General features: G+C 47.7%; 2 protein-coding genes across 9 annotated transcripts in view; both read right to left on the reverse strand.

Moving 5' to 3' along the window:
- Positions 1–2,096: 2,096 nt before the first annotated feature.
- On the reverse strand, positions 2,097–63,365 carry LOC118787474 (peroxidasin). The gene is made up of 23 exons (XM_036543050.1): positions 63,093–63,365; positions 41,484–41,555; positions 39,661–39,732; positions 34,566–34,637; positions 30,871–30,942; positions 29,051–29,122; positions 27,751–27,920; positions 25,264–25,381; positions 24,548–24,717; positions 23,139–23,411; positions 22,653–22,769; positions 21,612–21,770; positions 19,581–19,693; positions 18,804–18,960; positions 17,206–17,314; positions 13,968–14,125; positions 11,586–13,092; positions 10,760–10,894; positions 10,032–10,240; positions 5,429–5,549; positions 4,953–5,079; positions 3,474–3,587; positions 2,097–2,253 (listed from the first exon to the last, which is right to left on the reverse strand). The coding sequence occupies exons 1-23, from the start codon at positions 63,275–63,277 to the stop codon at positions 2,128–2,130; spliced, it is 4,428 nt and encodes a 1,475-aa protein (XP_036398943.1). The 5' UTR covers positions 63,278–63,365; the 3' UTR covers positions 2,097–2,127.
- A 6,167-nt stretch (positions 63,366–69,532) lies between these two features.
- The window catches only part of myt1lb (myelin transcription factor 1-like, b), a 110,015-nt gene continuing 44,188 nt past the window's right edge, over positions 69,533–135,359 (reverse strand). For 2 of the 8 annotated variants that reach the window (XM_036541568.1, XM_036541569.1), the window contains exons 5-24: positions 131,652–131,714; positions 115,496–115,941; positions 110,102–111,142; positions 104,379–104,513; positions 101,534–101,624; positions 99,379–99,486; positions 97,977–98,191; positions 95,175–95,428; positions 87,847–88,071; positions 85,000–85,121; positions 84,435–84,497; positions 83,820–83,888; positions 82,671–82,733; positions 81,855–81,938; positions 78,664–78,885; positions 77,764–77,855; positions 75,945–76,048; positions 74,401–74,544; positions 71,568–71,630; positions 69,533–69,873 (exon numbers count right to left, since the gene is read on the reverse strand). In XM_036541568.1, coding sequence (XP_036397461.1) covers positions 69,733–69,873; positions 71,568–71,630; positions 74,401–74,544; positions 75,945–76,048; positions 77,764–77,855; positions 78,664–78,885; positions 81,855–81,938; positions 82,671–82,733; positions 83,820–83,888; positions 84,435–84,497; positions 85,000–85,121; positions 87,847–88,071; positions 95,175–95,428; positions 97,977–98,191; positions 99,379–99,486; positions 101,534–101,624; positions 104,379–104,513; positions 110,102–111,142; positions 115,496–115,941; positions 131,652–131,714 — 3,745 coding nt within the window. In that variant the 3' untranslated portion in view covers positions 69,533–69,732. The remainder of the gene's footprint in view (positions 69,874–71,567; positions 71,631–74,400; positions 74,545–75,944; positions 76,049–77,763; positions 77,856–78,663; positions 78,886–81,854; positions 81,939–82,670; positions 82,734–83,819; positions 83,889–84,434; positions 84,498–84,999; positions 85,122–87,846; positions 88,072–95,174; positions 95,429–97,976; positions 98,192–99,378; positions 99,487–101,533; positions 101,625–104,378; positions 104,514–110,101; positions 111,143–115,495; positions 115,942–131,651; positions 131,715–135,359) is intronic. The other 6 variants (XM_036541573.1, XM_036541572.1, XM_036541570.1 and 3 more) reach the window with 6 other exon arrangements.

Raw genomic sequence — 135,359 nt, forward strand, 5'->3', positions numbered from 1 at the left:
AACATCTTGGCCAAATCGCCCTCATATGGCTTTCATTAGTCTGTAATTGGGGCTGAGGTCTGCTCTCCGCCATCGCAAGGGGTTACATCAGCGTTGTCTGAATGTCCCCACAGCCTCTCGAAAGGAAAGCCAGGAATTCAGCGTCTCGCCCTGAAATGACCACCATGAACACGGTCAGCTAGAGAGAGTAGGAAAGAAAAATCGAAATGTGCAGGCGTTTGTGACGAAGAGCTAAAAGGATACGCATGGCAACCCATATCCGACTGGCTCCACCCACTTCTCCAGGCAGCCTCTGCTCTACCAGCAGAACAAGCGAATGTAGACGGGAAATTTTAGCACGGAGGTCCGAGGCAAAGGGGTGATACTTGAAACACTCACTAGAAGAAAATAAGAAAAAAACCCTTTGCTTATTGGTTGTTTTTTTTTTTTTTTTTAAACAAAGCTTTCAATGTTCTAGTTGTTTACTGGCGCATGTGCCTTCTGGGCCACAGGGAGAGGAACCCTGTACGGCTCGGCTCGGACTGAGAGAGGGCGTGTGAGAATGCCGCCCCCAAAAACGCAGCCAGGTTAACGCCGGTTCTGAAACGGGAGCACCAAATTAAATACGAAACCTGGAGGCAGACACATGCTCAGCAGTGATAGGAGGGCGGGGCTTTGCAAAACCCCCCCCCAAAAAACAGGCGGAGCAATCGCAGTGATTCACTGTGAAGTGCTTTCGATTGGTTGGAGCGAGAAGTCGGCGATACGCGGTCGCCACACGCGCTGTCAGGGGCCGCCGAAGCCCCGACCTGCCACGCCCTTTTGCCACGCCCTGTGCTCTGAGGCAGTCTTGTTGATGAGGTATGGCCAGAGTCCTTCAACGCAGATGTGAAAAGCTGCAACGGTCCATGTGGTGAGCTGGTGAGCTGTGGTACAGGAGCTCTGCAACCCCTGAAATGGCCGAAAAGTCCGTTCACTGCAGGAAATACTGCTTTGGCACACAAGTGAAACCTACCGAGCGAAAGGGGCAGAAACGGAAAGGCCGCCGTCGTCTTACTCTTAATGAGCACGAATAAAAATGCAGGAAAATAAAGACAACCGTGAGGAGGAAAACAAAAGCCTTCAACCGGAGGAGCACAGTTGTCGCATTGAGAGTGGTGAGGCCACACGGGAGATGTCCCCCAGCTGTAAGTCTGTTTAAGTGACGTAGATAAAAACAGAGCAATAAAAAAAAAAAAAAAAAAAAAAAAAAAAATCACAATACCAGATGTTAGTTAACCAACAGTTGCCATTGGAGAAAATATACATTAGGTAAATCAGTAGACATTTTTTTTTGCATTACAAAAATGTTTTTTTTTTTCAAAGGTCTTCACATTATCTTCATATGTAAGCAGGTGACACAAAGGGAAAATATATGTTCATAATATGATATAAAGCACCTTAAAAGTTTAGTAAAAGCTGAAGTAACTCTAATCATTTTATATATAAAATGTCTTTAGAGCAATAAAAAAAGTTCTCTCAAATGTGATTTAAGATTAAAAGGCACATAATGAATGTATATATGAAGCTTTGCATATTGTAAAAAAACAACAACAAAAAAAACAAAACAATACTTTTAAGGCTGTTTTTAGTAGCTAGGTTGTTAATACAGGGGAAAAGTAGCACCAGTTTTTTTCTTGTGTCATCTCTAACCTGAGAAAGCTTTGTAACACAACATGGCCGACATGGTCTATCTACTTCCCTTTCATACTCGATGCAGTGCGATTCTCTCCTCTTCTGACCAAGCGTTTGGGTTTTGTGTATCAAGAACATGCATGAGACAACACTTTAAAGGCTTCCACACGCACTCTGGTCCCTCTGGGGGGGGGGGGCGGGGGTTCGAGGGGATCCTACACACACCCGTTTAGAAGCAGAATCGTCATGTCCGCTCCCCCGTTCTTAGCGGGTCTGGGAAAGGGAGCCTCGGACATGGTGGCCTTAGTGATAGGGGAAAAAAAAATCAAAACAAAACCTAAAAAGGAAGAAAACATTTAAAAAATCAAATAAAAGGTTGAAAAAGGTTGGGGGGGCTGGGTTTGCTGGTGGCCGCTGTGTGCCGGCGGGTCTGTGGGGGGGGAGGGGGGGTGGGGAGGATTGGGGGGGCCGGCGTTACGCCCCGCGGTCGGCACCCTCTTGCTGGGTCAGGCACACGGGGCAGCACGCTCCTTTTAGCTTCACGGGCCTCGGGCATGCCGCTGCGGGACAGCTCTCCACGAAACAAGTCACCTGGGCATCCTGTGGGGGGGGACAGGGATAATCAGATCACCCCTAAACTGTTAGAGTAAGGGATAGTGTTAGAGGTTTAGGGGAGGAGAGGAGAGACTCAGATTAGTCCCTATACTTTATGGGTACAGACAGAAAAGAGGACAGAGAGGAGCTTAGGAGGAAGGGAGGAGAGACACTCTGATTTTCCTTTTCTCTGTTGAGACATTCAAAGTGTAGGGACTAATCAGAGACGTTTGGGGGTGACAGGAGAGAGGCTCAGATTGGTATTTACACTGTGAGGGTAAGGGATAGTGTTAGGGGTTTAGGGGGGAGAGAAGAAACTCAAGATTAGTCCCTATACTGTGGATAATAGGGTAATACCAGAGAAAAGGACAGTCAGAGAAGTTTACAGGTGACAGTAGAGAGACTCAGACTGGTACTTACACAGTGAGGGTACAGACCACCAAGGGGGCAGTCAGAGGGGTTTGGAGGAGAGTGGAGAGACACTGCAGGGTGTAATCTAACAGAGAAGAGGACTGAGAGAGAATTCAGGGGACAGAGGAGAGGGACTCGAGATTGGTATCTACACTATGAGGGTCGTAATCACTAAGGGCACAGTCAGAAGGGTTTGGAGAAGACTTATCTACGCTCTGAGGGTACTAACCGCTAAGGGGCCAGTGACCTGGGGCCTAAGGGTCATAGTGGTTTGGAGGAGGGAGGAGATGGTGTAGATACCAATCTGAATCTAAGAAGTTAGTAACTGCTAACGGGACAGTGAGAAGGGTTGGGAAGACAGGAGACAGTTTTAGTGGTTAGTACCCTCACAAGTGTAGATACCAGTCTAAGTGGGAGAGGTAGAGAGGGATCAGAACAGAACACCTTCTGGGTAAACAGGACGAAGCAGGGGAGAACTGACTGATGGGGGAAAAAAAGGAGGATGGGAGCGGCAGGAGAACGAGGGCGCACAGGGAGACCGGGGGGGGTGGGGGGCTGGGGGGGGGGGGATGGGTGATGGGAGGGGGGCCATCACGAGGTAACTGAGGGTGAGAGGAACACTGTGAGCCAATCAGCTCACTGGCTACCTGGGTGAGCGTCTTTTGTTCTGGCCTCTAATTGAGAGCTGACCTCTCCAGAGGGGCCCGTCAGGGGAGCAAACGGGCTGGCCGTGACAGCTCCTGGCGGGAGCCCCAGGAGAGGCGGCGGGGCGGGGGACGGGGGGGGAGGGGATGGGTGGGACGGGGGGGGCGTACCCTGCATTCGCATGCCGTGCAGGCGTCCTTCTTCCACCTCTCGCCGTTGGGCCGCTCCCGCCCCTCCTCATCCGTGCAGTCCGTTTTACTCAGACGGGCTTCAAGTCTTTTAATCTGCAGAGGAGGGGGGGGGGGGGAGATCAAAGGGGGCAGTGAGGCACTTGCGAAGGCTCCGTGGTACAGCTAGATTAAAACCTCCGCCAATCCATCCTGACACCTGAACCAATGTGATTTTCACACAGAATACCAGCGAAGCACGGTCATAGTTCTGCATGCGTGTTCTCTCAAAACAAACCGTAACTTTTTTCTGTCTTTTTTTTTTTTTTTTTACCCCTGTAATCCAAACGACCTGACCGTGGCAGACTGCTTTAACCCCCTGCCTGCGATATCCTGTAAACCCTGAAAGCCCGAAACACAGAAGAGTGGTGATGATGCAAGGAAGAACACATTTGGACCATTTTTTCTTCTTCTTTTTTTTTTTTTTGCTTCTGATGAGTTCATCAAATCCTTGCCCCCTATGTGGGAATATAGCGATATCGGACTTGTAGATCTTAAGAAAAAGTAACATGCAATCTGATAAGGCTGGATATCCTGTTAAATCTGCGCTCGGATGAAACGCTTCCCTGCCTTTTCGACAGGTAAGGAATCCTATCTCAAAAGGCCTTTGCTGAGGGACGAGTCCCAACCCGCAGCAAACCAAAGAGGCTACACAACCGTGCTTCACTCCAAACAACTGCTGCCACTTCTAATCCGTTCCCCTTTACTTAAGTGGATCTGCTGCAATTAAAAAGAACAGAGAAAAAACATTTTCAAGGGAAACACTTTTCCCCCAAGAGAGAACAGAAGAGCGCAAAAAAAGCACTTGCGAAAGAAAAATCCATGTTTAAATAAAAGATACAAAGCATAAAGCTCAACACGCAGTACGAATGCACAGGCAGTGTGGGAACAGTGAGTGATCGTTTCAGAGCCTGAAGCACATGCTTTCATCAAGTAAAAAAACATGTATAAAACCAGGCTGGAGTCTGACTGTTCCACAGGAGATGAGATTACATGCACAGCCAAGGATGCCGCCACAAGGGGGGAAAAAAAAGCAAAGAAAAACACTCATGCATCTGATCTGCAGGTCCATGGCTGGAATGACTCATGTAAGGTGCATCTGATTTAACAGGCTTCTGCGTAACGCTGTGGAATTGGATTAGAGGGGAATGAGAAACAATTTTCAACTCATCCACAGTGGTTAGTCAAACTGACCAACCGCAGTTACTGCCGCTGCTTTTCAAAGACCAGCCAGCCACTCACATTTGGGGGCCTTATTAAATAAAGCGTGTAAGGTACAAGAGCCCACGAGGGGCCTCGGTATGTCATTTATACTCAGCTCTGATCACTGCTTTGTCAGGAACATGGCATAGCTCATGGACCAATCAGAAGGCCTTTAGCTCTCTCTGAGACCTGGCAGCCGCCTGGCGGGACTGCTCTCACCTGCTTTCGTAAGCTCGTGATAGTCTTCTGCATGTCCACGACGAAGTCCTGGAAGTCATTCAGTGAAGTGCTTGGTTTCGATGACACAGACACATTTGAAGGCCTTTCAGTGGCATCTTCTACGAGGCTGTAAAATGAAAAAAGTCACCAAGATCTTTCGGGTTCTGTTTTTTTTTTAACTGCTACATGCTTTCCATATAAACTGAGCAAAGGAGAGATGTACACTGCACCTCTAGCGTTTACCACTGTGGTGGTAAAAAGGGCCATTTACATGCAAGGTCCTGAATTAGCCTTACAGTCTCAATCCATCTACACTACATACGGGGGTACCTTCTGCCCACCCAGGTCCACTCAGTGATTAGCCTGCCCACCCACAATGCTGAGCCAAACCCTTTTGATTCTGATCCAGGATCAGGGTAAAGGCTCAGCAGAAAGTACCTACACCCAGACAGTCAGTGACAGGGTCTGCTTTTTACCTGCGCTTTACCCGCTCTTTCGCAGTGCTGGCGGGTTTCTCTTCAGCGTAGCTGTGCTCCGCTGACCTCCGACCTCTGAAGTGGAAGGAGAGGGCATTGAACTGGCCTTTTGTCCTGCAATCTGTGGGATAAGGAACATGGGACACGGTCAAACCGCGGTCGAGCCAATGCCGTTTCCTTGCCCTACACAGTCTGCTGGTAGAAGCAGACCACAGCCGAAACGGGTACTCTGAAGAAGAGCCTGCCGTGTGGCAGTACAAACGCCCCCTAGTGGTGGCCTGTCAAATGAGTCTGCTGCAACACAGGGCCACGCATCTGATGTGCGCGAGCCAGGAAAAGTCTTATCCGTCTGCCAAACAAATAAACAATGAACCCGATGAATACCCACAACGGAGCCAGGGGGCTGGCTGGCGACATGCTCTCTCACACATCGGAGCAGTGGGTGTCGGCCTGCGCACCAGCCCGCCCCTGACTGGCTGAAGCTCTACTGCTGGAACTAACGTGTGCAGCCAGCTGCGCAGCCGCAGACGCGAGGTGTCCAGGCGTCTGCGCACAGATCTCGGCAGCTGTGGGGGACAGTCCCACACCGTCAGCAGGCAGTCAAAGGACACTTTAGGAGGAGAGGGAGGCTTAGACTCGGACAGTTAAGGCCTCCGCAGTAAGAACAGAACACATGAAAAGGCCGGCTCCACAGGTCTGGCGTGAGGGCCCTGTCATTACCCTACAGTTAGGGGGGAGGGGGGGGGGGGGGGGCGCGCTGAGCGGAGCTATACACAGAAAACACGGCCAATTAAAGTGTCCTTCTGGCTGAAGCACTGTTCAACTCCATAAAAAAATCCAAGTCGTCTCCACCTTAACAGTCTACAGTTTATCAGTCAGTGGTTTGCAAACAGTGGGGAGAAAATTAAAAGGAACCCCCCCCCTCACGTACATATGCACATAAAGGAAGGGGACGATAAAAAAGCAACCCCACATTCCTATGCTCTGCCCCCCAGAGATTAATGTGGCAAATGAGTCGGCCAACTTTGGGGGGGGGGGGGGTGCAAAAAAAAAAAAAAAAACAGACATTGTCTTCCTGGCCTTTCAGCGGTCTGCGCAGACAGGATATTCCGTGTTTATTGGCTTGCGTGTTCCCATGTTCGGAAAGCCAGCGTGAACCCGCGGTCACGTTATTAAAGCACAGGAAGACAATATAGAAACACGCCGGCCATTAAGCTGCGTTTATTAAAATCGGGGGCCATACGCCGCGCTGCAGAAACGCTCCATTTGAACCCCGGGGAGCTCGGCGCTCCCGGCGGGATTTCACCTGAGCTTCTCCGGGTCCGGCCCCCCCCAGCTGCAGCTCGTTCGGCAGGAATTCAGCCCCTCGTTTCAGGCTCAGCATGCAGCTTTTATCCTTCTTACTGTGCCTTACGCGCTTCTGGTTCTGCGTTACCGGAATTCCAGCGTCACTAAAAACGCCCCGCTCAAACGTAGAAACTGAAATCTACTGAAACAAGTACTGTCGAGAGGAGGATTTGAATTTCTTCTCATGCCCACTGGAGACTTACGCTTGAGCACAAACGTACATGTGACTAATCTTACTTCCATAGTTTTGCAACACTTTGCAGCTCTGAAGGCTTGCAAAAAGAAAAATATAATACAGTGGGTAAACAGCAAGAAAGGGCAATACCGGCTGTGTCACGTCTGCGTCATTTTGTCTAACACCAGTCAGCAGTCTAGACATTAAGGTGAACTGGAATGCTTCTGAGAGACACGACCAGGCTGCAGAGGCAATAAGCTCCTCCCTTCAGCACCTCTAAGGTTGTGCTGGTGGGGCTGGGGGCGTGCGGATGGGGGGGGGGCGCAGGACAGAAGGTTGGGAATATCTCGCCTGATTTCGGAGCTGGATCCGCTGCATTCACAGAGCTCCGCACAGAGGAAGGCATTGCACAAGCCCTGGCGCATTCCTTCCAGCCCTCTGTGATTTTAATTGATTCCACAAGCTGCTCTGCAGCCAAATTCCCATGGCGACCGCGGCACCAAACCAGCTCCATATGACTCTGTACTGTACGTGAGGCCGCAGCCGATGACATACGCTCCCCAAATCTCTTCATGTTCTATTAAACAGCCTCTGAGCTGAAAACGCAAAAGCCGCCTCATTGTGCTGGACATTTACAAATGCTTAAAAATGGAGTTTTTCAGCTTAAGGTAATGGGGTTATCTGATAAAAAGGTGGTATTGTTACACCGATACCCCACATTTACCTGACCTGCCCCAGAGCGTGAGAATCTTTACACATGAACAATTCAGCCAAAATTAAGTGGTATCAGACCTGTGAAGTAAAGTGACACCTAAAATCCTTTCCTGAGAAAGCTGCTTGGCTAACACTGCAGCTTCGGTCTGTAGCGCGTCATCAGCTGCCAGCAGTGAGTTTTTTCGCGCCGGTAACGGTGAAGACTGGCGCGTCCGTCTTTGCGTTCCGACTTGCGGTTTCTCCGCCGTCACCTGACGCGAACCCGCCCGGCATCTCGCGCGGCTCCCATTAGGCCCGGCGGGGAGCTCGGGCGGAGACAGAGCCTGTTTTATTTGCAGAGTAAATGGGTAATTGTCTGTAATCAGCCGAGCTCACAGAGGGCTTGTATTCTCACCCCGGCAACGCCAAGGAAGCTGGCCCACTTCAAACGGTCGGCGGGGGTAAAAAATTAAACCCAAATCACACCACCGATTACAGGGGTGCAGAGCACAATCTGCCCCTCTTCCCTCCAAATCCCTCCCCCATCCCTGTGCACACCCCAACCAGAATCAGACACTTAGGATTGGATCCCTTATTTGGTGCCCGGTGGAGCATAATTAATTGGAATATAATTAAGTATGTCGACGGCACATGCAACTACAAGCACAGATGAAATGAGTCGCATGTCTGGGGTAACGCAGGGATACAGACAGCAGGCCGCTGAAGTTGGGCTGTGATCAGTGCTCTCGTTTGCAGAACGAGGGGCAGCGGTGTTGCACAGCGGTAAGGAGCAGTGCTCGCAAACTGAAAGGTTGCTGGTTCGATTCGCTGCTGCTGTACCCTTGGGCAAGGTACTTACCCCGGAATTGCCTCAGTAAATATCCAGCTGTGTAAACGGGTAATGCAAGAATTGTAACCTGTGTAAGTCACACTGGATAAGAAAGTCTGCTAAATGCCAGTAACGTAATGTAATGTAACAAGGGGTTCAACGGACAAGCTCCCGAGAATCTGGGGTATGGGGGGGGGGTGGGGGGTTGGATGTGTGGCGGCTCATTCCAGCCCGCTGTCCGTCTCTGACCTGCATAATCCCCTCCTAATCAGGGCCGCAGAGATGGGCCAGACTCAACACCAAAAATAATAGCATGAAACACATGTGCACGATCACGTCACGGGGCTCTGGTTTCAGCAGAGAGCTGGTCTGAATGAGGGAGATTAGCTGGGGGGGGAGGGGAGCAAATGGCGAGGTGAAAACTTCAAATGTCAGCCTCATCGCCCTGACTTATTACTGACCACATGATTCAGCAGGGTTAAACTCTGCCGTGTTACTGAATACAGTAAGAATGTCCTTGGTGCAATTTTATAGATCTAGAGCTTACCTCCTTTCCACAACTGTTTATCTGAAAATAAGGCATTTTCTTTTTGCCCGCTCAGTTGATACTCACGACAGTCATTTAAAATGGGGCTTAACATGGGGTAACCACTAATGCTAAGATTTCATTTCTGTCACATGTTCAAACCTGTTTTCACTTCAGTCTTACCTTCTAGTGTTGCACTTTTCACAGATTCACAGCAAAGATAATGTATATGGAGGCCAGCATTTCAGGAAAGATCTTCTAAAATATTTGAAACTGTGGTTGCAAAAAATGTAGAAAATAACATTATGGTATGTTGGTACTCTTCTTCTTACTGCCGTAATTTAATTTTTATGGTTGAGTGACTGGGTAAGCTGTAAAGCTTTAAGTCTTAAATCCTGACGTTAAACTGCTGCTTCCAAAGGCTTGCATTTCTTGCGGGAGAGGGGCTGTGAAGGGTTAACTGGTACTGAAGGTAGATCGAGACTCCCAGGACCCCACAGTGAGTGCAGCTACTGTGTGCTGACATCACTGACCCACACCAGCCAATCAGAAAGCTCTGCCCTCCACCGCACAACGCACAGACTGGGTCAAAGTAGCCACTGACAGCACCTGATAGCACTGCCCACTGTGCGGTTCCTGAAGCCTCACTGTCCTATCACTGGCTTGTACGTTTATGACTCCTCCCACCCCCAGAAAAGGCAAGCCTTCAGAAGAGGCGTTTGACATCTGGCGTTCAGCGCCCTGCCCATCACTAGTGTAAACATTTCCCCCGAGGCTAAACATTTATAGGAATTTGTGGCACTTGGCACACTTGCACTCCAGCCATTTCGGAGGCCGAAGAGGTTTTTAACTCTCTTTTTCAGCAATGTAAACATTCCACTCCTCCCCCCCCCACCCCCCAAAGCGGCTCAAACGGTGGCGAGGCCCTGTGGAAACTGGCACACTCGAACCCCAGGCGTCCTGCGGTTGGCAGGGTCTCCGGGGTTTGAGCGGCTGAGCGTCAGCGCGTTTGCAACGGTCAGCGGCCACCCACCCTCGCAGCAGTCCTGCCACATGCGCAGGTCCATCTTGGGCACGTCCTCGCAGCTGCCGTAGCCGTGGGGCAGCTCGGCCACCCGGAACACGTCCGCCTGCACCCGCGTGATGTTGTCCCCGTTGTCACACAGCACCCGGGACAGCGAGGTCTGCCGAAGCTGCGTCAGCTGGGCGGGGGTGAACACCCCGGGGCTCTCGTACCAGAACCTGGGGGGACACAGAGATGGGGAGGGGTGTGTATCAGCGCGGTGACCACGGACACGGTGCGCTCGTCCTGAAAGGGGGGACGCGCTCTGCTACAGATATGCAGATGGGACGGCACACACCGGGAGGGGGTAAATCTTTCTGAGGAGTGTGAGGCTGTTCAGCATCCCAGGCTGAGGCATTCCTGGCTGATTAAGTTAAGGCATTACGTCTGCTCAAAGGGATCTTTCACTGTGTGGAGGGGCAATCTTTCACTGTGCGGAGGGACGGGGGTCCTGGGAGGGAGCAGGGCCCAAGCAGGGTACCTCTACTGGGCAGCCTCCCCCCAGCAGGGCCCACCTAGCCTGTGTGTGTGTATATGTGTATGTGTGTGTGTGTGTGTGTGTGTGTGTGTGTGTGTGTGTGTGTGTGTGTGTGTGTGTGTGTGTGTGTGTGTGTGTGTGTGTGTGTGTGTGTGTGTGTGTGTGTGCACGCATCCCTGTGTGTGCGTGCGTGTGTCTGGCGGCGGGTCGGAGGTCATACCTGTCCCCGTCCCGCACGCGTTTGAACTGGGTGACCAGCAGACACATGAGGGTGGGCCCCAGTCTGCTGCCGGGGATCACGTCCTCAGCCATGAGTGCAGGGAACAGGTCGATGTTCAGGGGAGTGCCGTAGAGCCTGCAGACACAGCCCACTCAGTTACACACACTCACACAAACCTCCACGCTGCCAAGCCACAGATACACTATATATAGACAGTCAGTGGCGGGGTCTTCACACTGAAAGCTCTGTCTCCACCATTGTCCAGGCTATAAGTGTTCCGATTGGCTGGCTCATTCGGAACATTCCTGAAGGGGCACATTCTACATCCACAGCTAGCATAGCAACACAGACAGCCGTGGTACATCCTGTTACCAAACTAAAACTCCTCAACAAGGAAGTGAGCAAGCAAGCTGCACTCATTACTAGTGGTTGAATTCCAAAGCAGTGCAGCAGTGTGGTGCAGTAGTAAGAAGCAGGGCTCATAGAAAAGGTTGCTGGTTCGATTACTGTTAAATGACAACAATGTAATGTAATGTAAAGCAATTTGTAAAGCAATGTAAAACCCATGGGCAGCAGTGTAACGTAGCGGTAAGGAGCAGGGCTCATAACTGAAAGGTTGCTGGTTCAAATCCGCACTGGAATACTGCTGCTGTACCCCTGGGCAAAGTACTTCACCCACAACTGATAAAAATTGTACCCTACGTGTGTAGGTCGCTTTGGCTAAGTGCGCCTGCTAATTGACAATAATGTTGTGCGATGTCATTTAAACCAGTTTACCCAGAGTTAAAGTTAGCCTTACTCTGCTTCAGCACTCCCCCTGCCCTACCTCTGTAGCTTCTCCCGGACACCGGGGTCCCTGATCTCGTTGCGCAGGTGGTCGAAGGTGTGGGCGGAGGTGAGGTTGCAGAAGACGCGGTAGTCATTGTAGGGCGGGATGCCGTGGTCGCGGCCGCGCTGGATGTTCATGGCGGCCAGGTCGAGCGCCACGGCATGCGCCATGGAGAAGAGGCGCTCGGTCAGCTCGGTGTTGAGCAGCTGCGTGGGCACGCGCATCTTCCCCGCCGTGCCGAAGAGTCCGCGCAGCAGCGGGTCGATGCCGCCCTCGTTCACGATGCGGAAGGGCGAGAAGAAGGCCCGGTGCAGCGAGATGTGGCCCTGCGGGATGGGCCGGAAGTGCTCGTCCAGCCGGTACAGCACCGGGTTGACCAGCGTGTGGCCGAAGCGGAAGGCGGCAGTGGCGAAGGCGTTGAACACGCCAGAGTTGACGTTGGGGTCGTAGCCGCGGTACTCGCCCAGCATCTTCACACCCACCTCGCCCAGGATCTTGGGCAGCCAGTGGTTGTAGGTGATGTGCTGCATCTGGGCGCCCACGATCTTGCGCGCCTCGTGGTAGATGGTGTCCCCGTCCCAGTGCGGGTTGAGCCGCAGCAGCTCGGACGCCACGCGGTTGTGCTCGCGGAACCACAGCGTGTGCATGGCGGTCAGGCCCAGCTGCTCGTTGGCGCGGTGGTCGCCCGCCAGGAAACAGGGGATGGGGCTCTCGTTCTCGTCACGCATGCACTCGGTGGGCGGGCCCGTGGCGAAGGGGAGGAGGGGCTTCCCCGAGCGCTGGACTATGCCCTGCCGCAGCAGACCGCGCTGGCTGGCCAGGTCGCGCACCTCCTCCGACTCGTGCCGCGAGCTGCCGTACACGTTGGAGGCGTCGATGTAGGAGGTGAGCTGGTTGATCTGCTCGCGTGGGAAGACCGAGTTCATGAGCAGCGAGGTCATGCCGCTGCCGCAGACGGGGCTGGAGCGGGCGAAGAACATGCAGCGGGCGCCGCCGGCGCGGGCGCGGCGCGGGTCGCCCGGCGGGAACATGATGGGGAAGCATGGCGGGTCGTTGGTGCAGACCGCGCTGCACAGCTGCCCGTCAGAGAAGCGCGACTGGCTGAGCGCCACCACCGTGGAGTCCAGGTCGTGGTCCAGGAACTGACCCCACTGCATCAGCATGTGCGTGTAGCGGTCGTCCGGGGTGATGGTCTCCGTGCCGATCATGGTGGTGGAGACGAGGCGCGGCAGGGGCAGGGGGAAGCCGTTGTGCAGGCGCTCGGTGGCGCCCCGCGGCAGGTTGAAGCCGTTGTCGTAGACGGGCTTGAGCAGCCGCTCGAAGGCGGTGAGCGAGGCGCCCCACATCGGGTGCTGCAGGTTGTTGCAGGTGCCGTCGTGGCTGCGGTACTTCTGATGGAAGCAGATGTCGGAGCAGTTGTTGAAGCGCCGGTGCGCCGTGCAGCCCGACAGGTTGGCGATCATGTCCAGGAAGCGGGGGGAGACCAGGTCGTTGTAGCGGTAGGCTGGGGGGGGGGGGGGGGAGAGAAAGAGAGGGGAGGTTGTTGGAAATACCGCTCTGCCAATGACCAAATCCCTGCAGGCCATGTGATGCCTCACTGAAAATCCTGTCACATAAAACGTGTAGTCTTTTTTACATTTTATAAATGTTGTAAAAAGGACTCGATTTCGGCACTAGGCCCTGCGCAAACCCCGCGTAACACGCCGCGGCCCACGATGCACGGCGACGACCCCTCACTTCCTGTCAGCTGGCCGGCCGGTCTGCTCTGCACCGAGAGCCGGGATCAGGCCAAACACAACCGCGGCCGGGAAAAAAAAACCCAGCCGTGGAGAGATTATCCAAACAGCCCGCGCCGTTTTGCTGACAGGCAAAACCCCTCTGCATTCTGTCAGGGTCTGCAGCAACAATAAGCGCTTGGCTGTTGTCATAACCAGTGAAAACACTGGGTCTCGCTCCGTCAGAGGATCTAAGCTTCACAGAGCCCCATGGGCCGAGGACAGAACAATACACTCCTCTAGCTGTGTCACTCCTACTGCTTCCCGATTGGTCACTGCGTTTGTTTAAAAAAAAAAAAAAAAAAAATGCTCACCTTATGTGGGCCGGGTTTCTCCACCAGTTCTATGCATGCAATATAATTTGAACTGAATCTGCTGAGAGAAATTCATATTCGCTACTGCACTGGTTGTTGAATTAATGCTTCAATGGTCCTTAATAGATTCAGATAGATTGCTATGGAAACTTCTAAAACTTCTAAACTTCTGTGAAACTAGCTAAAAATGAAGCAAATATCTATGCATACTGACGGGTCACATGCAATTGATATATATTTGGTATAAATACACATCGATACATGAAAATGCTCCTGGCCTGGTCGCTCACCTGTCCCGTTGGTGTCCACCATCAGCCCCTGGTTGACGTGTCTCTGGATGAGGAGAAGAGTCTGCTCGAAAATCTCCCCGGCCCTGGCCTGCTCCACAGTGTAGGGGTCCCGGGGGTACCTGAACAGGGCCAGCAGCTCTGCGGGGGTCCGTGGCTGACTGAGAGCGCAGAGGGGGAGAGAGGGATGGGGGGGGGGAGTGAGTGAGACGGAGAGACAGAGAGGAAACGAGTGAGTGAATGAGATGAGAGAAAGAGAGAGAGGGAGAGGAAGGAGAGGGGGGGAGAGAGAGAGAGAAAAAGAGAGGGAGGGAGACAGAGAGAGAGAAAGATAGAGTGGGAAAGAGTGAGTGAGACAGAGAGAGAAAGATAAGACTCTGTCACGCGATAGATCCCTGAGGGCCCTGTGTTTTCCTCTCTCAGACAGGCTCTGTTAGTGCTGTTTGCTCGACACACACTTTCCCATTAGCCCTGCTCTGCGCTGCAGCGGGTCATGTGTGAGTGTGTTATTCCTCCAGGACACTGTGGCCGGCAGGACAGACCCACTGCCAGTGACCCCTCTGCCAACAGGCACTATTCCCCTTCCTTTCAGATAAAACCACAGCCAAGGCACACAGACACTAACCCTCTGAATTCTGTCCTCCCCTGAGCGCAAACTTCCTTCATTCCTCTGTGGTCCAGTTCAGGACCGCTTGTGTGACGAGCGTGAAAGAGGCTGGTGCAACCCAATTCTAATTCTTACCAGCTGAGCTACATGCAATTTTCCCCAAGCTCCACCGGCAACAATGCTGGCTAACCAAGTCTAAGGGAGTGATGTCACTACTGAAACCAGTCTGCTACCTGCTACCCTACCGGCTTTATGCAGGCCTGGCACACTTGGTTCTCTGCAAAGCTGTATGTGTCAGGGACTTTCTTTAAAAAGCCGATTTCCCCGGCCACACTCAGGACCCAAAAAAGTACCAAAATGCCAACCACCAGACACAGAAGGCTGTGACTCCAGTGACCGTAGAGAGAGGTGCCAGGTACCCCAAAGCCAGTGGAGCTACCAAGCCCTAGCATCACAGAGTTAAAAGATCTGTAGAAAAAAGCAGGCTGGCCAATCGAAGTCAAGCCCAACATACCTGCGGTAGTCTAAAGACAGCGAGGCACGCTTCAATAACCAAATGCATATTCAGTGCAGCTCAATGTCCCGCAAAGCAGGCCATAATAATAATCATTCCTCATTCCCGCTTTGATGGCAAGCCTCTGAGTAAGAACTTGGCCTGCAGATGTCAATTCCTAACGCTGTGTGCGTGAGTGCGCGTTTCCGCATCCCCTATAAGGCCATCCCATTAATCCAGACTAAAAGCACAGTGACTGCTGGGTAATTTATCGGGTGGATCTGACGCAGCTTCTCAAACATGCCAGACACCAGATCGGTGCCAACGTCAACAGCAGGCAGGCGGGTGGGCGCGCCATCCGGTGGGACCCATAGCCACGGACACAGGGGTCTGGAGGAGTGCTTTCAGCACCACCGAAAGGTGGGAGGAGGTTGCGGGGGGGGGTGGGGTGGGGGGGGGGTTGAGGGAGCTGAACGAAAAAATGCTAACAGCTGGGGACAGTGATGTACACTCCACCCAATCCACTCCACTCTGGCTCCTGTGAGCAGTTTAATGTCACTTTGTTAACCACCTTTCATTTAAAGCAGAGGGTAATGGTCGAGTCCATAGTGTTGAGGAGCAGAGCTCATAAACCCAAAAAAAAAACAAAGGTTGCTGGGTTGGATTCCCCGCTGGGGCACTGCCGCTGTACCCTTGAGCAAGGTACTTTACCCAGAATTGCCTCAGTAAATATCCAGCTGTATAAATGGGTAACGTGTAAAAGCTGTAACCTGGATAAGAGCGTCTGCTACATCCCCCCTGCCACTCCTCCCCATCTCGATAGTCCCGCCTGTTTATCGGTTGCCACGGAAACGGCCCGGTACCCTTTTCCACCGCCTGTGTTGCTGCTGAGTATTCCCTCCCCCGGTGTGGTCTGGCTCCACCGTCGCATGGGGGTCGGGAATGTCCCTGAGGAAGCATGTCACGCTAACGGTGAGATTGCTGGGCCTCGACTACGCCGAGGCTCATGGGAAACCAGAGGAAGGAAACTTGGATGAACCCTGCTTCCAGACAATTAGCGCCAGCTTCCAGACAACCAGACAATCTGATTAGCGGCAAATCCTTCAGAGATGGGGGGGGTGACCGTGCCCATGCTGAGAAGCAGGTCTGGGCAGTGTGTACCTGTCTGAGCATCATGCCAAGGTCCCACAAAAATGTCTGAGGCAGATGCACCACCGTATGCCCAAGGGGCCACCTACGGACAGGAAAAAGGGCCTCCCAAGCGCAGCTTACACTGTGTCATCTCTTGCCTCTACAACTCTGATCACAATTCCAGAGCCGGAGAGAACAAGAAAGATCCCTGCAACTGCAATTATCCACAACACTGTGCAAACAAGCCTCCTTCAGATCACTGATCAGGAAGTCTCTCAGCACGTGCACACTCTTCCTGCGTTTGCCATCAGACAGAGCAGGCAGTCCCTCATGGCTGCGTGTAACGCACGTCTCTCACGCGTCCACCGACCCGCCGACGCCGACAGGGGTTGTGTGAGGCCTGTTTATCCGTCATGCATCTGCCCGAAACAGAAACAGGGATCACAGCCTGGGCATATGCACTGCTGGGACTGTCTCCAGCGAAGGGCAGAGTCAGGTATAGGTCAAGTCTACAGAAAGTGTCACGGAGACGCCCAGCGTCTGAAATGTTTCCAGCAAACTTTCCACTGTAAGTGAATATTTGTGTTCATTTTGAAGAGCATTAAAAAGACAACTGACTCGCAAAAGCAGAGGCAGGACATGCTCATACAGGGGTGCGCTCAACAAAACCAAACACTCAGCAAAGTTCAAAAGAAATCTAGCACTGAGCAAAACAAAGAAAAGAAAAAAATCAAGCTAAGCCCACGGTCTGCTCTGTAATAAAATCCACACACACACACACACTCACACAAACACACACACAGCTCGACCGCACACACGCATTCACACACAGGGCTTCCCTACATACACACACACATCGCACCCTGCAGCCAGCACAACCCTAACCCAAACACACAGGCCCTCGCGCTGTTCGCCATGACTTCCACGGCGGGAGTAATCATTCCTAATTCCTGTGACTCATCATGGGAGCATTTCCCCTGGCGGGTCTCCGGTCCCCGGTCTCGACTTACCCGTCGAACAGATGCCTCCTGGTGGAGTCGATGGCGCTGTCCACACTGCGGATGGCTTCCTCCAGGGACGTGGCCACGAAGACGTCCCCGTCCCGGCTGACCTGAGGGACTTAAAGAGACGGCCTGGTCACATCGACAGGGCTCACCAATGACACAGCCACGCTTACTCGCAAGCCTATCAGACACTGCCATTTTACATGTATTATCCCGTTATAAAGTGGGACCTCAGTCAAGCGTGCAATGCTAGGGTATATGAGCCTGAAATGTTCCAATCACAGGAGTGCAGCTGCAGCTCCTCAGCTGAGACTCAGCCTGCCGCTATCTGACCACGAGTCCGCCTCCTTCCCCGCCAAACCACACCTGAAAGCCAGCAGTGGAAATGTTAAACTGCGGTGATACAGTTTAACAAAATCTCCTTAGACAAATCAGGCAGTAAATTCCAGTAAAATTACGACTGAAGTAAAAGTTATGCTTCTCTGGGATACTGTTATTTTAAGTTAAACTAATCTGGGATAGTGTTCTTTTAGGACCTGAGACAAGAGTTAACTTCATCTGGGACAGCGTTCTTTTAGGACCTTAGACAGTTAATTTAATCTGGGGTGGGGTTCTTTTAGGACTTGCTGATGCTAACTTCCACCCGTTCTCTGCAGCAGACCAGCATGACTTTGCCCTTGCCTAATGCTACACTTCCACGTCCTCACCACCCCTTCCACCCGATGCTAGCTGCCCTGAAACCCGCTGCATCTTCCCGCGGCTGGTATTCGGGGCCTTGGAGGGACACCTGCAGCAGACCCGCTCTGGAACACAGGCTCTCCCTGCCATGTTCATTTCTGCCGGGCGTGTTTCTGCCATGGATGCGGTCCAGGTTTTTAGGTCTGCCACTGAAAACACTCTACCCCGGACACAGGCAGTGTATGAAGATCAGGGCCAAGCCAACAACAACCCGGAGCCACTGACAGATGGGTCAGACACACAGCCTTGTCAGAGAGAAATCCTGGCTTGGCCCGGCCTGGCCCGGCTTGGCACAGCACATCATGGCAGTCACCATCCGTAACCTAGTTCTCTGCCAGGACCAAAGTCCTGCCAAACGGAGCCGAACTGACCCTGAGTCTCTGAGGCCAGCAGTTAGAAGGCACACAGTGTTGCTGTCTGAGAAGTAATGAGTAAGTTAACTGACAATGATAATCTAATGTGTCTCTGACTGTTGCTTTTGGAGTTTTCTGGAAAAAGCGAGTAAGTATCTGAAAACGGAGCATGTGGGAAAAGAACAGCACGACGCATGACGAACACACCAAGTCAGAGTTCCTTACAAGAGCTACCTCATTCAGAAAAAGATCCTCTGGGAAATATCGTCTCACAAAACTACCCTCCGTGCCATTTTCAGGTGGAGATTAAAAGAGCAAAGGACTAGGAGAGGTTAGCTGGGAGAACAGGAACAACAGTGGTATGATTAAAAATAAAAACAATGCTTTGCAATTCACTCTAGAGTGAGGGAATTAAAGAGAGGGAGGTGAGCCGTTTCCCCTGTTTTTAAGCACAGTGGGTTCGTTCTCCGGCCCACGGTTCGAGGCCCGGTATTGGCCCGGGCTCCTGCTTACCCTGGACGGTCAGCACCATGCTGGCCGAGGAGTAGCCGATGCTGTTGCGCGCAATGCACTCATATCGGCCCCCGTCAGCCGGCCCCGTGTCCTTCACCTCCAGGTAGCCATCGGGGTTGATGTGGAACTTTCCGCTCTCCGTCACCTGAACGCCATCCTGGGGTGAGGCGGGAGGGCGGAGGGGGAGGAGTCAAACACACACAGCGAATCAGAGCAGTGAAGGGGTGTGTTTCCCAGCAGGAGTCCCCCCCAACATTTCTGATCTTCTGAGAATCTGACGCTTCTGCGTTTAATCAGAGCCAAACCCTTGCACCCCAGTTCCCCTTGACCAGAGGCTGAGAGGAGCTTTTCAACTGCTGTTAACATTCAGCGAGGTTTGCCCATGGGTGTTACTGAGGAATGGAAAACAACTTCGGTTTTTCCGGCCTCCACAACCACACTGATTTATAGCCTTCAGACTACACTGAACTTCATTGAAAAATTATTAAAGATTAAAATATTCAGTCAGTAAGTCTAAGAGGAAAAAATGGCTGAAATGAAAATTAGTTCCTAGTTCCAAGTTCCAAGGCTTCCTCAATCAGGACCCCCCCCCCCCCCCCCTCCCCACTCAACATCCACCCCCCTTCTTATGCCCGTCTCACCCGGAAGGCAGCTCTCAGACAGAGCCTGAGTTATGACTGTGGGCCCGGGGACAGAAAGAGCGGGGAGGGGGGAGGGAGGGAAGGCGTGGGGGGAGGGGGCGGGTTCGCCACGGCGACTGAGTGACAGGTGTCTAACCTTGTTCCAGGTGATGACAGGCTCGGGTTCTCCCTGAGCGCTGCACAGAATCTGCGCGTCAGTGCCAGACTCCACCGTCATGTCCCTTGGAGCATTTGTGAAAACAGGCGTTACTGATGATTTAAAAACATGTGTTAATGATTACATTTAGGCTCGCAGGCGAATCATTTGCAGACTTTTTTTGTGTTTTTTTTTTTGTATCCAAAATGCTTCAAGCTTGTTCACAAAAAAAAACTGACCTGCCCCCGTCCAAGCGACCCCGCGCTGTGGCGAGGGTCGGCCCTGCCTTCTTAAATCTCGCTCCAAATCAAATAACTCAACAATAACACAGAAGGAGCTTTTTTGGGGCCTTCAAATTTATTTAAGAATGAAATTTCCCTGTGTTTGCGGGCCTTTGCCAAAATACAAGAGGGGGCATCCCACAGTGAGAAGAGTGGTAACAATATATATACACTTCACAGCTGGAGCCTGGGGGTTTTGTGTGAATTCTTAAAAGATCCCTCCCAAACCTGAGCCAGTTCCCCCGGCACACACCTGGGCACTTTCAGATCACCTTTAACACCCCTCAGGGATCTCAACATGGGAGTTCACACAGTAAACTTTTATTACAGCACACCCTACATTGTAGCCTTATCAGGTAAAAACGATAATATCAAAAAGACATTTCTCTCAATAAACCTTGTGTAGTATTTCCCATGCGCTAACTTTACTCCCTGCAAATTGTTTCACCAAAATTCATTGAAAACCTGTAACCGAATAAAAGGGAGAAGAGGCAGTCTGTTTAATCCAACGCAGTCATTTCAGCCTCCAAGTATCTGCCTACGGTTTATGCCACTCCGAAAAACCGCCTGGGGTTTTTGCGTTCTGAAGGCAGCTATTACACAGACTGCATTTTAGCATTGTGTTAACGACCATCACTACACAGAAAAACCATCTTGTCATCCCGGAATTACAGGGTGGCGGGCTTTACTGGGTTGTTCCCCGTCCTAGTTACAAGAAGTGAGGCCTGTAATTTAGTTTGGGAAACGAGAGAGACCAGGCCACACTGCTGTCATTTGCGCTTTGTGTACACATTGTTTCTGTAATTTGCAGCCTCCCTGTGTGTAAATGACAAATTAGCTATAGGGGCTACATTGCGCCACTCCCTCAACATTGACTAGTGCCCCCCTCCCCGACACTCTGCCTCTTAGGCTCATATTTAAAAAGACATACATGACCTGACTTTTTTTTTTTTCCAGTGCACTGTTACTGAAATCCAGAAATTTCTGCACATCACACTGTAAACTGCCAACATTGTGAAAATAAAAAGGTCTACTAAGGATAAAGATCTAATGCCGCAAATATATACGTTACGAAATAAACGTAATTCATCTTTCACTTCATAATGTTTTACAGCCATTCAGAAATGTTGACTTGCTGGATCTGTGTTGGGAATGACGGCTAAACTGCTCTTAAATGAATGTAAAGTGATGTTCCAGTTTGGTTACCAACTTCAGTCAGTGGTCATTAGTTACACTATTTCTTCCTTAACTCATTTTCCATTTTGTCAAAACACACGTTTTCTACTATCTACACTTAGCTCTGTATATTTAACTGAACAACATGGCATTACATGACAGCTGCTTCATTCTCCATGGTCAGACACAGACTGCGTGCTTTTCGGCATCAATCTCCACACAGCTCATCACTTCTTTCCACACAGTTAATGAGCTTTAATTAGGGTGCTGTATGTGTTACCACGTATTTTCACATTCATAATAGCACTTAAGTAAAATCTGCCACATTGACGGCATGAAATATATGGTCTTTACTGAACCAACCCCTTGTGTTGAATGTTGTATGGTATTAACTTAACGGGCTCCTAACCGTGGGTGAACAACATTATCAAAAGAACACACTGAGTCTGAGATATTCTAATTGTTACTAAAGGTACAGTCTCATTCCCCTGCATCGGTAGGAAATGACACGCAACGCTGTAGTCTGTGGCATGCTGTGAGCAGGAAGTGAGGCGCAGGAAGCGGGAAGCTGTACCTCTCTGCTGGATGGTGAGCTGCACGGCCGTCCTGACGGTGCCCACAGGGCTGACGGCCTGGCACTCGTACTGGCCCTGGTCGTGGGGCGCCACGCGGGCGATGCGTAGCGTGCCCGTGGAGAGGACCACGTGGCGCCGGTCCGTGGGCAGCGGGCTCCCTGCGGCACGGGAGGAGGGGTCAGAACACACGCCCCGCCCATGCCACGCCCCATACGCCCGTCATGCTGAACAAGTACAGCTTATGACTGTCCCAATGCTTTCAATTGTGTTACTGTTACTAAAAAATATTCAGACATGTGCTGCAGATATTAATTCAGCGCACGTGCTAAGAAAAGACACCAAAGAAGTCTTTTCTCTAAAGTCAAGCTAGCCCGCTACAGGCTGTAATATCAAAGCTTACAAACAGTTCTGTGATCTCTGATTGGGCGTTGCCCATTCTGGCCTCCCAATTGCCTGTATTTGTATTTGAAACCGTCCACTTCCTTGATAACCCACGCAGTTTAACGACACCGGTCGTAAAATTTTTACCGGCAACAATTATAAGCCTGGAGCATGAAAATCATTCACAATGTAGTCAAAAAGAAAAAGTAATTGTGGTTTTATGGGTAAACTGAAAAGCCTCTCTTTTTCACAATGGACATTTGCCAAAAAAAACCTCCTGTAAAAGTTTTGGGCCGCTCTGAGACACAGTTAGGACAGCACAGAGAGATGGGCCAAAATTATGAGCTAATCTTGTTTCCCTTGACTGCACGTTGAGAAAGCTCTTGCTGTTATTCCAAAAACCTAGAGCTATGCATGATCTGAGAACATTAATATGCATTTTCTGACATTTTATTTCTTCATGTCAGCATAAATTAAACACAGATCAAAATACATGTTTATTTTTAAAATCCACTTAGAAAAAAAAACATTTAGCGGCGAATGACTAATTTCACGGTACACAGGCCTTATGATATCCATAACAGGCTTAATGAAGCATGTAGTTTTAAAAACAATGACGCTCCCACATGCCGCGGGGTCAGATTCAGATTGTTCCTCACCCCCTCGTGTCCAGGCGATGACCGGCTGGGGGTACCCGCTAGCCTCGCAGGGGAAGTCCACTGTGTGTCCCTCCAGCACAGACTGGTCTTGAGGTGTGACTGTGAACTGAGGTATCGCTGCAGAAGGATCAAAACCAGAATCAGAACATCCGCACCATCTGGAAGGCCGGTTTCTGATGGCCACTCGAAACTGAGGGAGTTTAACCTTCTAGCGGCTGACAGCGTAGTTAACACAAGCTTATTTAAGTGGTTCTTAAGGTTCTCTCATTTTTGCTCACAAAATGTAATGGGAGGTAAAATGAAAGCCATTTAAGTTTCAGAACTGAAGACAAACACGGTTCGAAAACACTAACAGACACATCAATGCCAGGGTTTATTCTAGAGGGACTGGATGCTCCAAGCTCAGACTGAGTATTTTGCCCTCACAAGCTGGTATAAAGATGACTGGTATGCCCAACCGAACACCTTCCCTGGGTTTAGCCTCACCTTGAACAATGATGTAAGCAGTTGCGTGGATGGTGTCCACATTGTTGCTGGCGAAGCAGGTGTACTGGCCGCCGTCGGCCTGGTTGACGTTCTGGATGTAGAGCCCCCCCGAGGGCGTGATGTTGATGCGGGCGTCGGTGGGGAGGGGCGTCCGGTCGCCCTTGGTCCACGAGATTCGGGGGTGGGGCTGGCCCGTAGCGCTGCACTCTAATGTGACACTCTCTCCCACCAACACCTCTGTGTTCTGGGGCTGGATCACGAAACTGGGCCGTGCTGTGAACCCCAAAAAACATTACATTACATTACAGGCATTTAGCAGACACTCTTATGCAGAGGAACTTCCATCACAATAGAACATAAGTGTACCCATTCACTTTAAACGAGCAACAGTGTCAGACCAGGCTCACAACACTCCCAGACCAGTGAGTATGAGCCAATGAGAGGAAGCTAAAGGGAGAGGGTAGATGTCTTTCTAAACACAGAATGCCACCCCCCCCCCCCCCCCCCCCCGGGAAAAAATGAGATACCACGGTATGTTAATCCTGTGTTACTCGTTTCTGGGCTGTGATCGCCATCACTGAGTTTACCGCCGACCTGACCTGCACTCTCGGGGCTCGGTACCTGGGATGCTCCTATGGGGCTGCTGTGCTCTTTGTAGATTTCAGAAACATAAAAATTATACGGGCATGAAAGGGAGAACATCTGTTTTGCTAAAAAGCTCTGGTATGAAGCTGGCTCAGAATTTATCCGCCGTTGGAGCAGTGATCTCACGTTCCTGTTAGCTGAGGGACCCACATACTCTCATACTGCCGTCAGCCAGGCAGACTACATTTGAGATGCACAATTCACCAACATTCTCAGAGAGGTTAAGAATGTTAATTAATTATCTTCTAATTTATCCAGAATACGCATCGTCTCCGTCATGAATTGAGAAAACAAAAAAGGAAATAAAATCCAGTTAACTGTCAAGTATTCAAAACTGATCCAAGCAACTGACTTGTGATCCAGGTCAAATACCGAAATGGTCACATACTCCGTCTCACTTCTAATCATAATCAATGCAGTAGTTTTCAACCTGTCCGTGACTCCTCGCCTCCTCACTGACAGACAGAGCAGAGACTGCCTCCAGGCAAAACACCACAGAATAAGATCAGAAAATACTGCTGCATTTCAATCACTTTCATTTGGAGGATTGTATTGCCCACTGAAAATAATGCGTTATATAATACCACATATCGTAAAAATCACAGAGAGATATGCAAGTAGACAGACAGACATACATAAATATAGATGGAAAGACAAAAAACCTACATAAAGATAAGAGATAACACAGACAAACAGGCAGAAAAAGGGATATACATAGAGATAAACAGACAAACGAGCTGGTTATTTGCAGCAGCAGAACTCACACGGCGCCCCGAAGTAGCGCAGGGTGACCTGCGAGGTCTTCACCTCGCCGGCCACGTTTTTGGCCATGCACTGGTACACGCCCTGGTCCGTCTCCTGCGTGTTCTGGATCATCAGTGTGCCGTCTTCAAGTAAGTTCAGGCGCGAGTCGTCCCGCATGTTCAGAGCATTGCTGGGGAGAGGGGGAGCGGGGGGGGGTGAGAACCGCATCAGAACCATATCGCAGCGCCTGATCACCCAAAAAAAACAATCAGCTCCTCAGGCCAGCAGGAGCCATTCTCTGTCAGGTCCATGAACCCAGGAAAATGCATTTGGTTGGACATGCCAGGCACTTCCCACTGTGGGTCATCCACTCGATAAGCCCTTGGCACGTCCAACAAAATGATTTTCCAGCTGTGTGGTCCGTTCTCAAACGATTATCTGCATTCTTCAGATCACTTCAAATTTACCCTGATTTCTGATCTGACATCGAGGTCACAGTTGGTCTTTTGTTTCAAAAACAACCTCCCCCACAGAAACAACACATGCTACACTAGCTAAAATTGCTAAGAGACGCTGGAACACTGTACTTTTTCTGTATGACTGTATGACCCAGGCGTGCTGGAGCTGGCCGTCAGAGAATCGACTCGTCATACCTGACCCGAATAAAACGAATGAGCCCGAGACTGGCCGATCGGTAACCGGCGCAGACGGCTGCCCGCTCAGGCCAGGGTCTTACTTGTTCCTCAGCCAAATGATCTGGGGTTTGGGGTTGCCCTCGGCCCTGCACGTGAAGTAAACGGTGTTCCCTGAGGTGACGTCCACATCCTGGGGTTCTGAGGTGATCCTGGGGACCTCTGTAGAACAGGAGAAGGGCAGGGAAAGGGGGGGGGGGGGGGGGGGGGCACAGAAGGCAGAGGAGAGGTTGTTTACCAGCAGGGAAAGTGCTGCCCGCCCGCGGATGGCACCCCTCCAATAGATGGCAGGCTCCGTGGGGCTGTGCCAGGCCCAGCGGGGAACGCCAGCGCCCTGGCCAAGCCCGGGCCCGCTGGCCGCCTGACAGCGAGCAATAACGTCTCGGCCCGGCACCAGGTTGGCCGCCTCCTGAGCTCGGACCGCGAGTCCGATGGGGGGGGGGGGGGGGGAGAGAGAGAGAGAGGAGGAGAGAGAGAGGGAGAGGAGCTGAGAGAGAGAGAGAGAGAGAGAGAGAGAGAGAGAGAGAAAGAGAGGAGCTGAGAGAGAGAGAGAGAGAGAGAGAGAGAGAGAGAGAGAGAGAGAGAGAGAGAGAGAGAGAGAGAGAGAGAGAGAGAGAGGAGCAGAGAGAGAGGGAAAGGGAGTAGAGAGAAGGAGCAAGTCATCCCTGGGGTAAAAAAACAAAAAAACAAAAACCTGGGAACCTGGGCAGCAGCAGCTGCATTCACACCGATCCCGGAGGTGCCCAAACCCCGGCCAGCCGCTCACAGCTAAACACAAAGCCACTGCTGCTGACAGCGTTTTTAAACAGTTTTGCGCAGGGGCAGCGGGGGCAGGAAGACGCTTTCATCAAGCATTTTTAGTTCCGTGACTGTTTATTTTGCCGTTTTAGCAGTTTAAACTTTACTTATTTCTCTTTTCTTATCTGACCCGTAAGCTGTGTCAAGGCCCACTATTCAAACGGGAGGTGCTGTCTTGCAGCTGGCTGAATACCAAACCCCTCGCCTCTGACACAACGCACAAGCTAGGGACGGCACAGCCGGTGTTATTCTGCTATTCCTTAAAAGGCCAGGGGGGGTTTTCTGGGAAGGGGTAACCCCAGGGGAGCGGTATGCGCATTACTACAAGCGACGTAACCATTGTGAAAGCCGGCTAATTCAGGGCCGCGTCGGCAGGAGCGAGGCAGAAACGCCGGGCCGCCTTTCCGCATAAATCACGCGCCGCGGAGCGCTAAACGCTTCCAAATGTGCAGTCCTCGGGGGAGAACGCGGGTGGTTTGCGCCTCTGGCCGGGCAAGGCGCGTTTTTCGCTGGCCCTCGCCTCGAGGAGTCACCCTCAGCGCCCTCCCGCATGTGGCGGACAGATTTGCAGAGGCTTCAGCTGTCCTGAATTTTCCCATAAGCCTCCACTCCTGCTACATGCATTTAGGCCTCACGCCCCATAACTCTTTTTTTTTTCCCCTTGTGCCGTACTTCTCCGTACGGCTGAGTAAGCTCTAAACCAATCGCATGATGCCACTGTGACCGCGATCACCGCAAAGACCACCACCCCTTCCTCTGCGCCCCTCTCCCCCCTCTGAACCCCCTCCCCCAAAATCAGCAAGAGCGAGGTGTCTTTGTTGGACATTCTGAACACACACCCCCAACAAAAAAGTCACACTTTGCCAGTACTCATCGTGGCACCTAACTGAGCTTGTTTTGACAGCTGTGGACCAGTACCCGTTTTCTCCTTTATGGGGACAGATTGTAAAGGTTACGCCATATTTAAACGAGACATTCCTTCTGCGTGCCTCTTTCAGAGACATTACAGGACTCATTAGGGAAGGCAGGCAAACCAGGGCTATCAAATTAGCCAGGAGGTTTACGGGTTCTTTAAACAAGCTGCTTTCTGCAGCCGGTGCCGGACAGTGCTTTTTATTCTGAGTCATTTGTAAGCAAAAGCATGTGACACAAACTACAGGAAAAATATGCATTGGTGTTTTTTTGCCCCAGAGCACCAGTGTAAATAAAAGAAAAAGAAAAAATAACTAATTCTGCCAAGCACTTCCAGAGCAGTGAGAATTCGGACACCTCTTCTGCCACAAGTCTCTGCCTGTATTACCCTGCTTACTCACACTAAATTACTATTCGCAGTCACCTGAAGCTGTCACTGTAATGCGTCCATCTACCCCTTTGTGACGGTAAAGCCCCTCCAGCTCATGCTGAAGAACACCACTGCAGGGGCCCTGCCTGGGAGTCAACCTCACGCCACTCCGGGTCTCTGGGCGCCAACCATAACTCTACCCCCGCAGCTGCTCCAGCCCGAAGGTCAAAGGTTCGATTCCCAGGTCAGCCATTGCACCCCGGAGCATGACACCCTCAGCCTGAACTGTTGCAGTTAATGACCAGCTGTACAAATGGAGCAGATGTAACCCACGGAGTGCCTGGGATGCGGGGTGTCCACCAGGAGAATAAACAGGAGCGGTAGCTGCTATGTGGCGCCCTGGATGAGGCTGCAGTGTGTGTATGCGGCCCCTAGGGGGCGGCGTCCTCACCGCAGTTGAGCTCCTCGGCGGTCAGCGTGGCGACGGAGCGGCCCTGCAGGCGGCTGGGGTACTCGCAGGTGGCAGCGGCCTGGGCATTCCCTGACTCGGCGTACTGCTTCAGCAGGTCAGCCAGCCAGAGCAGCTCGCAGTCGCAGTTCAGCGTGTTGGAGTCCAGGCGTCTGCGCGGGATAGAGATGGGTCACCGGACAGCTGTGCTTTCACTGACCGCTCAACCTAACAGCTCTCACGACAAGCACTGTTCCAGCGTAATGCCTTCAGGCGTAACGGCTTTGTTATAAGCTTGCTTTACTGTGTCAATGCCCATTGTTCTTGATATGCGTGCAGGATATACATTTTATGCATCTTGCTATGGCGGCCTTGTAGGTTGCTCTTATACTCCTATTTTTAATGACAGACTGGATATCACGTCATTTGACTGATTTAGTGGTGCTGTACACAGACCGGACGTGTCGTCACTGTGTGATGAAACCCAACAGGCTGGACAGGGATCAGACATGAAAGACCAGTCATCCAACAATCCTTTGCACCAGGGCCAGAGGTTTTACCTTCTGGCTCTGATGGGATTTGGTCCCAACATGTTTTAGATGAACAGCTAACACTTTGAAAGATGCTAAAAGAAGGCAACACCAAGCAGAGCCAGATGAGCTGGAGCTCAGGTGAGAGACGGAAAGCCCAACTGAGACCCACTGAGCTGAGGAGTATGAGCTGGCTCTAGAACAATTTCAGATGGCCGTATTCCTTGGAATGGACTGGAGTCCCTACCCACTCACATCTGCCATGGACAGACACAGTTACAGAGCCACAGGGCAAGCATCCGTGGCTCGGGTCTGTCGCCTATGCAAATCTTCAACACACATACCGCGGTATTCAAATGACTTCCATACAAGTCTGCTTCCTGTCTCTCTGCCTCTGCTTAAAAAAATAAAAAAGAAGCGGGCTCTGGATAAGAGGAGAATCTGGGAAGTCATTTCTCCCTCCGATGGGAAGTTACAAAGGAAGGATATTATGAAAAGGGCCAAATATTGACTTTAATTTACTGATGGTTTACATGAGAGGAGCTGGAGCTCAGCCTCGGACACAGATCGCTTGAAGTCCTGTTTGCCATCCATTCGGCTTTATGGCCGCAAGTGTCAGCTCGTATTGATATACTCCTCCCCCCTGCGCTCTCTCTCTGTTCCCCCCCGGGCGCTTTTGGAATTCTCCCGTTCCCTGGACCAGACCCCTCCGATAACAACACAGCTGCGGTCAGTTTACACGACGCAGAGGAGGCGGCTGAACTCGCACTCACAGCCTCTTCATGGATTGCAGATGGGAGAAGGTTCCGAGCACGAGATGCGTTATTCTGTTGTTGTGCAAAAACCTGTGGAGAGGAGGGAAAACGCAGACAGAAACACAGAAAGCAACTTTAACACATGTGGCCTGTTTCACAACAAACAGCACACACAGTCCAACGCATTTCACAATTACATTACACTACATTATTGTCATTTCGCAGACACTGTTATCCAGACCGACTTACTTAGGTTGCAATTTTTCGTCCATTTATACAGCTGGATATAAGAGTACAATGGCAGTGTCTCAGTAGGGAATCGAACCAGCACCCTTTCAGTTCCAAGTCCTGCTCCGTACCATTATGCCACCATACTTTCCTACGTTTACACCGCTGCAATTTGGACACCAGGTTTCAGCTATCCTTAGTGGAATACCCCGCTCATTTAGAGATATACGTCATATAAACACAGATCTATTTAAGTGCCCGCATGTACATTAGGTCGCTTGACCTGCGGGACACAAGTATGTGAGTATTTACAATAGATTACACCATCTTATTAGTCTCACATTCAATGCAGATATCGCTTACAGCAAACAGAGCTCGCTTTGCTGCTGGCCTGTGAGTTAATCTCAACTGGCATGAGGATATGTTTTTTGGAAGGCCACTCTTGAGGAGTTTTGCATTTTATTTTATTTCATTTTATTTTTTTTAAATTTGGGATATGGAATATGATCAGGGTCCCAGGTGTGACGGGCTGTCACGGCTCCACCGCATGACGTGTTGGACGCTTCCTGAAATCATAAAGCCCGATTCTGAGCTTCCTAAGTGGATGCAGATGACCTATAAGCTGGTGCAGGGCGTTTCGGGAACGTCTGTCCCATTACCGGTGATGCAGTGCATCTTTTACAGGCGTTTTGGGCGAAGGCAGCTCTTTGCTTGCGGACGGTCTGCGCTGAGCCGTTGGCGTGAGCTTTCTGGGCTGCGGGGCTGGTCGCCATGGAAACAGCCCTCAACACCTGCAGGAACTGAATACCTTTTCCAGAACCACTGCACCTGGGAATCCCCCACCCCCACCCCCCACCCTCATAACCACCCTCATCACAGCCTGCATACATCTGCGCAGGTGTCTGCTCTGAGGGAGGGGGGTGTACTGTTTGGTAATCTCAGCTAAAGGGGGGGGGGGGAATGTGCAGTGGCTGACAGAGAGAGAGAAACTGGCTTCGGCCTCCAGCCGAAACATCTGGGGCGAGTGGGGAGAGGGTGGGGCACGTGTCGTATCCGCTTTTGGGAGACGGGACAGTTACAGACGGGGGGGTGGGGGTGACAGGAATGAGCACGCCATTCCAAATGCTGCAGGGGCGCAGGGCGGATGGGGATTTGTCCTGCTCGGCTGCTGGACAGCACCGAGCGGAGAGCCGACCCACGGGAAACGTAACTGGGACACACCAACTGTAGCGGAAAGGCCTTTTTAAAACTCTCCTCATTCCACACGCTCCGTTTTCCAAAAGATTTATGCCTCCGCTGACAGAAGATGCCTTTCACATTACAAACAAAAAGGACAACAATAAAAACTGCACAGCGTTCTGCAAAGCTAGTCTGGCACTGAAACAGCAATGGTGCAGAGACTTCCAGTCACTGTGAAACACCAAAACTACTTTTTGAACGTTCAAAAATCACTTCCCTTGGATATGTACGCATATTTTTCTGAGGGAATACAACATTAATTTTCCACTTGTTTTGGACCACGGTTAAGCAGCTAAAAGCATTCTGAGGGAGAGCCTAGGTGCCAGTGAATATGATCATTACAGTAGACTTAAAAAGTACCAGACACTCACAGCCGTTCCAGCTTGGGTAAGTGGGCAAAAGACTCCGGCTCTAAGCTCTCAATGTTGTTGAAATGCAGGTACCTGCAAAGGAGGAAAAAAAACACAACATTTACATGGGAAAAAATAACGCTTACATGTATAGAAACAGAGCCTAGGATTTAGGATTTACTTCTGTACTTAAAAAAAAAAAAAAAAAACAGCCAGAACTTCAAATGCTGATCACATAACAGCATTTGTAAAGCACTTATACACATGTCTGTTACATGGAGATGAGCTTAGCTCTACATTCCATGCTTAATGGTTGGAAACAAAAAGCATGTTCACGGTGACATGCTTTTTGCCGGGTTTCGGGCTGTTTTTACATTACATATTTTATATATACAAAGCTACATCTACAAAGGGATCTAATCTTTAAAGCCAATTCTATAAAGCTAATCTACAAATGTAAAAGCTGCTAATTGCAGACAAAGCGTCACTACAGTAGCATGTGTCTGCACAGGCCAGCCAGCCTGTGGTGTGAACTTCTACCCCTACGGGGTAACATTTTTGTGGAATAGCCTCGGGGTGGAAAAACAACCCCACGGCAAACCTGCACAAAATGCAAATTAAATTCATTATTTTTGACAACATGAATTATGCACAAGAGAACAGTACAGGACAGCAGGTGAGGTTACTGGCATGTCAAGAAAGTTAAACTGAGTGTTTAGCCTGGATGCATTCAGCAATTTTTTTCTGCCTAAATATTTGTAAAAGCCACAGCTACAGGTGTTTCAGGGCGGTGTTCCCCTGCTGAGAGATGACAGAAATGTATCCTTGGAGTGATGTGTGTCTGATATGACTTCATGTGAGTTTCAATTTCAAGGTATACGTTGCTACATCCCCCCTCCTCCCCTTAAAGATTTGTACACAATAAGCCTAAAATACAGGCCATCATGCAGAAACCAGCATGGACCTACTGTTTGAACTGCCAAGATGGCACATCTTCCAAGACAGAAAATGCTATTTTCTACCGTGACACCGGCAGCTACTTAAAGCCAGAATCAACCGTGGAAACAAATCAACTCGATTGGACTGCGGGTCTTAGCGCCAGCTTCGACTCCATACCCATAAACTCAGTGAGCTTTCTGAGCGAATCTATTCATTCCAAACGCTGACTGATGGTTTTTTCAGTAGAGGGGTCAAAAAAAATCCTCCTCAAACGCACTGAATCAATTATGGGAAAAGTAAAACGGGTCATTCTTTTCAAACGCATCAAACAGGGTTTACGGCGATTTCACATTGGCGACTTGCTCTAACGGCCTTTCCAAAACTTGTGATCCTTTCTTGGACAAGGATGGTACAGTCAACCTTAGTGGTACGGTTAACAATAACGAAAAAGCTTTTTTCCCTGTTGGCAGAGGAAGGACCGACGAAGGCCGATCATGGTTTAAATGTGGGGAGCGGGAGTCTGACCAGAGATACCGGTGTAGTGCCGTAGTGTCTGCATCTGCAGGTAAAACAGGGTGGGGGTGGGGGCACGAAATCCGAGTGTCGCCAGCTCTATAAAATATGTTTATTTCTCCCCGACATATGCTTTTGCATATTTGTAGCTGAAGCTCAGCAAACTCACAGAAGACCATTAAAGCAGGCAAAAAAAAAGTTGAGCACAGAACTTGTCGCCATCATATAAAATTCTTCATTACTGTATCTAAACTGAAAACAGCTGGACGGCAACAGCCTGCAATTCTTATTTCATGAATAGTCGCTTGTTAAGCATGCACGGGGTTTGCTGAAAAACTGGAGTCGCGGTCGCTTTTTTTGCCAGAGTTTACCACCTTAAGTCAATGTGGCCGGAAGGCGCTTTCACCCGTATTTGTTTAGATAACCACGCAGTGGTGTGAGCTCCGGGAATGCGGCTTGTAGGGGCGATGTATTTTCCGTCGTTTGCCAAACCCTGCCCCCCCCCCCCTTTTTATGGCCTGGGGCACTGCAGATTGATCCGCTCGTTCTACAAAGCCTTTAATAAGAGAGGGAAATGTTTCGCTTTTTAAAGTAAACCAGCTGTGCGATGCAAATATAGGCCTCTCTCCTGTTTGGTGAAGGTTACGTCAATACCAGCTGAAAGCACGCAGACTTTGTAATGGGACCACTGGTTGTAAATCAAGTTCTTTTTTTGTTCAATAAATAGAAAACACTACACTTGCCGTCGCTGCGAGCAATTAACATAAATGCAGCCTGAAACAAGCTGAAACAGTACTTCATTCCACGAGTCTTTACTGTGCTTTCTTAGCATCACGCTAGCGTAGGAACACACACTAAGATCTGAGGAAGAGGCCCACAAGACATGCAATGAAACAATTTTCGCTGCTCTTTCAATTAATTCAGGCAATCAAGACATTATTCAGATATTAGAATGATCAATTATTTGTGATATCTGATGTATATCAACCTGTAATAATATCACATGTGCCTTGAAATAATAATTGAACGTTGTCATCAACAAATGACAGGGTCCAATTATTGGGTCTTCTTGTAGACCCAAGTCAGCATACAGAATACATACTGTGTCAGTGTTGTAGTTGAATTGGAAGTAGCAGCACTATGCTGTAGTTTTCAGCAACAAAAGCAGATTCCTCACAAGAATCAAACAAAAAATCTCTAACCTAATGCAACTCTGGCTGGAATTATCTTACAAACTCTGACCCTTTAACTGAACCACAAAAAACAATGCAGAACAAATCTGTTATTTGGTCTAAAGCATGTTCCCTCCATTGGAAAAAAAGAAAACCACAACCTGTGGTCAAGTTTAATTTAGTGAGGTGAGGTCAGACTTTTGTAAACACTTCAGTACTGTGTATAAGGAGAGTATGAAGCTTCATCCAACATCACTTGATGCCAGACACCAAAATTAAAGTACTGAACAGCAATTCAAAGGCAATTTCCCAAACAACTATAAATAATATTTCAAATAAGACAGCATGATGGATTTCTGACCAGACTGAATATGCTTAAGCCTAATGTTGAACATACAGGCTGAATCCATTCACGATAGATGAATTAGATGATATCCTCTATATGCAGAATATAAACACACATATACACACACAACTACACTGTCCCTCATCCTATCGAAGACAACCTATGCAGGCCAACTCTGGGTTAATTCATCAAGAAATGAGAATCTCAAGTTTTACTGCTTGGGTAATGTGCGCGGTGCAGCTTCAGCAAGCTCTACAGTAGAGAGATCAGAGCAGGGGGAAAACACTTTAGACCTCTGGTGAAGCACACATTATATTAACTTTCTCAGGCTCATAGTTGTCAAGACCAACATGAGGCAAGCGGCCGACGCTAGGCAGCGCCAATGGAAACGCAGGATCGGCAAGCCATACAGACGGGGGGTGGGGGGGGGGGCGGGGGGACGACTAAGCACACGTACATGAACACAAATCGCTGGGGTTACGTCTACGGTCCTGTGACGGTGCCATGCTGCTGCCCCCTCTCGCAGCCAATGGCAACGGGACATGCTAGACATGCAGAGGGTCAAGAGGTCAAGAGGTCAAGGGGTCAGCGCCACACAAAGGGGGGGGGGGGGGGTAACGTGGGATGCAGAGATGACATGCACATCGGCAATGTGACACAAAGTGCTCAGGGTTCGAGAGGCGGGACAGGTATTAGGCACGTGGGGGGGGGGGGGGAGGAGGTAGGAGGAGGAGTAGGTCACTTACAGTTGCTCTAGGGACACAAGTCCCTTAAATGCTTGTCTGTCAATTGATTGGATTTCATTCTTGTACAAATAGCTGAAAGAAGAAATAATCAGTAATATTAGTAAACACACAGGGTATCAATCGGGAGGGAATTACTCTGCAATACATTGTGCGTTTTAACACTTACTTCCACAGGCCAGCAAATGTGACCAGTGACACAAACAGGCAGCGCCTTTATTGAGCTCGTTACATGAAGCTGTTTAATTAGGTTCTTGTCCCCTTCTGGTTGGACAGCTAGTTAAATCAGCCAGCCAATCCGGAAGTTAGAGATTACAGTTACAATTACAGTTACATTTACAGTTACACAACAATCAGTTTTACTGGCACATTTTAAACAATTACATTAGATGATTAATGCAAGGGTCTTGGTGAACAGAAGCAGTGGGTCAAACCAAACGTTAGCCAAACTGGGAATCACAGCTCAATCGTAATTAATAAAAGGTTATTAATGTTACAATTGCATTAAAAATAAATTAATAAAATCACACGTTTAACATTTAACAATCAAAGATTACAGTATTAGCAAAAAACAAAAAAAAAAAACAAGCACACACAATTGTCGGCTTAAATTAGAGACTAAATCATGTGATTTCTTGGCCATGTGTTCACTTCCCTCCAGTGTGGGGAATGCCTTTCTGTGCATCTCTGAGGAACTGAACTTTAAACTAAACCAAGATTAATATGTAGATGATACGCAGAGGATCCATTTGACAGGGCACGTTTGCCTGATCTAGTATTTCTAACATTTCATCGAATGAAAGCATGATTTCAGCTCTAGCATTCCTGGCTGAACTGGACGTCACGACAAGCCCACAGGGGATCAATAAACAGACCAATATCACGTACTTATTAAGGACAAATAAAAAACTGAGCCTCAAAATATGTGTACATTGTGCTCTGGCTTCTTTCCATGAACTCCCAGGCCGTGTAAATTTCCGCCTCTCCTCTGACCCACCCTGACCTACAAAAAGCCTCGCAGGACAGCAGACTTTCAGCCCACAGGAGCAAAGAACAGCACCATCGACTCTAAGGCAACGAGTCACTTCCTCTTCAGAAAGCGCAAGAAGACTGCGCACAGGGCTGACCACATTATTACCCCCCGGAGTCACAATCTTCCCCACTGGCCGGCTCAGACCCTTCAGCCTCCCCTGGAGTCACGCTCCTTCCCCATTGGCTGGCTCAGACCCTTCAGCCTCCCCTGGAGTCACGCTCCTTCCCCATTGGCCGGCTCAGACCCTTCAGCCTCCCCTGGAGTCACGCTCCTTCCCCATTGGCCGGCTCAGACCCTTCAGCCTCCCCTGGAGTCACGCTCCTTCCCCATTGGCCGGCTCAGACCCTTCGCCCCGCATTCGGGAAAATGACATCGAAGGCTGTTCCCACGATATGGACGAACCGTTTTGCCCTGGCGGGATGAGAACTGTGGGGATGAATACGCTTTGCTGAGTTATCGATGAGTCTCGCTGTATCTTAGCGACGGAGAGCGAGGGCTCGTGTGGTCAGATGAAAGCGCAGTGTACCGACACGACCGTGACTGCTCATTTGCGCTAAGGCCTCAAGAATGAGGTGTTTGTGGGAAAGGGGGACCGCCAACTGTGGGGCCATTTTTCTGGGGTGGGGGTGGGGGGGCTGGGCTGTAATTATATTTAATGTAATAACCCAACAGCTCCTTGTGGCCTCTTCTGTCTACAGTACAGTACAGCACTGCATTGACCCGGTTTTCCTCTACATGCCCTTAACAGGCCTTGCGTTCTCTGCATAAGGATACAGACATCTACGTTCGACTTGAATCAGTTCTGGAATTTATTACAGTATTTTACAAAAAAAAACTAAACAAAAAAAAGGACTCCTGCTTCCCCAAATTAATGTCCCCTGACACCACGCGGATCTGATTTGACTAGTCTAGCAGCTGTAATGCAAATGAGGGCCAGAATTTTGCACTGGCACAAAATAAGACGGCCTTTTCCTGAATTGCTTTCTGATCTTGTAATCAGCAGGATAGGGGTGGGTTCATTTATGCTGAATTCCAGCCGAAGCCTGATCTGGTGATGCAGCGGAAGAGTGTCAGTTGTTGCCATCGCGTGAGTTCAGTCTGAGAGGCCCTGGTTGAGCATATAAAGGAGAGGTTGCCATGGGTAAAGTCAGAGAGGGGGGCGGGGCAACATCCACGTTGGGACAGGGGGGAAGGGTGTGGACAGCCTGCTACCACAGGTTGGGTTTTTCTGACCCCAGTTTAACTCAAACTAAAGGGGGGCTGGCCTTATAATTAAACCAAACGGCCGACTTCAAATGTCGCCTGTGTTCTAATTACAGCATCCTTATAGGGAGGGGTTCAAACGTCACCGGACAGACGGGTTTGAGCGCAAACACTTCCGCCTTCCCCTCTGATGGAGGGGGAAACCTTTTTGTCAATTGACAGGCGGGTGCAGAAACCTTTATTTGCTCGCCATGTTTGGACTGTCGCAGGGAAAGTATAACCTTCAGCCTCTCAGGGATACCTTTTAAACCGACACGTTCAATTTAAGTGGAAAACAAATTGGACGGTTGTGTAAACGTATCAGTATAAAGCTATTTGCTCTGTAAAGTATCTGAACTGAGGCAAATGCAATAAAGGGGGAAAGGGGTACAACAACTTCATTTTAAGGACCAGTGTGGCCTTGCTGCTTTTCAGATTATTTCTAATTGTAATCCTATGACGTTTGCCCTGGTTATTTCCCTGAAATATAGGCTTTTCTAGGAGTTAATTATTCAATGTCACAACCAGCAGAAATATGAGAGTAAAACTGAAGCTTAAGTGTACTACTGAACAGAAAACCTGCTCAATGGGCACTGCTGAAGAAATCATAAATGCTATAAAATAAATTCTGCTCATTCTCTTGCTGCGCACTTTTTACACTGCCCGTTTTGTGAGATTTGAAATCAGATCTTTAATTTCTTTGCTTTCAGAAAGCATTGTTTTTGACAGTGGAAAGAGAAAGAACCCGATATAAGATGATAGTGCTATCGGACATTTGCCCAAAATGGTCAAAACGTTCCAAATACAGCAGAATAATGGCAGTGGAATGCTTGTGTTGCAAAGTCATCTGTTTTTGCTCAACTGTGATGCAATTTGAAAATGAAGACCACTTCTCCAGCCTCTATGGTGGGCTTTCAAAACGTCAGGAGACTTGAAGTCAGATGTACTGTTGTTAATGAGCGCAGCAAAAGTGGGTCTTAAACAGCCGTTTTAGCGACTGGATGAACATGTACAGCACAATCCTTTGCTGGGAAGAAAGTTCATATGAACTATGGGATTGTTTAGTGAAAATATTTATTTGTACAAAACAAATTTTATATGGGTCTTTTTCATTTAACTGCTGTGTCAGCACAAATCCGAACCTTATCTGTTTCTTGTCTGCACATAGCTGTGTTGGTTACATTTTGATGACAGGGCCTTTTTTTTCCCCAGTTTAGAAGGATTAGGACAGGAATCCCTATGCAGATGGTCTGACCAACAATTTCCACAGCTTCTGTTGTGGAGAACATCTGCTGTAAACCTCATATTTACAGCACGGACAATCAATGTCTTCTGCGGCGAGCAAGGTTCACATGGAAATGAGAAATGAGAGGGCTGTGTGCGCTGACGTGACTCAGCTGTCTCTGCGGCCGTGGGCCTGGAAGGTACAGACGGAGCTGAGTCAGCGAATGCCTTCAGCCGAGAGCAGAAGGTAAGAGAGCAGACGTTTCAGACATACTTACCCCCACTCTAACGTCAACACAGACGGCCCCTCGCACCACAGGCTGAAATGCGGCGGGCTTTATAATGAGGTTGTGACTAACAAAGGCAGGAACCGCCACATGTGAGCCAGAGAAGCCGATTACGGCCGTTTCCCTTCCTCTGACAGAGCGGGGAGGCGTCCATTTTAAACAAAGGAAACCAACGGACGGGTAAGCGTTCTCGTCAGCTCGTACCGCCAATTTACTTCTTATTTTACAGCAAAAGAAAGGCAACAAATCGATCAACGTCTCACTGGTAACAATGAAGAATGCCAAAATCTTCTACCCCCCGCTGGCACTTCTTCTGTAGGTTTCCCTGAAAGTCTTTGTTTCGTTTTTTTTTTTTTTTTTCCCTCCTCCACTGGACTGACACGGCAAAGTTAAAATGATCTGGCTGCTTAAGTGACTCTGAGCACGCCAGCATCGTTTCCTTTCAGTCTGGCATTAATGAACAGTGATGGCTGCCAGTGTAATCCAATAATATCCACAGTGTCAATTTAACTTTGTAAAGAGCCAGCAAACCGCGAGAGAGAGTCACTGGAGTCAGTCCTCCCTTGAATTGCAAATGGAAAGTTACAAGTGTTCGCTGTTCACTGCCCTGAACAAAGCTATATTAATAGCAATCAGCTATGACAGCCAAGCCTTATTGGAACACAGCTAATCGAAGAACTCCCTGCCCTGCGAGTTGAAGTTCTCCCATGGCGCTACGCTATTGTTAGGATCAATAACCAGCAGATCATGTTACGGTCACTCTGCGATAACGAGGACAGCTAATTACGGAAAAATGGGGAAAATGGCAGCCAAGCTCATGGCCTTGAAGCAATTATAGGCCCTTGCAGAGTAACGCGGGAGTAGCTGGATCGTGTTTAAAAAACCGAAATCAACACGATTGTGATTTCCTGCTTGTTTTTCAAAGCCACACGATATCTAAGCAGGGATGGGAGGGAAGTCACTGCTTTTGGTACAGGAGAATGAGACAATTATGTCTAAATAAAAATAATGTGATACGAAGATGCAAAATCTTCCTCCAAAGTGAAAAAAAGTTGTCTTTTGATTAAATCTTTAAGTATTGAAACGCTGAAGATGAACCGCTAACAGACACGAGAGGTACCACGTCTCATATGAAATTTATGAAATGGAATACAGTTAAGGAACCTCGTTAAAGACTAACTGAACTTGAGGAAACACTCTTCCAGCTCAGCAGTTTACCGGTCATGACAGGAGTCAAGTGTCTGTTCCATTCTTCAGTGACAGAGAGAGAAAAAAAAACAAAAAAAAAAAAAACAAAATTTTGTAAACTCACAGATATTTCAGGTTTTCCAGATCCTCAAAGGCACCTCTCGGGATTCTTCTTATCTGATTATTGTTCAGCAGCCTTGAAATAAAAATAACATTAATTAGTATGGTCACAACTTTGGAAGAACATTGCAAACACAAAACAGTTTACAATTACCATGGCAAAATCATGTCCATTGCAGCCCAATATCAACAGTAAAAAAAAAAAAAGAAAAGAAATACTGGCTACATTTCTCAAATTTGTCAAGTATTCATCATGGCGCATGATAAAATGCAGAAAAAAGCACACGTAAATGCAGTTTGCGGGCGTCCTGCAGGCCGAGCCGCAGTCCACCGGCTGTTGGTTTAATTCCTGCCACAATGACGCAATTTGCTCTGTACCTTTAATGGCTAAGAAAACAAGCGGATAATCTGGAAAGCATCAAAAACGGCACTTTCATGTTATTTTTACACCACCAAAAGTTTCCAAGAACGATGCTGTGTGCAGGGCGTGCAAGATCGTAAAATAAGACGAGGGCCAAGGACCATATTCATCAGAAATCCACGTGAGCTAATTACCAACGCTCATCGAAAATGGGGCCTTACCAGTAACCCCGTTTGAGCCCCTGTGGGCAGTACTACCTGAGTTGACCTGAAGCAAACACAGACCAAACCATAATATAGGCTAACATTTAAAATGGGAATTATGAGCTACAGCAGTACCCAACATTTCTAAAGATGACTGGCCAACTGTTGGCTAATACTGTAAAACGTATGAATGACTCATCAATGTGATATGTGAAGGACTTAATTGCTCTCTGAGTAAATTAAACTCAGGGAAAGTGTTTGGCTGAGCATGCATCCATGGCCTCGTGAGGGCCACCTCTTTCCCATGTGATCAGTCCATCCAACCATGCCTTGGTACGGCCTTTAAAAAAAAAAAAAAGACAACTCCGGGTCTGAGAGACTCAGTATTCTTGTAACTGCATTTCAATATTGACACAATGTTGATCTGATCTGAAACTTCAGTCGTTTCAGTCAAGCGCCCAATCCAGGCGAAATGGCCAGTCCGCTCCCCGCTAAGCGTTAGGGGGACAGAGACCGTTATCCACAAGCAACAAAACACACCACTGTCTGTGGGGAGCTGGCAGCAGCGAGGTAGATGGCCAGTCGGCGGGCACACAGAAGCCGAAGCTGAAATATTTCCCTGCACAGCCAATCATATTAGAGTGAGAGGTGTAAAATTTATTAAAAAAAAAAAAAAAAACATGGTGGACAGCCTGTTAGTAAAAATGAGAGAGGGATGCACCTGGTTTTGCAAAGGAAAAAAAAAATCCACTCTTTGGTCCATCAGTTATTGAGTATTTTATCTTTGATTTATCAAGAGATTTATCAGCTCAACCATGAACTAGCTATTAAATAACCGTTTACTTCAAAGTTTGTTATCGCAACTGCCTGCTACTGTACAGACGCCAGTGGAAGAGCACCTGCTACCAGTGTTTAAACTGCATCCCTACACACTGGTGTAGGTACTCAGTTCTACCTGTTCTGTGTGGAAGCCCATATACATTCAGGGGAGAAGTGTGACAGATGGTACTGTGAGGTAAAAAGAAAATAAATTCCTCTCAGATCGGGAAGTAACCTGCTACATGCGCAAAACCACAGCTGAACCAGGCTCAAGAATTTTTTTAGCTCTGCCAACAGGAGTCTGCGTAGTTTTCCAGAAATACACAAGAGGTCCACTGAAACCCAATGATGCGTTCCAGGAGGGAGCCCTTCAACATGCTGCGAGCGACACTTTGCTCTGAATTCATGAACTGGATCTATCGAGGATGAAACGACGGTACTTACAAGGTGTTGAGATTTTTTAGCCGTCTAAAGGAGCCGGGGAGGATGTCCTTTATTTTGTTGAACCTCAGGTCTCTGTGGAGGTAAAAGAAGAAAAATATCAGTGAGTCGAAGAATCTGGCAAAGGAATCATTAACACGTGAACTCCTTAAAATGCAACCGCAGCGATTTGGGAGACTGACGGGGGGTGGGGGGGGAATTCCCACTGATTCAGCAGAGCCACAAACGCTTCACTTCACAAACAAGAGGTCTGTAAACTGTGCATTCCCCAGCCCTCCGCGGGCCGCAGCTGCGGCGTCTGTAATCAGGGCTCTGAGGAACGGACACTGCTGTACTGTTGAGGACCGGAGTGCCTTCGGGCTGCGACCGCCACAACAAAGCGCTCGGGCGTGACGCTCAGAAACACCGGGGTGTGAGTCACGGCGGCTGCATCCCAACCAAAATGCAACAGTAACCCCAAAGCAGCAGCCAAAACAGTGATAGCGCTATCTCTGTGTGCCAATGAGCAACACGCATCCCACACTGGCGGTCAACCACAGGCTCCACCGTGGGGCACTCATCAGCTGACCTGCCCTTTGAAACACACACACACACACACACACACACACGCACACACACACGCACACACACACGGACACACACACGGACACACACACGGATACACACACGGACACACACACGGACACACGCACACAGAAACAATGGTCCACAGCGTTAACTGAGCAGCCCCCTGCTCGGACAGGAGTAACCTTCGCGTGAGGTTCATGACAGAGCAGTTCTACACAGGGAGAGATATCTGTGTGCAAGACAGAAGGTAGCTGATTACCAGCAATGGTTATTGTGAGCTTGTGAAATTTGGAGAGCTAATGCAAGCTGCCCAAGCTGCCCTTGGCTACTCCTCTCTGTCCTCCCAGTTGATCGAAAATAGCTTGAACTTTGCCCAGTAACACATTTCTTAACCGATTGTTACTGTTACAATATTTAGGCCCGGCATGTTCTTGTTGCCTAACACAGCAGGCACTAAATCTAACAGGCCTAAATCATAAAGCTATGCGCCCTCGTTTCTGAGAAGACGGCCGCTCTTTTCCAGGGAACCTGTTCTTCCTGCTCAGTCTGTGTTTGTGGGTCGCCTGCTCGGCGCGCATATGCTCCTTATTAGACGGTGGAATATTTCATATCGTCGTTTCCTCTGTCGCGGAGGCGGCGACGACAGCCGCGTGCGACCCGGCTCGGGTTCCGCCAAAACCAGGCCAGCCAAACGCGCTCCGTTTTCCGGCGCCTCACGGAGTTAAACGTGCTGAATCTCTATGTGCAGGTTAAAACGGCCGTCGCACCCCTGCTGCAAGCACACACTGTGGACGAGGAGGACAGTTCTACGGTGACTGGATGCTAAGGGACAGAAGCAATCTCAACTATAGCTGCAAAGCAGGAATAACCTTCCAGTTCAAACACAACTGAAACTAAAAAAGGTCCCGTTTGAAAAACATGGTCACAAACGTTAGGAATTTATGACACTTGGGTCAGTAATATTCAACGCGCATATACATTTCCTGGGGCTTAGTAAAAAAAATATCCCTGTCTGGTGGATGTTTTCAAATTCTCGGGGTGCTTTTTGCTACAGGATTACTGGATGTCACTGTGTCAGTAATGAAGAGATTTTCTTAGGTGAGTATACCATGCAGACTGATGTGTCACTAATGTACTAAGTGTTCCCTGGCCTTAATTGTTAAATGGGTTTCTAGACAATGCAGATGTGCATTTTGGTGGCTACAGAGGTATGCAGTTTGATGTGGGTATGGGGATGTTAACCTTTGGCTTGAAGTCCTATGAAGGGATCACACCTGGCCATTAGGATGAGGTTTCTGCCCCCCCCCCCAATTTGAACACCATAAATGGGGAAAAGAGGAGGAAATGGGGTGCAGGAGGGGTGTCATGAGCAGCTGACTCGTAAAGGAAGGGCTGAGTGGGATTCCTATAATAGCAGATAAAAGGTTTAGGTTTAGTAAGTTATGTAGAATCCCAAGTGTTGGTTTGGAAATTTCTTGTGGTGATTTCCTGGTGATGTCATAATTCTATTATCGTGGCGTTCAGCTGCTTGTGTTTGTTTCCTTTGATCGAGGATAAGCCAACAAGATCAGCGTTACTGAAATGCACTGTTGTCATTGGCTGCTGCAACAAAATACCAAAATTAGTCCAGCTTCATTTTGCTTGTGCCAAGGGTTCATTCCTTGTTTACCAGATTCCCCACAATTCAAATTTCACAGCCAGAGCCTGTACAATAAACTCTGTCCACTCAACATCGATAGGTCTGTTCAAAAGAGCCATTCCAATGAGGACAGGAATTGAGAAAGGGGGCATATTCCTTTGCCATAGGTGCAGAACCAAATAAATCCAGACAGGCCACAAACAAACAATCTTTATTGTACGTTTACTGTAATTTACTGCCAACGTAGGGCAGCAGTGTTGTATAGTGGCAAGGAGCCGGGCTTGTAACAGAAAGGCTTCTGGTGCAATTCCCCTTTGGGGCACTGCTGCTGTGCCCCTCGGCAAGGTACCCAGAATTGCCTCAGTAAATATCCATGTCAAAATTGTAACCTATGTATAAGTTTATAACCTATGTAAGTCACTCTGGATAAGAGCATCTGCTAAATGACCACAATGTAATGTGACGTACAAGATCACTGTATGTATTACTGTTGCCTCATTTGCCAGTGCCAGTGGTTCGTTCCTCGTTTGCCGGATTCTAAACCATTCATATTTCACAGCCAGAGGTCCACTCATAATCAACAGGCCAGTTCAAAAGAGCCTTTCCAACGAGGACAGGGATTGGGGTGAGGAGGCATTTCAGTAGCCATAGCGTACGTGCTCACTGTCTGCTCTGCAGCAACTGCAGGTGGGAAACACAAAGCTGGAGAGAGAGAGGCGGAACGCTTCAAACCAGCGCTCAGCAGCTGCGAGGGAGGGTCAGGTAAAGACATGCCTGGCGTGGGAGGGAAACGGCAACAAAAAGCCAGTAAACCCTCAGAAAACTGTGACCCTGCTGCTGAGGGCCTCCTCAGAACCCGAGCGCAGTGGAGGGGTCGCTTCACCAAACTGACTGACCGGCTCTGTGGGAAGCATCTATTCCAGGGCTACGGGATACTAAAACAGAGGCCGAGATGACGCCAGATCAGGTTTCCCCATGATGCATCTTGTTACACCGATGTTCCGACGGCTTCCCCTGAGCTGCGCGCAGAGGAAGGCAGTAGAGCGGACTCCCGCCGCGTCCGATTCCTCGATTGCCGAGAGGTTCTGCAGCTGCGCTGTCCGGTTGTTGAGACTAGCGCAGAACACGACGTCAGCATTAAAGATGTTCTCACTGCGGACACTGGCAACGCCCTGCAAACGCAAGAGGCGTTCTCTGACGCCCCGCGTGGCCCGGACTGTACAGTCTGGCGCGAATCGCGAATCTCACGGGTGGCGCATTACGCAGATCAGTTAGAGCGCAGAACTAGAACTCTGAAGAGCATAAGGCCAGCATGAGTTTAATTAAACAGATTTCTTCTCAGTGGCCTCACAATAGTATGCCTTTGCTTCTCTTCGTTGTGATGTTCAATGATGCATACTGTAGATGCACTTGCATTTCATATCTGGGTGGATCTGTACAGTCTAAAAGGCCTTTGTGCTGATCTATACAGGCTAATAAGCACTGAAATTTCCAGAACTGCAGGGACAGAAACCGTGAATCCATACAATATCTCAGACAAAATGCAGAAGTTCAGCTGTGTCATGGGAGATCACGGGAATGTCACTACACGCTAAAACTGAGGTACAGCTATCATATAGCACAGTTACTGAGATGTAGCAGTGTCATTTGGGAATGAAATCATTCTAACAAGACAGACAGACAGGCAGTCTGCCCACATCCACACCTCTGTCCCCTCTAACTGCTTTGTGAAATGCCAGTGCAGACCTGTTACCCCGGGCGCGTTATTCTCAGGAGCGTCTGTCTTTCTTTCCGCAGAGATTCCCAGAGCCGGAGATACTACGCCGGAGGGGGGAAAGGTTTTGGGTTTTTTTCCTTCTCGTTTCAGGAGGACACCAAGCCAAGACTTGTTTGCTTACATTTCATTCAGAGAGCCGCTACTGAAACCGGATCCCTGGTCTGAGGTTTTCCCTCCATTTCCGCCTGAGAGACAGCTGGGAGAGACGACGGGGGCGGAGCAGAACACCAGGGAGCACGCCGCGAGGGGACGACACAAAGCTCCACCCGGGGCGTTGTGCTTCAGCGGCATGCTGGGACACAGGCCGCCCACCTCAGGGCCACTCTCCGCGGAGGAGTACCGGGGGACCTGAAGGGAAAGGGGGCCTTTTCCTACACTCCTCAGAGACTGGGTATCCCTGCCTGGGGGAACACACAGGACTACCTTAGATCATGGTGTGGGTTTAATTCACAGAGGGACCCGGTTGCTTCTGTGGTCTTGTGGTTGAGGAACTGGGCACGGGACCAGGAGATTGTGGGTTTGATTCCCACATGGGGAACACCACTGCGATACCCTTCAGAAAAGGTTGTTACCTCGAGTGGCTTCTGTAAATACCAGCTGTATAAATGAATCATACTGCAGATGCAAGATACGTAAATCACAGCGTAAGGTCATAATCAAAATTAAATACCAGCTGAAGAAAGACATGCCCTTCTATGAACAGGTTCTCTGACTCAAGGGGGGGGGGGGGTCCACAGGTGTACCCTCTATACCCTCTAATATTTTTAAATATTACTGCCCTGAGTAATTAAAGCTGAGAAACACTGCTGATAGCACCACCTTTGGAGGGAGGTGGAGTTCATGTTTACATTTCATTCTGCCTTCAGTTTCACAGCCTGGAGGTAGAGATAGAGGCCACAAGGAATTTTGGGAGTTTGTGTGTTTTTCCTGATGGGTCAGGTCTCACCTCCAGGCCTTAGGGGTGACAAACCAGTGCAGAATGAGGGATGCGGCTTTGGTCTGCTGCCAGCCTTGTTTTTTGGTCTGTTCAAGAGTGTTACAGGACAAGCTACTGAGGAATTACCCATGATCCCTTTCTCTCAGGCTGCTATGGAGTGAATGTTCAACATCATTGTAAAAAGAGGAAAAATAACTGAAATATTGTCCCGAGGTCATTTTCTGCTTCAGCTGGCCTGCTGATTTACAGATGCCCGAAGGGTTGCAAAAACACTGCCACTTTCGAGCATGGAATGTCCTGAAAACGTGTGTGTTTACAGACAGAGGGGAAAGAACCGGGAGAAGAATTACATCACGTCTCGAATGGCCGCAGGGAGCTGGTTTTGGTTGTGTTTCAGAGACGCACATCAGGTAATATCTAAAAGTAAAAGGCCTGTCACCACGCTACGCCCACCGCTGATCCCAGTTAATGAATGCTGCCATTGTTCTCCAGCCTCTTATGCAGTCACGAACACTCCGTTTATTTGGGCGTGTGTCCGTTTGTGTGTGTGTGTGTGCGTGCGTGTGCGTGCGTAAGGTCGATGTAATGAGCCGACACCACACTGCATAGGACCCCAGAACGCCTCAGTTACCTCCACATCTCTCCCTCCGCCAAACAGGCACCCAGGGAAACCCCCTGAAGTGACAGGTCCTTAAAGAACAGCATGACATCGCCATCGTCACCATCACGGTCGGCAGCAAAACCAGCTGCCAGGCGTGGGCTTATGGTCTAACAACGGTGCTGTGACTGATGAATCACTCAAATAAACAAACGGGAACCAACACAGCGTCACTCCTATGAACAGCGAGCTAATCTGCCCACGCGTTTATAATTCCTGAGCTGCAAATCTCTCCGTCAACATGGGGCTGTTTGCTCGCTGTGGGAAAATGGCCTCCGCCAATCTTAAGATTTCAGCATCCATTGATTTAGGCCATTTATTCCTGTCCATGCATTTATTGTGTTCATTCAAAAGGCTTATTCAAGCGTTTCAGCCAAAACTATTTTTTCTTTTTTTAATTTTTTTCCCCTTTAGCCTCCAACACGCTGGCCCTATTATAGGCGCGATCTACGATGCAGACAGCGGGAAGGAAAATAAAAACAATACGTGATCTTCCGCTCACAGCGCAAACCCAATACAACTGTCCCGGTGCCACAACGTGCTGCTCACTTCTCTGGAAAGCAAAGCTGAAGCTTATCTAAGATCTAACCCTCAGCTTCAGGTAATCTGCTCTGCAGCCCAGAGAGTGATGATGCACTGTAGATAGGAATATAGAGGTTAAACAATGGGCAATTCCCAATAAAGTGACAGTGAAGAAGCATGCCTTTCTTACTCTGTAATATTACAGCAGCAGACAATCTACACTGAACACATCTACACTGTGAAGTATAGATCATGGCAAGTATGGAACAACTCATCAGGATCTGCCATAGTGTCAAGAGGTCCTGAGCTAGTTCAGCTGGACAGAGTGACAGTTTCACTCCAGTTGGGCGACAACTTCAATATATCCTTTAATTGATTAATAGCTCTTAAATATTTCTTGAATGTATTTTATTGCTGTATTTATTGTTACGGCTGTTTGAATCATTCCGTAATGGAAGAGAACTAGCACACGGAGTACAAATTTATCATTACTTTATATGGACGGGGTGAATGGCCTCCTCTGGTCATGCCAACATTCTAATGGTCTTTCCTCACAGGTCTGGCAGGCTTACAGCGCTGGGAAACAGGTCTGCCATAATTTCGCACGGAGACTTCTGGCGTTGTTTATTAATATACACATTCAACGAGTGTGGCTGCAGGGTTTGAGTACGTAGGTGTGCACCAGGCAAGCCGCCAAGAAACTGACACGGAACCACACCGCCAAAGAGGAGGAAAATAAGTAGAACAAACATTAGCCCACAGTACAGGAGGGGGAATACTTCAGATTATTTTGTGCGTTTTATTCTGTATAGCGTAATCAATATTGTTTTCGTGGTTGACAGAAAATGCTTTTGCTGCAAGTACTTAAAAGACCTACCTCAGTACGTGAGATTATTTCAGCCAGCAGGGAAAGTTATCAGGCCACTGGATGTGGCTGGTTTACAGTCCATTACAGTAACTCCTCCCAGCAAAAACACTTCCAACAAGAACTAACTAGCTAAGCTAAGGAGAACAAAGGCAACAGCCGCCCTGTATGAAGTACAGTGCGAAGGCAGGAGAGATTACAGTGAGTCTCGCGTGGTCGCAACCATTATTTAGTAGAATTCAGTGCAAATGTATTTTTTACACACTGGTCTTTCAAAGTAAATCACATTTGAAACAACCACTGAAATGACATTGAGGGAAAAGCTTTTATTCTTTGAGAAATTCCATTATGTTCAGTGTCATGGACTGTGGGGTATACAGAGTGCATTTTCAATGGGAGGTAAGTTTCAACAGGACAGAACAACAGAGGGAAAAAAAAAATACACATAAATGAATTTCTTAATAATTGTCCTTGCCACCTGAATTACGTGTACCATGTAAATGCCAGGAATTTGATTTTAATAGTTCACCGTAGACCACTGACCTCATACTGACAACCAGTCAACACTGTCCACTGCACAGAAAGAACCAGCCACAAGGGCAGATCAAACCAACCCCATATCCACCATGTGTACGCTCAGGCGAGCAAGCAAGGTTAAAGCGCAGTGATCCAATAACGTCCCGACTCACTGTTTCACAGAACCCTGCTTTAAGAACACCAGACACGGGTTTGTCCCTTGTTGGGGTGAGCACCAGCTTTAACAAAAACCAGTCCTCACACTTTAACCGTAAGTTTTTTTTTGACCGCACCACCTGGTTTTAAGCTAACCCTGTTAGTAACCTGGCTTTCTGCACTCTCAAACTCTGGCTTGGCTGTGTATCCCCGGGAGTGAATCCAAGCCGAGGAGTAGCGAGTAATATCTACACATGCAGTAGGACTGTGTGGAACCAACAACGCATGGCCTCCTCCACACCCTGGTGATATTTTCTCCACATGTCTCTGCAACCAAGCTAGCAAATGGCATGCCTTTCGATGCTTCGAACCGGTTTTCTGAACCAAGAGCATCTCTGGATATACCACAGTGCTACACACAATGCTCCGCAACATTTTCACCTGGGCCCACAAACCAGATCAAAGCAGACTGAGCTATTCTTTTCTTGCCCAGTATAACAGATAAAATATATTATTAGTTGCCCTATACCCTGTAGCTGTATAAATTAGATAGTACTGTGTCCTCAAACAGACCTTGCTCTCAGCTGAGAACTACGGTCTCATTGTGGAACTGTACACATCCTGGCCCCATACTGTCGCTATACTTGCTATATATTTACTGTACTGCACTTTCGTATGTTGCTTTGGATAAAAGCGTCTGCTAAATAAATAAATGTAAATGCAAATGTAAAATGTACATTTGTAGGACCTGCCTCCTGGCCATCACCCTGGCCTGAGGTAACGTGGGACCATGGAGGGGGCAGAGAGCTCTGGGCATCCGCTTTGGTACGGTTACAGACGTCTCAAAGGCGTTACAAACTCAACATTTTCACAGATCTCCCATAATGCTTTGCTGTCCCTGCTGTGGGCAAGCACGATTCATTACTGAAAAGGGCACAACAAAAAAGCTGGGGGCAACAAACCTACTCTGCCACCCCTCATCAACGCTCTGTTCACAGGGGCCCTGGCTCAGCCTCCGTCAAGTGCCACGAAAAGCCTCTTCAGGAATTTGCGCTCTTGTTATCCGGCCTGCCAGCTCTTCAAGTTTCGGCATGAAGCCCCGCTGCACGGCTGCAGGGCACTGCAAGGGGCCGCCAACCTGGATTCTGTGTCCCGGGGCAAACCGAGGGGCGCGAAGAGAGAGAGAGAGAGGGAGACCGTTCGCTCCACTGTTTAGGCTTGCTGAAGCTACCGTTCGTCAACATCAACTCAGTGCTTAAGGCTGCTGTAATCACTGACTGTCTTTGCTATCAATTTCAGATGCCCCCCCCCCCCGTGAAGCGGCTAACATGTCACTGAACAAATGGTGACTGTTCTGATAACATCTAAGCGTCTCAGGTTTTGAACTGGTGGTGTCCCCGGGCTAAGCTAAACTTGCTATTAAAGCTGGTGCGTGCATGCCAGGAGGATGTGCACAAACTGTGGGATAGCATTTAAAATTACCCATATCAGCAAAAACAGCATCAGCGAAAGACATGTGCTGAGCATCTGCCATTAGCTCAACTTGTTTCCCTAGTCTGACAACATGAGAATAAAACGTTCTGAAAGTTATCCGCACATAAGAATGCCAAACAGTTATGAGGTGAAAAATAAATTTGAAAAAAAAAAGAGAGCAAATCCAAGAAATCAAAACACAGAGTACACATTCTCCTCTGATGCCCTCCCAGGCGAACCCGTGTCATATAAAAACATTTTTGATAGAAAACAACTAGGCAAAGCCAGCAAAAGGAGACAAAGCACAACAAACAGCGGCCTGTCTACACACACACAAACACACGCACACACAAACACACAAACACACAAACACACACACACACAAACACACACACACACAAACACACACACACACAAATCTCCTGTAGCTAATGGGTATCCGCTTAACCAGTGCTGGTTTGGAATGCTACACAATACAGATATTTACAGAAATGTACTGTTGTTCTAGAGAGATTTAAAGGCAGATGTGAAACAATACAAATCAAAAAAGCACATTCCTCCTTTAAAATAGCCCAGGAAAAAAAGACCTTTGACCATTTCCAGAATCTATTCTGTCCTAGACAAAAACACATCAACTGTCAACAAAAACTGTTTTTCCTCTTACAAACAATCAAATGTTAATTGCTTGCCATAACAGCAAAATCAATCAATGCATTTTTTTTTTCTGACAATAGAACACGATTAAATGATCTACGGTTCGATTGGGAGCAGTGTGCAATTCACATGTTTTTTGTTTGTTTTTTTGACAAACCTCCAATCAAGGTCAACACTGCCATACAGGAAATGTTGTCGGACAATGTCCAGAGTGATAAGAAAGAACGCCATAGCAACGCAGCTGTGGCTACAGTACGTTATTATTGGGTGAGGTATGAAGTTCAGCATTTCATATTCGGTTACACTGCCGATGCTTCATTAACAGATCCTAGGACTGACCTCAGAGTAGATTTGGAAAAACAGGATCACTGACTCAAAGGCAGGTAGTAGTAGCTGGCAATAAAACCTGATACTGCTGAGCCAACTTGGGAGTGGGGCTGGAGGATAAGATGATTTGGTTCTACCAAGTTCAGCCATGCCAAAATGAAAAGGACATGCATTTTATTCAGATTTTGCAACCGCTGTGTTGTAGTTATCTGCCCTTTTGTGAAGTATTCTCATTCAAAATGCATTGCTCTGGTTACTTGGACATGCTGTACTCGGGTGAATTTCATCCAGTCACACTCATAACATATAGTATAGCTGTACTTCACAACAGTGCAAGTTAGACTGCTTTACTTCAACACTGGAGAATAACTGGCCTGTTTGGCTAAAATAACAGAATGGATAGCATGCTAACCCATCATTCCCATTTCTGTCAAATCCCGAAACAGCCCCCAGCTTTCAGGAATGACTTTTTGGAGAGCGTTTGTCCCCATTTCTCGGCTGTACAGAGCTAGACTGCACCAGACTATTCCAGGCTGTTCCAGGACCAGATATGCCGGACTGCTGTATGGCTGTAAGTGCTCAGATGGACAAACCCTTCCCCTCAAAGGTAATCAAAGACAGTTCTCAGATCTCCTTTCTTTTGCACTCTTTAATACAGCAATGGTTTACATATAGAGATTACTGCACTAACTCTGAGAGCTTCAGGCTGCCAATCCTGTGGCCTCTGACCAGGGTGGGGCTCTTGCTTTCACTGTAGTTGATAATAATGTAGTAGATATTAAAAATGACAGATTCAGAAAGGCCATGCACAAATGACTGTCTGCACCACAATCCTCATACAAAAGCACTACCAGTATACATGGACACTCAAAGGGCAAACACTCTTGGGTGTTCAATGGCAATTTGCCCTAAGAAGGTACTACTTGGACATTTTTTCACCCTTCAAATTAGGCCTAGCTGTTGCTACTAAGTGTCTATTGACTGTTAGCACAAACATGCCATTCCTTGCAAACAAAGCATTTCTTTCTTCAAGGACTCTCGACCCTCAGGGGAGGTGGAATACAGAGCGCATTCAAGCAACGGCTCAATCAAACCCAATTATTTAAGAGCTCAGCTGGAACAGAAACCTGCAAAGATGAGGGTGCTTTGTAGGACTGGCAGGGGGAAACACTCAGGCCTGAACCACGCTGACACGCAACACTGCTGGACTCTAGTTAACCAAAAATATCCCTCATGCTACAGTTTTCGGCAAATATTTTCTACATGGTTGAGAAAGGATTTCCCTTTGCACACCTGCTGTCAGATTGATATAGTCATATATGAAATCACACAAACACGTGTTTCATTTAGGGGTGGGAGGGGGTAAGAGAAGATAAAAGAACTTATTTTAGCCTTGCCCTTTCTTGTATCTTATGTTACGTTGTGCTTGGCTTTGGCAAGAATAAGCCATTTTTAAGGAAAGCCTGAAAACGTCAGGAATAAAGACACTTCCGTGCATCTAAAGACCCTATTATTCTGACAAGTTAAATTACTTAACGTAACATAGCACATCCAAAGACTTAAGAACAGGCCAGCTGCTAGCTCACCAAGTGCAAAGCACTTGCACTTGAAGGATTATTTACACCGACACACGCCTGAGTCCAATATCCAAGGATCTTTATGAATTTTGTGTTACTGTGTCAAGTTCAAGCAGAACATGGATATTTGATGCTACTTTCTGTCTGGAGAGTGAGGAGAGGAGAGCAAGGAGAGCAGTCCCACCCTGCCCCCCCCCCCAAAAATGAATAGGAAAAACAAGGCAATGAGTCATCTATCAGGCTGTGGGAATCTTGCGCTCACCCCCATGAGGGTGCCGATTTTTATCCCCTCACCCAGAGAAAATTGAGATGTTTTCAGGAGGGGGGAGGGGGGGGCCCAAGACCATATGGAACTGAGTGTTAACACAAACCTTCCCGGGCTATCAGAAAGCATACAGCATGAACATAAATGTTTCAACCTTGGGAGCGATTCGATTTTCGGCAGTGGATAGGCACTTCTTTGGGAATAAAAATGGCGTACAACCCCCCAGGGGATAACAGCTGGGCCTCGTGTTGTTGAAAACACAGATTCCCATCAAAACAAGCCATGGTATCAGGCATCCACAATGTGGTTTAGACATGTTCTGCGACACCAACAGACTGTGTTTTGTAAACCACCTTGTGATTGAAGTCTGACATAGATAGTGAATTCCTTAGAATTCAGAGCATCGCCATCTGCAATGGGGACAGATTCACGCATTATGAATTACTTCCATTTGTTCGAGAATAATCGTGGCGCTTGGCTGCTGTGTTTTTGCAGCTGCATTCTGGCAGCTTCACTTTAAGGATGGTCTTTGTGCCCTGGTGCCTTTTTTCCGCCGTCTTACAGAGCAGTGGTCAGTAGTCACCTTGTGACCGTGGCCCCACAGAGGTTCTGCTCCCATTCGGACAGCAAGTGATTCCAGCAACATGACCACAAAGAAAGAGCAAATAGCCAGATGGCTCTGGCACAAAGCCAAAACGGAGGTCGCAGGTGCGGCCTGTTGGGACAAGATCGTTTTCTTCAAACCAAAATTAGATTTAAAACAAATCAGGCCCACATTTCCAGTGTTTAAAAAAAAAAAAGAGGCAGAAATGAGAAAATAGCATTAAATGTGATAAAACATGAAGTATCAACACTGAAAATCAAATAACGACAATCGTAAAACAAAGATCCAATTCCACCTGGTTCCTTTCCCATCATATAAAATCTGCCTTGGCATTGTGGTCTTTGACATCACTTCCTGTTGAAGCCTACAAGACCACAATGGTTTAAAAGGTCAGCCTGCAAATGCCACCTTTTCTTACAGGACCATTAGGCTGTACTGGACTGAAGGGTAGCAGCAGCTGCTAAATGCCTGTGGTGGCTGAATCACAGCCTCCACATGATTCTCTTCACAGCACATCCGAATGTCATATGAAAAATATCAATGTTTTCCCCACTTTTTGTTTACATTTACATTTTTTCACTTGGCAGACGCTTCCGTCCAAAGCAACTTACAAGTGAGGCAGAGTAGAACACAAGCGAAAGCCATACACGGAGTCACAATATTAGAAGTGCTGCATGACAGTTTCAATAATTGGCCAGACAAAGTACAAGCTAGCTGGTAGAGACACAAGTGCATTAAACCATTAAATTTGAGGGTTTTTTTTTTAAGGAAGACAGAGTTTAGGACATAACTTCCATGTATCCATTCACTGTCTAAAATAAACTTACTGACATTTAAAATCAGATTCTTTTGAAGAAACAGGGAGTCAAGAGTGGGCATGTTAGCAACCTTGTGGGTAGGTATTTCATTAACCACTGATGGTTGTCTAACCAACAACACACAGTGATTAACACTACATGTATTTAAAGGAAACATTACTTCCTTTCAGTCATCCCAAGTCAAAATCTGAATCGATCCTGGCAGAAACTTTCAGAGGTTTTTCTAAAATGGGTCCGCAAACAGCAATAAACACATGGAGCTTATTTGAACACTACTCAAATTATGTTACCTGAATTTTGTTTTTACGTGTGCAACAGTTGGAACTCGATGATGGTGCTCTCAGCCTGCAGACCTCCTTACAGTGGTGCACCCTGGAATCTCAGTGCACCAGGGTGAACTGTAGACACTGACTCACCAGCAGAACGGTTTGATATCGCTGCGTGACCCCACCAGGGCTGCGTACCACAAGCCCGTGGGAGCTCGTCTGTGGGCGGGTCTGTGAGCGCTGAATGAATTTTGACCCTCAGAGGGCAGAAATAGGCCAGCTAATCAAACCAAGCTGGGCGATCACGCAGCAGGGAGAAAACTGCACAGCAACAGAGAAGGCGGAGTGGAAGACACCGCTGACTGTAACGGAAGTCGACTGTATTTACATTAAATGGAGAAAGCTGCCCCTCTGTATGGGCTTTCTGAATAAGTGAGAAAGTCCATGAAACAATCGGCATTTTCGCTGTTGTCAAAGGTACTACCTACCAGCAACAGAAAAGATAACCTCATGAACACAGAGTGATTTCACCACCAGGCTAATTAAAAACTCCATTTCCAGCTAAGTTTTTTGTTAATCGATCAACTAAACTGTTGCTATATTCGCCATTATTCAACATACCTGGATTAGGCTTATGTTTTAAGTAAATTTTACGTTAAGCAGTAAAAAATAGTCTTTTAATGTCAACAAGTAACCAAATATTCATCAGTATTTTAAATGGGTTAACCAAACACTGTTAAATCTGTTATTTACACCTCTAAGAGAGCGCAAATCCTCTTTATCACCACTGCACAGGAACCATCAAACCTCCCATGGCTCAGATCAACACTGTAGAAGTCAGAGAGGGAAAATATGACCACAGCCATGAGCAGCTGCAATCACACAGGCGACTGCAATTTACACACACATGCACAGTACCAATAAACTATTTCCTACACATCACTAAAAGCGCAAGGCACCACTCCATGAACAAAACCCCCAGTGTTGAGCTTTAAGGGAGCAGACCCCCCCCCCTTGCCCGAAACACTCAACGGCAAAACAACGTCAGGGCAACGTTGCGGCAACATTTGCGGCAGAGTCTCCCCTCACAGGAAGAGGCCGAGAGTGTTCCTTTCGGTGGCTATCTGGGCCCGAATCTCCCTGTGCAAATTAGCAAAGCTTTAGGGATTTCTGCCTCTGCATTCCACAATGCTGCAGAGAATGAAAGCCTGACAAAGCCTGACTGCAGCAAATTCCACACAATGGCCCTCTCCCCCCCTCCCTCCCTCTCTCCCTCCCTCTCCCTCCCTCTCCACTGCAACAGCACGCTGTGATTAGACCGGCCACTTTGGAAACCACTGTTCCGGTAAGCAAGAGACAGGTAGAGAAAAAAAAAAAAAAGAGAGAAGAAAGAAGGGGGAAAAAAAAGAAGCACGGCCGCCACTCCCGTCCCAGGTAATTAAATACACCTCGTCCGCCCTGCCCCCTGCTTGTAGGCCTGTAACCTCGGCCGCAAATCAATCTCTCATTACACAAATAGCTCCCCGCCTCCCTCCCTGCCCCCTGCCCCCCCCCCCCCCCCCCCCTCCCTTTAAGCGTCTGGCCCCCGGGGGACAGATCCTGCCCCGCTCATCGTCTGGTCATTCAGCGCTGGAACAATGGTGGCACTCCGCCTTGCTCCGCTCTGTGCCCCGGGCCATGGCCGGTCCCCTGGCCGCAGTGTCCTCATGTTCCCATGCTACCTCAGCTGGCCTGGCTGCCATCATACCCCGCAGCAGCAGGGTGGCTGGTAACCCAAAGATCGCCACACACTCCCCAGGTGGAGCGCTGCTGGCGTACTTTTAGGAAAGGTGCTCAACCTTTACTGCCTCAGCGAGTATCCAATTGTATAAATGGAAGCATGGCAGTGTAGCATAGTGGTAAGGAGCAGGGCTCATAATCCAAAGGTTTCTGGTTTGATTCCCTGGGTACTTAAACCAGAATCTCCTCAGTACATATCCAGCCGTATAACTGCATAACTTAAAAACTGTAACCCATATAAATCACTCTGGATAAGAGGGTCTACTAGACAATAAGGCAATATAATATTAATGGATAACATTTAAAAAAATGTAAGCTATGCAGTCCACTAGGCAAATATAACAGTGTCCTGTGCAATACATTACATTAGTCACTTAGCAGACACTCTTATCCAGAGCGACTTACATAGGTTACAAAATTACAATGCCCCAGCAGGGAATCAAACAAGTTTCAGTTATAAGCCCTGCTCCTTGCCACTACACCACACTGATGCCCCCAATACATTGCTACTGGAACTGGCAAGAGATAAGCGTGTTTTTGTGTTTCATAAACAGGAGTTAGGGACCTTGGAGTGGCGGTGCACTCCGAATGTTGTGGCTTTCTCGTCCTTGACTTTACTTCGAAGAAGGACTGAACTGGCATTGTCCACACTGTAGTTCTGCTGGCCTTTTTACTCTCTGGAGCCTCTAGTGGTGGTTACTGCAGCTGCAACTGTCAGAATGCAAGTCAGCCAATCAGAGTTAGTGAGACTATATCTTTCAGTTACAGCCAGGTATTCTTAACCTGGGAAGGCCCATATTTTTTCATCTGTGCTAAGTGGAAATGGTCTTAATTAAAACTATGTCATTTATCACAAGCTGTCCTGGTAACTTCAATGATTTAAGATGGAAAAACAACAGTAAAACAGTTCCAGATTACAGCATTTGCAAAGCAGTGATAAAAAACGTCTGTGACACTCAGAGTAACCCCACACACTCCCATGGGTAATGAAGGCTCATGTTCACAACAAAGTGACGTCAAATTGCACACCCTCAAGACCGGGGGGGAAAAAAAGGCATCTCACCCTTCAATTAATAAGAACAGCAACCCCCTTCCCCCTCATTTCCTTGGAAACTTGGGTATGTTCATGACTAACATTTTGTACACACATAAAAAACAATAAAACTAACCCCTCATAAACTTGACAGTTTGAATGAGCATAGTTTGGTGTTGCCATAGTGCTTCCAATGTGTTTGCAATCAGAGTTCTCACTCGCCATCGCCAGCGGAGACCCACAGCATGTAAAGAGCAATAAAACGTACTCCTAGCTTTTATTTGGCAGACCCCCGAGGCATGACGTATTTCCCTGTCCCAACCATTCTTTACGCCACGCAAGAGACGCAAGAATGGGGGTCACCGCTGCTCCGCTTGGGGGGAGCCACTGCTGAGCACCACTTTGGGGGGGGGGGGGGGGGGGGATAATCTTTAATCTTCTATCTTTTATCTTCACTTGTAAGTCGCTTTGGATAAAAGCATCTGCCAAAAGAATAAATGTAAATGTAAGATGCGTCTTTAAAAAAAGTAAATTCCCAGCGTTATCGTGTTACAGCTGTAACGTGCGCAGAACGTTCCAGAAACTGCCAGGTCTGCTGCAGTCCAATCTAACAAATCTCAGAGCCACCACGATGTGCCATTTTGGCTGCGCTCGGATGCCGGGAGGCTCTCGTAACGCGTCCTTAAAGACGCGGACGGTGAGGGGGCGGGGTGTCGTCTGGGAGCGCGGGCGGGAAACATCTGCGAGAGCGCGAAGGCGAGCAGCCGTGCCGAAAAAAGGGAGCTGGCAGAACGAGTCCGAGCGGGCGAACGCGATCGATTCTCCAGCAGCGGAAATCCCAGAGCCGGAGCACCGGGACTGGAGCGCCGTTGCAAAAGAGGGGGATAATTTACTGCAGAAAGCAGAGCCCAGAGAGGACACAGCTGAAAAACTGATGAAGAAAACAAAACTGTGGGGGGGGGGGGGGGGGGTGTCCATGTTACTCGGTAAGAAATGAATGTACCTTAAAAACAAGAGAAAAAAAAAAAAACAGAACAGGCATCCCTTCCGCCATTAGAAAGGGAGATCCTCAGTCCAGATGGAAAGCTGTGGTGGAAAAGTTGTGGAAAGGCGGCTTTTGTGTGTTCAGAGGTACACTGTCACCACCGGCTAACTAAAGACATCCTTTTACTGCGATATCACACTCCCCAACACCAGAGTGATGTTAGCAGCGGTTCTCTGAGGACTGGGGGCCAACAGCTGCAGGTTCCATCAGAGCAACTCAACGCTGATTTGGGGGAGGGGGGGGGGGAGAGGTTCCTGCAAAGACCTTTATCCAAGCCAGACAGTTACTGGCCTGATCAGATCCATAACATTGTATTGTTCTTTTGGCAGACGCTCTGTTCCAGACCGACTTACAAGACAAGGTACGGAAATGCAGATAATAAAGTTACAATGAACAACAGCACAGACAATGAAAATGTCTGACCACATTCAGAGGAGTGGAAATATAAACGTATGACTGATTTGAACTCTACTGAATAAGGTTAGATTCACTTATCAGGGGAGCTGGTGAGCCTAGGGACTGAGACCTGAAACAGACGGCAGGCGGACCTTGACACCACAGCTGGGCTCTCAGAGCTACCAGCTAACCAGCTAAGGAGGCGGCTACCTGACCGTGCCCATCACCACCTGCATGGGTGCTGGACTGATGGGACCCAAATATGGCACTATGCATGTGAAATCTTCAAGCCTCACCCACTAAAGTACGCCCAACACCAGAACAAAGTTAGCGGTTCATTTTTTTTCTTCTGGTGCCACCTGCCTCCTGTTGGTTTATACTTTAAAAGGGGAAGTTGCCAACCAAAATTCTGCAGGTTGTGCTTTTTGTTACCCATGTTTTTGACAGATCACAACAAAATAAAATCATACCACTTAAAACCAGTTCGACTGTACGGCTCAGGAGGCAAAATTAGCATTTTCTTGCATGAACTATCATTACATTACATTATTGTCATTTAGCAGATGCTATCATATCATCGACTTAAACAGATTGCAGTTTTATTCCTTTCTACAGCTGGTTATTTACTGAGGAAATTCTGGGTGAAGTACATTGCCCAAGAGTACAACAGCACTGCCCCAGCAGGGAATCAAACCAGCAACCTTTCAGTTATGACCTCTGCTTCTTACCCCTACGCCACACTGCTGCCTTACAATGACAAAGAGTGCTGCCTGGTGAGAAAGACTTTCCTACACAGAATGATAATGCCCAATTCAACTTGACACGCCGGGGCCCTGGGTCAAACTACAATCGTATCATGGGTTTGCCAATGTACTGTCACGCATGCTTCAGTCCGTCCCCCGGCTCACTCCAGAAACGGGTCATCAACAGCCGAGCCGGGTCAGTGGAAATGGGGAGGGGACGACAGAGAGAAAGAAGGGTCGGGACACTTCGCTTTAATATAAAAATAAATGTCTTCCAGAGCGTGTGCCGCCTCGGAACATCTGATTTCACTCCGGTGATGAGGAATTTCCACGTCAGAGCGAGACGGCTGCCAGGGCTGAACTAAGAATGCAGAGCGTCGGCTGAGCGCCGTCAGAGACCTGGGGGTTACAGGAGGCGCGAGCGCTTCGCGGGCCCGGAGGCACTCATTCACGGCCCCTTCAGCGACTGTCACTCCCCAGACGCTGTATCAATAAGACACGGCGCCGGGCATGTCTTAGGTACGGCGTCTGAGCAAAGCTGCGTTTTAATTTACAGCGGAAATCGTCAGTAAAAGGAGGTTTGCGAGTGTCGAGAGAAAGAGAAAAGGCCCCGTTATTAGAAGTGGCCGGCACAAAGTTAGCATTGTAACACGAATGCTCTCATGCTCTCACCAAAACCTCTCCTCCGCTGCAATGTGAGGGGCAGAGCGTTCTTCGCAGGAATGAGATGCTGTAACTGGCAAGGCGAGCAGAAGTCGTAGAAAAAACCGCCGGCGCATTAAATCACGGTGTGTCTGTGCTGGGCGGCCAAGCTCCCCCGCCTCACTTTTTTGCCCTGAATCACGGTGCATTAGCGTTTTGAGGGGTAGGAATGTGTGCCAATTCTACACAGGAGTAATTAGAGGCCGAGGAATGATGATGGCTAAATTCGTGTTCTGACATGACGTTTCGGGGCAAGGCGACAGGTGGTTGCTTTAAAACCTTCCAGCATTAAAAAGCCTGGAGAATGAAAGCATACTTTTCTTTCCATAGCGCTCCACCATGATTGATTGAGAGTCATCCAGCATTCATTTTTAAGCTTGAGAACTCAAAACAATAATAAAAGTGCTCGGAGAGCAGCACTCATGTACGAATAGAGGGAAGGCTTTGATCTCCTCTCCAAGTTGCTCTGAGGCCGACGTGGCTACCATCGTCCGATGCCATCTCCACTGCTGCGGGACACGTCTGCAAATGTTTCTGGGGACTCTTAATTCCCAACAAACTGCACCCAGCGTTGGGGCTGACTCGTTCCTTTGTGCCCCTCGGCCGGTCTGAAAGGAGGTCTTTATTTCCACAGATGCTTACAAGAACACATGTTGCAGTCACATGGGTTTATTAAAAACAGCGGGCACACACGACGAGTTCTCGGATGGTTTCGAGCTCACGGTCAATTTCTCTCCTCGCCATCACCCGAGCGCCTGGACTCTATTTCTGGCTTCCGAACTCCATCGCATTTGTTGGGTGACCCCACGGTTTTCTGCGTAAATTTTCCAAGGGCCCTAGTTTCTGTGAGACACCCGCTTCAGAATTACAAATGCAGATTTGACCTTTTTACACACCAACCCAAGCAAAGTACCCGCCTTCAGTGCAGGCTCGGCAGAGGGGTACAGAGGGGTGCAAAAAAAGTCAAATACTGTGAAGACATCGGGATACAAGGAGACAACTACGGGTGCAATGCACCCCTAAGCACCCCCATAGTGCCGGGCCTGCTTCAGTACATCTTGCGTGTAATCTGCAAAGTGCACAATGAACCGCTCAGTGGGTGTTCTCAACATACCGCAGGAACAATTAGCGTCACGCCCCTTGATTTTAAACATCACCTGGTTCCCGGAGTTAATTTTATGTACTGTTAAGCAGAGTCGAAGGAGAGACTAGGAAACTAATCTAATCAACTGCCAACAAAAACGTTCGTTCACGGGCGATAATCTCCACACTCAGCAAACATACCGGTATACCACTAGGGCTGAAAGTTATCAACAGAGATTGTCCTAATCGAGGTGCAGCCCTGAGTATAGTGATGTACTAAGGCTTTTTTTCCACATTTATCTTAGTCTGGTAAGTTTGGCAAACTCCCCTCTCCCATTATTTCACACGCCTAACCCTTCTAACCGAATGCAGCTTTTAAAAAGTGTCCTTACAAAGACAAGCTAGCACACTTGGTCAGAATCCCCAGAGTCAAAGCAATTTACAAAAATTCCACTCCAGGCACAGAGTAAAGGGTCAGCTCAAGACGTGATTTTTGCAAACAAAGCCCGTGCGCTGCGTTAATTAACATTTCATCCCCCTCGGCTAAGAATTTCGGCTCTATGATGTGTAAAAACAGCTGAACAGACCTCGAGCACGAACGCCCTGACTACAAAATAGCAGGTTGAAAATGTCCGAAAAGCACTGTAACAACCTGCATTATTCCTGCAAATGCAATGTCATGTTTTATCTTACTGTAAAGAGTTTGGGGCTGCAATCTAGTCAGATAGCTGGCTTCAACCGGGTCGCCAAGTTCGCTGTGCTTCTCGGAAACAAAGACATTTCAACCAGAGGACCAAACAATACTAATCAGAGAAGTAGCTTTTAGATAAAAACGAGATCTGCATCGGAAGAGTTGTGCAAACTCAACGATCCGCGGCACGTATTGCACATGCTAGCCTATATGTAGCCTACATTTATTCAGTTTCTTCCATTTGTTCAAAAGCGGCCGTGGTGATAATGACTTTTCCACAAAGTGTCTGCTGGCACAACCTAGCTAGCTAGCTCGTAAATTACTTATGCTTTCGAGAAAGTTTAAAACTGATCACTCGGACACATCGCTTAAACGTGAAAAAAAGATACGACTGAAGGAACTATTCGAACTACCGGGAAAACGTTTTCGTTGCTGCGGCGTTTCAAAAAAAAATCACTGCATTCATCAACCCACCCCCACAGCGCACCCGTAACTTTCCAGTGCGGCACGGCTACTCACAGGATGGTCGTCTGTGGAGAGACAGCAGGTACAGTCTCCAGCATTAGATGCATGCATCTGACGGTGGTGCGAAAGCACAAACAGCGGCTCGGGCACGAAAGGACGGGCTGTGGGCCACTGGCGACCAGAAAGACTCCGACTGTTAGTGATAAAGAGAAGAGGATTCGGTCAGTCCACAGCGCCATTGCAAGCTAGTCAGCCGTGCTGAGAACACACACCGCCAGCTACTCCCCGCGCCGACCAACTTGCATCTGATGTTCTGAAAACTTTGGAATCCAGCAGCTCGGAACCCACTCCCTCCTTGTACCGAGAACTAGGGCAGTGTTACAGACTCTGATCGACAGGGGAGCGAGCCAATCGAGAGCCGCTGTTGCCGTTTCAAAAGGAATGCCGGTTATGTTTTAATGGTGTTTTCGCGCAGGGTGGTTCAATTCAGTGCAGTGATAAGGTTAGCCTAATTTGGTTACTTCTTGATAACCCAATCGCCGTGCAAACCGTAGTGCATCGGATTACCTGAGCGTCGGAAACAAAATTTGTGAAAAAGTACCATAACAAAAGTTTGGCTAATATATTTAAAAGAGATAGTTCAGCAAGATTTGGGGATATTTATAACGTGGGGCCATGCATTGGTTAAGTATCCAAAAATAAACACTTAGACAACAAACTGGTCATTAATGAAATACAGACTGGTATTGGACTCACGGATGGAACATAAGAACAATGTTCTTCGGGGTAGTGGAAAAACTGCACTTCATAACTGACATAAATGACATATAGAAATATAGTAGCCTACATAGCCTATATTTCTTTACAACCATTAAAAGTACTCCCTTCTAATGAAGTAAGATCTTCAGTTCTTAACAAGAACAGAACGTTAGTACATCCAAAAACATTCACAGGTGGATAGGGATTAGGCTACATTCAAGTGAAATGAATCACACCTGAAACGCTGTTGTAATGTTTCCGCGTTTTTAATAAAGTGAATTGGAACAGCATTTCGGCCAGAAATGGTCGTCATCTGTGCGCAATATTTCATGCAGAAGGTTGTGTATATATAGCTATCGTCATGAGGGATGACCTCACATTCTAAACTGAAACAAGCAGGCCAATTCAGTCACATTAACGTTTACAATGATTGGTGCGTCTGAACCGAGACTCTTGCCATACAGTACATATAATAATAAAAGAAAAGTAACATGCCTATACGTAATGTGTCCACACGCAGGTATGTTCGAGATGTATGTGTTCTATGAATCTGAATTTGTCATATGAATTACAAATTATTCTAGCTATAAAGACTGGAGGGCTGATCTGGGAGGCCCTTTAAATAAATGTAGTCTAGTTCACAGTGCAACAGTTAACTGTTCGCCCACGTTATTCTGTATACACAGTTCAGAATGGCTCACTAAGTGTTTTTGGACCTCTGTCAGCATTCATTGTTAGACGCTAATTGCATGCCAAATTGCAAATGTAACGGAATGATTCTTTCAAAATGTAGGCCTATACGATAATGTTTCCTTTAAGTTTAGTCTTCAGTGGGAAACGCGGTGACCAGACAGTGATCCCTTGCGGTTGAAATGTTCTGGTTTGCTTTATTAACTTTGGGGATTCTTTCAACAGCGTCAGGATATGCATCATTTAAAGTTCCGTCCGTGGTCTTAAGGTATACCCCGGGGGTGAAACCATCTATAGGCTTGCCTGTTCTCGAATTTGCGTTGTTTATGCATATGACATAGCTGGTCCGAAATGAAACCACTAAAGCATTCGTTTATCTTCCTGTCATTGGTGAATGATGAAGCCAGAGCCACAAATAACCCCACGGGATTGGGGAAAAAAGCGCAGGGGTTTGAGAGGCCGAAACTAAACTCTGCGGTCCGCATTGCCGTGCCATTACCAAACCGGCTGCCTGCGCTAAACTTGCGCGTCTCCCAAACCAGAATTTGCTCACAGCGACGTGTTCTATTAAAGCCGCAGTTTCCGTGTGTCCCTCTACGAATCGCATGACAGCACGCTAAACGCTTCGGCTGGCCTCCAAACTGTGCGAGTCTTCTTTGCTGTGACCGATGGTGCCGCAGGAATCCCGGTTTCTCCCGAGGCCTCTGAAACGCCTTGCGTGCAGCTGTAATGAGATGAGATGAAACCGTCTGAGAGGCAACTGACCATTTTAAGACAGACATGTGAATAATTACCCCGGCCTGCATCAATAAAGGACGCAAATTCCCCACTTTCACACTTGAGATTTGTGTATTTCCTGTGAGGCCGACCCACGCCGTGGCCGCGCACACCTCTTTTGTAAGCAAAACCGCAACATAACCGTGAAACCGGGTCCGATGGCTCGTTTTTACATCTGTCACACCTCCTTCTATGCATTGCTGCAATTCATGCCTCCTCCCGTGAACATGTAATTAGGCTGCTTTTTCACGCCGTTCGTCATTGCTCTAGATATCTTAATATATTTTCCTTTAATTAGTAAGAAAACACCATCATTACTAAAATAAACAAAGGGATTTCGGATCCTTTTATTCATTCGTATATTGCGCAAAGCCTTAATTAGGCCTGTTTGGTAATTACTTAATTCGTTGATGAATTAATGAGTATTAATAACCTAGGTGAATTTCTGTCCAGTGATGGGAGTGTAGATAGCCTTGGCAAGTTGTGATATTCCGGAGGCTAACACGGACAGGTTTTTTTTTTTGGAATTTTTTAAAGACTCGTGCCATTAAACTTACTGCCACATCGTGCTCTTGTTTAATGTATAATGGGAAGGCGTTGTATGTGCCAACGTTAAAAGCAGAAAAATCAGTACAGGATGGGCATAGCAAACGGGCCCTCCATCACAGAGCCACAACAACTACTGACTCGGTGATTTGCACATTCCGAAACGCTCTGAGAGAATTTTTAATCTTACCATTTGATGCGTTTTCCCCTTTTGTGTGAGGGAAATATGTCTCTGCACGCCCTTGTGTCAAATCAAAAGTTGTCGGTTTTTCATGTAGAGGCCCATGCTGCCATCTGCTGGAGCGTTAAGGAAAGCGTGACGCTGGCCTGTCAAAATGACCAAAATTATTCGCAAATAATTCAAACGTCTCAAGCAATGCGTTTAACGCAGAAATAAAAACGCAATTGTACCACACGCCCTCACACCATCATCCTGTTACACTATTTCACCTTTATGTTCTGAAGAATTTGCCATAAGTCATATAATCATATGTCTCCTTGCCCGTTCACCGCTGCTCTTAAACATCGTGGACAAAACTGTAAGATTTGTGAACATAAAACTTCACACAACCTGACAAAGATGCTCTGTAACAAACTGTAATGTTTTCCTGAGGCAAATAACGCCATAATATTAAGTAGAGTCTCCAATGCCTCATGCTTTCTCGACTATGTAATACACCCTTTCTCCAGAAAGTGTCTCTATTACCTTTGTAGCTACACTGTAATTACAGAGATAATAGCTATGTAAGTACACCTCCTAAGTGCGTTTATGGCATGTGGGATTACCGGTGTGTAGCATGATACATGCAATAAATGTAGGCAAAGGTCAACAAAAGGTCAACCACTAACTCAGTTAATTAACACAGAGTAGCTGCAGTTACAAAAGTATCTGTAGTGTAACAACACAGGCATTTGGGTTGTCTAATGTAAGGAGGGGCTGAACCGCTCAGTATCCAAGAACACATCCTCTTACATGAGGAGTGCTTAGATGGACGACGACAGCCTAGCACATTCATATCTAAGGGGGAGGTCAAACGGCCAGGATTTTAAACATGAATGTTTACACTTTCTTAGTTCCCCTGGGAAATACAAGATTTGAAAAGACCCACAGGCATTCTTTGAAAAAAAAAAAAAAATCTCACCATATTATTATCACTGAACTTGTATACTTATGTGGGCCTTGAAGTAAATTTGAGGTTTTCTGGAAAAGGACAATAAGAATGGGAAACTAAATCACAGGGGAGGTTTTAAGGAGAAGAGATACTGCCCCAAGGACACACTAACACACACCTACACTCATACAATGTCTAAGGCTCTTACAAGGTTGATTTGTGAATGATTGGTTATGTCCAATAAAAGACTTTCCCGGGGTTTCAGCTTTGTGCAGCTACAGTAAAACTACTGAGAAAATAAAAGTCTGAAAGTGCTCCAGGCATGTGGCAACACAATTTTTCTTTATTCAGAGTAAGATGTGTCAACATCCAGCATGACAAAAATTGTACAAAGTTCACAATTTAAAAATGAAATATCACAGCAACTTGTGATCTCACACATTTATAGCAAAATTAAAATGTCAACAAATCCATGCCGTGTAGTACAAAAATAAATTAAACTTCAGTTCCACAGAGAGCACAATAGTTTATACAAAATCCTGTCTTCATTAATGATTACTTAAATCAACTTCGAAATGAATAAGTTAGAATAAATAAACTCTGATGAATTCACAATAATTTATATGAAAATTCAGCATTCTAATATGTGACACCTTTTGCGTTCCCTATGTAAATAGTCACAGATAACTTTTTTTTTTTTTGATTTGATATTATGTACCAACAGTAGATCAGCAGCAGGTTTGTGCTTAAAATCCCTTTCCATTTGTACTGATAACGATAATTAATTCAAAAACCAATACTAGCTATTACTCTACTGAAAGCGTTACTATATTGGCAAAAAGCTGCAGACACGATGCTGTGTGGGACGGCATATGCAGTTTATGGAGAATGAAGCCCTGAAAGAGGACTGTAAAGTACAATATATGAGATCAGGTGAACAACAAGCACCTTTGCGTTAGCTCTCAAAAGGCAGTTCTGAACATGGTAGCTACAACTAAGCACAACAGAAAGTAGGGGCCTCACAGATATGAGACTGAATTACCCCACATTTAACTACAGAGTTAGTTCCCCAGCCATTGCGTCTGTAAGGAAAACTGGAGTCGCTTTTTTTTAACCATCTTTTTTTTTGTTTACCCCCTTTTTTATTTAGATTTTTAAAATCATTTTGTACAGTGATTAGATATAAAGTGCTGCTGGGATTCATCTTGTTCACATAACATATCCAAAAAAAAAAAAAAAAAAATCAAATAACGTCATCATTTATAATCAATATTATTACTGATACCGTTATTGTTAATATCATTTTTTTGATTTTCTAAATCCCTGTAGTTTCCATCAGTGATACTGTTTAGTTACCTACAGTGGCACCTAGCAGTTATTTATTCCAATCATGTGCCACAGGGACACCTGAAAATTGCACACCTCCACATGTTGGGATACTGAATATCTATAGGACAAGTGCAAATAGTCTACTGGCACATATGTGGGGACAATGACCCTGTTCGTCCCGCTCTCATAAACTATATTTATTTTCTTTACAAAACCCTTTTCCTCGTGTTAGGCTTTCAGGTACTGCTTTAGTTTCTGTAAAAACATCAAAACATGGAAACTAAGGTGTTCTTGTGCAAAAAATTGTACGTAAAGAAAGACAACTGATAAAGCTTCTCTCATTTCTAAACTGAATGTCCATGTTTCATTTTTTAAAAATGTTTTTGTATTAAAAGATTTATATAAAAATTAATATTTTACATATAGTAAAAAGATTCATTTGTTTTCCACTATGTTTATAAATAAGAAATTGCATATACCCAAACTGTTTATGTAGATTGCATCCCATATCTATAAATATGTGATTTACTCATTATCTATTGCTGAGATATTGTCCGATTCTAGCTACTGAAGATTTAAGATTGAAAAGAACTAATGATGAAGCTAGAATGACGCCTAGATTTTCTATTGCCATTGAACATCACCTTCTTCTTGATTAAATGACAATGGGTTATCTAACAACACAGAATGTTTTAAAGTGTTTTCATTTTTTTTTAAGTCATAAAATAGTCCTTTCTAGATATTGGGATTTCCACCGTTATGTTTCCGTGTCATGATGTTTACATTAAAACTGTAACATTCATACATCTGTCCAGTGTCTTTCCTCTCTCGTTTCCAACATCTTTTTAAATGCCCCCACCTACCGCTACCAAACTTTTTTTGTTAACAAAAGACAAGGATTTTCTCAAGCATCATTAAAAAATAAAGCAATTTACAACCAAGTCTGGCTATTTAACAATCTGCACACAAAACATCTTTTAAAATTCCAGAAAATCATCCGACAAGGAGAAAAGATAATTAAAAAGTGGTCGCTCATTGCGTTGTCTTCCTATGTTTTTTTTTTTGTTTGTTTTGTCTTTTTTTGCTGTCCAGTTCAGCTCTTGAATCTAAAATGCTTTGTCAATAAGCATTAAAAAGAACTTATGTCCTATTGTTCAGCTTACTTTTGAGAAATATACACTAAAAATGTGCATACATTAGCAGCTATAAACATTACATCACACTATGTCAGCTCATATGAAAACGTACAAAATGTGAATGTTTTCAAAAACTATTCTGCCGTTAACTATTTTCAAAGCAAGACAAAAAAATCATTATGAAGTTTTTGTAAGCATAACACTTTTTAAATAACAGAAATTAATATTTAACACTGTCTGATAAAGTACAGCAGCAAACCGAGAGGCATCCCTTTATTTAATGTTTTCTCTTTTTTTGTTCACTTGTTCTTTGCTGGAGCAACTTCTCTTCCATACGGTGGCTGGCTACACTTGGATCCCTTGTACTGCTTGTTTAATGTTTTCCAACAGGGCCTTGTTCTCTGGACTCTGGTATTGATCTTGGTTCGTATACATGTCTGTCAACGTGGTCACGTAAGCATCAAAGTTTTGCTCGTTTATCGGCTCCTGGGGAACATTTAGAAAAAATGGCAGAATTAGGTGAAGTCCCTGGATGGAGAGTAAGAAGATTAGACATAAGAGACTAGGAGATTTTCCGATAAAGTATTTTTCCATCCTTTGAGCAAACTACGCCTTTGATCAATAGAACTCTTAACATTTCAGACACACAGACACGCGCACGCACACACACACACACACACACACACGCACATGCACAAAACAACTTTAAAAAAGTCATTTAAAATAGCAAACAGATAAGACTTTATAAAAATCATTAAATGTCATGTCTTTATGGACTAGCCTGGGAAAGGCTTAGTTATGCACTTTAATTCTTAAACGATGACAGGCTAAATGTAAGGCTTGATTTCTTTTTTTCAAACTCTTAACAGCACTGTAGGGTTGGCGGTTTTAGAGAAGGGTGAACCACAGGAGTAAGATGTCATGCAATGAGATCCACACAGAGGAGAGAATGACTGCACACTACTATGGAGACACAAACCGGGTCATGCTAGATTATGCGATTTAACATTTTAGCATTATTTACAGGCCTTTTCAGGATGGCTATGGGAAAGGTAACTCACTTAATTTCTAAAGGCTTCTTGATCCCAATGACCGCATTGTAGTTATTTTATAGTTTCTAATTAGTTACGGTCATTGTAACTGGCTACCCCCCATTTTTCTTCATACAGACTATACAGATCATACAGGCTATCATTCTGCATAATGGGTTACATTTATTTAAAGGATGCAATGGAGTACAAATCTATGCAACTTTTTCAAGTGTATTTTGTATTTAGCTTCATTTTTCCAAGTTAAAATCACAATAAACCATTATGGGGAACTACTAAATGGAAAATAAAAAAAATAACAGGCATTGAATATATATGTTAAGTCTACGAATGCATGTCTGTCAACTCATTTTGGTTTGATCAAGTTTGTAGCTAAAGCATGCAAGTAGCCCTACTGTATCCAGGCAAAGTCCTGGCATATGCACTGGTCTGGTTCAAAACAAGCTTTTTCCATTCGAACAGATGGAGGGGATGAGAGCGGGGGGGGGGGGGGGGTTGGGGGGGGTGTTCATTCAGGGGAGAGATGGAGAGAGTGGCAGATGACATGGGATGTCTCAGGGGGAAAAAGGAGGAAGGAGGAAGGAAACGAAAGAGGAAGGTGTGTGTGTGTGTCGATTGCTAAGGTGATTCTGCGTGTGTGGGTGTGACTCGCATTTAGGCCCGAGACGTGGGCGGCAGGTAGCCGGTTTCTGCGTCTCAGCCGTCAGGAGCAGTAACTTCCTTCGGACATCCATTACGTCAGCAATGTCGTGTGGCCTATTGCTCTATTTAAAAATAGCACACAATGCTTGTAGCATTGATTCAGATTCATAACTGTGTCGTCATCGCTGTTAGCTACACTAGCGCGCAGATGCACTTTTCTACTTGCTTTGTGGAGTATGTGTGAGACAGTTACCTTGAGAAACGGTCAAACGGTCTTGCACTGAAACAAATGCACTAGTCTTAGCTAAGGCAAAGCGTATATGTGTAATAAAGGTAATCTCATGCTAAAAAACAGCAACTGAACAATTTAAATATAGAGTATATGGATATCAGATACATCATAATGTGTAAACAAAGAGGAGAAAGGTTTAAAGGAAAAAAATAAAGTGTAAAAAAAGGATAATCAGACTATGAAAATCATTCTCTTACTCTCTGATGCAACTGTAAACAGCTGTTATTTCTAATGGGAGCCTCTTTGTGTGGCAGCGGTTTCTACGGGGAAAGGCGTAAACAGAATGCTATTAGCCTGCTGTACAAAAGGTGCTTTATCCACATCTCAAAGGGGTTTGGTTGGGGTGATATTTTATTAAACAACCTCTAGAGGGCAGTGTTGCACACAGAGTATCAAGAGCATCTAACAAAAACCAAAAAGAGATCGATCTGTGAAGAGATACAGAAACAAAGAAAGACATAGGCAAAATGAAGGAAACCCGGCTGTGTGTCCCTGAAAAAGGGGGTCCTGAGACCGAATCCAGCTCACAACACAGTCAACTTTATCGCGGCCTTTCCTGACGTAAGCTTAGCAAACAAACATACAGACAAACAGATTGAAAAAAAGGTTGTTTTTTTTCAGATGAGGGAGGGACTGTACGATGCATATTTCATTTGACGTGAAACAATACGTTTATCCAGCAGAGCTTATGTTCTCTCTTACAATAATTTCAATCAGGGGTGATTGCACCGCTTCAACAGAGTCTCAGTTTTATCAGTAATTCACTGCGGTCTGCATGAGGTATTGGGCCAGCTCACTGTTACCAGTGGCACAGTGTGAGAGGGACAGAATCTGGGGCAAAACCCCCATTTACAGAACTGTATGAATTTATTCCTTAATGCAGACTTTGCAGACAACAAACAGCTCTTATTCCAAGTACCTACTTCACATCCCAGCCAATTATTTACCTACAAATTACAGTGCAGTGCTAAATTATTGTTTTTCTTTTGACAGAAGGTCAGGGAAAGCTGAAAAATAAAGGCAATGCAAACCTATGTTATATTCAGAGATTTTTTTTCGGTGCTCACAAATGAGGCAAATTAGCAGTGCGGTCACACCCAAGCTGTCCCTCCTCACACTGATTGGGTGTGCGGTTGCTGTAGTTACTGGGCGTTTTGAGAGAGAGAGATTTGGTCCCGGCCTGTTTGTCTGGACCTGCCACATTACTTTTTTTTTCCTTTCTTTTCTTTGTTTCTGAATTTAAGGAATATAAGGAACAAAAATAAAATGAATGCTTATGGAAAAAAGCTGTTTTTGGTCATGCCTTCAAAATATTGTGGTTACATACAGAATTGCAATTACAAAACATAACATAACATTGCATGTGCCATGAAAACCCATAATAGGTCAACAAGCAAATCAGTCTGGATTTCATTTTCTTTTTGGATACGGGTACCAAACATCCTTCAACAGGCTGTAGTTCACTTTAACTTGTTGGAATGCTACACACAGAGATTTGAAGCAGTGAAGAGAGGACTGGGCGATTCAACATATCTGACGTTTGAAAACTCCCAAGCAGGGGCTGATGTGCTCTAGTACTGATCTTGGTCATGTGTGAGACAGACTCACACCTACAGGTCTGAGGGGGTGACTTTAACACCCAGAGCAAAGCGGAACTACTCAGCTTCTATGACTAGCAAAGATCCCCTTTTACAGTCAAGAAGTACATTTACGCTTTTATCCAAAGCGACTTACATAGGTTACAGTTGTTTTACAATGTTACAGCTGGATATTTACTGAGCCAACTGTGGGTTAAGTACCTTGCCCAAGGGTACAGCAGCAGTGTCCCAGCGGGGATTGAACCGCTCCTTAACCACTATGCTACACTGCCGCCTACAGTAGTAGTTTGTGTTTGGAGGCGGCCCTGCTGGTTCAGTTGCATTAGAACTGTGGTGTCGGCTGGGTGTCTGTGCGACTGAAGATGGCATGTTGTTACGTTGCTGGGGCACGTGGGGGGGGGCAGAGATTATGTGTGTACTGTGTGTGGTACAGGAAACAGAGAAGGCATGCCTATCTTTAAGCCTTCACATAACAATGATACTAATGAGATAAAGGAGAATGGACCTATCCGATCAGCGGCACGGGGCTTTCTGGGTTCCTTTTGCACAACTCTTGTCCACGCCTCACTAAGGTGTGTTCAGGCAGACTAACAGCAGCGTACACTTACGCAGAGGCTTTGGGGCATAGTGAGTACAATCCTCCAATGCGCACACGCGCCAACTTCACTACAAGTCCCAAAATGCACTGGGAGAGCAAACAGCAAATGGAGGATAGCCGCATCTCCCTGAGGTCATCAGAGCAAAGTCATCGAACTTGGCAAACCCTGGTACACGGGTGCAGTTGTGGAACGACGCCAAACGTGTTCCGCCACTGCGAACTGCCAGTCATTGAGAGAAGGAGAAATAAGTTACACTTTGATATCAAAATGTAGACAGCATTTCTCATTTGCCACTGTGTCTGCCGAAATCGGAATGCTGTGCTATTTGTTTAAAAACTTCAGCGCTGACACAAATTTGTTTGTAGATGCTGAACACGTCTTGGAAGCCCTGCAGCTGTGGCTGCCTTCCTCTCAAAATGCAAACTTAAGTTCTGACTGCACAAAAAGGGAAGCAAAATCCCCCTGCTTTTCCAGCAAGGCTGTACTGTTTGAGGTGACATCACCTGCCGATCAGCCACGCCCCTCATCTCTTCATCACAGCAACATCTCTGCGTGTACAAATTCGCCGATAATCAAACAAAAGAATCTCATTGGTCATTTACATCTCCCCCCCTCTCAGGTTTCCCATTGGCTAGGTTACACCCACTTGGCATTAACATTGTAGTATCATTTTTTTTTTCATGAATAGAGAAAGATCGACACTCACATTATTTAACTGTTACTGATTCAGCATGCAACAGCCAGGGCCTGGAGCCTCACAGAAATAAAAAGCCATGTGCTACGTTCTGTTACGTTCCATAACTTGCCAGATGTGCGTTCCTTGTGGCCCTTACCATATGTGGGAGCTGGATATTAGCTAAACTGTTTATCAGTGACTGGCTGAGGTTGGCCAGCTCATGCAGGAGAGATTCATTTTGCTGTTCAATCACCTTGTTTTCTTCCTCTATTGACTTCAGATTAGTCTCCATTGTGGTAATCTGAGGGAGCGCAAACACAAGTAGATTATCTCATTCACCTCAAAGATCACGGGAAGCTGCACTTTCTCACACGATCCACACACTTAACACAGGTAACATCTGACAGCTGTAAGACTAGAGCACAACCATGTCTCATCTGTTAATTGGATGGCCGCGTTATTGTACTGGGTGAAACCAATGTCAGTAGTTTTGTATGTACAGGCATAGGGTTAGGTGCAGATTCGGACAAATGCCAAGAAATAAAAGGTTTTACGGGGGAGTTCGGGGAAGCACACAGATACAGTTTTTCACCTGAGACCGCGCTTTGCTATCTCTTCTCTCCTTTCTTTTCTCCGCCCGTGGGAGCTGTGAAACTTGCTTGGTCCTTTTATATGGCAGTGGGGTGATGTGGCTTTCTCGAATCGCGATCAACGAGTCTGGCGTGGACCGATTTTTGCGCTTCGGATGTTGATACAGAAGCCCACCCTCCCATCTCAAACCCACATGCACGGGGAGTTATTTCGGTTCACATCGTCTTTCATGCTTTTTGATCTGGCGGTAGCGTATTCCACACCTCTCGATGCTCAGCCGAGCTTTTTGAAAGCCTTTCCCGTTTTTTTTTTCGCGCAGACGTCTCTCCGCAGCCCCGGCTGCTTGGAGGAACGCGCTGCTCCACTTTCCACTGCGAGCGACTGCGCGCTCCCGCTCCCCCCCCCCGTGGGGGGGATTCGGTATTATAATTAGGGCTGTCCCACTTTAAGCGACCACCTTTCCTTCCGACCTGCGAGAGATGCTGGGATGTTTTCGCATCGCCTCGCGTCGTTTCAAAAAGTCATCCACCGCTCCGTCGTTATCAGAGGTCGTCGGTGAAAAGGAACCGTCCTTCTTTGTACTTTTGTTTGAATTTCTTTCCTGGCGTGTTCATTAGACGCGTTCATCCCCGCGAGAATAACACTCTGACTTTTTTCCTCCCCACACATGTACATACAAAGCAGAATGTGCGGTTTCTATACCACCTTTCAGTCTCACATGAACAGAAGTGTTCAACGCTATGTTTAAAGGCTGCTCCACCCGAGAGACAATAACTGTACAGCAGTACTGAATATAGATGTGCTGTGTTTGACTGAGTTCAAGCACATTCCCCCCTGAAACATGACATCAGTTCTGTGGAATACTGCACACAACGCATAACAAACCTGTTCTCTGGATCTCAGATACTATAGCCCACTGCAGTATAAAAGGACTTTTAGTCTAATAATATCGTAGTAGTAATGAATGTCGCCAGATCCCAACAGGGTTGTTATGAACGTGTCAAAACTGTGCATTATTCCATACACACACATCTAAAAAGTGTATGCCACTTTCCATATGACGTCAAACAGTTAAGGAAGGAATGCACTTAATAAACGCATAAATTTTACCTGTGTTCTAAGTTTGATCATGTCTGCTTCCACCTGTGAATTAGACTCATTTAAATCTTTGATTTCTTCATCCAGCTGTTTAATTTCTTCATCATTCTCTATTCCTAAAAGAGGAAAGGCATATGCATTAGGTCACGCATGTCAGAGATGAGGGTGTTATTTTGGTTCATATGGGAAGCAGCTGTCTCAGAACACACTGGTGGGTGTGGTGGTGAAGACTCTTTGTATCTCACAGCAGTGTGGGACTCCATGCATTATTCAGAAGGAGGAAGACAACTTGTCCTATTCAGGAACGTGCACATACACAGACACACACAACACATACAACACACACACACACAGGCACGGGCACACACCCTCTTTTTTGAACGCCTACACAGGCACACACACATACACACACACACACAACACACTTTCCTTCACACACCCCAAAACACACACAAGTGCAGACAAACAAGCATATGAACACACAAACACACAGACGCAGTGCACATACACACCAATCACACGCACGGGCACACACACAAACACGCACACTAACACTTTCGCAGGCACACACACAAACACGCACACTAACACTTTCGCAGGCACACACACAAACAAGCACACTATTACACGCACGCTCATACACACAGAATCAATCATGTTCAGTGAAATTATTGGTTTTTTTTTTTTTTTTTCAAATCCCAACCCACAGAAACATGTCAAGAGAAAATGCGACATTCAAATTGGTCTCATTTAAATTAGAAGTCATGTTATCAAAAAAAAACACCAAAAAAAAACCTAAGAAAGTATGCTGTGTGGCCAGCGACATTATATACCGCTCAGGGTGAATTAATAATGAATGAATAGGTCTGGATTCAATCAACATTTGTCCTAGAGTTTTACTCATAATTAAATGCAAGTCTTACTTTTTTCATTAATTTTGGTGATTACTGAACTCTTCAAACCTGGGTTTGTGATGAACAAAGTAACACTTTTCTTTAATTGCGAGTTAGAATTAAGGAAAAGTGTTGATTGAACTGACTTAGTCACCCTCAACACCTGACCTGATGTAAAACATTGCCCAATCATATATTATTAAATATGACTGACAAAGTAGAAATATGAATGCAAACACATAAGTGGTCGCAACTCTAATGTGTTGTAAGACACATAGTACTATATTACTCATATTACATGGCACTCATATTTGAGACGGACATATATGTGGCCTTGTTGTAAGGCATATCTCAGGTCTCACGCCTAGTACTCTTAATGTATGTCTCTGTCAGTTTGGTTATCAGGAGTAAAGTATGTGTGTTGGAAGACAAAGCTCTAAATGGGAACCTGAAAAAATAAGCTCCTATAATCTACCATGAACTTAAACTCAGAACGTAATAAACCTGGTTTATGTTTATTTTTCATCTAGAAAAAAGCCAGGTGTTATACAAAGCGTTACCAGTGGACACATGACTGTTCAAGCTGGGGACTAATCATAAGGTCATTTGATAAAAGCTTTTTTTACACCTATTTTTTCTTTACAAAGCTGAATTAAAACTCTGATAGGCTGTGAAGCGCAGCACCATAATTCACAATGCTACCGAAAAAAAAAAATAAAAGAACAGAAAAGACAGACGTGGCAGCATGTCAGGATAATGGCCCACCGTTAGCGCTAATTATGATTCTAAGTTTCTGATTGTCAGCCCCTGATTGCCAGGCAATCATCACCTCTTTGTTTTTGCCGGCTCTCCACACAGCAGACCTCTCTGCACATGCATGTTTCTGATTGGTTCCCATTGTGAAGGGGTTTGAGAGACAGCGCAGGAGAGGCAATTACCATTGCTAGCCCGTTGTTTTATCGTTAGCATTTCCACTCCAGACAGTCTGGCTTTCTTCATGGCCGACGTGGCGCGGGGACACCCTGACAGGCTGGTGGAATAAATCATATTTTTAGAGCAGGTTTCATGCCTCAGCTAACGCACATACATGGACATTACAGTCGCTTAGTGGGCAAGGAATGCGACTTATTACCAGGTGGCTTCAAATCCCAGGTGGGACCCTGCCTTTGCATCCCAAGGCAAGGTTCTTAACTTCAGCTGCTACATTAAAACGCAATGCTTTTGCACAGGTGGGCAAGGAAGAGAACTGAGTGTGCTAAGCTAGTCGCTCATTTTTGACTGTGTACAGAACTGCGGCTCTGCGGGAAACAGTGGGAGCAGTAGATCCACAGAAACCTGACTGGCAAACTCAAAATCAAAAAATGAGAGAAAACCCACATGAAAATTTCCCGTTGGTGTGAAGGGAAATTAATGTCTGTAAGCATGCACGCAATGGAGACAGAGGTCTCTACAGACCAATCAGCCACTCCCACAGCCCCTGTAGACCAATCAGCCACTCCCACAGAGCTCCTACAGACCAATCAGCCACTCCCACAGCACCTACAGACCAATCAGCCACTCCTACAGAGCTCCTACAGACCAATCAGCCACTCCCACAGAGCTCCTACAGACCAATCAGCCACTCCTACAGAGCTCCTACAGACCAATCAGCCACTCCCACAGAGCTCCTACAGACCAATCAGCCACTCCTACAGTCCCTGCAGCTAGTTGGCCACTCCCACAATTCCACCCTTCTCCCGCACAAGCAGCCCTGAGCAGAGTCCACACCCTCAGAGGAAAGCATCATGTTCCTGCTCTTTGTCATTGGCTGGTTTCAGCTCAGGAGGCGGAGCTCTCACCTCCTGTGTGTCAGGAAGCTCCCGCTGACGTGTCCCGAGCCGTCGCAGCCCGGCGTGGGGCACGACATGCCGTCCGTCTTGCCCGACTTCCACGTGAACTGGGAGCCGTTCATGTAGCCGTCCTTCTGTCGCTTGGCCGCCAGGGGGCAGCCCGACGCGCTTCTGTGAGATGCGTACTTCCCCGTCACGTGACCCTGCCCGTCACAGCCAGGGACCGGACACCTGCGGACAAATGGGTGGGGACAGCCCCCGTGGGACTTCGGTTAATGACCCCGAAACCTCCTCTGCTGCGACAGGGGTGAGAAAAATACCTGAGGCCGCTGACCCTTAGCAGATAAGACCCCTGAATCAGTCTGTGACAAACAAGCTTTATGATTTAAATAAGGATTTCATATTAGAGATTAATTTTTATTTAATTATGACTAGCATGATAGCGCAACAATACCACTGCACTGTTGAATTTATCAGTTATAATTACCTAATACAAAGCTTAAAACCAGTTTTTATTTTTGTGCTTAAAAAATCATTTTATCTGAAGCACACAAAGTTAACGGAAGAATAAAGACAGAGTCTTAGACAGAATAAAGTCATCTCTAATGGGGGAGCCATATTTAAAATGGCTCGCTTGTTCAATGAGCAAAATGATCAGAAATGAATTCAGGACGGCTGTTCAATGAAGGTGCTTTTTCTCCTCCTGCCCTATCTGCAGCTGCAGCATGAGATCAGTTTATAGCACAGAGAGATGAAGGGGAACAGCACGGGGGGGGGGGCTGAGGAGCACTTGTTAGGAGAGCGCTTCACACATCCTGTCTGAAGTGTATAACACCATTCAGTATGTGAGCCCACCAACCCAGAAAAAAAACAAACAGCTCACACTTCACCCTAGGTTGTCTCGGTTATCACTGCTATGACAATGAGAGTGAGGATGATGATGGTGGTGATGACGACGAAGATTCCCATCATCCTCATTACGTTGCACAGTAGCTCGTATATAGTCCAAAAGGGAAAAAAAATCTTCTTTGCACCTGCACAACAATGTTATGTACTATACTATAATAGATTTGATAGACTAGATCATCTGTTTGTTTTTATCATTGCTGTGATGAAGATGATGTTGATGTTGATGTTGATAATGATGAAGATTCTCATTGTATTCATCACATTGCAGCTCTTCAAAGAGTAATAAATGATCTGCTTTCTACTTGCACTGTACTGCTTCTTTAGTGTGGGTAAATAAAAGTACATGAACACAATGTTCTCTAAAGTGCAGCAATGTCTGTCAGGACAGAGGCGGTGATCCGGCCATCAAAAACAGGGTGGGTACCTGCCTCCTTTGCACGTTTCATTATGCCAGTACAACACTTAGATTCAAAATGGGTTTTCTTCAGAATCTAAGGTCAACTTTGGAATCAAATGTTTTTCTGCTCATCACCACATACTCTTTGGAGCATGCACAAAGCATACAGCTTTTCTGATTTTCTTGTACAATATTCTGCGAAAATTGATCAAATTGGAATAATTAACCAGACAATCTGAATCCGCCAAACTCAATATCACTTTGTAAATGTATTTCTGACTGCAAATTAAACTGAAATGTAATTTGCTTCACAGTGTCACTGTCACACTGTTTTCCTCGTCGCGTTTCCCTGTGTGATTTTAATCTGCATATACTTTTCTTTTTTTTTTGTTTGAAATGTGCTTGAAACAAAATGTGGAATCAAAAAAACATTTGCTGGCAAATGCTATCGGTGGAAAACAGTTTAATTTAGCATGAAAGACAGTACAAATCATAGGTGACTACAAAGATACAAGAGTCGAGCGAAATTAACAAATTAAACAGGGAAGTCTTTGAGAGCGGGGGAAATACATTTATCTGCAGGAATGTGTCTTTCAGAGACAAGGAAAGGAAATGAGAGACCATGCAGTTCTTATGTTGGCAAGTGGTTCATTCCATCCCTGAGGAATTTCAGAAATGGAAGAACTCAGGCTGCATAATCTGTCAGTAGAAACTGATCTCATTGAAGGGAGTGTATGAACAAATGGTCTCCAAATGGTTTAAATGGTTTTGAAATGATTGACTTTTCTTGGAAGGCAACAAGAGAGGTTATGAAGTGGACCCAAGTCAATATTGTACAGCTATTCTTTTGTTCTAAGGGTGGGTAAATAAGGATAGTCTCCAGCACTGTGCTGTCTGAAGGTCTCAGGAGTAAACAGGAGTCATGGCATCTGCATAATGCATGATACAAACCGAACACTTTTATGATGTGAGACAGCGAAAAACTGTGCTTACCATGGGCACAGCCATGGAGTTTAGGTACTCTGAAAGCATTCAAAATGAATTCAAAGTATACATTTGCTTTTGTTCATGCAGACTCTGTAATCATCATGCACAGGAGAATTCACCGTTACTAAGTTTGACATTCATTTACTCCAACTTTTCTGACTGGAGGTTTATCTGACTGAACTGATCAGAACTGCAGCAAGGCCAGCCTAAGCCGATGCCGACTCCATCACGCTGAAGGAATTTTGACATATCAAGCTAAGAAACTTACTTTCACTGTTAATTTTGAGCTGCTTTTTTCTGCTTTCTCACACAAACATTGCATCAGTTCAGAGAATTTGTTTGAAGAAATGAAAAAAACATGGGGTTATTCCAGGTCGGGCTCCGTTTGGTTTTCCTTTATGCCTTCCGCTGTGCTGACCCACGCCAGCTCACGTTTTCAGAAATACTGGGGTTGCCCTGCCTACAGGCAGGCTGTGGGCAGAGTCAATAAGCACGACAAGCGCAAGCCTTCATAGGTGCTGAAAACTGAGGGGAAAAGAAAATAAGGAGACGCCTGTCGCTGATCACAACAAACAATCAGAGGCAGACACAAGGACGGGGTCCTTTATTGGGGGTGGTGGGGGGAACCTCAGCAGCCAGGCAGTCCTCTCAGTCAGGGCTGATGCTAGCATTTAGCGTAACATCATGTGCCGCAGCTCTGGCTGTGGGTGTTGCCATGGAAAAGCGGTTCGTCCTGTACTGGGGCAGCCAGCCGGGGGCTCCTGCCCCTGCTGTCCTTGTTGCAGCTCAGCAGTGATAGAGGGGTAAAGGGGGGTGGGGGGGGGGGGGGGCAGATATAACGCTGAAAGGAGAGGGTAAACAGATGTCCCCAGAACAGAGAGGTCTCAGGTGACGGGGGACGCCGTACCTGATTGGCTCCTGCTCCTCTTTGTCCTCCTTGCTGTGCGTTATCTTAATGCCGCTCTTCCTCGCTCTCGGACACCCCGATAGGCTGAGGAGGCAAACAGATTTCCCATGAGTCATTTCACCTGCCGCTCGGTGAAATATGCGTGCACGCCTGTGTGTGTGTGTGCGTACACACACGTGTGTGTGAAGTGTGCACGCGTGCATGTGCGTGTGGAATTGTGCATGTGTGTATGTATGTATGTGTGAACAGTGGCTGTCCCTCTACAGTAACAGAATCGGGATGAATTTGGGTGCCCTTTTACATTACACCACAAAAAGACAGTGACCTTTACAAATGTGCACCTTTAAGAGGGAAAACAAAATCCAGTTTCAAACACATCCTGTGAAAATATAACAGCTAATTAAGATAACCCATCCAATTAGCCTCGGAACAAAATAATGAGGGGTGGCATTTCCTAAATCCCTTATAATGATGGTTGGCGTTACCTTAAAATGAACACACAGTTACTTCTAAAACTCTCAGTGTACTTTTCGTGTCATTTCACAGACACGGCATACATTTGCAGGTAGAATCAGAACTGCAGCAACTTGCGACAATTTTGGCATCACTTTAACATGAGAAAAAATGCACATCAGAGTGAAATGTCATATGACATAATGGTATATTCCACACATGACACAACATTAACCACTTCAGCACTGAAATGTGACTGGGGATATGAAGGCAGAAGTATTTCACTCAATGGCATGACTGAAGCCTTTGGCTGAGATTCACAGGTCTGCTGCCAGATTCTGCAGGCAGGGCGGGGACGCTGACCTTCTGTGAGAGGCGTAGTTCCCCGTGATATGTCCCGAACCGTCGCACCCTGGAGTCGGACACCTGGGTGAGAAAACACACCCAGATAAGCCTCCACCACAATCCAACCCCCCAAGTCCTTTGTGCTTAAGTTGAATCCAGATTTTAAGCAAGTTTTTCCCTTTTCTCATTATTTTTACCTCACATTTTCCTATGGGCTACTGCCCACCTTACAACGTCAAACAAGATACAGGAAAATAAATGTAACACTTGCTTGAGTTGCTCACTGATAAGGACAGGGCACATTGCAGCTAGATGGAAGCAGCCTGAGAGTCCATAAGGAAGCAAGACCCAGAGGCAGAGGCCCCCATAATCTGATTGGCTGGCCCCACAGCCCCGCCCCCTTCTTCCACACAAGAGACTCTGAGAAGATTCCACAAACTCAGAGCCTTGTACCCCGTCTCTGCTTTATCACTGTCTAGATTCACATCAGCAGATAGGTAAAGAAAAGTAATTGTTTCACCACTGCACACATCAGGACTCCGGCGAGTTTGTTTACAATCTATTTTGGAAAGAAATAACTTCGGTCCGGACCTCAGCAGCAGCAGCAGCAGAAGTAATCTATGGGCCTGTGTGTTTGGACCAGTGATACCGCACGCCAGTGCTGTGATTCTGCCCTTTGGTCCATATCGCCTTTCTACTATCTTCATTTTACCACAGTTATAGCTTTCAGAGACAATGGGGCTATTTATTTTTTTTCATGGTTAAGATGATCAGTCTTTACGGAGCTCTTATAAAGAGCTCCATACTGCATTATCGAGTGTACTTGGCCCCATTGAGAGCAAAGAATACAGAAGAACATGCATGTACTCTCTGCCACTATAAATAAAACGGGAGACAGTCATTTGAGAAAAGTTGAAATATGGATAGGAAAGCAGCATTATTATAATTATTATTTCTCATTTCCTTTGAACTCTCCATTCCTGATGGCATTATCATATCCATTACTTACCTTGAGAATTCATAGGAAATTATGTAACAGGACTCTGCAGGGAAAAGACATCAACAAACCTTTTGCATTCCTGCGTGTGGCTCCGTTCCCTATTGCCATCACAGCGGAAAAGAAACACATAAACCAAAAACAGAAGCTTGTTTTGTTTCGGGCCTTACTTGAGTTCTTGCGTGTTGGTTGCCATCATACTCCGAATGCTTTTGTCAGCTAAAGGACAGCCAGAGAGACTGGAATATATACCAGGACATGGCCATTAGTGAAGGGAAGGCAGACAGGACTCGCCACTGAAACAGCACGCACAGACACGCACATACACGCACACGCACATACAGAGAGAAAGACTGTAAATGCGAGAAAGCCGTGGTGCAAAGTGCAGGGGCGTTGGGTCACTCCAAACAGCCGTTAACCCTCTGAATAATCCCATCACATTCAAATGCATCAGAGCTCACGCCACGAGAGTGCGTTACAGCATGTAGGACTTAGTGCTTTCGTTTTTTTTTTTTTAACAAAATTTCCTGAACTGCATATACAATACATGGGCTCATCTGTGATTGGTACATGGAGAGATGCATTACAAAGAATCTAGCACTCAGCCCATCCACGTTTTTCACAGTTTTTTTTCGCATGCTTCCAATCATAGAAATTTTCCCTGCCGTACTCAAAGGGTTAACATGGAGATGTACTCTCTCTCTATTGTTTGACAGCATTGTCGAGGTAAGCTGAAAACAATAAATTGAAAAGACTGAATCCACCATGAAAAAATGAAGTCACACCTTCTGTGTGAGGCGTAATTACCAGTCACATGACCACTTCCATCACACCCTGGTGTTGGACATCTGTCACCGAAAAAAGTAGATAAAATAAAATAAAACCAAACGAAACAGAACAGAACAAAACAAAAAAACAGCCAAAAGAGTAAGTAGGTTTAAAAACGTTTGTGTGGGGTTTTTTTCATTGTTTCCAGTTTAGCTTCACTGTCTGCGAAAATGTTTTTTTCTTTTTTCTTTTTTTTTTTTAAACACAACCTAGGGAGAAGCTGCAACATGAACAGGTAAAAAATGAGAATGATGTTTTATTACAATAAAGCATCAAAAAAATATGAAATAAATAAAGACAAAAGCCAGAATACATTAGCTAACAAGTCCATGTCAAATGACAGGCTGCCAGAAAGTTATGCTGCGTACGTAGCATGCCAGCGCTGCCAAAGAAGGTATCACTGGATCCTCAGAAGCAGAACAACAGAGAGGGAGAGGAAAGAAAAAAACGCACTGGGGGGAGAGTGGGGGGTGGGGGGGATCTGGGGGTGGGGTGCCAGACAGCCCCTCCCCTAGAGCTTACGTTATCAGGTCCTTTTTGCTCTCCTTGCACTGGGCGTATTTTGGCTTGGGGCTGGGGATGGTGACGTCACCGGGGTACTGACGGTCCTCCAGAATGTCTTGGAAGGGGTCCAGGTCGTCGGGCTGTTTTTGAGGGGAAGGGGGAGGGGGAGGATGGAGGAAAGGGTGAGAGGTGTGGATTTGGGGGATGTGCGGTCTGCTTTATGTCCCCAATTGAAAATGCTCCTCTCAACAGCTGAAGAGTCAATGGTGGCATGGTACTGATGGCTGACTTGGGCTAAGACTGAATCGAAACTTTGCAATGCCTGTCTGTGCCAATTTTAAACTGTAGTATTCCCTCTGGGGAGAGCAGGAGCCAATCAGTGCAGTCAGAAGATTGACTGACACGTTGGCTCATTGGCTGCTGTTAAAATGCCCTTCAGAGTAATAGTGTATGAGCCAGACAAATATTTGGGGCACATAAATATACAAATAGGTATGTGGGGTTACATCAATAATGTAATCAGTCTGCAATATTCAGAATTAGTGATTTCTATCTACTATTCATCTTGTTACACAGTATCCAACAGCAGTTTACATTTTCTGAAGTTACAAAGGTTATCTGGATAACCTTAGCTCTTCCTTCAACCATAAACATAACTCTAAATCCAAACAAGTTCTTAATATTAGCCCTAAAACTAACCCACACATTTACATTTATTTATTTAGCAAATGCTTTTATCCAAAGCGACTTACAAAAGTGCATACAGCAAGTATAGTGACACACCCCCATCCTTTTACACTACTGTCATTCAGAAGACATTGTTATCCAGAGCTTCTTACGTAAGTTACAATTTTTACATGTTATCCATTTATACAGCTGGATATTTACTGAGGCAATTCTGGGTTAAGTACCTTGCCCAGGGGTACAGCAGCAGTGCCCCAGCAGGTAATCAATGAGCCCTGCTCCTTACCACTATGCAACACAGCTGCCTCTTTTGTCTGTCTACAAAAATGAGGACCTAAAATATACCTGTTTAGATTGATACAGGAGTTATATGTAGTTAGTATGCATTTAAGACATGTATACACCTCTATGATTCCAAAATGTGACTTTATGCATACAATGTGTGGGCGCCATTTGGATTCAGAGTCACATCATTAGATCGCAGCAGGTTGTTGTGAAAATGCGCGCTTTCTGTGTTCGGTTTCTTCTACATCTTATCTCTAAGGCACTCGAAAGCCCTCCCTCGAAGCCTGTCACTTCGGAGTGACGACGCTACAGTCGTCATCAGAATTTATTTTTATTTGATGCTCTCCACTCTGTCGGAGCTCTTCTCTCCCTTTTCAAACGCTGCCATTTGCAGAATAAACAGAGCTATCAATCAGTCTGGGTGGGAAGAATTGAGCCGTCATTAACGAACGGCAAATTATCACCCGGATCTTCAGAGAGCGATTTATCAGCCCCGGTAAGCATGCAAGCCGCCCGGGTCTTCACACCGCCTCTGAAGTCCCTCCGTCTAAACACAATGCTGCCGTACGCACTCAATCTTTATGCAAATGGAAAAAAGCCTCAATTGGCAGTCAAACGGTTGCCTATCAATCACCGCTTTTTGAACGGCGGTTGAAAGGGAGAGAAATTAATCTTCCCGCTGCACCACATCAGGGATATTTTGGTTTTTCCGCTCGAAGAGCGTGTTTGTGGCGGAGATCAATAGAGGGGTTTACGCGGCGTGCAGGCTGGGAAACCGCATTGTGCGGCCGGGATCTGACGCTGACGCTGCCGACGTGGGATTATTTCCGCGCTGACTCGGGCGCGATCAGCGCCGCGGAGCACCGGGAGTCTGAGCTGCGCTAATCGGAGCTCGTCTCCCTCAGGTCGACGCGTCGGCAGGGTTCTGCCGTTTCTGGTAAACTGTCGTCGGGGATTGACCGACGCCAATGTTTGTCATCTCCTCAACGCCCCTCACAGTCTCACTAATGCTTTCCTGTATATTCGAGACCAGCTCTGTACCTTTCTAACAGCCCTTTGTCATTAACATAAAGCACAGTGGATCCGGGGGAAATCACACTGCCGCAAGGAGTGGTACCAGCAGTACAAGCTAGGCCCACTAGATGGCGCTCTAGTAAAGTCAAACACCCTTCCCCAGATCCACTTGCAAACACTGCAGGCTGTGTGACGCTGGAGCCTTCGGAAAATTCACATTTTAAGCCTGCAGCTATGTCTAAAAAAGGGCTCAAACATTCACTTTCTCTTTATCAGCGCGCAAGCACGGAGGACCATGTGATAACACGCATTCCCCATCAATAAGTGACCAATTATTTGGCGGCTGAAAAACACATCTCATTAACAAGCAGTGCAAATAAATGGGATGTCCTCGCAATGTGGTATTTTGCATAATTACTCCTGGAAATAAAATAAAAAAAAAACACAAAACACACAGAGAGCATGATCATATAAAAACATCCTCTCTGCTTGGAAATGCTGGTGTTATTTCACATGCAAATTTATTCAAAAAAGGCCCCATCAGAAAGCCCAAGATGCCAGTACATTTAAATGTGTGTTCATATTGACTTTGAATAGGATGTGACTTATGAATAAACTAAATCTATGTATGTATGTATGTATGTATGTATCTATCCAAACCTTCACAGAACATTTCAAACCAAAGCACAAAGGCAGCAATTTGAAGCATTTTAAAACAGGCATCTCTGAAGGACAGACTCATACCTCCCTGTTCATTATTATATTACTATTACACAGAGCCTTATAAAAAGGCCTGGGAAAGCAAGACCCTGTTCCCTCTTGTAGTAGCGGCTCTCGCCCCCCCCCCCCCCACCCCCATCCCCCCGCCCCCCCGCCAGGCACCTCTTTGGGGTCGTCCTCGTCGATGCGCTTGATTTTTGTGTAGTCGACGGGCAGGTCCCAGCAGTCGGTCTCGCTCATCTGGTAGCACCTGCTGTTGAGCAGGGCCTGGCGCTGGGGGGACATGGGCTCCAGCGGGGTGAGCACCGCGCAGCTGCCCTCCCGCCCGCCCCGCTGCTTCATACTCAGGTCCAGCGTGCCGTTCTCATCCACCTCCACGTCCGGGTTCTGGAGGGGAGGCACGAGACGCGGGATCATTGCACGCGCTCTTTTCTCCGCGTCTCCCAACACTCCCTCTTTCAGCTTTCAGCTCTGAGGCTGCTCTCTCTGTTCTCTGTCTGCTCTCTTTCCCTTCCTTCTCTCTCCCTCTGTTTTCCTCTGTGTCTCCTTCCACTCTCTTTCAGCTTCCAGCTCTGAGGTTCTCAAATTCAAACTTAAATTTGTTCTCTCTGTTCTCTCTGTCTCCCTCCACTCTGTATCAGTTTCCAGCTCTGGGTCCTCTCCGTTCTCTCTCTGATCTACTCTCCTTCTCTCTCTGCTGTCTCTGTGTCGTCCTCCGTGCTCTCTCTCCAGTCTCCGTCTCTTTTCTCTTTCTCTTCTCCGCTCAGCTCTCGGTCTCTCCCTGTTCTCTCCACTGTCCACTCTTGTGTCTCAATGCGTTCTCCCTCTGTTCAAATGTTCAAATTCAAATTCGCTTTATTTTTCTGCAAATAATTCCAAAGCATATAACAGGCACATATACATATGTACACTCACATACATATTTGCAAGCGAGAAAGAAAAAAGGAAGAATTATATAATTGCTACAAATCCAAATCAAGGAACATGCAGTGATTAAATATAGCTATATGGCTATAGATTAATGATTGGTGGTTACTCACTGTCCCTCAGGTTATGGTGGGCAGAAACATACTGTGACACACCTGGACTGCTCTCCCTCTCTCTCTGTTCTCCACACTGCTCTCCCTCTCTCTGCTCTCCACACTGCTCTCCCTCTCTCTGTTCTCCACACTGCTCTCCCTCTCTCTCTGTTCTCCACACTGCTCTCCCTCTCTCTGCTCTCCACTCTGCTCCCTCTCTCTGCTCTCCACACTGCTCTCCTTCTCTCTCTGTTCTCCACACTGCTCTCCCTCACTCTGCTCTCCACACTGCTCTCTCCCTCTCTCTGCTCTCCACACTGCTCTCCCTCTCTCCCTCTCTCTCTGTTCTCCACACTGCTCTCTCCCTCTCTCCCTCTCTCTCTGCTCTCCACACTGCTCTCCCTCTCTCTCTGCTCTCCACTCTGCTCCCTCTCTCTGCTCTCCACACTGCTCTCCCTCTCTCTCTGCTCTCCACACTGCTCTCCTTTCTCTGCTCTCCACACTGCTCTCTCCCTCTCTCTCTGCTCTCCACACTGCTCTCTCCCTCTCTCTCTGCTCTCCACACTGCTCTCTCCCTCTCTCTGCTCTCCACACTGCTCTCCCTCTCTCCCTCTCTCTCTGTTCTCCACACTGCTCTCTCCCTCTCTCCCTCTCTCTCTGCTCTCCACACTGCTCTCTCCCTCTCTCTCTGCTCTCCACACTGCTCTCTCCCTCTCTCTCTGCTCTCCACACTGCTCTCCCTCTCTCTGCTCTCCACACTGCTCTCCCTCTCTCTCTGCTCTCCACACTGCTCTCTCCCTCTCTCTCTGCTCTCCACACTGCTCTCCCTCTCTCTCTGCTCTCCACTCTGCTCTCCTTTCTCTGCTCTCCACACTGCTCTCCCTCTCTCTCTGCTCTCCACACTGCTCTCCCTCTCTCTCTGCTCTCCACTCTGCTCTCCTTTCTCTGCTCTCCACACTGCTCTCTCCCTCTCTCTCTGCTCTCCACACTGCTCTCCCTCTCTCTCTGCTCTCCACTCTGCACTGCACCAGTCTGCTCCACCTGCTTTGTGTGTTTGTGTGAGTTTAAACTCAGGTACAAAGGGACAGAGGAGAGAGGGGAGAGGAGAGAGGAGAGAGGGGAGAGGAGAGAGGGGAGAGGAGAGAGGGGAGAGGGGAGAGGAAAGAGGGGAGAGGAGAGAGGGGAGAGGAGAGAGGGGAGAGGAAAGAGAGGAGAGACAGGCCAGGCGATGCAGTGCTGCTGCTGGGTTGCAGACTGCTGGTAGTGACAGAGTCTCACACACACACACACACACACACACACACACACACACACACACACACACACACACACACGTGACACATCCTCTGAACTCCTTGCCAACCCAGCCACTGTGATTCTGGAGCCTCCCTGGCCAACCCCCCCCCCCCCCCCCCCCCACACCCGCCCCTGCAGTACGAGCGATGTGGAGCAACTGACAGCCCACTGTCGCAATCTTTCAGCTGCAGCTCCCCCTCTGCTTGCAGGGGAATTCGGCTTCAAACTGACTCTCATCTCAGCGGACAGCGACAGAGAGGATGGCCCTCTCACGAGAGCGGCTGCGTGCCTCATCTCAGCGCTGCCTGCTGGCGGGGTGTGGGGGGGGTGGGGGCTACAGTCGAGCCCCCCCCCCCCCCGGTCGCGTCAACCCCGTCCCCGGCACGCAGGCTTCTGAAACTCTGAGCTCACTGAACAGACTGTCCCCGGCCGACACACGCGATGGAATTCCCATTTACTCCCAGAACTAATTGTGTTTCTTGACATTTTTCGTTCCCCATCTCCTTCTTTTTTTCGTGATTAGCTGCCTGTCGGAGCGGCTCAGTTGCAGGGGTGTCCGCCGACACAGACGAATATGACTCGCCTCGGGGAGCCCCCCCCCCCCCCCCCCCCCCCCCCCCGCACCCCGACACCCCTGCCCCTCCCGCAGAAGGAAAGTCCTCTTGAACGCTGATTCTACCTGACGCTCCCCAGAGCCAAGCTGTCTCTCATTACTGCAGGAGATCCCCGTACAGTTGTGCGTGACGCGGGGGGAAAATCCCGCGCATCGACAGAGGGCGAGGTTTAAACCGACAGACCCGTTCACCAAGGCTCTGTGTGAGAATGGGGGTGACTCACGAATTGTATCCCCTCGCTCTCTCACAACCCGCCTGGATTTCATTTCTCCATTTTCACCACTGCATTTCCTCCATGCGCCCCTGAAAGAAAATCTTCCTCCCAGGACCACGGAAGGGGGGCATGGTGATAAGGACCAGGGTTTGCTGCTGATTTGATTCCTCCATAGAGCACTGCTGTTCTACCTTTGGGCAAGGTACCCGAATTGCCTCAGTAAATATCCAGATGCATAAATGGATAACATTTAAACATTTCAACTTAATTAAATAACTCTGGATAAGAATGTCTGATGAGCTGATGTAAAGTAATCAAAGATTTTTTTTTAATCAGAGAGCATCTTCATGGCAGGACAAGATAGCTGGATGCGTGCAATCTCTCCTCTTTGCTTTCAGGAGCCAATCAAAAGTAGGATTCCGTTTCTCCAGCCTTTTGCAATTGGTCACATGGCAGAGAGGTCAAGCTGGAGATTTGTCCTCACTTCCTTTCTCTGTTATGGGAAGGGAGTCACAGGGGCATGAAGGCACTGCAGTATCTGTCTTTTCATAGACAGCAGCTGCTCACTGAGGGCGACAGCCAATCAACAGCCTGCCCCCTGAGGGGACAGCCAATTATAAGCCTGCTCACTGAAACCCCCTTTTTCTGTCAACCCTGTGCGCTTTCAGAGAAGGGTTTTACTTTCTCCTTCTCCATCCATACATGCGAAATTACTCCAGTTCCCTTCATGAAATGTGATGCCACGTTGTTCAGGAACAAAGTCATGCTTATTGAATTCGCCGGTGACGAAGGCAAAGCTGGCTTTTGTATTGTGTGCTCTGTGTGCTTAAAGAACAGTTAATCAGCAGCGTCCCGGAAGAAGGGTGCCTGCTGCCCTGATGTGATTTGCTGAGGCCGGTCACATCCGGCCCTCCGGCCTGCCGTGCGCTTGTGGTGCAAGGGATCAGCGGCCGGAGGAGGAAACGCCCGTCACAGTGAGTCCGGTTTTCCGGAACAGTGCCACTGCAGCGCGCCAGCAGCCAATCAGCCGCGCCGGATGGGCGTGACGAACGGAGGCCTGGTCTAACACCGGGACCTGCGTCCTGGGCAAGGGTGAGGGTGACGTCAGCGGCTAGCTGGCGCACACCGCTCTGGCCCGGACCGCCGCTGATGGGCTGCCAGTAGCCCTCGTTTGGGCCCTTTCTCCCGGGTACGGGCTGTGCAGAGGCAGGCAGGGCCTGATGGAGATGCGGGTCTCTCTGGCCAGCGCCCTTGGCCTTCCCGGGCAGGAGGCAGGCCCTTCAGATCTAATTAGGTGAGGGAGGGTAGGGGCCCACTTAGACCCCCCGTCTAGGGGGAGGAGACTGCCCGCTGTTGCACCACATTACTTCCACCATCCTCCTCCTCTCTTAAAATAATCCTCCTTCTCTCTCTCTCCCTCTATCCCTCTCCCTCCTTCCCGCTCTCTCCCTATCTCTCTCTCTGTCCATCACCCCTTTATCCCTGAGCTCAGACTCCCCACTCAGCTCAGCTGATGGGCAAACCCCAAAAACAGAAAGAGAGATAGAGAGCAACAGAATATATCTCAGATTTATTATATTCATTTTACAATTTATTTTTAACATGTTTGTTGTTTCATGAAGTAGTTCTTTTTCCTCCTTGTGTCAGCCCATACAAAAAATATATAGAGAATATTTTTAGCTCGACTGATATCTCTAAAACATGTAAATTATTGCCATTTTGGTATACTGCAGTATATTTTTGCTTTGCATGAATATATTTTAAACAGACTGACAACAACTTCTCGGGCTGAACAACATATTTCTGAATGTATTATAATATATTTCGTTTCAGAGTGTGTTTCTTATTATCGTTCCGTCCATCAATATATAAACTATTGGCACCATAACCACTGGCCGCTTTGGAGATGTGTAAGGTTAACCGTACTGCCAAGTCATTCCAGTAAAGCACAATGTGAATTTAAAATTTTAGGAATCAGAAACAGATAGATGGTTACTGCTTCTCAGCCAAAGAGAGGCCGAAAAGACTGACTTTTATTTTGTTCTCAAGGCTAACACTAAGCATGAATGAATTGCTCTAGCAATACTGTACTGCTATTATCCCACCAGTGCAGCACACTTGGATTTGAATTTGAGAATGAAAGGAAAAGAGAGAGAGAGAGGGAGAGAGTCAGTCACACATACAAAGGAAGAGAGAAACAGGGTGAGACACCGAGAGACAGAGAGGGAGAGCATGAGTCTGAAATATTTAGAGAGAGAGAGAGAGAGTGAGAGAGAGAGACAGAGAGAGAGAGAGAGGGAGAGAGAGAGAGAGGGAGAGGGAGAGAGAGAGAGAGAGAGAGAGAGAGGGAGAGACAGAGGGAGAGGGAGAGAGAGAGAGTGAGAGAGAGAGAGAGAGGGAGAGCGCGAGAGAGAGCTCGAGAGGGAGAGAGAGAGAGGGGACATGCTGACAGGCAGTGCGACAGACGGACACAGACACTGAGATGGAGGCAGAGAGGAAGAGAGAGAAAAACAGAGGCTGTCAGAGTGACAGACAGTTAGAGAACTGCTGAGAAAGAGAGAGACAGAGAGAGGACAGAAACGCAGAGACAGGGACAGAGAGAAAAAGGGTAGCCAGAACAGCGAGCAAGAACCCAGAGAGAAAACGAGGGAAAGGGGTGGGGGTGGGGGGTTAGGGAGATGAAAGTCTGCGGCAGCCCCTTTCCACCTGATCTTTCGACTCCAGTCCGTCGAAAGCTGACAGAGTAATAATGGGGCGAGGGGACAGAAGGGGGACAGGAAGTCCCTTGCCCGGGGGCGTTCCCGACTGCTCCACGCACCTCCGCAGCCATTCGGGAGAAGGGAATTATCCCGGCTGTCAACAGCAGCGGTGGCGGCGTGAGTCCTTTCCCCGCGTCGCTTCCACATTTACAGGATGGGCTTATTTCTGCTGATGAAACGCAGATACGCCGCTTTATCTCTCATAAACGGCACGTTCGGCTCGCCGCGCACTGATACTGCACCCTCTCCTATCTGATCCTGAGAAACAGGCACCTACAGCCTCTGTAGCCAAAATACAGTAATAGCAATCTTCCTAAAAGGGGCCGCGCGCGTCCCTAAGTCCCTTATCGGCCTAACTTATCATTATTCACAGGGCCGCCAATGACAGCAATCCTGGAGACCGAGCCCCTTTTATCTGTGTGTGAAACGATTGCCGCGGAAAAGCCTGCGATGTCTGGCGTTTCTGTTATTACCAGAACATCGCTAGCAGCTCAGTGTTCCAGCAGCTACGGTTGGCCTGGATTCGTCTGTGTTTGAATTTGTTTGATAACATCCGTGTGGGCACACACACACACACACACACACACACAGACCGACCCCTCAGCAGAGGTGCTGGGGAGTAGAACCAAACCGAGCGAGGAGAATCCGCTCTGAAAGCCTCGCCGGCCGACGGCGGGCCCGACCCCGCTTACAGCCGGCTACCAGCCGGCCTTACATAACACTGCGCTACCTCAGCCCCTCCCACCGAAGCATCATCATCAGCCACCTGGCCAATCAGACAGCAGCATCCTACTGAGGACCTCCCACAACTGGGACAACACAAAACATGTGGTCCATCAGAGAGAAGGAGACAGACAGAGGGAGAGAGAGATAGAGGGAGATAGACAGAGAGAGATAAAGGGAGAGAGATGGAGAGAAGGAGAGAGACAGAAAGAGAAAGGGAAAGAAGGACCCACACAGATGCTGAGAAAGTATGAGAGACAGATGTACAAGGAGAAAAAGTGAGAGGGAGTGAGAGAGACAGAGAAAGCGAGAGGATATACATAGATGGTGTGTGTAACAGACAGACATACAGAGGGAGTGAGAGAGAGAGACAGAGACAGACAGACAGAGGGAGGGAGGGGGAGAGTGAGAGGCAGACAAAGGGAGGGAGGGAGAGAGAGACAGAGGGAGGGAGGGAGAGAGAGACAGAGACAGACAGAGAGAGGGGGGGAGGGAGAGAGAGACAGAGACAGACAGAGGGAGTGAGAGAGAGAGACAGAGACAGACAGACAGAGGGAGGGAGGGGGAGAGTGAGAGGCAGACAAAGGGAGGGAGGGAGAGAGAGACAGAGGGAGGGAGGGAGAGAGAGACAGAGACAGACAGAGAGGGGGGGGAGGGAGAGAGAGACAGAGACAGACAGACAGAGGGAGTTGGAGAGAGAGAGACAGACAGAGAGAGGGGGGGGAGGGAGAGAGAGACAGAGGCAGACAGACAGAGAGAGGGAGAGAGAGAGAGAGACAGACAGAGAGAGGGAGAGAGAGAGAAAGACAGACAGAGGGAGTTGGAGAGAGAGTGAGTCAGACAGACAGACAGACGCAGGGCGTACCCGCGAGCACATGTCCTGTGGCTTGCCGCTCAGGCTCTGGGGCATCTCTCGGCAGCGCGTGGACAGGTTGAGGATGGCGGTAGCCGCCATGTGCGCCGCCTCCATGTCGTGCGTGTAGTCGAAGCTGCTCTTGCTGCAGGTGCTGCTGGCGCTGCTGCCGCCGCCCCCACAGCTCATGCTGCTGCTGCTGCTGCTGGGAGCGTAGCTGCTCGTCGTGCTGCTGGCCGAGCTCGAGTTCTTACAGTACCGCTTAGCTGCAGATACACACACACGCACATATACATACACACACACATACACACGCACACACACACACACACACACACACGCACACACATACACACACACACACACACACACACACACACACACGCAGGCAGAGAAGAAGTCAAGGCAGGCTCTTTCCAATGCGGCTGCATACAGTAAATCTCATGAATGACAGAGCAGGAAGATGGAGCAGCTGTGAGGTACGCACACAGGCGAGCTGGGAAGGGTCTGTCTGCCACACGGGCAGGCTGATATACAGCTACATCCAGTAACACAGAAGAGCAGCCGGGCCCTTACAATAAAACACTCACGGTCTGACACACAAGCAGGAGAGAGACACCAGGACAGAGAGACAGACACACAGACAGACAGACACCAGGACAGAGAGACACCAGGACAGACAGACACCAGGACAGAGAGACACCAGGACAGAGAGACAGACACACAGACAGACAGACATTGACAGGACAGGACAGACAGATGGACGGATAGATATAGATTTATATTTATATAAATACAAATTTAGACAGGCAGATATCAATTTAGATGGAAAGCTTTTTAGACAGAAGACACATAGACAGTCACACAGATGTACAGATAGATGTATAGATGGACATATAGATAGACAGACGCATAGATAAATAGATGAACACATATTAACTATATAAACAGATTCTATCTGCAAATAGATATGCAGACAGAAAAACAGACAGACGGACAGGAGCACACCAGAGAGAGACAGGGTGTGATGCCAGTCACACTGCCTGGCTTCTGCAGCTCCACCATGAGCTGAGACAGAGAGAGGGAGAGGCAGAGAGAGAGAGAGAGAGAGACAGAGAGAGGGAGAGGCAGAGAGAGAGAGAGAGAGAGACAGAGAGAGGGAGAGGCAGAGAGAGAGAGAGAGAGAGACAGAGAGAGAGAGACAGAGAGGGGGAGAGGCAGAGAGAGAGAGAGAGAGAGAGACAGAGAGAGGGAGAGGCAGAGAGAGAGAGAGAGAGAGAGAGAGAGAGAGAGAGAGAGGCAGAGAGAGAGAGAGAGAGAGACAGAGAGAGAGAGAGAGAGGCAGAGAGAGAGAGAAAGAGAGAGAGACAGAGAGAGAGATAGAGAGAGAGCGACGGCTGCAAGGTGAGAGAGAGAGATGCACTGTGACACAGGGACAACGAGCTGCTGCCATCAAAGTGGCAGCTCCTGGAATCCATACTGCGAGCTGGAGACACACAGCCTATTAAAAGCATCTTCACACAAGGCAGGGCTGGGGAGGGCTACGAGGCGGGGGGGGGGCAGGGGGTGGGGGTGGGGGTGGCGCGATGGAGCACAGCAATAATTAGCAACTGGCAGGGGAAGGGCCACATCTGAGTCAACAGCTCCTGTGCTCGGCACAGCTCCTCGGATTATTACTGCGGGACAGGAGGAGGATGCCGGATGCACCGCCGAACAGACTGAAATATCTGCAATAAACAGAGGCAGGAACAGACCGGCTGATTGTGTTTGGTCTCGCGGTGCAGGGGGACGGAGATAAATTAACTTTGTTAAATATTAGCGATAACAAAAGGTAACTGACAGCTGTTTTGTTATCTTTATTGCGAGTGACCAAAGTCATTAGCAGTTTGTGTTTATCAAATTCTCTTCGAATTTTTTAAAATGTTTTTTTACGCCTTTGCAGCCTGATTCTGGAATAACCAGATGCGTATCAGGCTTGTCTCTGCACAACAGGCTTGAGGGAGTGCACCACAGTGGGGCAAACACCGACTGGGGATAGGCGCGGCTCCACTGACATCATCGCAGCAGCTCATAGGATGCCGGAGAGCAGAGAGGCAGGGAAACCCTGCCCACAAACCCGCCCCTCTCCTTATGGGATCCTGGTCTTTGTCAGCTAATGACACAGCTGGGCTCAAACCCGGGCTACAGGGCTTAGTCTGCACTCAGAGTGAGTGCCTCAACTTACCGAGCCACGCGGGAGCCCTAATTTAAATGTTAACGTCCTCGCCGTTGTAAGCTGAAAGTCTTGCATTGTAGAGATTCTTCACTGTATTACATACACATGCAAACCCATTTGGTGTCTTTGCACCTATGTGTGCGCGGTCAGCCTGAAAACTGCTAATTGTGAGGTTATGCACTTAACTAGAGTACGCACGTAGTACGCATGTAGCAACAGTTTCCGATGCAATAAAACAGGATATATTTTTTATATGCATTTATCCAGTGTGCGGTTATAAGGAGCTGGTTACACAGCTGTAATGCCCTTGTACATCCCTGCCTTTGATAGAGGGGTGAAATGAATGGTGAGATGAATGAGCTCGCACGAGTGAAGCAGTCTGTCTGTTTTTTTTTCCCTCCTGTGCGTCACGGCGTTTGAGCTGCGCGTGTTATCTGTGCAGCAGGGCTACCTCTCTCCCGGCCAGGGAGGTGAGGATAACGAGAAGCAGCAGCTGAAGCGGGGGGGGGGGGGGGGGGGGTCGGGGGGGTGAGGCCGTGTGCCGCGTTACGTAAACTGTGACTGACTCATTTCACGGTGGGGAGCGGGGGGTTCTGTACCGTCGTATCCCTTGGGAGAGCCGTCCCGGCCTTGCACCTTGGGTGCGATCGCTCGCTTGCCGTACACATGGTGGTTGTCGTAGTTGTTGTAGTCGAACGTGGTCTTGGAGTACTTCTCCAGCTCCTTGGCCAGGTTGGAGCGCGGGGTGGTGGTGGACACGTTGTTCTTGTAGCCGTACTGAGGGATCTCCAGCTGCTTCACAAAGCACATGGGCCTGGAAAATAAAGCCAGCCGGGGGGGTGAAGGCTCTGCAGGTCGTCGCGTTCCACTCCACCACAAGGGGGCGCTCTGGTTAGTCTCATACTTAAAATTCAGATACAAGACACTTGCCACAAAAACATGAACAAAGTCTTACAAAGTTTTAATCTAGTCCTCAAGAGGTATACTAGACAAGAAAAAACTGGACTTGGGGTGGCACCCGATTTTGATGTCACAGGGTGCCATCTTTTGAGGGTCAAAAGGCACCACTCTTTCTCCATGGACATCTGCAATGATAAAACTATATCTAAATGTTGTTTAAGGTCTATTAAGAACAATGGGATTATTAGGAACATTTAGGATTAACAATACAACTACAATAGAACGATTAAAGACAATAAGAATTTTAAGGACTATTTTTAAGGAAGTTTCATGTCACCCTTTGTTATCATTAACAAGTGTGATATAATGGAACCCAGTGAAAAAATATGCTTACTGCACATGTGCAGTGAATCTCACAATGGCTTCAGAGCCGCTAATAAGGTAAAGCGGGGGCACTGAATCCAGTAAACTGGGGGAGGACAGGGAAACTGCTCAACTGCTAGCAGTGGAAGCTGTACAAAAACATGAGAAACGTTCACGCTGCTGCTATTCTCAACTCAACCACCAGGGTGCACTTTGTGACGACAAAAGGACAACGGATGCATTGCTGTATTTTCCTGTGCAACCACCCCAAAATGAAAAGGTAAACCTTTACAGCCATAAGAGCTTAACTAACCATAGCTGCTGCAAAGAAAAACCCCAAAAGCAGGTTGAAGCTTTGATGACTGGACTCATTTGAAAGTTGGAAAACACTATAGTACAGATGAAGGAACGTTACCCAACGGCTTGGAAGAGTGATACATTAGATAGATGAATGGCATCATTCTCATAATGCCGTAATAAATATTTCTTTAATTAAAGAACACCTGGGTGAGTAATCCTTTTCTTTTTCCTGTTCTCTCCAAACGGTGACTTTCTGGTGCAGAGTTTCAGTGCTGTGTCTGTGGTATTAAAATGAACAGGGAAACACTGGCACAGTGGACTGACGCTCTCAGCAGCACTGTCCCGGTGAATCTTGCGGGGGGGGGCGTTGGGCTGCAGACAGGTGGCAGGGGCGGAGGCGGAGGGGCAGGGGTGGGGTGGAGGGGGGGGTTTTGGTACCTCAGCACGCGGTCAGAAGCCTGGTTGGACTTGCTTCCATCGCAGCTCTGGTGTTTCTCCTGGGCCTTGGCCAGCTTCTCCGCAGCTGCGATGGGGCACCCCGAGAGGCTGCAACAACATTCGCACGGTTCAGTCGACAGGGCGCTGCTGAGGCCAGATAACTGGCTGTCACTCAGATACGCTCCCCGACACACTGCACCCTCCAGAGCCCCTGAATGCAGACAACCCCCCCCCCCCCCCCCCCGACACACAAAAAATCCTCTTATAGCTGAATCACAGTGATGGGACACAGAGGCATGTGGTAGATGAACTGGATGGAGAAAAAAATCAAGACAGGAGCTGAAAACGGCAGGTGTTATCTGGGTAGTCGCACAAGATTGTCTCTGTCGTCTCTTAAAACGTGCTGTTTGATGCTGTTCCATTGTTGCCTGTTACATTGTTAGAGCGTGATTTTGTTGTTTAAATTAGGCTAATGTGTTGATGAACCCAAACCAAAGGCTGGCAGATGTCAGCTTGTGTGTTTCAGGGTGTTTGGCTTTTAAAGAATTCTCACTCTCATGTCTGAAAACGACGGCTGTTTCAGAGAGGAATGTGTGAATGACGCTGTAGGGGCCTTAAGATGCTGAGCTTCAAAATATCCCACAATGGCTCTCTCTATCCCTCTCCCTTACCCCTCAATTTCAGCCTCAAAATATCCCACAATGCCTCTCTCTATCCCTCTCCCTTACCTCTCAATTTCAGCCTCAAAATATCCCACAATGCCTCTCTCTATCCCTCTCCCTTACCTCTCAATTTCAGCCTCAAAATATCCGACAATGCCTCTCTCTACCCCTCAACCCCTAACTCTCAATTTCAGCCTCAAAATATCCCACAATACCTCTTTCTATCCCTCTCCCTTACGTCTGTTTCAGCCTTAAAATATCCCACAGTGCCCCTCTCTATCTCTCTCCCCCCAACTCAAAATATTTTATTAGCGTTATATCTCTCCTCCTTTTCTCTTCTTCCTTCTCTCCCCCTACCCCCTTTCCCTCTCTCTCTGTGACTGATGGTCAGGCTGTCATTCAGGTTTCCATGGCGATAGCGTGAGGACAAACTGACACGTTTATTTCCCGTTTTTATTTTTTTCCTCACCAGCACTCCTAACACCTGCACTGTGAGCCTGGGTCCCTCCAGAGGAGCTCCACACACTGTGGCCTGCAACAGCCCCAGGCAGAGAGGCTTGCACGTCTGTGTGTGTGCATGTGTTCGTGTGTGTGCGTGTGGAGAGAGGGGGTGCAGGTGTGTGCCGCGGGGGCCACGGCTCCTCCTCCCGTGAGCCCATCAGGGTGGCGGTGGCGGTGTCTGTGGGGGGGGGCTTGTGTGCCCGTGCTCCCCAGGTCAGCACTGTACGCACTCCCCAGCCGAGGTGTTGGGGGAGGTGCTAATGGCAGCCGCCGGGCCATGTGTCACACGGCATCTGCCGCGCGTGACAGCCTTCCTGCGTCTGCAGCTCTTCCAGAACCTTCCGTCGCAAAGGCACTAACAGCTTTTTTTTCCCCCTTCTCCAGTTCCTTCTCTGCTGCAGGTACTGAGGCTGTCTGGCACTGCACAGAGCAGGATGGCTCTCTGAAACTGCTGTTTTAATCTGGAGCTTATTTAACCATTTTTCAAACCTGTGGAGTTCTGTAAGGAGTATTGGTAATGTATGAACTTTGAAGGAATTATTATGGTGTCGTTGTGTGGCCGCAGTAGTCAGGCCAATTGGACCTCAGATGCGTGGTACGACATCTGGGGCCTGTGAGTGTGGTGATTCTCCAGGCTGGCTTTTCTACTGGGAGGAAGCCGGGTGGTTTGAGGACGACAGACCTTCAGGTCAAAGTATCACTAGAGAGACCGTGGCCCATGGAAACAAGCAACTGCCACAACGATGTCACTGGGAGAATCTTCAGGTCCCGTGTCAGTGACCCAGCATAGATGCCTCCACAGCAAAGAAACATAACCCACAGACAGGGGCATGGGGGGGAGGGGGTCAGGGATTGATCCCCGAAAAAATAACAGGTGGACGAAACTCAAACGGCCGCCGAGGCGTCAGATGGAAACTGAAAGAAAAGGCGAGGCCGAACACAGAGGGAGGGGGGCGTGTGGGCGGGAAAGGGGGGGGGGGGCAGGGACTCACCTCCGATGGGAATTCCTGTTGCTATTGACATGGCCTCGTCCCGTGCAGCCAGGCGTAGGGCACTTAAGAACATTTTCATACATTGCAAGAACTTGACAGACAGAGAGCGAGAGACAGGGAGGGTTAGGAGTCCCTGGGCTGAGCTATTCCTTTCCATTAGCATTAGCACCATCATCATTAAGCTCAAGCAGGAGACCGCTTTGTGAAAAGATCTCGGGGCATGCAGGCGACATCCAACGGAAAACACTGCACCTTACGCTTACAACAGACAACGCCAACAAAAAAAGAAGAAAATCAATGGATCATGCTGGACTGATGGAGGGCTTTATCCCATAATGGTGGACCATGTCTTTGACTCACTCGCGCTCGTTGAACGTGAGCACCACCTATTTACTTGTGTGTCGAGCTTCCCTCGTTCCTTTCGCATGACACCAATTACGTTAACGATCTGTGGATGTGCAGAGGGCTGTTTGTCAGGGGGGTGGAGGGCGGGGGGTTGGAGCAGCTTCAGCCCTCTCGCTAACAGCGCATCCCTCAGCCTGTTTCATCATCATTGCCTACTTAAACTCTAACCCCCCCCCCCCCCCATCCTCTCCAGGTCCCTGCTTATTGTTTAGAGCCTGGCACACTTAATTGGACAGACCCTGTCATGTGACCGCACGCAGAGTGTTTCTCACCGCTCTCGGTGTCAGCGCGGCTACCTGACTCCGAAAACGCTGCAGAACATCACCCCCTCAGGGTGGTCGAAGGCGCCCCAAACGTGGGCCGGGAAAACACGAGCTCACAGCGTTCGGGTGAAATCCGAAAGACCAAACGCCCACGCAAATGCTAATTAGCGCTAATGATTAAATTCACTGTGGTGTTCGCCGATTCGGGATCCCCCTTCCAGGTTAAACATTCTGACGGTAAGAGAAAGGCCCTTTGCAGCAATTAAAGGTTTTAAATCCCAAAAATATCCAGGGCTTTTCAAAAAGAAACATAATTTAGCTGTCATTTTTTTTTTTAGATATTTCCCTGGAGACACCTTCATATGTCTTGAATTCTACATTAAACGAAGACGCCGCATTAAGAATTACGTTGTCCGCTCAGCGAGACAAGAAAGAGGGGTTTTGCATTTCGTTAAGGCAATTTCTGCAGGCAGGGGACGCGTGACGAACGTGCTCTGCTCCATGCGGGGCGAAGGAGTCTTTTCTGGGGAGATTTATTGGCCGCGAATCGACAGGGAGTAACTTGGTCGGTGGCTGCTCGGTTGCAGATAATGCATTTTTAAGCAGAAGCCTGTCAATATTCCTCCACACCCATTCCAGGTCACCTTTATGTGGCATTAAAAACGGTGTCTGTGTGTGTGTGTGTGTGTGTGTGTGTGTGTGTGTGTGTGTGTGTGTGTGTGTGTGTGAGAAACAGTGACCTCAGAAACCTGCGTGACAGAGGGCCAACAGAGGGGACACACAGTGCATGCTGGTCTGTTAAAGTCACGTCCAGCGCCTGAGACTGAGGCTTATCAGGCTTGCCCAGACATTTGATACAGACGAGCGTGAGAGACTGACCACATGGCCACACGCTGGGGTGGCAGTGTATCTTACTGGTAAGGAGCAGGGCTCATAACTGAAAGGTTGCCGGATCGATTCCCTGCTGGGCCACTGCTGCTGCACCCTTGGCCAAGGAACTTAACCCAGAATTGCCTCCGTAAATATCCAGTGGTACTAATGCATAATGTGTAAAAATTGTGACCTGTGAAAGTCGCTCTGGATAAGAGTGTCTAATAAATGACAATAATGTAATGCAATCTACTTAGCCAGAAACTAGACTATGGTCTATGGTGGGAGAAAACGAGCCAGTGATTGACAGCACATGCTCGGTAAATGCTAAGCAGGTGCGTCCAATCAAACCTTTTCCCTGAGTTTATTTCAGACAGAGCCATTGGTGCTGTTTGAGTAGTCAGGCTCTCCACCTGCCACTGCAGGTTGTGGTTGAGAGGTGGTCCTCGTGATGCGCCTGCACGGCCTCGGGCTATGCACGCTCCTTTGAAGCAGAGCCCTCTGGGTAAACTAACTTTCGTCGAATGCGGAGCTTCGACCGCAGCGTCGGTCCGAATCGATCTGAACTTTTAGCCCGCCCCACGGGCACCTGGGAGGATGTCAGAGAGGAGGAAGCCTGACTGGGGTCTGTGGAAGGGCGGTAAACGCCGGGGTGAACAGTGTGGAAACGGGGTCTGTTTCTGGTCGAGGCCTTTGCCGTGGCCGGGGGGGTGGACCAGACACAATCACTAACCTTTCAGGGGTTCATGTCTATCGCCACCACAAATTAGTGTTTATCCGAGTAGATTTAATTGAACAGGGGTGAAATTTGTATGTCATAGATGTTTTTAACTTGCCGTCAATAGCGACTGTGAGCAGACCTGTGCTGGGAGTTATCAGTGTGAGAAAGAAGTGGAATAGTTACTCAGACGAGAGTGGGGTTGAGGTAGAGATCCGTCTGCTGAATCTTTCCCTCAGTTGACAGCCCTAGCTGTTGTGAGTGTGGGTGTTGGGTCGAACATGAGTTGGGAACCATGCAAATTGCCATGCAGACGCGAACCACGTAGGAGAGCAGCAGACACAGGTGCTGGCTGGCGGTCCCTGATTAAATAACAAAAAAACAAAACTGCTGAGCCAAAAAGACCAGCCCATGCAGAGTGAGAGGAGGCTGGAGCAGGAGGACTCCCAGCAGCCCCTGCTTCAGAGCTGAGAGGGCAGGACGACACAGGAAACCACGTCACGTGAACGATAAGAAAAAAGGCAGGCAAACGAGAGGGGGTGAGGGGCTGGGGTTTGGGTGGGAGGCGAGCCCCACGCTGCTTGCTTACTTTCTGGCGGTACCCTGTCTTTGTGGGGACACCCCGACAGGCTCCGGTGGTGGGGGTACAGCCCCGTCACGTGACCTGTCCCGTCACATCCCGGCGTGGGGCACCGGCTCTCCTTCTTCTCTGCCCGCGAGGAATCTGCGAAAAAAAAACACACACACACACGCGCGCAGTGAGCAGAACGTGTCGTCAGCGCGGGTACGGGCTGCCTGTCGCCATGGCAACCTTATCAGCAGGGCCAGGAGTGCGGGGCCGCCAAGTGAGGAGAGAGAGAGACAACGCACCGTGGCCCTCTGGGACACAGGTTGTGTGGGTGGGGGTGGGGGGGGGGGGTTTCGGTTAGGTGAGGTGAGGTAAGGCGTTGCCATAGAAACAGAGCATCCATCTCCTCCGGGGGGGCTGTTCCTTGGTACCTGTGGGGGTCGCTCTTAAACAACGGAATCCCCGAAGTCCACTGGGGGCGCATTAGGGGCGTCAGGAAACACGGTGGGGCCAGTCAATGCGAATTGGTTGTCCTGACCCAAAACTCATGACCCATAATTATATTGGGAAAACTTCCATCTTGCACTTTTCCAGTGTGAGTCCCCAAAGGAGTTAATTCTCGGTGGGAGCAATATGTAATTTCATGTTTCCCAAAAAAAAAAAGAAAGAGAAAAAAGAGAGATGGAGATAAGGCGGAAATAAGGAGGCGTGTGAGGCTTATCGGAAGCGTTGTCACTGTATCTGAGCGTGACTATCGCCTCTGTCTCCTCCATGCCCGCTTTCCGCCCCAGGGATACGCCTCTGCGGTGCGTTAGGAGTGCAACCCCAGCAGCACAGGGGCGGGGGGTGGCTGGGGGTGGGGGGGCGGAGGGTTGTCTGGGTGATTGTTCAGGTTTCACATCGTTATGAACGATTCCCTGCCCATTACCTGACAGAAACACCTGAGAAGCGTGATCTGCCCATTGGGGCCCATTACAAAACCCCCCTTCTCCAAACCACTCAAAGTTCCAGGTCTACATGCCCAGCCCGTCCTTCCCATGATCCTTTGCTTCCTCTAGCGTCAAGGGCAGCTGCGGTTTGTGTGCGGTAAGAGAACGGGGCCGTTGGCCTGGTTTTACATGCTGGCTGCGCGCACATGTATCCCACTGAGCATGAAATTCGTGCAAGGACAAGCACATGTAAAACTACAAATACGAGCACGCTACGTTTTTTGTCCAAAATGTATGAATATTCTCAGCACAGATCAGAGGCCTGTTCTGAGGGGGAGACAAGGGGCACCGAGGGTGGAGCAGCGTGGTGACTCTGTCCTTTATCTCTCTCTCCCAGCTGTAGCAGGCAGCAGATCAGCCCTCTGCTCGGGCAGCGGCTGCAGGCAGGTGACATTTGACTTTGGGGTGATCCTGCAGGCGTGATGGCACGGTGCCGACTGCTCACAATTCACCTGCTGTCTCTTCCCTATTGATCCGGCTGCGGACGAGACGCACCCCCCCGCCCTGCCGCCCCCCCTCCCACTCCCCGCGCCTCCTCCTGATGTGACAGACACAACACTCCCCCCTCCACCCCCCACTCCCCCCACCCCGGCACAGAGGGCAGGAGAGACAGGCACTCGCCAGCCTGCGGCAGATTAAAATTTAAAAAGGGGGTGTAACCTGCTCCCCTCATCCTTCAGCTCCTGAAGAACGATAACACTCAAAACAGGAAGACCAGGGGCAGGCAGACGGGGGACAGGGGACGGGGGCCTGGGGGGGGGGGGGGGGGGGGGGGTTGTAAACAGACACAAGGTGAAAGTCAAACGTGCGGCAGCGGAGGACGAAGCAGGGAATGATGGGATTTTTACTGTCTGTGAATTGGGGAGGGGTGGGGAGGCCGAGGGGGTTTTTCCCCAACCCCCAAATTTCATAATAAAATATCCTCATATTCCCTATCATATTTTGGACTGCCCTGACCGTGATGTATTGGGCTGGGGGCTTGTGGGGTGGAGCTGCTTCACTGTGGTCCCGTTTCTTCTAACACACTATTTATTTCACAGTGGCGAGGCTATATGTCAGTAGAGGCTTGTGAGCTTGAAATAGAAGCATAAAAGGCTTAAAAGCTATCCTATAAAGTGACTACATGTCATGAACCTGCTGCTGATTGCTTTGCATAATCATCAAGTGGGCATATTAGAGTAAGGAAGACCCAGCACTGGCTAACCCCTCTCTAGCTGTTGGGAGACCCTTGCTGAGAGTGAAATTTCTTCCTTCACTCTTTGGCATAGATGAGATGCATTCTCCTGTGTTGGGCTGCAGCATCTGCTAACAGCGGGAAACCAGACTTGTTATACACAAATACAAAAGCCCTTTTGGTGAGGCAGAAAGGACGCCTGTGCAGTATCACCTGTAATAAAAGAGACAGCTGCGTGTGCCTGTTTTCTATGTTTAAGGTCAAAAACTGTGATGTGCACTGAAGGAAAAAAAACAGACTCTCAATGGGCATTTTGGTGGACCTAGCACTGCCCACACACGCACGCACGCACACACACACACACACACACACACACAAACACAGACACACACACAGACACAAACACAGACGCACGCACAAACACCGGCAGTACACACACACACACACACACACACACACACACACACACACTCCTCTGCTTCAAGGCGAAGGGAAGCAGGCCAAGTGGAATGCAGATTAGAAAGCAATAGATATTGATTGTGGCTCTGGACAGACCGCGCTTTGCATAGCAAATGGTTTCCATTACCTTACCATCTCGAGATAATTAATGTGCAGTCAGTGGCCCTGTCGTCCGTTATCGCTCATTCTGATGCTGCTCAATTTCCCTCCCTGAGTCTCCGCTTCTTTAGGCAAGAGGGCCTTCTTCAATAACTGTCACGCCATTATAATTTTATAAATCATGAAGCCTCCGGCCCCCGGCCCAACGCCTCCCCACCCGTACGCCCTCCGTCCCACGTAGCCTGGGAATGAGACGCTATCGCCACCCAGCTGCGGCCTGCCCCCTCGCCCGTGAGACCTCCGCACGTGCGTCACATGTGGAGAAACTGGTGTCCGTGCACCATCCCAGAACGCTTGTATGCGCTCTTTCTTACATTCACATTTATTCATTTGGCAGACGCTTTTATCCAAAGCAGCTTACAAATGAGGTAGAGTACAACACAGGCAAAAAAACCATAAAGAGTCAACAATGTTAGAAGCGCTGCATGACCAGGTTTCAATGATTGGCCAGGCAAGGTACAAGCTAGCTGGTAGAGATAACAAGTCTGTTAAAGCATTAGATTACTTTATTTTATAGTTTAGTAGGAAACAGTTTTGAGACATGAGAAATTCCTTTAGGGGGTAGTGTTTCAGGTGTTCAGTTGAGAGGAGAAGAGCTGTGTCTTCAGATGTTTCTTGAAGACAGAGAGGGACTCGGCAGAATGGATGAAGTGTGGAAGTTCATTCCACCATCAGGGGACAACGGCGGAGAAAGTTCTGGATAGTGATTTTGCAAGCGTTGCGATGGGGCCACCAGACGCCGTTCGGTTGCACGGTAGCTCTTAAGCGAGAGGTATTTAAATGCAATCGTTTGATCTAGAGAGCTGTTGCCACACAGGTGAGACGCTGCTTCTCAGCATTTCTCTGCGTTTGCTGATCTTTTTTTCCGCCCTGTCGTGTCTTCCAAAACAGGTGCACGGTGCTTAAGAGTGACCTGCCAAACCGCTTTGGGGATTCGCCTTGTGCACGACTCACAGAGTCACCTTTTAATTACAGGAATAACGGCGGTGCAGCTGGGAAATTGGTTTGTTCACTCATTCGCTCATTTGTGTGCACAGGTGCATGCATCTGTGTGTGTGTGTGTGTGTGTGTGTGTGTGTGTGTCTGTCTGTGTTTGTGTGTGTTCGTGTGTGCGTGTTTGTGTGTCCATGTGCACGAGTGCATTTGTGTTCTTTGTGTATGAATATGTTATCTGTGTATGTTCCTGTGTGTATGTTAGGGATGAGACTTTGATTGTTTGAACATTTGACCAACTGAACATGGAATGATAACTTGGCTCAATATTCAAACGGCTGACAACCTAATAATAATAACTTGACAGGAAAAAATGAAGCAAAATCCAGGGTTTTATTCTCTCTGATGCATATACATGAAGGAGAGCCTAGGAACCCTGCATAAAATAACATAAAATGAATTTACATTATTAATTTTCCTGCCTGAGAGTGTGGGTGAATGCAGATATCTTTGCAGTGAGTCATTATTTACACAAGGAGAAATGGAGTTTCATACTTTGCTTTGGGGGAGAAAAGTGAGGTTATTTGAATATTCGATCGTGGAGCCACAGAGTATTTGGATACCAGCTTATTGGAAATGCCCACTGTCCACTGTCTGTTTACACAGGAGGAAGAGGTGGTGCAGACAGAGACACTGTGCATTCAAGGGACCTTTCCTTCAGTAGTGATGGACTTAGTCCCAACCTGCATCAACACCACCCCCGTCACAAACTCATACATATAAGCGCACATACACACATATGTACATGTGCACGCACACGCACACACACACACACACACACACACACACAAACTCACATGTGTGCATGCACATACACAAACATATCGCACACACACACACACACGCACGCGCACACACACACACACACACACACACACACACACACACACACACACACACACACTGGACCGCCAACCCCAGCCATTTTAAACACAACCTGCTTTTTCAGATCGAGGTTGCACCTTTTAAGATTCTGCCTGAGTAGCTAAGACATGTAAGCAAAGTGTATTTAGAGCAGGTAAAAGCAGCCAGGTCTTTCCCGGTAGCTTTGGTATTCTGGCAGCAGGAAGGGTTACCTTTTCTCATCTCCGACACACTTCCCTTCAGAGGCAGGCCTCTGCAGCAGCTCACGAAAAAAGCTGCATACCAAGAGACTGCGCCGTGGCGGCAGCAGGGGGTAGCTGCTGCACCAAGATACAGGAAATAAACCTCCTGCTAAATTTGAGTTCAAGAGCTAACATGGAAAGCAAGAAAATCTCCCCCTAATTTGTTGACATTAAAACGTTTTTTTTTTTTCTCTCTCTCTTTGGAAAGCCCAACACAGAGAGGCGTGCAGGGCGTTTTCACTGTTAAAAGAGCTCCCGTTCGTGTGTACTCGGTTCGACTCCAGTGCCGAGGTTTACGGTTTCTGCAGAGTCCTTCCCAGGGTTTAAAAGCAGGCAGCCGTGCACGGCCTGTCTCCTGGTGATGAGATTTGCCGGCCCTAACCGGCCGGGCAGATTGCCGTTACTTATGCCTGACAGGCTTCTGACGCCGCCGCGGTGGCCTATTTTCAGCGCGTAAGCTGCCACCGCCTGCGCCGGGATGTGAATTCTCGAAACTGGCTGAAAAAGCTTGTCGCTGGGGTCACCGTGGGGTCGTGTCTCTGCCAGTGTGGATCCCTTTTTTAAAGAGGACCCCACTCTCAACCCCCTGCTGTTACACCAGAGAGGATTTAAGTGTGGCATTTTAAAAAAGACACGGCAGTGACAGAGGGACAGCACTGTAAGGGCATGCCTGATACACACAGCTGTAGAGAGTGGTGTTATACTGTTTAAAACACCAGAGCAATATCAGTGCAACATCAGAAATGCGACATTTCATGTACGAGATCGCTACTGAATTTTTAACAACGTTCTTCCTCTCACCGTTTTTGGGGTTTGAACGGGCGCGTGTTCAGTGCATGGCCAGCAGGGGGCGCGGGCGCTCACCTTTCGGGTAGTACGGCTTCTTCATGCCATCCTGCATCCGGGCCTTGCGGTCCTCGGCGCAGCTCTGCCGGCCGCCCTGCTCGTCGTGGAGCCGCTGGCCGTCCCGCCGGGACGCCGCCTCCGACGCCATCTTGTCCCGCATGGCCTTGGCCCGCTCGGACTCCAGGGCGATGGCCTTCTCCAGCAGGGACAGGTTGCCCTTGGTCATGTCGAAGACCTCCTCGGAGCGGTCGGAGGCGACAGAGGTGGTGTCCTCGTCGCGGTCACGCTCGCGGTAGCCGCCGTCCTGGGCGCAGCTGGGGAAGGCCTTGGAACGTGGGCTCAGCTGCTCCTCCAGCTTCATCAGGTTCACCATGTCCGAGTAGTTGCGCTCCAGCGTGCGGCGTTCCTCCGGGCTTGGCTGGCAGTCGCTGTAGGCCGGCGGGTGGGAGGGGTTGGACAGGGGCAGGGCGTGGGGGTGCTGCTGCAGCTGCTGCTGCGAGGGGGGGCCCTGGTCGGCCGGCTGCGTCTCGCTCAGCTTGCGGGCCAGGTCGAAGCACTGGTTCCGCAGGCACTCCAGGCTGCTGAGACACACCTCCTCGTCGCTCTCCTCCACCTGCCCGTTGCTGGTGGGTTTGGTCTGGGCGGGGCCTCCGTTGCGCCCGCCCCCTCCGCCCCCATCGTCCGTGGAGTCCCCCGCACCGTCCAGGTAGCTCCGCCCGTTGAGGTTGTCGGAGAGCACGGCGCCGTGGCCCTGCGCCAGCAGCTTGAGGGAGTCCACCGTCTCCCGCACCACGTCGCTGTCCATGTCCAGGCTCAGCTCGCCTTTCCTCGCTTCCTTTTCGCCCTCCTCGTCTTCCTCCTCCTCGGCGCTGTTGGACGAGTTGCTGTTCATCTCCGACTCGGTCATGGCGCGGTAGGCCGCGTCCTCGGCGATCTTGCCCAGGTTGAGCAGCGACTTGGCCACCAGCTCGTCGTAGTTGTCGTACTCGTCGTTGTTGTTGTCGTCCTTCTCCGCCGCCTGGCTGGACTTCTGGTAGCCGCCGTCCCTCTGCTCGTCCTCTGTCGAAGGAGAAGGAACAAAGCGTAATTCGATTGCCGTGATTTTATTTTCGCCCGGCAAATCAGATTTCCGTCAACATCGGACATGCTCAGTCTGTCTTTATTAGATTTCTTAGGAAATCTTCGCATTTCCCTATCCAATAATATCAATGTTTACTGTCTTTACCCACCGTTTGTTGACTGAAAGACTGCATCCGCGCTTAAAGCACAAAGCTACTCGAAGGTTCCTGATATGTGCCCTCTGTGGCTGCCACTGAGGTGTATAAAGTAGCTTTTCCAGGTGGAAGAACTTCAGGGGAGGTTCTTAAAATAATGTTAAGTACCGACATCGAGCAATAAAATCCGTGCAATGAGGACTCACCCTGTGAGAACAGATGACTGTTTCTACACAGATGGTAAGTAACTTCTGATTAAGTAACGCTATACACACAACACAACATTCATCAGGTAAACTGCACATCAGTGTACCTGGCCCATGAATCGTGGTTTCCATTCTCCTTGAGTTTCTGCAGGCACGCATGACCTTGGTACCACCAGAGGTCTTGTGTGTGTGTGTGGCTTTCCCTCTCTCTACCACTGCACGCTAGCTCTTGATACAGATGGATAGTTAATTGTTTGAGATTTATAAATAATTATTGCCTTTGCATTCTATGTGCAGTTGTCCTTACGGAAGTGAACTTGAAGTCTATGAAAACACAGAGACTGAAGGAGACAAAGTGATCACACTCCGGGTGGCTGTTTCATCTTTACTGATTACTGCTGCTATTTTCCTGTGCGTCCATAGTAATGTACGCAGCAATGACATTACCTGTGATTAGCATTCGAGAGCACTTCAATGATAGGTTCATCCAGAATGTGTTTAAGTGTGTTTTTTTTTCTAGAAAATCAAGGGTTTGATATGCAATCAGTTGCGCCAGGGCTATAAGGAATGAGGTTTCCCGACAGCACGGGAATGCACAACGACCTCAATGTTCAACCGAACTGTGTTTCCCTGTTTCTGTTCTCTGTATCCATACCTCTGTTTACAGCACACAGGTAAAATATCTACTTAAAACTGTCTTCCACTGAAAATTATTAGACATTGTCTTACCTTCAGTGCTGTTAATAATGGAGGGATTTTTAAATGCTCATTTTTTCATCAAAGATATGCAAAGATTTGAGTTTCTCCATTGTGGTTTGGGTGTGAATTATGTATGCAAATGAGTCTTTGTCTGTGGGGATCGAGCTAGTTCTAAGCAAACGTCCCCAAATATATCCCCTCTGATGACGCTACTTTAAATATCTTGAGAATCGTGAAACAGAACAGCAACAGTGACAACTAAACCAAAACAGCACGCATTTCTACAGTATTGCGTGCTTTAATCTAAACAAATGTAACAAAATAGATTCAGATGATCCACTCTGTAATTCCAGTGCTCTTATTAATGTCTGCTGTTGTTCACTGTGGTCACAGCCGGGTCTTACTGTCCAATCAACTGATTCTTTTAAACCGCTTTCATCATTAAGCGGAGTCAGGCAGACTGAGGAAGGTTATTGAACTCCTAATGCCAGTAATTTCATGCATTCATTTCTGGAATTCCTCCAACAGCCCCTCTCGCCTCTCCGCCCCGAGCCATCAGGAACGCATCGCTCACGCTGGTGGCAAACGCGTGGCTCGCATTCCAGCACCGCAAACAATCGAAATACCAGGAGCTTCAAAAATCATAAAATACAATAATAAATACCGCTTTGATTTCAGGCGAAAAGAAAAGAAAATGCTTCACAAGGCACCGGCAAGCAGTAATCCTCGACGGTAAGGCATTAATTAACAAAAGTTGAAAGGCGTCGGCGTTCCCTAAACACAAAAGCTTTATCTGTAAAGATCACTCTCATAAGCAGAATATCAAAAGGAAAATACGGGATGGAGAAAAAAGAATGTGAAGGTCTCACATGTAAGGGTGTAGAAATAAGTATATAAACTGTAACCACATTTCCAATTATTTCTAACAGCAACGCTCGCTTCAACTGACGCGGAGATAGAGTTAATTGCGTGCGCGGAGCGGGCATTAGGGGGAGAGCAATGAAGAAGCTTTTGGACAGCAGAGAGAACAGTCACGAATGACCAGGCCCATATTTTGACTGTTACAGTCACCAGCTCGGGGTTTAATTTCGGTGGCTTGAAACATGCCTCGGAGAAGCAATTTGAAGAGCAATCAGGGGACACAAAGGGAATGTGGAAGCGAAACAGATTGAAAGTGCAATGGAGAGATTATTGCCCTGCTGCGACTGGATTAGCAGGACTGTAATGTGGCTGCCTATTCAAAAACAGAGGAAACCGTTAACCGTTCTACACTGGTTAAACTGCTGCAGTCTGGGGTATATGAGACAGACAGGCTGACTAGCTTGAGAAAAAAAAATTACATTACCGTACAACTGGAAGTCCTGTTTTCAAAATTTCAAAAGGTTGTAATTCTGTCCTCCTGACCAAAGATGGCAGTGTCATCCACCAATGAACGATGTAAGAAGGTAACCCAACTTAACTTAACAGAATTTGAATTAAACTCAATGTAAAATGGACTCAGTGATTGAGTCACTCTATAATATTACAGCCAACTGATGAGCAACGATGGGCTAAATGAGCTATTTCTGTCAGCATCCTCTCTAGGTTCTTATGTTGTTATGTTCTAATCTAAACAACTAATTTCAGCACAAAGTACAGAAATGCTGTGGAATTCTGAACAAAAATGCTCAGTTTGCTCATGCGGTTCATGTTAGTCATAGAGACAACAGGGCAGCATTACATTACATTACTGTCATTTAGTAGACGCTCTTATCCAGAGCAACATACATAGGTTACAATTTTACCCATTTATCCAATTGAATAATTACTGAGGCAATTGTGGCTTAAAAAACCTTGCCCAAGGGAACAACAGCAGCACCCCAGCGAGGAATCGAACCAGCAACCTCTTGGTTACAAGCCCTGCTCCTTTCCAGTACACCACACCACCACCCACTGCAGCAAAAGAATCAGGTCTACAATGCAGGGCAAAACTCATCAGAGGAAGATGCTGAAATTTGCCAACATCTGACTAAGAGAGGAAAGGCTGGACGTGCTGACACCTCTGGTGGGGAGTGCTATGTGACGATGATGAACTAAATAACTTTGACAGCTCCCATTCTCAATCAGCCTGGAAGGCTTAAGGGCACTGTCATGAGAGATTGGGGAGGACACGGGGCGTTGTCATGAGAGATTGGTGGTGGTGGGGGTGGTGGGGGGGGCACAGGACGGTAAAGCTGAATCTGTCAGAGAGCGCATAGCCATATGTGGTGTTCAGCAATTTCGAGGGTAACCATGACCACACAAACTTCCTTTGTCAAGTCTTCATTGACCAACCAGTGAGACAAACACTCGTGCCCACCGTTCTCCCAGGAGTCCACATGCGCAATGCCTTTGTGAACGCGCACAGCAGACTGCCAATAATGTCACAGCTCCACTGTGTGCAGCTGTCTGCTTATTTCTGTGTCCTGAAACGGCTGTTTCTGTTTGCAAATCTCTCCCAAAAATAAGGGACCTCTGGCAATCCATAGGTTTGCACCCTCAGCAAAGGGTTTTAAGCCTCCATCTTAACAGGATTCTAACAGATGGCTGCGGGCTGTTGTGAGTCTGACACTGAAACGGCACTGAAGGTCAGAGCGAACAATCCATATGCACCTCAAATTACCGTGACCGTCTTTAACAGAGCGGCTTGCTGCCTGGTTGCTATTTCGGGACTCGGTTTTACCCGAGCCTCGGAATTTGGCTTCACACAGCCCTTCCGTACGCGCCCAACCCTCACGGTGCAAAAAACGGAGACGCAAGACAAGGGATGAAGAAGGACATATGCAGATCAAACAAGCTGCATCAAAGTTAAGAGGTAAACGCGGAGCAGCAGTTATTACACAGTTACAAAAGAGCAGAGGTGTGCTCTTATTACTTCTATTAACTATAATTGTGTGCTGCTTTCTTGCTTTATCTCTTGATTTTAATTTTTGGGAAATAAACCCTCATAATTGCTCCATGCATGGAGGACAGTGTTGCTGGAGTGGCCTGTCTTTGCTGTGCACCTGACCCTAAGGATGTCTAAAGATCTCCCTCCTTCTTCTGACTCACCCTCGTCAGAGCTCAGATCATCTCTTCTGATTATTCTAACTTCAAAGGGTCTCAGAGGGTTCATTCGCATATCAGGGTTTAGATATGTAGCCCCCAAATGGAATCAGAAAACTCTCATCTGTGGGGAAATGTTCCCTTAGAACTCAATGGGACTCGAGTGCTGTGGAAAGTCAATAAGGAACAGGCAGCTTGACTTTGCAGTATAAGGAGGGAGGAGATCTCACCGTGCTCCTGGCTCTGCTCTTCATAGTCCTCCTCCTCTTCTTCCTCCTCTTCCTCTTCTTCTTCCTCCTCCTCCTCCTCCTCTTCCTCTTCCTCCTCACCCTCCTCTCCCTCGTCCTCCTCTTCCTCCACCCCTTCCTCCTCTTGCTCCGCCTCGTGCTCCTCCCCCCTCTCCACCTCGCCCTCCTCTGGCTCCGCCTGCTCCTCGTAGTCCTCCGAATATTCCTCCTCCTCCTCTTCCTCTTCCTCCTCCTCCTCCTCTTCCTCCTCTTCCTCCTCCTCCTCTTCCTCCTCCTTCTCGTCTATCTCCTCCGTGCCGTCAGTCTCGTAACACTCATCCACGGAGGAGTTGTCGGAGCGGCTCAGGGCGGGCTTCCTCTTCGGGGCCGGCTCCTGGGGCTGTCTGTCCTGCGTTTTCCTCTTCTTGGCCAAAGGGCAGCCATAGACACTGCAGGGGAGAACAGAGAAGACGGACAAAGTTAATGAGCTCATCCAGGCTCAGCCCCATTAGAAGGTACAGAGGGGTGCAATTGAAGTCCGCAGGGGGTGCACAGAAAGTCATAAATACGATGCAGACATTGAGATATAAGGAGACAACTGGGGGTGCATTGAGGTCCATCTGGGGGTACAGTGCACCCCTAATCACAGCCATAGTGCCGGGCCTGACCTCGCCTGCGCAACCTGCAGCTGCCGCCCTGAGTCGCATTCAGAGCTGCAGAAAGTGCCATGGAAGTGAGACTTCATTACCCATGCTCCTCTGGGGCATGCAGGGCCCAGCTCTCCTGCAGAGCGCAAACTTTCCTTTGCGCCGAGCGGCACCGGAAACAATTAACCAGCTTTATTGGTGAGGATCGGACTAAAAGTGAAATCAAAGTTTATTTAACCAACCTTTAATTATGCCCATAATCATTAGCTATTGTGCGATCGCATTTTAATTGCTGTATAGCTGCGTGTACAATTATGCGTGGTTTAATGTGGATTTGTGGTAATTTATCGGAACACAAAGGGACTATTTTCATCGGTGGAATGGTGGGCTTTGTTTAGGGTGGAGAGAGAGAGAATTTTAATTAATGGAGATGGTGAAGTGTTGTAAGGATCGCTCTTGTGTCTGAATGGGGTACATGAATCTGTGAAGTGTCCTATGTCATGGAACCGGTCTGGAGCTTGGAGAAATGTTTCATCATCGTCAATGTCAACCTGCAACATTTTTTGCCAGTTTATTCTGCTTGTTGTACACAGTTGCATTTGTGCTTTTCCCAAATGCTGACCCCATTAGACCCCAAGTTGAAGAAAGGCTGGGTTTGTGTAAGGGGGATGTATGGCCAAGTGCCATTACCCTCATTTGCATAATTGGTATATAAATACACTAATATTAACAGCCAATACAAATGACCAAAGGCAGATCTAGCAGCGAGCTCTGTGTTAAAGTCAATCAGTCTGAGGCCACATTTAATGAAATCGTTTTCAAATCTGGACGCACATGTCAAATACGAATCATTTCATATGCCCTGTGTTCTCCATTACTGTGATATATATATATCGGTATAAACAAAGAAAGCAAACAGTATGCAAATGGCTATTTAGGTGGCAATGTGCACCGCAGTTAAGATAGGCCTACTCGTTTGTCAGAATGTTCCAGGCATTAGCGGTAGCATTTAGGAAGGCCTGGATGAAGTGAGGGGAGGAGTGGATCGGGGCGCCCTGAGACTCCACGCCAAACACAATTAGATCAATTTAAACGCCGCCCGTTTGGGAGGGCGGTAGCAGAACGCACGCACTGTCCGTCAGCAGGCCAACACATTTTAAACATAATCTGCGTGCTCTACGAGGCCATCGATCACGGGGAGCCGCAGCTGCTTGCAAAAACCCCCCGAAGAGCAAGTGTTCCGCTGCGGCAAAAACCACCCCGCACCCCAGCGGGATCTCTCAGAGTCTTCCCCCAGAATATGCAGATCGAAAGCAAACGAAAAACGCAGGCGGAGATGTGTTTGGGGAACCGGGCGGCCCCGTTTTGGGTGCCTGTCAGCGGCTCAAAAACGCGGCTCGCACGCTTAGTTAGGAGTCATTCAGCCGTGAAATGTTCTAGACTCCCGTTCTTACACGCCGAGAATGTTTATTCCCTCTCACCCGGCTACGGACCGGCCCTAATATGAACAAATAAATGGCATTAGATCTGAGGAGCGCCGAGCGACATAAATCTGCGGCTACTGTCGCTCGCAGGGGCCCGCCGCCTTAGCAGTTTTAAAATTACGCAGGGCGCTGCGAACAAGGTTTTTTAAGGACTGAGAAAAAAAAAAAAAAACAGCCGATCATTGTTGTTAATTCCAGAAGCCGCGAGAAAAGCACCGATACGAGACTTTTAAAAACCAGACGAGGTTGCATTTAGGAGTCGAAGCAGGCAGTCGCTTATCACTGGCTATAAGAGGCGATTCGTGCTGGTGGATGACACGGGCTGACCTGATGTGTTCGGAAGGGTTATTGATTTAAGAGTTAATGCGGCGTCTTGACATTGTGCCTGCCTGGGGCAGAGGCTCATCCCACATCTGACTCGCGTCCAAATGCCTCCCCGCGAAGACCGTCTGAGCCAAAGGATGGAGAGGAAACTCTGTGTGTGTGTGTGTGTGTGTGTGTGTGTGTGTGTGTGCGTGTGTGTGTGTGTGTGTGTGGCATGTATCGACAAAGAGTGAAAACGATACACGTTGTCTGTTTTTCAGAAACAATTGTGACAAACTACCCTATGTGTCTTTTAAATGCATTGATTTCCCCTATAAGCAAAATGGTTGAAAGAGTGGTACATTCTAAATTGTACAGTGTGTTAGTCAAAATAAAATATTATTTATTTGAAATTATGGAGCATTAGCTAACTCGGGAGTAAAAAATAGCTATACTCATTATCTAAATCTGCAGTGCAGATAAGCAAATTAAACTGCACCAGCCCCTGCCACCGACCCTACAGTGCTGTGACTGCTGTCACTAATAAATTGACTTTCTTTCCTCTTGTGGTTGTGTGCAAACAGTACATATGTCAGGGTATGTGTGTGTGTGTGTGCATGCGTTTAATCCATCCATAACCCTAGCCCTTCAGAGTGGAAGGAGCGGAATGCATTAGAGGGATCAGTGCTCACGTCCACCCGCTCACCCTGCACCCCACCTCGCTACACATCAGCCCAGACCGAAATTACCCAACTGTCCTTCCATCAGTCAGTTCTGCCCAAACCTGGCAACCTGGATCCCTTGGGAAAGGGGATTACTTAATAGCCTGACCCCCCCCCTCCCCCCCACGACACCCCCCGCACCTCCGCATGATTTCATTAATCAGCCCACGCGGAAATTCATCCCGGGCTGACAGCGACGCGGGCCTCGCGCCACTCCCACCGGGGTCACCTCGTGATCAATAGCGCCTGTGACCAAACACGTCGAAAGCACATTAAAACGCCACTCATCCGGCTCCGTTTCAGCTCGCGCCGAATAAATCAGGGGGTCAGGCCCCTGTGGGAGGCGGGGGTGGGGGGGTGGGGGGGTCCCTCGGGTAGGGGGGTGTGTCTTATCCCTGTCTGTCTGACTGGATGGGTATCAACACACCCCTTACAAAATAAAGGACAGCACAATCCTCACAGCGAAACAAGTGGGGAGATGCTTTTGGTTTCCTGTCATCACGGGGACTCGCGGTGTTAACGTGTGTTGATCACAGCGCTTTATCATTAATACTCCTATTTACCGTTCTGTAACACTGTATTTTGGTTTTGGCGCACGATGACTGGGCCCTTCACACAGTATGTTGTATGAAAAATAAGCCTGATGTCTTCCTTTATTATACTCTATTTGATGCAATATGCACTGGCACAGCAACAATGCATTATTCAGACTCACTCCTTTCACTGTCTCTCACATAGTAGTATGCGCTTAAAGTAAATTCAGGTACTCTGTACTTCCTGCCCCCCCCCCCTCCCCAGTTTGCTGTGAAACGCAACAGGAAAATCAGGAACAATGGTGCTGTGGTGCACTGCACTAATCTGTTTCTGCATTTTCCATAATTCAATGCAAATGACTCTTTATGGTAATCATGTAGAATGCAAAAAAAAAAAAAAAATCATACTTCTTGCACTGGTATTTTCCTGTGGTATTTCAGACGAAAGGGGGGTTTAGAATTCTTTGAATCTCATCAAAACGCAGGGTCTGGGTGACTTGAGAGGGGTATCGGCAGGTTGCCCGGAGTCAATGACTAATGTGGAGAGACGCCTCGGCTCCAATTCCCGCCTTCCCCTCCCTGTCACCGAGTGACCTTGGACACTCGTACGCATCCCACACGCTGGGCACGGCAATTAAAATTCCACAGGTAATTAAGTGCCATTTAAATCAGGAAATACTGCGGGCATTGTGCGAGAGCGGAACCGCCACTATTATTAGATTCCTGCAGGAGAGACAGGAAATTAGGGGGTCTGCGCGAGGCTTGCACCATATGAGGCTCAGCAATCAAATAAAAGGAAAGACCCTCCAATCAAAAATATACATCTCCCTTTATAAGAAGGTGCTAATGACGAGGGCCGCCATGAAATGTGTTCAATTAAGAGGAAACACATGGTCAAATGAGGAGTTTTTTATGTTTTAAACCCATATAAGGGAATTTAGTTTGCATATAAAAAGACTCAGTGCCCTTGTAATCCTTGACAATAACGCAGGCGCGTGGGAATGTGACAGTTTCATACGGCGGTTTTATTAGTTTTAATATTAAGGCATGTTCACTGCAGGGGTCGCAGATTCAGCCCGTCATTAGCATCATGTGGTATTTGTCTGGGCGCGGCGCGGTGGCACGGGGGACGTGGCGGCCCCTCTTCCGCAGAGCTGTCACGGGCGCACACCCCTCGCTGCGCCCCATCCAGCACAATCCCGCCGTCTCCATGGTGATATCCTCCAGAAAGCGAGTGGGATTCGCCGTTCTCGCAGACAGGCGGGGAGCCAGTTGGAGGGAGAGAGAGAGAGAGCGAGATGATTTTAAACCTGACAGACTTCCCCCGAAGAGCCAAACAAAAGAAACGGCTTTTCTCCAGGAGACTCCGTCGGCTACAGCAATTTAGGCGTTTTCTGTCACAGCGCAAAAAAGAAAGGAAAAAAAAGAACCACAACCACCGTTGACACTTCCTCCCGTGGGCTGCTTACTAAGCTGTAAAAAAAATAAACTTCCATTAACTTCCGGATCTGAAAATAACTGTCCTCAATTAAGCGTCAAAATGGCATATTCGTCAAAGCAAAAATGTATATCCGTGCACGTATGTAATTCAGAGATCTCGATGAGTCAATAAAAAATCTGGCACATTCCGATATAACATTATGGTTGTGGGAAGCACAGATCAAATACTCCGCTGGGTTTTAATTGCAGTTTGATGCAGAAGACGATAACGCGGGGAAGGCGGTAATGTGAAAGAGAAGCCTAATGAAAGAGCTGCTGCCGGCAGACACAGCTCACAGCACGACTGCGCCTCCCAAGAAGCGTCGGCTCGACTGGGAATCCGGGCGCATATGAATGAGGGGGGCCTGCTTTCCACAGCGGCCGTTTGCACAGACCAACCGGGGGGGACAGAAAGCTCCTTTCCAGGTTCCTTTCACCATTGTCAAGCGTTTCTGAAAGCGTCACCTTAGATCTAGGGCCGCGTAGGAGAAGAGGTGCAAGGTGAACAAACTGTAAAGGAAAAAAAAGCAGTGTGTTCTTACTGCAGTCTGTGTTAAGAGAGGAAAAGGGGATGTGATTAGGTACACCCAAACCTGTGCTGGAAATACTTCCTGTTTATGTGTATTTTATGTGACTGTATGTGAGTGAAAAAAGGGAGACAGGAGGTATAAATAAAATAAACCAAACAAAAGGGCACAGGTTCTACATAGACTGCCAACTATCCCCAAGCGACACAACAGGCTGACCAAGGGTTCACCTGGGAAATGGTATGTGGAAGAGACTGCTGTCGTAGTGCCAACAGAAATAGAACATGAACATATTCACAGCTCCTGGATGAAGGAGGGCAACACAAAACAGGTGGAAATGAAAACAATGCTGTGTCCGAAACCGAAAACGACTTTCAGCAAAGACAGCACCGGTAAACGCTCAGTCCACACACAGCAGCTGCATCACGTTTAGTCAGCAAACAGGAACCACAAGGTTCCCCCGAACCAGGTGAGGTCAGGACCCTTTAACCTGTGCTTCAGCGAAGTGACACCGCCCCCTCCAGGTGGAATGAGGCCATTGCCGAAAGAATTGAGAGTAAAGGAACCAAAAGGCTGTGTGGGGGAGGAGGGTCACAACAAATAACACGCCAGGAAAACACTAGGCGACACAAAGATCATTACAGTATCTTAGCAACTTGCTCAGCACACTGCCCTATTCAAGACAAATCACACACCTCTGACATACCTGCCACTTATATGGCTGCACTTTTTAAATAATCTAGTCCAGTCTGGGTATGTGTATCAAGGGTGCAACAGCAGCGCTCTGCTAAAGATTCGAACCTGCAATCTCCTGATCTATCGCTCAGACCACTGGAATACAACGGTGCCCCTATCAAAAGTATTGCCACAAAGAAGATTCAGGACATACAGATGCAGGGTATCCCCCGCAGATGTATTTGAATTATTTCCTGCTATTTTTGCATCACAGTAAATTATTTATTGCAAATACATTTCTTTCCTGATGAATAAGAAAAAAAACATGTCCCCTCAGTGTGACGAGAATGTGTCACCACAGACACTATGCCACACTGGTAGAGGATACCATCCATGTGGTCTGTGAGGCAGTATGTAGTCAGAGGAGGATCACATGACTGTAGGTAAACATGCCATATTAACATGCTTTCTGTGATCTGTAAATTGTGCTGCCTTAGTCGTAACATTCCCTCTAATGATACCGCAGGTCGGCACAAAACTACTGCACACATCTGGTATATTTCCGGCACATATGGGAACGACTCACAACCTTTTATTCAATATACAGGCAAAAAAAATGTATGTGTGATGAATGACTAATAAATTAGAATGGCAACATATGCCTGCATTTCTGAAGTAAGACGGAGCACTGTTTAAGACTAGGTAGACTATTACAAAAAAAAAATGACCTCATGCCCATTTTCACCATAACAGCACTTAAACTTTACAGTGTAAGACAATATACAAAGACTGCAAGACATAGCATCACCTACCCTTGGGGACAACTTCCCGAGCCGGTTCAGATGATATGTTTTAATTGCCGTCTTACCCTGTCAGCTCTGCATTGTGTTGTCTGAAATGCAGCCATCTTTCTGTCTCCCGCTAACGCATCATTGTGCCACAGTTTTGTTCAGTTTGTTTGTGCTAATTACCTTTCACTATCATTTGGGCATCATCCTTTCATTGATTTTATGTAGCGATTTAATTTGATTTTCAGTTCGTCTGTCCTGGTGCCATCTTACCATTGTCCTACCACCTTTGTTTGTGCCTTTAATTGCAAAGATGTGTTATTAAGATACATCTTTTAATGAATTAATTTTTGTTTGCACCAATCTGTCATTTTTTTTACTGACTCTTTAATAAGGTGACAATAAATGGGTTTCCCCTGTTATATTAACATTAACCAATGGTATGAGGGAAGTGGGTTTTAAAAAAAGACAAAATCATCAAATTAAGTAGTACTAAGAAAGTAAACTACTTTGGAAAATGCAATATGAGATAAAATGGGCTGACTGATTGATTGATTGATTGATCGATTGATTGAGACAACCACTGTCAAGGATCAATGTACTTCTGCCTATTCTGAATTACATTACAGCAGCCCCTCCAGTCTCTGTGGGTTATCGGTGCAGATACGGACAGACCATGCTGGGACACGACGTTTAAAACTGCCAGACAACCAGTGGGCCTGATCTGAGCTACAGCCTGGAAAAAAAAAAAAAAAAACTTCTGCCAATTTTCATGTGATGTTCATCATCACAGATTGTGCAGCACTAAAAACAAACCAGAAGCCGAAAAGGATAAATTAATCAATTATTACTGTTCTCAGATCAGATTCTTTCAGAGGCAGAGCGCCAGCCATCACATGGATTCACGAGTAGCACAGCTCCGAGATTCACAAGTAGCACGGCTCTGTGATTTACGAGTAGCACAGCTCCGCGCAAACAGATGTATGAGTCATATTTTATTTGAATGGGTTTGAGCCAAACTGCACCTGCAAACCTCACAAGAGCATTCTGACGGCTGAAAAAAACCTTCAGAAAGCAATTTATTTAAAATAATTACAACAGATATGAAAAAAAGATGTGAAAAGACTTAAATGATCATTGGCTGCGGCAGTGCTCTGATTGGCGCTGACTCTCCGCTTTTTTAACCCAGTTTTTGGAATCGCCCTTTGTACAGTAGACCCCACTCCTCGGTCAACCTCTATGCTCACACAGGAGCGGTGAGGCAAGCCAAGTGCAACCCTCCCATACACTCAGACACAGACCAACAGCTATTTTTCACACTACAAATCCCACAGTGCACCACGGCGGGGCACACTCCTATTAGAGGATGGCCAGTTCCTCACTAACGTCACCAAGGGGCATCGCAGGTGCCTCACAAGACATTAGTGGGCTCTGCGGCAGATGTGTCCACCCCTACGAAACTGTTCCGCCACTGTGGACTCCCGATCGCTGCTGGCTAATGACACGGCTGAGACCAAACCTGGGCCATTGGGCTCACCTTGCACTCAGAACAAGTGGTGTAGCTGACTGACAATAGCTGCTCATCGTGGGCCATAGCCTGTCACTTGGCAGGGAGTGCTTGTTCGAAATAGGACTGCTCTGTTGTTTTTAATATAAGTTTTGTTTTCTTTTCTTTTCTTTTTGCACTGCTAAAATAATGTAACCACTGTAGTACTGAGCATTTTTACAGCATACGGCATTTTTAAAATAAATTTGAGAGATCTTCTACGTGTTTGTGTGCATTCTCATGTGTATAAAAAAAGATAAATAAAAAATGTGGTGATGTTATACAGCAAGCTAAAATGGAGTCCTACTTTTATGTATTGCACTACTATTTTAAGTATCACTAACTAAATCATTCACAATTTTCAGGTATGGGTATATGGGAATGTGCTGTTGTTCGAATGGTGAGTCTTACAGTGTTCTCAGCCCAGGTGCATGGAGCTGGAAAGGGAATCGGAGTCCTCTCCAGCCTGTTCCAAATTCCACTCCAGATATTAGCAGTTGCCCCCATTCCTGTTTCCATGTTTATGTGGATCGCCTACATTTTTCCTATTCAAAGGCAGGCAAACATCATGTATTTCCCTTAGAGTACCTCCAAACTGGACATGAAACCCCAACCCCCCCGTTGAGGCTGATGTAATGCAGCTGGCAGCTGCAGGGTGGGGGGGGGCAAGGCGTGCTGGGGGGGGTCAGAGGGCGAGAGGGTCACAGTGTGCCCGGCCTGAGGTGTGCCTGCTCGGGTCCGCACTCCGTAACCTGGCACGACTGGTGCTGACAGCACACGATCTTTTATTCCCTTTGAAGTCTTCCCTTCAGGAAAGGGAGGGAAAAAAAACACAACAGGCGAGGCATAAACACCACCTGTTTAGCAGACATTATAACATTTGAAAGAAGTCATTGCCCCCCCCCCCCCCCCAATTCACTCCCCCTCCCCCCTCACCACCCAACAAAAATAGCTGTACTGAGGAGAGAACAAAGGCCGTTAAACAATATGCATTTTTCCTGCTTTTGCTTTTGGTGCGTCCGCGATTCCAAACTCATCTGAAGACAGGCAGAATGGTATCCTTAATTTGAAGAAAATGTATTTCTGAAAGAAAAGAGTTTATCCAACCGGTTTAGCCTCTGAAATCGAGTGGGTCCGAGCGGTAGCTTACCCCCGTCGAGGGAACGGCTGATTCCGTCGCCTACTAAGCAGGAGTATTAATTAGTAAGATTACATGGAGGGAAGAAGAATGATCGATTCTTACCAAATCGTTAAATTAAATACATAGACCGGGAGACTTGCTGCCCGCACCAGCCGTCAATAAACGCCCCGCGGCGTTCCGCGGCATGCGGCGGCATGTGGCGGTTAGCGTCGCGCTCTAATTACAGCATTGGGTCAGGCGGACGGCGCATCACCCCTCACGCGGGCGAATCCTCTGCCTCTCTCATCTCTCCTTCCCACATGAAGCCATTTATTAATTTAAAAAAAAAGAGAATGTTTGCAATTAAATATGGAAATTTCCGTTTCGGTGACAGATAGGACACAGAGGGGGGTTGATGGCGTTGGTGGTGGGGGTGGACGTTGTGGGGGGTGGGGGTCAAATTTTGATTAATGCAGCCTTATCTGGATTTCCAAAGGGAGTTACGAAGGCGGGGTGGCGGGCAGACGACCCGGTGGGGGTGGTGGGTGAGGGGGGAGGGCAGTACACTCTGCCGAAGACCCTGGTTTTAAGCCTCTCCTCTCAGCGGAACGGTGCAATGCTCTGCCGTGCCCCTACCAGCTCCTGGCTCCATTCCAACGCTTTTAGTGAGTGCTATCTGTCAAGCCATGAATAATACAGCTCCAAGGCTGTCGGCGGAATCCAAATGAGGCGCACATCAGGAAGAAAGCACTCGACTTTCAGCTCCAGAGCATGCTCCCGCCAAGACAGGCAATTACTCACCCCCAGCTGCAGCACACGGCAATCAAACCCGTGCAAGCCGCCGTGCGAAATGAAATAGAAAAAATGAAATAAATAAATAAACAAATAAACAGGGGGAGGAGGGGGAACCCAATACAAATAGAGCACAAATAAAGCGTAAAATGTCAATAATTTCACTTTGGATGAAACAGGCTGTGGGTTTCGTCCTCTGTCTCGGCCGCTTTAATTACCTTCGTTCTGTGGTGCAGCCGCAAAAAGCAAGGGGAGAAAAAGAAAAAGGCAAATCGCTGGGAAAAAAAAACATAAATGAAACACAAAGTGCTGCTTTTAGGCTGAGATTATAAGATGCCAGGCTAAGACTGCCAGGTGAAATATTACACTTTTTGGAAAGACTACAGGCAGGTGTCAGGTCCACATATTACCTAATCGACCACTGATGTGCAGACCGCGTCAGGGAAAAAGCAGGACTTGCTAATGACCTCATTTCCACAGAAAGAACGGGGGTGGGATGCATAAACTAACACAGAGTAATCTGTGTGACTGCCGCTGCAATCACGACCGGGGAAATATGTACTCTCTGCTCCTGCCATGACCTGATGTGATCAAACATTAAGCATGTCTTGACCACGGAGAACATGCTAGATGTGTGTGTGTGTATGTATGTGCTGTGCATGTATGTGTGTGAGCATGTACGTGTATGTGCATGCGTGTGTGTGTGTGTGTGTGTGTGTGTGTGTGTGTGTGTGTGTGTTTGCAGGCATGTGTCTGAGTGCATGCATTTGCGTGTCTGCGTGTGTGTGTGTATATGTTCATATTTAACCCCACTGATGTTGGGAGTAGGTAGAAACTGGCATAACTCTGGCTGCAGGCAAGTAAATATGTAAATCTGCAGTATATCCAGCACAGTGCGCTGTATGAAATGACACCTACTGTGCCGTGTTTCCCTGTCTGTCAGGGAGGGAGATGGGCATAATCAATGCAATTCCAGCTCTTCCACTGACATTCCTGCACGGACAATGTTATATCACAATAGTATGAATAGAACGCCAGGTAATGACTGTCACTAATTATTCATCGCATGTTATTAACACGTAAGACCGCTTCCTTGTTTTTTTTTTATTTTTTTGTTTGGTTCAGTTTTTTTTTTACCTCTCTAACGCATGAATAATTCAGTGTTCACAGATTTGTTTATGATTAATTTATCGAGCGTCTTGTGCAACCTAGAAACTAAAATGTCACCCAAACGTCTCTGTCGGAGAGTAGAAGCGTGGGCTCGCCCCCCCCCCCCCCCCCCCCCCCCCCTCGGTGAGAAGGACTCCCTGGCTGTGTTGGAAGCGTTTGCATGGCCTATTTCTCCTTCCCCTCCCATTTCCTGTGTGGGCGGCCCTCGGAGGCATTCTCGAGAGGGAAAGCTGTGACGTCACAGAGCTGCTAATACCGGGCGGCGATCTGCTTGCGCTGACACCTCAAAGAAAAGGAACAGCGTCGCGCCTCCATCCAGCGCCGCGCCTCAGGCTGTTGCTGTTTATTTCGCGTCTTTTCGCCCTGGAATGGCAGCAGTACGGCGTAGTCATGAGGAGCAGGGAGCTCGTTACCGAAAGGTTGCTGGTTCAACTCCCTGCTCGACAACTGCTCAACCCATAGCTGCTTCAGAAAATATCCAGCTGTATAAATGGATAAAACTGCAACCTATGTAAGTCGCCCCCATAACAGTCTCTGTTAATTGACATTAAAGTAAAGTAATGAAATACGTCTGTCTCTAACCGGGCTTTGAGGTTCTGAACTTTTCGGAAAAAACTGAGGGGGGAGACGGGGGCAGACCGGACCTGGGGGCCGAGCCAGTTAATGACACCTTTGGGCGTCAAAGTGGGGTTCTGCAGTCTCTCCTCCCCTCGGCCTACCACTCATCCCTCAGGATGCTGCCATTCACGAGCAACAGTTACCATAGTGACACTACATCCGCTGACCTGTGGTTCTAAAACACATGTTTTTTTCTTTTCATTTTTTTTGTCCCCCTGACGATCCCGTACGCTGTGTAGAAAATGACGGGATAGACCGAGCGCAGGGTAGGGACCGTGGTTGCCAGCGTGGAGCACCCGGGCTCGGAGGACTTCGGCGGGTCGGAGAGTCCTGTCTCTTCAGCTGAAGGGCCGCATCTCTCTCCCCCTCTCCAGGGCTCTTTTCCGCACACGATGGCGGGGCTCTCAGCGGCCACCCTCCCTGTGCCACTCGGAGCCCGTAATTTTGCAGGCAGCTGCCCATTTCCCAATGGCGGCAGGCACTCGAATCAAAGCAGGCGGGGCCTCCATTAAGAGGGAGCGGGCGGAGGGGACCAAGTGCCGCTCTCTCCAGCATGGAGTGGCTGCGCAGGTAAGAGGCCACTGTCACCGACCCTCCTTATCATCCCCCTCTCGACAGGAAGTGCACTGATGCTCCCCCACGTGCCCTCGCGGAGCCTCGTCTTAGTGCGTCGAGGACTCTTCCTCTCCTCCTCTCCTGTCTCCTCCTCTCCTCTCCTCTCCTTCTCTCTGCTCTCCTCTCTCCATCTCTCCTCTCCTCCTCTCCTCCTTTCCTCTCTCCTCTCTGAGCCAGAGGTCCCGCCGAAGGTGTAATTTTCCCGCGGCCGCACTGTAATTCCGACGCCGGTTTTCGGAGAGGTGTGCTGACCGCAGGACATGGCGGACAAATTTGTCAATCATTTTCAAAAGCGTAAATAGCGCGGAGTGAAAGTAATTATTAAACCTGCCCCTGAGTAGGTTGGATTTAACGCTCCAGCAACCTGACAGGGCAGGAACAGAAATTGAGCAGATTTTTATAAATAATCTGGGCATAACAAATCACCTCAAAGAGACAGCTTCCCAGAGCAGGGGGTGGGGGAGAGAGAGAGAGAGAGAGAAAAGCTGGAATATGAATGATAGCATCTGAGGCTAATTTCAGGTGAAACTTGACACTCCTCAAACCGTGCGTATTGGCATTGCTTTGCAGCAAACAACGGGTGGTCCTAAATGGCCTGAGAGATCACCCTCTGAACAACACAGAGCTCGATCAACCGAATGCACATCCAGAAACAGCCTTTGAGGGGACCCAGTGAGAGCTGACTCACGGGCTTTAAATACCAATCCAAAAAATTTGAACATTGGACATTATCTCTACCATTTACGAATACTGTGCGTAGTTTATAATCGCAATCTTGTGCCCTCGCTGTCTGTTGCTGTTGCTAATGTGAATCTTGAGGGCACCGGCTTCTCGCAGCTGAGTGACAATACCAGGCACCTTTGAACAGAAAGGCATAAGAGGCTTGTGTAAAACGTGGCGTGTCTGACCGCTAAAACACGTTGCTTTATCTACTGAAGTATAAAAAAGTCAAAACGAAATCATTCCACAGAGAAAAAAAAATCGCGATGCTATTGGCTTTTTGATTAGACGAAAACAGCCCCTTCTCTTTTTAGGAGCATGCTCAGTACGCTCGCCTCCGGTCTGTCGACGCGGAGGTAAACATTACGCCGCATCTGCATGCATTCGACGCGTCGCTAAACTGCGGAGAGGATGAAGAGGAGATCGCAAGAAAGCGGCAGAAGCCTAATTAACATATTAATGATGCCTTCTTATGGCTGCCGTCGGATAGTCAAAACACTTTGATAAGTATGCAAATGAGCGTGGGGCCGATCCGAAGTATAAATTAACTCGCGGAGACGAGAGTCGGAAGAAACCCGATTCGGTGGCGGGTTGCGTCCTTGTATTTTTTTTTTAATAAAAATCTTTAATTATCTCGCACGAGAAGCGTGGTGTAAGCGGTGCGTCACATATGCAAAGCGCCAGCACGTGCGTCGCGGCATTGTGTTACATTTCACTCCTCTGCAAACAGAAATCCACCAATCAGGGGGCCTAGATGTCTATCGCCGGCACAATGACACCGGCAGTGACTGCTGGCGCATGCTTACAGTACAGGCAATATACAGTCACCCATACAGCTCTGATGATGAAAAGTGAGATTCCCTGTATTGGCGCCTAATTACAGCCCAATCGGAAATTCTTCCGAGGCTAAACCGCCGTACGTGGAGCGGATTTTCAGAGCAAAAGGGGTGTAGCCTGCAACACTGGCATTAAATGTTAAGCCCTGGGATTCACCGTCACGCTCATCATATCGCGCAATTAGAGTGAATAATTAAAACGTTTCATTAACTCGATCATTTCCTGCTGGCCGATGTCTCAGCTTTGACGCCCCAGATTAAGCGGCCGACGAACACAACGCCTCTCTCATTTTCGTGTCCCTGTAATAATAATGGGAAAAGAAAAACGATCGACACTTTACAATGGATGGATCACACGGAGGTGCAAGGGGGGTTTAAGCCGAAGCTTTGGCGCTAGTTTCCCGGCAGCTCTTATTGTCAGAGGGAAGTGGAACAGAAATACAGCCCCTCGAAGCCGTCCACGAGAAGAGCTGTAAGAGCTCCGGCGTTACCACAGCCCGTTAACAGAAGATGTCCCAAACAATGAATAAACATTAAGTTGCGATGATTAATGCGGCCAATACCACTCGCTGGCAGGTTCCCTGCAATCTGCGCGTATATTTACGGTATGGTGAAATTTAAAGCCTTTGTGAAAAGCGGGAGAATGCTCGTTAGGCTACAAAAGCCTTTTCAGTGCAATAATTAGGTAAACACCGGCTCACTCTTCCCAATTAAATGAACCTTTTATTTCTGTCTTTCTAAATGGGATTAGTCGAGATTAAGATATTTATTTTTAGAAACCCATTCAAGTAACATTTAAACAATTAAAACAACATCGCGATGCGTTTCCGGAATAGAGATATGCCTATGTTGCTCTGTGCTGCAGGGGCCGGGAGGAGAGGACACGGTGGCGTGTGAACAGGCTGTCCTGTACCACGCACACAAACACCGCAGAAACATGCAGAAATATTCCTCAGGCACGCCCTCTTTGAAAGGCGGCCAGGAATACGCTTCGCCTCGTAAAAAGGCACTGGATCGCGATAATCAGATGTTTCGCGTTAGCGTGACGGACTGTCTCGCGAATGCAAAAATCGCACTGCTTCTTCATCCCGGCTATTATGGTCATTATGCACGATGCTTTTTTTTCCTGTGAAGATAACGGTAATGTCAGAGATCTCCTTCGGAGTGTAATGAGCATGAACCCGTCTTCACACCGAACGCAGCATGGAATGTGATGCCAGGACATTCACGAATGGAGCGCCACACAGATGCCGCATGAGACCGTGGTGCTCGCGGTTGGCTGTCAGGGAGCAGCCTACTACCTTGCGGGCTTGCATTCAGGTCCTGCCAGATGCACTGGAAACCAGCAGACGCATGGCTGAAAATGACTGGGTTTGGAGCTTCAGTGGACCCAAACACTGAACATCACATTACAAAGAGCACCCCGTCACGAACCCCCCAGTGAGAGTACTCTGAGTGGAGCGTTAAGCTAAGGTGCACATGGAATGGGGACGCCCACACTAACCGGCCCGCTCTACAAGGCCTGCTCTGAGTCAGTGTCTGGCAATGGGGTGAAGTGCTGTAATGAAGGAGGGGCATCTTTACCTCCGGTGTCTTGCATATTTCCCGCTAACGTGTCCACTCCCATCGCAGCCTGGCGTCGGGCAGCTACAACGACAAGAGACAATGACTCAACCACCTCCCGCGAAAAACAGCCCCCACAAAACACGCCGCGCTTACACGCACACTCACGGCAGGTATGTCTGAGCACATGTAAGTTCAAGCACACGTGTATGCTAAGCACAGCGTATGTGTGAGGAATGCAGCTGACTGCATTTTTATAAATCGCCTGGAATCTCAGGTCGAAAAGGGCCTGAAGCATAAGTCTAAAAAATTATTTATTATTATCATTATCTGTTATCATTACCATATGCATTAATATTGCAATCAACTACACACTGGGTTGTTTGAAAGTACATATTTTGCTGTGTTTAAAAAAAGGTTGTTTAATTTTAACATCATGTTGCCCAAGAGTGCAAGAGCAAATATTGTATGCCCCGGCCAAAGCCCAACAAAATTCCTGTGTTATCGGTCTGAGCGATTTATCTCAGTGCAGGTGTGGTGCACATCGATCAACATTATCGGCAGTATTGACAGCTCTCCCTCAACCCAGGCCTGCTATCGGCCGCCTGATTAATTGCTGTCTTTGGATTAACTGGGAATACAGAGAGAAGACGTGAGACAGGAATTTTAATCAGAAATTAAAAATAAAAAAGATAAAAGCAGTACGGCAGGAGAAGGTCCCAGAGGCTTAATTCTAATATAAATATTAATTTTTCCCCTGAAGGATATTATGACATGCCATTAGACCGACAGGCAGCAGACATGCAGTCCTGGGGGTTGCTTTAAAATCCAGGAGTTACTTCTTGGCATATTTTGTCAGAGAAGGGGATATTTGGTTAGGACTGGGTGCTGCATGAGCATTGTGGATTTTCTAAACCGGAAAAAAAAATGCATTTTCTTTTTTTTTTTTTTTAATCGTTAGATGATGACATCAAACCAATCTTTGTTTCTGGAAACCTTTGATCAAAACCGCATTCTTTTCTGTGTGACACATGAATCTGCATTTGCATGTGTGAGGCACTAGATTGGATTGTTAACCTAACTGCCATCTTCTGGGATATGCGTGACAAGCATTCAAATTAGAAGGAAAAAAAATGTACAGACCTAAAGCTAGTGCCATGATCTAAAATTGTTTTTTTTTTTACTATTTTTCTTTTGGAAACCAATTGTAAACAGATCATTCAACCAATTGTAAACAGTGCAGCTGCTAAAAGGCAGAATTCAACGCTTATCTTACACCTCTGGCATTGACAGGTTTACAAATGTAAATTGCCACTACAAAACGATCAGCTGCTCTTGCTGGGAGTAATTGTTCATTAAGGCTTATCTACATGACTAACTCGCTGCTCTTCTCTACAGCTCATTACGTTTAAAGTTTGAATCCCCAAATTTCGAATCTTTGAAAAATAGCCTTTTTTTCTGCACTGTGCTCCCCCTGAAGTGCAAGATTTTTTTTGACATAGTGACCTGAATTAATCGAGCTTTGACATCTACAACGCTTTCAGTGTTCTTAATTCATCTATGTTACAAAATGACTTCTACTGTATCAGTTGAACTTTGAGTATCCCAGTGGAGGACAGCTATATGCAAACATTGAAATTACTCGAGTTAGCCTGACTTGCTGTTGGGCTTAATTGCGGACTCCAGGCTATCTTAATGCAAAGGGCCTCTGCTCTTGAGGACAATAATTACTTATTAAGACAAATGCATAGGATAAACTCAGTCTGGTTCGTTGCGATTTATTATGAGAGGAAAGGGTTTATTTCAGTATGACTTCCTTATCACTTATATTCTCATTCATAATAAGTCAACCATCACCCCCTTAGTCTATTTATCTGGAGTTATATTTTCATGTGCAATTAACTCCAGTGTCTACAGTTCAATCAATGCACTGGCTCAGGGGGAAAGGCAGACAGGAACACAGATACGCTTTCATTGAAGGGTTAAAAGTTTTTTTCCATGGGTTTCCACAGGAATAATTACTCAGGTTCCTTTGCAAGAATCCGAGTGCAATAAAGCTTAAGATATTGCCTTAGAAACCACACAGGCAATTGGAAAAAATGTACTTATGATTGGTACAATTTACCCTTACCCCAGTAATTGGCAGTGTTTCTTAGGGGTGAACAAATACGCTTGTCTCACTGGGTTAACCAGTCTCGATCATACTCCACAGGACACTCCTGTCCAAGTGCAGATCTGGGCATAATCACAGCCAAGCTGCCTCAGAAGAGCCTGTTGTGCTAACAACTCCGCACATTTTGGAAAACAGATGGAAAGCCATTGTCACGGTGAGGTACTGAGCCACTTGCTTGTAACTTCTGCCTCACGTTGATGCCTGGAATTGCAAGCACCGGCTTTGCTAATGCAGTAACGTGTGTGGAAAACGCATTATCTGAGCTTGGCGCCATCGCGTCGGACAAACCACGAAGACAGAAGAATGGGAAAAAAAAACAATGAGAGGAAAAAGGAATGTAAAGAGGTGGAGAGAGAGAGAGACAGAAAGGGCCAGAGAGAGAGACAGAGAGAGAGTCCAGTCCTTGATCCCACTCTACATGACAAAGAAATCAAAGTCCTTCTCTGAGCGGCTGACCTGGCTCTGCTGTTCCCACAGAATAGGGATTACAGCAGAGCCGGGCTCTGCTAGATCACTGCTGCCAGACCTAGGCCCTGGCGGTAAACATAAAAAAAAAGACAAGAAGATAATGATTTTCCACAAAGATCCAGATTTCACGGAAATAGATACAATTTCATATTAGGAAAAAAAAATACAGAAAAGTACGCACATATTTATTTAGGCCTGAAAAATTCTTCATGTAATTTCAATTTAAAAATGAATGATCTGAAAGAGAACTTAAATGAACTTAAAGACACATGCAAATTTGGCACAAAATTGGTCAGAATGGCAGAAAAAAGAGCTCCCTCACTCAGCTGATCTTGTGGGTTAATTTCCCCTCTAAAACCATGCAGCCACAGAACTACACCATCAGTCATCCAAATTATAAAAACACACCACAAGAAATCACCTATTCGTGCACGCACACACACACACAAATCACAAGTCAAACTGGAGTACTCTCTGGCCCTAAGAGAATACACTGTGACAGAGTATCTGACCACACTGGAAGGTTTCTTGCAGAGAAAAATATTACCAGTGTATAGGCTCAGTGAGCACAGCCTGGCCACAGAGACCGGCTGACACAGGCAGACATGACTGCCCAGGGAAAACAAGCCATGCTCACAGTGCCAACTGCAAGTGGCTGAGAGAATGCTCCATCTATTAACCAGCTGCAAAATACATTGAAATATATGAAAAATAATTTTTCTAAAATAAATTCTATGCCTCTATTAGTCTATTCTCAAACCTTTCAGATATCCAAAAAACCCAGGATGCACTAGGAGAGGAGAGACTGTACCATACCTCTGGCACAGTATGTCACTTCCTGCTGCAGTCAAAGTGACAATGTTTGACACAGAGGCAACCTTGTACATTATTTAATTTCATTTTATAAACATACACATATTCAACCTTCTAGTATAGTTCATAGTACACATGTATATGTTAATGTGTTAATTATTTCATATAATCTTTTTACTTATGTCGCAATGCGTGCTTTGGCAATGCAGATGTAATCTTTGTCATGCTGATAAAGAAAGCTGAATTGAATGAAAGGAGAGAGAGAGACAGAGACA

This window comes from Megalops cyprinoides, chromosome 12, assembly GCF_013368585.1.
Source record: "Megalops cyprinoides isolate fMegCyp1 chromosome 12, fMegCyp1.pri, whole genome shotgun sequence".
Taxonomy (NCBI): domain Eukaryota; kingdom Metazoa; phylum Chordata; class Actinopteri; order Elopiformes; family Megalopidae; genus Megalops; species Megalops cyprinoides.

Excerpts from the sequence above, each read along its gene's own strand:
- LOC118787474 (XM_036543050.1), bottom strand. The coding sequence starts at position 63,277 with ATGGCGCTGTGGACTGACCGAATCCTCTTCTCTTTATCACTAACAGTC. Across the intron at positions 39,733-41,483 it reads CTAAAAAATCTCAACACCTT|GCTGCTGAACAATAATCAGA; the intron begins GTAAGTACCGTC and ends TTTTATTTCAAG. Across the intron at positions 27,921-29,050 it reads CTGCAATCCATGAAGAGGCT|ACGCCTGGACTCCAACACGC; the intron begins GTGAGTGCGAGT and ends TATCCCGCGCAG.